The sequence below is a fragment of the Asterias rubens genome, chromosome 9 (assembly GCF_902459465.1).
Source record: "Asterias rubens chromosome 9, eAstRub1.3, whole genome shotgun sequence".
NCBI lineage: Eukaryota > Metazoa > Echinodermata > Asteroidea > Forcipulatida > Asteriidae > Asterias > Asterias rubens.
In genome coordinates, this window is record NC_047070.1 from 19,815,541 (window position 1) to 19,952,961 (window position 137,421).

A 137,421-nucleotide genomic window follows, 5' to 3' on the forward strand; every position below is an offset into this window, starting at 1 on the left:
ATGCACTTATCATACGAAGGTGCCTGCGGCTTCTGCATTGATGCGGAGGTGCTTGCCGCTTCTGCATTGATGCGGAGGTGTGTGCCGCTTCTGCCTTGTGCGGAAGTAGTGCTGCTTCTTCACGGTCATCTCCTTTGGACTCGGGGAAAAGATAGCCCATCAATTAACTATGTTGAAGAAATCCCCCCATGAAAGAAAACAAATGATGATGCAATTAACCCCCCTTAATAGATGACCAAGTGTTGAAGGTATGTCACCCCAGTATGATGTCTTGCAGTGTATCCCATTATAGTCTGTCTCTTATCATGGGAGTATCAGCTCCTATAATGGTGACATTGCGAGAATGCACTTATCATGCGAAGGTGCGTGCCGCTTCTGCATTGATGCGGAGGTGCTTGCTGCTTCTGCATTGATGCGGAGGTGCGTGCTACTTCTGCCTTGTGCGGAGGTGTGTGCTGCTTCTGCACAGTCAAATTCCAGAATCATTAGGACAAAAGAAGTTAACAGGACTGTCATGATAATGATACTGAAAAATGTAAAATTTATACACAATAAACAAAGACGACAATTAAATTAAAAAAATTAAAAGAGGAATGCAAAATGTTCCTGTGTGGTTTGCTGAGTGTTTAATTTTGTCCATTTATTTTGTCCTTTTATTTAAGTGTCTTGTGTCTTTTTTTTCGGTAAAAAAATACGAGGCGATTTTTCTTGAAGCGAGGCAGCTGCAGATGGGTTCGAGCGTGAGTCAGACGGGTTGAAGCGTGAGTCGGGCGGAAAATAAAGCTGTCGTGCGTGGAAGTTTTCTGCTGCCAAATAAAAGTTTTCACCTTGTAAATTATTGTTGCAATAACACCATGAAATATGTACTGGAATATGTTATTTTATTGTTCCATAATTCACAGATAATGTTTATATGTTACCAGATATGTTATAAGGGTTACACGACATGTACATGTGTATATTAACATGTAAAATATATGAGATTTAATCAAATACTAAATCACATATAAAATGAATTATGAAGAAAGCTAAACTGGGGGGAAATAATTAATTAACCTCAAAATCAAACAAGGAATTAACAATGTTGTAAATTATATGTACAAACAAATTACTGATTATAATAACTAACAATATAGCTGATGTTAAAGCGACTAATACAAACAACTTTTTCTTATTTATAAATATGTACATGTTTTAGTTCCGTTAAGTTTTGCTACTTAAATCTAAAAAGAAATAGCTCTCTATGATTTTATTACTAACAACAAATTGACCCATTAAAAAAAAAATGTATATATATATATATATGTCAACAATGAATTATTAAACATGTTAAATTATTTTAATTGCACCAAGTGCTTGCTAGCTATACATGCTACTAACATCTTAAAAGAAATAGCTTTCTATTATTTGATGACTAACAAAAAATTAACACATTACAAGAGTATTTGAATATATAAATTATTATTAAATGGGTAGATTATTTTAATTGCTCTAGGTGCTTGCTAGCTATACATGCTACTAACATATGAAAAGAAATAGCTTGCAATGATTATATTACAAACAAACAATTTACACATTACAAGAGTATTTTAGTTATATGTATTAAAAATGAATGATTAAACATGATTAATTATTTTCATTGCATTAACTGTATGCTATACTTGATACTAACATCTGAAAAGAAATAGCTTTCTATGATTTAATTAATAACAAATGTTTGTGATGATTGTCTTTAGTAGTTCATGAATATTACAATAAGTATGTGATTCAGGTAGTGTAATGCTGCCTACTAACAATCAGTAACTAAATTGAGTTGTAATTAAATTTAACTGTTAAGACTATTTAAATACATTTCACTTTTGTACATTATATCACCATGGTTTTTTGGTTTTTTTTAATCTAAAATAATTTGAATATTTTTGAAAATTAAACGCATGTAATAACATTGTTAACTATCGGTAAAATGCTTAACTAAAATCAAAATGTTTATACATGTAGGTCGATTTACATTAATTTTATAATTATCTAACTCTTAACAAGCCTATGTTTTAAAAATGCATAACTAAGATGTAAACATAAGAATACTAACAATGAAATGTGTTTTTAGAACTAATTTAAACATGAACAATGTTTAAAAAAAACTGATAAAATATTGGCAAACACCTAAGTATTAATTAATTTATTATTAAAATCATTTGTAGGGGTAACAGATGAGACAAAATAAATTAAGTTGGGAATTGGGGTCCACCTCCAGGCTTATACAGACTGCTTGATGTTATTACTTTAAACTACAGTAAAAAATAACCTGTTATTTCTTTCTAATTATTTAAGAGAGTGTTATCACTATTGAGGGGGGGGGTGGGGGATGGAATAAGTTTGTTATACATGTAGTTTCAAACTTTCTTAATTAAGATTACATCAATTAATAAAATGTTATACTTTATGAATGTTATAATCATTGTACAAACTCTATCAATGTAGATTAATACTATTTTATATTTTACGCTAAACAAACGCTCTAAATAATACAAGTTTAGCTCTTGCCGTCGAAAAAGACTCTGCTGGGGTCGAAACGTCGCATCGGGTCGAAGTCGCGATACAAACTCTGCGGTGTCGGGATCGACGTGTTCGCCATCTCACTGATGCTATATCGGAGTCGTCCTGCTGATGAAGACTGCAAATTTAAGGTGCGAAAATAATTCCAGGGTGTTGTGATTAAAAGTTCACTAGTGGGTGGGGGGGGGGGGGGTGGCAATTAAGGGAAATAACATAACTATTAGGCATTATTTATCGGTGTATCATACTTTATCGCTATGTAATGTATCATTAATTACGGGTTATTATTTAACTTAACTAAATTAGTTAGTTTTAAATAACATAATTATTAGGCATTATTTATTGGTGTATCGAACTTTATTGCTATGTAACATATCGCTATGTAACGTATTGTTAATTACGGGTTATTATTTAACTTAACTAAATTAGTTTGATTTAAATAACATAATTATTAGGCGCTATTTATCAGTGTATCGTACTTTATCGCTATGTAACGTATCGCTATGTAACGTATCAGTAATTACGGGTTATTATTTAACTTAACTAAATTAGTTAGATTTAAATTCAATTTTTTAATGGACACCAACACAGTTGTTTAATTTTAGTTTAATTTTCGTAACTCATGTAAAGGTCAAAGGTCATAGGGTGCATTTTATTTTATTTTTTAATTGGCTTTTCCAATCTAAGGTTTAAATATTAGTTCCGAAATTTTTTTTTTAAGAAGCCGGGTAGCGCAGTGGGCTAGCTCACAGCTCCAGGAATCCTGGAGCTGTGAGCAGGGTGGGTTCAAATCCCCTGGGGAGCCTTTTTTTACCATTAAATAAGAAAATTTTTATTTTTTAGAAAAAATGGGTAGGGTTTGAACCGGGGACCTTCAGCTCTGTAAGCCCACTCTCTCACTGCTGTGCTACCGAGCTGTTATAAAAATCTAACGGTTTTTGGAGTGATGAAGTTAAAAATGGCTGACTTAGAAATTTTTTCAAAATATTTTCTCCAAGGCTAGACCCTTGGATTTCTAGCTGATCTGAGGGCTGAGCAAGGGCTGACCAAGGGCCTTGGAGCTTGGCTTGGGGAGTAAAATTTCTAAGTGCTGAGGGGCCAAGGAGGTTGCTGGATAGTAAGTCGGCCAATGGGTTGGGCTTGATGGGATGAGGGCTTGGGATGATGGTAGGAGTGATGGGGTTGGGTTGGACTTGTGATGAGAGCTTGGAGTGATGGGCTGGGCTGGTTGGGATGAGGACTTGGGGTGGTGGTTTAAGTGTTGGGCTGGGCTGGTTAAGATGATGGATTTGGCTGGTTGGGATGAGGACTTGGAGTGATGGTTTAAGTGATGGGCGGGCTGGTTGGGATGAGGACTTGGAGTGATGGTTTAAGTGATGGGTTGGGCTGGTTGGGATGAGGGCTTAGGGTGATGGTTTAAGTGATGGGTTGGGCTGGTTGGGATGAGGACTTAGGGTGATGGTTTAAGTGATGGGTTGGGCTGGTTGGGATGAGGACTTAGGGTGATGGTTTAAGTGATGGGCTGGGCTGGTTGGGATGAGGACTTGGAGTGATGGTTTAAGTGATGGGCTGGGCTGGTTGGGATGAGGACTTAGGGTGATGGTTTGAGTGATGGGCTGGGCTGGTTGGGATGAGGACTTAGGGTGATGGTTTAAGTGATGGGTTGGGCTGGTTGGGATGAGGACTTAGGGTGATGGTTTAAGTGATGGGCTGGGCTGGTTGGGATGAGGACTTAGGGTGATGGTTTGGGTGATGGGCTGGGCTGGTTGGGATGAGGACTTGGAGTGATGGTTTGAGTGATGGGTTGGGCTGGTTGGGATGAGGACTTAGGGTGATGGGTTGGGCTGGTTGGGATGAGGACTTGGGGTGATGGTTTGGGTGATGGGTTGGGCTGGTTGGGATGAGGACTTAGGGTGATGGTTTAAGTGATGGGCTGGGCTGGTTGGGATGAGGACTTAGGGTGATGGTTTAAGTGATGGGCTGGGCTGGTTGGGATGAGGACTTAGGGTGATGGTTTAAGTGATGGGTTGGGCTGGTTGGGATGAGGACTTAGGGTGATGGTTTAAGTGATGGGCTGGGCTGGTTGGGATGAGGACTTGGAGTGATGGTTTGAGTGATGGGTTGGGCTGGTTGGGATGAGGACTTAGGGTGATGGTTTGAGTGATGGGTTGGGCTGGTTGGGATGAGGACTTGGAGTGATGGTTTGAGTGATGGGTTGGGCTGGTTGGGATGAGGACTTAGGGTGATGGTTTGAGTGATGGGTTGGGCTGGTTGGGATGAGGACTTAGGGTGATGGTTTGAGTGATGGGTTGGGCTGGTTGGGATGAGGACTTGGAGTGATGGTTTGAGTGATGGGTTGGGCTGGTTGGGATGAGGACTTAGGGTGATGGTTTGAGTGATGGGTTGGGCTGGTTGGGATGAGGACTTGGAGTGATGGTTTGAGTGATGGGTTGGGCTGGTTGGGATGAGGACTTAGGGTGATGGTTTGAGTGATGGGTTGGGCTGGTTGGGATGAGGACTTAGGGTGATGGTTTAAGTGATGGGCTGGGCTGGTTGGGATGAGGACTTGGAGTGATGGTTTGAGTGATGGGTTGGGCTGGTTGGGATGAGGACTTAGGGTGATGGTTTGAGTGATGGGTTGGGCTGGTTGGGATGAGGACTTGGAGTGATGGTTTGAGTGATGGGTTGGGCTGGTTGGGATGAGGACTTAGGGTGATGGTTTGAGTGATGGGTTGGGCTGGTTGGGATGAGGACTTAGGGTGATGGTTTGGGTGATGGGCTGGGCTGGTTGGGATGAGGACTTGGAGTGATGGTTTGGGTGATGGGTTGGGCTGGTTGGGATGAGGACTTGGGGTGATGGTTTAAGTGATGGGCTGGAAGAGTTGGGATGAGGACTTTGGTGATGGGCTGGGCTATATGAGATGTGGGCTTGGGGGATGGTTTTGGATGGGGGTTTGGGGCGATGGGATGGACTCGTTGAGATGGGTGCTTAGGGGGATGGTTTGGGATGAGGACTTGGGGCGATGGGATGGACTCGTTGAGATGGGGGCTTAGGGGGATGGTTTGGGATGAGGACTTGTGGCGATGGGATGGACTCGTTGAGATGGGGGCTTATAATTAGGGGGTTGGTTTGGAATGAGGGCTTGGGGCGATGGGATGGACTCTTTGAAATGGGGGATTTAGAGTGGCAGTAACATTAATTTTAAAGGTGTTTTTTTTTTAAAAGCCATCGATTACTTTTTCTTATTAAGGTATTAAAGGTATTTTAATGGTGGTAATTTTAAATCAAAGATTTAGTATTAATTTCTTTCAAATTGAGTTTAAAGGGGTTGAACTTATTTTTAAATATTGAAAGTGTTTATTTTAAGGTATGATTTAAAGGTAGGGTCTTTGTTGGTGGTTTAAAGGTGCGACAAAGGTTTAGTAATAAATTCGTACAAGTTGGGTTTAAACAGGTGGAACTCTTTTTTAAATATTGAACATTTTAAGGTTCGATTTAAAGGTAGGGTCTTTTTGGGTGGCTTAAAGGTGTGACAAAGGTTTAGTAATAATTTCGTTCAAATTGAGTTTAAAGGGGTGGAACTTTTTTTAAATATTTAAAGGTTTATTTTAATGTATGATTTAAAGGTATGGTCTTTTGGGGGTGGTTTTAAGGTGTTACAAATTGCAAATTTCCGTTAAATGGATTAAAGTGATCTTATTCCACTTTGCTGGAAAAGAATTAAGAGGGTATTTATACCTTTTTTTGGATTACATCACTAAATGGGACCAGTCCATTTTCAAGCGGGGTGGATTTTTTCACTCAAGTTTCGTTAAGTCTAGGATCAAATAACTAAATAATTATAGTTAACCTAATAATTGTAACCATAATACATTACTTGTACAATAATGCATGTAAAATAATGGAAGGAGAGAGATTTCTTGCTTCATTTATAGAATAATTTTATTTGACAACTCCAAATAATAAGATACAGTTAATATACTCACTTAAGGCTATTACTTTCATAACTTTGAATCTTTTGAGAATGATATTCTTTACACTATTTTGCTCAGTTTTGTTTTAGACTTATTTCAATTGTCTTAATTGATAATATATATGACCCCTTTAAAGGCACTGTACACGTTTGGTAATTACTCAAATTATATATTAGTATAAAAACCTTAATTGGATACGAGTAATGGGGAAATGTTGATACTGATAGTATAAAACATTGTGAAAAACGGCTCCCTCTGAAGTAACAGTTTTTGAGAACGAGGTGATTTTTTCACTAAAATAATAAAATACTTCTGGCCAGAAGCCTTTTATTCCTTTTTGAACTTGGATACACCAAGTGAGAATACTGGTCTTTGACAATTACCAAACGTGTTCAGTGCCTTTAAATTATTTGCACTATGCAAGCAGTTATATTATTAATTACATATATTTAATAAATGATTTCCAACTTCAAATACACACAATGTTTACCTGATTGTTTTACACCTGATATTCTTAATTAACATTTTTACCAGTCTGTGTATTGTTACACAATTTTTAGTGTTTTTTTTTCTGGACTGTTTGAATCATGGCAAGTTTTAATTTCCCCAGTGTGGGATAATAAAGTTCTTATCTTATCTTATCTTATCTTAAGTGTGCTTTGCTTGTAAATGGTGAGCTTACTTTTTACAATAACATTCCTAAGAGGCAAGATTGCGTCATGGCCCAATTTCATAGAGCCGCTTAATGGTGAGCAAACTGTTTTGCTTAACGCAGCAAAAATATAGCGTAAACTTATTTCACAAGCGGTTGCAAGCTTAAGCACGTAAACAAACTGCGTGCGCAACATTTTAGATCAATTGCTTAAGCAAAAAAGAAGGTGCTGACAAAATGGCGGATGCAATAAATGTAGGGTGGCGCTAAAATGTGTATTATTTGAAATGAGTCAATGCGCCCCTTGAAAGGTTTACACACTTAATTGAGAGTAAACAAGAAGATACATAGTACAATATTTCTAAAGCATTTTAGAAACTTGTTTACTTCGCTGCACCTACCGCGGACACACACAAGCAAGGCTATGAAAAATTGGCTAGGTGCGCCTGTTAAGCACAAAATCGACTGTTAAGCAGCTCTATGAAATTAGGCCCTTGGATTTACTTAATATCAATTAAACTTTCTGAAATCTTACAAAATCAAGTGAGTCAATAAATTGTTTATCCACAATTATTTGATGTTTTAAATGCCTCAACGATATTTTATGTTTCCATTGTCGATTTCTCCCTCAAAAAGCCTTCAAGAATGTAGTGCCATGAAACTTTACAGAAAACAAATGTATAGAGGTAAAATATTAGGAAAGTTGCAAAAGGGAAAGGTCAACTGACCAGGCCCTCCTCTGGTGGTAGCAATTTACCCTTGCAAGGTTAATCTCAAGAACCATAAATGTTACTTGATTTCTTAAATAAACCAATTTGTTTTACTTACAACTTTGGACTCAAACTTGGCCAAAATGTATCTTTCAAATATGAAATGAAATTTTTGAGGTTTTTTGAGAAAGACATTAGGAGTTCATCAAACTCTCTGATTCATCAGCATCTTAATAATGTTTATTGCAAACTATATAATTAATGTTACACAAAACTGTTGCATTTCCATCTTCAACTCTACAAAACATTAATATCTGTACCATATAACCAACTTTTATAATTCACCACAAAAAGGTGGTATGCTTTAAGGAATGTGCTGAATTATCTATATAAATTAAGGGTGTTGTTAATCATAAACATGTTTCCTATTTTTTAAATCTGTAATCAATCTGAAGGGACGAACCACGCAAAATGGGTTAGACTGGTGTCCGCATAAACTCCCCATCAATGTTGTGGCATGTGAGGTATTATGTTTGTTCAAGTGCTGCAAAAACAGACCACTTTTTGATGTTAGTGTAAAACACCTACATATACCTCTGTTTGGTTGTTTAACACTTAGTGGGCACTGTTGCAGGTCTCAGGAATTGACGGGTAGATATCATCTGCATATGGCAAACCTACAAAGTACAGACAAATAAAATCAATTACACATTAAGTCACACAGAATCTTATTTTATCAACTAGTAAACCACACAGGAAACTGACTGGGTAGGTTTGTACAAATTTTGGGTTAAACAAAGAACAGTTGACTAGAAGGGGACTTGAAAATGCTGATGCTCCACCAACTGGGTGATTCTATGCTTTACAATGATGCAGTAGGCTCTACTGATGCCTTTTTATTCAACTTGGACCAAGATATAGGGCTTTTTTTAGTGAATTATTGAAACTTGAAAACAGGGTCAAAAATTGAAAAAAACGCAAGGGGTAAGTCCAGGCATTTTGTCTAATTTGAGCCAAATTTTGCATTTTTATTTTATGCTCTAAAATGATGCATTAGGCTCCACTGATGCCTTTTTATGCAACTTGGAACAAGATATAAGCTTTATTAAGTGAATACTTGAAACTTGGGGGAAAAAAAGGTCAAAAATTGAAAAAAAAAAAACGCTTCAGTTTTTATTTTATGCTCTTAAATGATGCAGTAGGCTTTGCTGATGCCTTTTAATGCAACTTGGATCGAGTTTTAAGCTTTTTTTAGTGAATAATTTAGTGGTTGTTCCACTAGTTCAATTTACCTATTGATGAAGACATCCTTGGATCTTTATGGTGGGCTTCATGCATCTATTTCTGATGGAGAGGTAGACTTCATCTGATGATGGTGTGTCTGCAGCTGGCCTAAATGAAAACAAAATATAAACTTTACTTTACAAATGCAAATAAGTTATGAACTGTATTCTGTGAAAAATTACCAATAAGTCATTCAAGGCCCTGGAACAAAGAGCAGGCCTGTATGCTTTAGTGTTCATAAGAGCACAAGGGCCAAGACATTTTCTCTTGGTAAAGGGCGCCCTTTTGATGCAGTAGGCTCTACTGATGCCTTTTTATGCAACTTGGACCGAGATATCAGCTTTATTAAGTGGATTATTGGAACTTGAAAACAGGGTCAAAAATTGAAAAAAAACGCAAGGGGTAATAAGTCCAGGCATTTTGTCAAATTTGGGCAAATTTTTTTGTTTTTATTTTATGCTCTAAAAAGATGCATTAGGCTCCACTGATGCCTTTTTATGCAAGATATAAGCTTTATTTTGTGAATTATTGAAACTTGAAAAAAAAGGTGAAAAATATAAAAAAAACGCAAGGGGTAAGTCCAGGCATTTTGTCTAATTTGGGCAAAATTTTGCTTTTTTATTTTATGCTCTAAAATGATGCAGTAGGCTCTACTGATGCCTTTTAATGCAACTTGGACCGATATATAAGCTTTATTTTGTGAATTATTGAAACTTGAAAAAAAAGGTGAAAAATATGAAAAAAACGCAAGGGGTAAGTCCAGGCATTTTGTCTAATTGGGGCAAAATTTTGCTTTTTTATTTTATGCTCTAAAATGATGCAGTAGGCTCTACTGATGCCTTTTAATGCAACTTGGACCGAGTTTTAAGCTTTTTTTAGTGAATAATTTAGTGGTTGTTCCACTAGTTCAATTTACCTATTGATGAAGACATCCTTGGATCTTTATGGTGGGCTTCGTGCATCTATTTCTGATGGAGAGGTAGACTTCATCTGATGATGGTGTGTCTGCAGCTGGCCTAAATGAAAACAAAATATAAACTTTACTTTACAAATGCAAATAAGTTATGAACTGTATTCTGTGAAAAATTACCAATAAGTCATTCAAGGCCCTGGAACAAAGAGCAGGCCTGTATGCTTTAGTGTTCATAAGAGCACAAGGGCCAAGACATTTTCTCTTGGTAAAGGGCGCCCTTTTGATTCAGTAGGCTCTACTGATGCCTTTTTATGCAACTTGGACCGAGATATCAGCTTTATTAAGTGGATTATTGGAACTTGAAAACAGGGTCAAAAATTGAAAAAAACGCAAGGGGTAAGTCCAGGCGTTTTGTCAAATTTGGGCAACATTTTTTGTTTTATTTTATGCTCCAAAATGATGCATTAGGCTCCACTGATGCCTTTTTATGCAACTTGGACCAAGATATAAGCTTTATTTTGTGAATTATTGAAACTTGAAAAAAAAGGTGAAAAATATGAAAAAAACGCAAGGGGTAAGTCCAGGCATTTTGTCTAATTTGGGCCAAATTTTGCTTTTTTATTTTATGCTCTAAAATGATGCAGTAGGCTCTACTGATGCCTTTTAATGCAACTTGGACCGAGATTTAAGCTTTTTTCAGTGAATAATTTAGTGGTTGTTCCATTTACCTATTGATGAAGACATCCTTGGATCTTTATGGTGGGCTTCATGCATCTATTTCTGATGGAGAGGTAGACTTCATCTGATGATGGTGTGTCTGCAGGTGCCCTAAATGAAAACAAAATATAAACTATACTTTTCAAATGCAAACAAGTTATGAACTGTAATCTGTGAAAATGGATGAATTACCAATAAGTCATTCAAGGCTCTGGAACAAAGAGCGGCCTATATGCTTTGTGTTTATAAGAGCCAGGCGCCAAGGCATTTTCTGCTTGGTAAAGGGAGCCCTTTTCAGTTTTGATTTTATGCTCTAAATGATGAAATAGGCTCTACTGATGCCTTTTTATGCAACTTGCATCTCACTACCAAGGACAGGTGATGCTTAATTTGATAGATGTTTCACTTAGTTACCTGTTTATGTTTGTTGTGTTGTCATTTAGCCTTCGAGAAAGACTCTGCTAGGGTCGAAACGTCAGGCCATTAACCAATTTTTGCAGAAGGGAACTAGGACAGATTTATGACCTGACAGCTGTTTCATTGTTCAGGAGTTTCCCTTACCAGTCTTAGAGAGGGCAATTCATCTTCCATTGTTAGTAAGATTATCAACTGCAGGTCTTGGACTTCACTGATGGTTGATGAGTAGATCTCTCTGGACATGACAACCATCGCTGACCCTCTGCAAAAAGAAAACAAAATCACTCTTTATTTAGCTTTAAACAATAACAAGGGCTGAATATGAGAGCACAAGCGGAGTGCTTCTGCTTCTTCAGAAATTATACTGCATGAAAAGGCATTGGAAGGCTTTTTAAAGACAATGGTAATTGTCAAAGACCAGTCTTCTCACATGGTGTATCTCAACATATGCACAAAATAACAAACCTGTGAAAATTTGAGCTCAATTGGTCGTCAAAGTTGAGAGATAATAATGAAAGAAAAAACACCTTGTCACTTGATTTCGAGACCTCAAATTCTAAATCTGAGGTCTTGAAGTCAAATTCGCGGAAAATTACTTCTTTCTCGAAAACTTCGTTACTTCAGAGGGAGCCGTTTCTCACAATGTTTTTATACTATCAACAGCTCCCCAATAATCGTTACCAGAAGTAGGCCCTAATGTTTTTTTTTTAAATTATTAATCTTTACTATTTTGAGTAATTACCAATAGTGTCCACTGCCTTTAAAGACACAGTTTGCACCCAAATCACTTTCAAACTGTAGACAAAATTGTATTTTTAACTGTAAAAAAGGTGTTTTTTACCCCGAATTTAGTAACGAACGGTAATATCCGCCATGTTGTCTTTCAACGCACTTGGATGATTCTATTAAACCGCAGGGGTGATACAATATGCAAGATGATTATTTACCTTTTTTAAAAATGTATTTCATGGAGTTTAAAACAATATTATAATATTTAAATTTCCAATTTTTAACGAATTCCAGAGTGGCGGCTTACCTTAGTGCTTAGTTACTAACAAGAAAGAAAAAATCAGGGATAACTTTCCGTATGGCGCCACCACTTTTTCACTCATATTTACAGAAAGGGATATCTCATTGAGGTAAATTAAATACTATATTATTTCATATCGAATGAAAAAGTGGTGGCGCCATACGGAAACTTTTCCAAAATCAGCAGCTAAAACCAAAACGAAAAAATAAAAGGGCTTTCCTCTCACAAAGGGAAGGGGACTGAAAAACCCAATGCACATGCATGCCATATCGGTCCGGGCTCGGACGGGCATGACGGAGCTGGGTCCAAACGAAGTTGGATTCCAACGTGAACGAGCTCGAAGTGAAACTGAAAGGCATGGGGTCGCAAGGGGGGGGGGGGGAAACTGAACCTGACTTCACTGGATTCAGTTGGAGTCTGGAAAACTAACCCTCATGAACACCATCAATTTAGCAACTCACCATCAAACTTTCTGGTCCATGGAACTCGGTAAAGACGTTTGAAGGTAGGAGAATCATAATAAGGCAGTTGGGCCTTCCTTGACTTAGATGTTGACGCCATCCATTTCTCTTTAAAAATGGCGGTATGCCATGACGACGCGTCATATGTCGTACGTCGTGTAGACTGGTCCCACTGCTGATCTCTACCATTAGTATGCATAGTAGAGATCATGTAGCTGGTCCCCGGTCTTTAGAGTGACGTCAGATTGCTGGCTCACGAATGGGACGACCGCCGATCTCCGTGTCACGTGATCTTGAAAGGCTCTTGGAAGAAAATATCTTGAAATTTGGAAGAAAATCTTTGTGCAAAACAAAAGTGCTCATGGACAACTCATTATTAATTGGAAATTTAAGGGAAGCAATAAATGCAAAAGCAAAAGCCTTTTTAGCCAGCATGCCTACAGTTTGTAACAAATGTCACTAAAATTCATCAGGGCTTAATTTCATAATAGAAGTTTAGCAGAAAAGACTGCTAAGCAAATTTCTCTGCCAAGCAAAAATTGATTGGGGCACCACCACAACAAAGTTAAAAGTGTATTTTGCCCGGTAACCTATTTGTGTAAGCATAACTTTTCTGTGCTTAGTAAGATGATTTTGCTAAAATTGAGCCCATGGTATCCAAATATTTTGGTGATACAGATATCAGTCTTCTCCAGTAGTTTGTGTTGCGAATTTGTGTTGTGACTAATATTAGGCCCTCAGAATATCACCAATAAAGTATCTTGGTGGGGGGGGGATGTTGGAACCTATAACGGGGTGATGGATTGGACTTGTGATGAGAGCTTGGAGTGATGGGCTGGACTGGTTGGGATAAGTAGGGCTTAGGGTTATGGTCTTGGCGATGGGATCGCCTTGTTGAGATGGGGGCTTAGGGGGATGGTTTGGGATGCGGGCTTGGAGTGATGGGCTGGGCTGGTTGGAATGAGGGCTTAGGGTGATGGTTTAAGTGATGGGCTGGGCTGGTTGGGATGAGGACTTAGGGTGATGGTTTAAGTGATGGGTTGGGCTGGTTGGGATGAGGACTTAGGGTGATGGTTTAAGTGATGGGCTGGGCTGGTTGGGATGAGGACTTAGGGTGATGGTTTAAGTGATGGGTTGGGCTGGTTGGGATGAGGACTTAGGGTGATGGTTTAAGTGATGGGCTGGGCTGGTTGGGATGAGGACTTAGGGTGATGGTTTGGGTGATGGGTTGGGCTGGTTGGGATGAGGACTTAGGGTGATGGTTTAAGTGATGGGCTGGGCTGGTTGGGATGAGGACTTAGGGTGATGGTTTAAGTGATGGGCTGGGCTGGTTGGGATGAGGACTTAGGGTGATGGTTTAAGTGATGGGCTGGGCTGGTTGGGATGAGGACTTAGGGTGATGGTTTAAGTGATGGGTTGGGCTGGTTGGGATGAGGACTTAGGGTGATGGTTTGGGTGATGGGCTGGGCTTGTTGGGATGAGGACTTGGGGTGATGGTTTGGGTGATGGGCTGGGCTGGTTGGGATGAGGACTTGGGGTGATGGTTTGGGTGATGGCTTGGGCTGGATGTGATGAGAGCTATGGATGATGGTAGGAGTGATGAGGTTGGGTTGGACTCGTGATGAGAACTTGGGGTGATGGGCTGGGCTGGTTGGGATGAGGGCTTAGGGTGATGGTTTGAGTGATGGGATGGACTTATTGAGATGGGGGCTTTGTTGGGGGGGGGGGGGGGGTGGTTTGGGTGGATGGTTGGAGTGATGGGCTAGACTGCTTAAGGTAAGAACTGCTAAGTAAATTTCTTTGCTAAGCAAGCAATCAATGGGGTACCAGTTGTAACAATTATGCAAACTTTATTAATTTTTGGCTGGTAGCACCATCGACAACCATTTTGAGGTAGAAACAAATGCTTGGTCGGCATTGGTCTAGGTGTAGTCAGAGTGGCAGCGAGTCTGCAACACTATTGACGTCCAGGATCAGTCCAGTTGTTTCCACTCTTTGCCAAAGTGCTTGGTTTTTGACGACGATTGTGTCCCTTGATAAATTATTGAGATCGCGTGGTCTTCCTAAGTTCTGTGAACGGGTACCAATGAATTGAAAATCTCAACATTAAACTGTACATCTCAATCAAGAAACTTTAACAAAACATTATTTTAGCTTTAGGCTTTAGCTTTTAGGCATTTTATTTTGTAAAATCAAACACAACACGTGGAAAACAACTTTAAAAGTACATTTTGTAGAGATGAAAAATAACTATTAAACAATACATGTGTTAAAAATATATTCATTGTGAGGAAGTCCAAAAATAAAAGTGCCTCTTAATATATGGAATGTGCTTTTGTAGGTAAAGCTTTGGCTTTTTGGTGCCGTTAAGATTTTAATAAATATTGCAAAGTAGTATTTCAGCTAGTACAGTTGTTATTAAAATCCCTTTGAAGTAAATATATTCTCGGGATCCTTGTTTAGCCTTAGCGAAATTGACTAAATATCTATATTTCATGCTGTAATGAATAAAAATCCAGAGCCAAACTTGGATGCACTCCTGCTGTCCAACAACACCTTGAAGTTTGGACCTGATCAACAATGTTAAGGTTATGATATGTAGGGAAGATAACGAAGATGACCAACTCTTGATGAAGACCAATGGTAACTTTAAAGTCTATAGTCCAATATACTTAAACCCTGAACAATCTGTATTCAAATGTTTTCTTATTTAAGAATCTGAATAAGTTTAAGAAACAAAATTCAATACTGGTCCATCTTGATCAGCTAAAATGATTGGTTTTGTGAAGGTAAACCCTGTATGCAACACTCTTTAACATTTATTTTAGAATGTAATCATCCTTACTCGCAGCTACGAGCTAATGCAAAGGACGCGGTAGCCAGCCACATCAACCCATTATTTCCTTTTATCAAGTACTTAAAGGAACACGTTGCCTTGGATCGGTCGAGTTGGTCTTTGAAAAGCATTCTATAACCGTTTGTTATAAAATCGATATGGTTAGAAAGATGTTGTAAAAGTAGAATACAATGATCTACACAAATATGCCACGAAATTGCATGGTTTTCGTTTTACCTCGTCGACAAACACGGTCGGCCATATGGGAGTCAAAAATATGACTCCCATAAATGGCCGACCGTATTAGTTCGCGACGTAAAATGAAAACTGGCAATTTTGAGTGATACTTGTTGGGATCATTATATTCTACTTTTAAAACATCTTACTAACCATATGCATTTCATAACAAACGCTCGTTCTTTTAACCATGGCCCAAATCTACGGATCTTCATAAGCAAAACAAAAATTGCTGAAAATTATGCTAAGCGAACAATAGTATTAAACCAGTCACAGTGATACTGGTAAGCAAAATTGTTCTGTGCTTAGCTACTTTTTTATGTGTTTAATCAGCTCTTTGAAGTTGGGTGGTATACTTGGAAATTCAGATTCAATAAAAACAAATACTAATAATTTTGTATTAGCGTGTGTTTAGTTTACTGTAACAATAAAAGTAGAAGTATAAAACAAACAGTAATAATATGCAACTGTATTAGTCCATCTTTTGGTAATTCTTATCATACCAATTAATTTGTAAAATAAATCTACGCAAATGTACTACTGCTATTACTATTAAAAATATTAACACATCAATCACACAAATAGCTGCAGCTGTAGAACCAGCTTTGGAATTTCAAGACAATATTAATTGTTAATTTTATCCATACGACCTATCTAATTTAAATTTTGGTACTGTAAGTACGAAGACTTTGTGCACAGCTTAAAACTGTTAATGTAATAGCCAAATACTATATTAAGTGCGTATTTTTACTTTTAACAGGAACAAATATATACAGATACTTTCCGCAAGGTGACAATGTACGCCGGACCATCGGCACACATGCTTGACCCTACTAAGGCATCGAGTTATATTTAACTATGAACAAAACATTATCACTCGTGGTTTATCGTATAAGAACTATTAAAACAAGACTTGGTGAAACAAAAAATAGAAATCTTTCAACCATATTTGTTTTACCTAAAAGAACAAACATTGGTGTATTACAGATATATTTGGGAAAGTTGCCAGTAATATTATTTTCAGATTTTATTTAGTACTCTATACAGCTCAGACATACTTTTGAAAGACTTGGAATAAATATACAACTATTAGAAATTTCCCTGGGGAAAAAGTTTCCTTGTTTTGGAAACGGAAGGCAAGGTATTATTCCTTTATATCTTTGTTAGCGATAATACAAATACTGGACCTGTGTATGAATATTGAAAAAAACTCTTAATAAGTTCACACCTGTTTCCCAGAAAAATTGACAAAAAGCGACTGAATCGGCTTGTCCCAAATTACCCTTAGTGGCCCAAAATGGCTTTTACCATATTGACTATTATGCATTTTAAATATATATGATGTCCTTTCATCAAGAACCCTAAGCAACAGCCACAGTTGCATATGTCAATTCAGATACAGCTGATCTAAAAAAACATTGACTAAACATTCCAAAATGGCCACTCAAAAGACACAATTGTTCATTTCAGCTTTAGTTTAAGAGTCTTATGAAAACTGAATTTTTTTAAATAGTATGAATAACTAAATAAAATTACTAACTATTCCAAAACTACTGCTCAAAAGATAATTTTTTTATTTTTATTACTTTAAAAATATGGCAATAATAGAAGCCTTTACATTGTTTTTATGTTTAATACCCAGTGGCATAGCCCCCACCCCCCTTCCCAATTTTGCAGTGCCCGCCCCCCTGCACAACACAACCCCCCAACAATAAAACATCGTCCCTGGGACCCCCACTAAAAAGCAACGCCCTCTCCCAAGTAAAATTCACTGTTAATAACGGAATGTAGTATGGCACAACTTTCCAATTCCTCAAAACTAAAAATTAAATTCCAAATACTGCTTTAAACATTTTTTAACTCGGTGAGTAAAAATACTTAACTTTAAAATTCTGCCATGCAAACAACTTGAAAAGGACGTTTCTCCATATTTTAAGCGCTGTGTACTTCAGCAGATGATTCCATTGTTTCTTTCCGGTATAAATCAAGTCCATCTCTGCTCGATCTGGTGGTCAAACAAACTCTTGTCACGTTGGCTTGCTTGGTTTGTACATGCCATAAACTGTTTCTGAATGCAATTGTTTCCATCAAAATGAAACTTGCTAAAGGTAGGGTCCAAGATTGGTAACTACTCCAAATATTAACGACCATAAAAACTTACCTAGTGGAAACACTATAGTTGATGATAAGTCAGACTATTTTCAGAAAGAACTCCCTTCAAAGAAATATGCCTAATTTTTCTCCACAAAACATTTGAATCTGTAAAGCAATTCACGCATGGACTGTTTTTTAGGTTTCTGATGGTTGGTGTCCATTCGCGAATGTAGCTGCGGCCAGAGCTGCAGGTTGTACCCGCTGTAAACTTGCTTAGCATGGATGGATTTTAAGTCATTGTGAGAATTCTGTGACATGTCTTTTCTTTATATTTTGTGTAAAATGTGTAGAATGTTGGGCCCATCATAAAGCTGCTTAAAAAAGAAGAAAGTATTGTATATATGATTTGAGGCATTGCATGGTGACTGGTGAGGTATCAATATATATTTGGTTTGCGGTAACACCATGTGTGTACCTACTTGCCAGGTAGAGTTTGTTCTTAGAGAACTGTCTTACTTAATTCTACAACTGCGGAGTAGATGTTCGGGTGTCCGGGAGACTTCAAAGTTCTGAAAAGAACTGTCCTGCTTTTTAACTATTACCCGGACAGATGGTATAGAAAATAGCCTGGGACTACTACTTAAGCTTATAGGATCGTAATACACTGTACTACTGTTTGGACTAGCTTGCTCTAGTCATCGTCAGGAAACTAAAGAGGAAAGAGAGAAGTGGGCTTATTTATAGGGGTTCAGAGGATCCAGTGTAAGTCAATCAATGCTCTGATTGGTTGTGTGGTTAGCGGGCTCAGGACTATTTTATTTCTCAACAATTGTATGCTTAGCAGAAAATGAGCAGGATACCAGTCACAATTGTAGTTTGTAACCTTATTCTGGTAAGCGTAATAATGTTATCCTTAGCTACATTTTGATAGAACTGCTTATTATTAAGCAATCATAGAGCTATGAAATTGGACCCAGAGCTTGAGTCTGGTGTTCTTATCTGCTCAGTAAAGACATTGCATTTAACTGAGATGCGCACTTTATTTTTACAGGCATTTTGACACATCTCACAATCTTAACACATCTCAACTCACCTTAGTCATCTTTGACTGTCTGTTCCTTAAGCATATTCAGGTCCCACTTTATTGCTGTAATCAAAGAAAAACATATACAAATAATAAAAAACAGAATCTGAAAATATAATATAATATAATAATACTAACTAGTTCTTATTACGGCCCATTTTCTGAATAACTTCTCAATATTATTGCTTCTTTTCACCATGGGGTATAAATGGGTACCTGCAAAGGTAGAGGTTAATTTTGTGTTTGAAAAAGCCTTGAAGCGGCACGACAACCCAGGGCAAGCGGCAATGACAACCTAAGCTTGTTTCATTCCAGCTGGCAAAAACAAATGTACTCTTATTATTTGAAACTTGGAATTCTGCATTCTGAACACGTTTTTTGATGATGTTTTTCTTCTCCCGACTGTAAAAGTTGCTTGCAAGAAAAATGACCTCTAAACTAACAACTTATAAATAAGGGATTAAAAGGGTAGGGACAAGTTCTTACACGGCCGTTTAAAGCCGGCAGGGTCATCCGTGTGTTAAGGCCCGAACCGAAGGCGAGGGCCTTTATCGCACGGCAACGACCCTGCAAGGTTTTAAACGGACGTTAAAGACTGAGTCACTACTCTTTTATTCCCATTCATATATGCCCTTTTGTTAAAAAAACGTTATAAACAATACAATTACAGACACTTTGACAGTTGACAATTCGAGGTTTGAAAAAAAACAAAAAAAAAAACATTTGTGAACAGTCTGTTGTGCATGGGTTGTGTGTACGCGCGATTACGCGCACGTGCTTAGAAATACATTACGACTGTTACTAATAGCTACGAATTGCTTCCGCGTGATAATCTTGTGTGCCTGACACGCAGAAGCCAGCCGGTTATAAACACTGGTCATTATCAACCGTTTAAACACCCCCACGTGACGCGCTCTCCACCAATAGGAGTAGAGAAACTGTCTGGGTTATTTATGAATATACTTACTTTTGGAACTTTGTTGATCCACCATTGCTGTAGAGTAAGAAACCATAATCAATATATTTGTTAACAAGTCTTTTACAATGTCCTAAATTAAGCTTATCATCTAAATTCAAATTTTTGATCCAATGTTTCCCGTAATGTTTTTTCTCCCTCTCTAGGACAAAGGCATTTAAAAAAAAAACTAAATCAATCCAGTACTCGTTGCTAAAGATTCAATTCAATTCAATTCAATTCAATTCAATTCAACATTTATTTCCACCATGAATAAACAATATAGAAAAAAACAAAAGAATTGATAGAATAAAACTAATAAGTGTAGGCATTACACAGGAACAGAAGCTTATAGACGATGTGACCTCTGACCTCACACGAAAACCATAACATGATTCGCGCGCATACCGCCGGGCAAAACCTTTGTGTTTTGGCAGCCAGCTAGAAAGTGTATGCAATCTTACTATGACTACGCAACTCAGTGACCGGCGAAACATGACGTATATAGTGTTTTGTCAACAGAGGGCGGTTTGAATGTAAACATAGGTCACATCGTCTATAAGGAATGCCTAAAACAAAATTTATATTTAAACAAACAATAATGAACAAGGACGACAAAATACATGAGAAAAAAATAAAAGAAAAAAACAATGAAACAAAAACAGACCAACAAAAGGGAGAGGACATAAAACGGATCCTTGTGACACTACTGTTTTCATTTTTAAACAAAAATATATATTGTGATGCTTGTACAGAAAAGAGTGGCTTCTTAAAGGAACATTACAGTTGCTGGCAGTGTAAGCACATTATGTAACGACCATATACATAGACTGATTTGCCATCCGGGTCATGAGAAAATAGTGAAAAAAATAATAACACATTTTGCAAAATCGATGTAAAAAAAGAGTAGAAAACGCTAATTGAGTGATAAACTCCAAACAGGATATTGGTTTTATTTATTTCTCATTAAATATGACATTTTAGATATAAATATTTCAAGGGATGTTTCTACTATCATCATCATTAGACTGTGTAATTTTTTTTTTTAATTTGTAAATTTGTGATCTTCGACAAGTTTCTTTCTAACAAATCCTGTAATGTTCCTTTAAATGTTAAGAATGTACAAGGATGCAAAAGAGCACACATTCTTATAAGATGCTTTGAAGTATAAAAGACAATACTTACTGAACCATCATTTCCATGTCACTCCTGTTGAAGACAGAAAATAAAAATACAGCGATTAAATTAAAAAATGGTAAGCAGAATCGGAAGTTTAAAGAATAGGGGTCAATAAGCCATTTGCGAGTTAGATTTGAATAATGTTTTGTACAATGACTTATTTAGTCACAATGTAACGCTTACATTTGAATTAAAAAATAGTTAATGGCCTGACGTTTCGACCCTAGCAGAGTCTTTCTCGAAGGAACACATTTGAATTCCTTAGACTATAGAGTTGGGGGAAGCTTTTGAAAGCTCGAATAAAAGCATAGTAAAAGGCTTCAGCTAAAGTCTTTCATTATTTGAGTAAGACCCAAAACCTACATTACTTCAGAGAGAGCAGTTTCTCACAATGTTTTAAACTATCAACAACTCTCTATTGCTCATTACCAAGTAAGTTTTTATGCCAACAATTATTTTGAGTAATAACCATTAGTGTCCAGTGCCTTACATAATCAATGTTTAAATCTTAAGTGGTATTAACTCACCCTTCAGAGTCGTCATACTCCATGCGTCTGTAGTGCTTGGCCAACTTGACTCCAAAGATGGTGGCTGGTATCAAGAAGAAGATACACCATCCCATGATCAACCACAAGGCGTTCTGTAACAACAATCAGCAAACAATAAGAATTAAAGCCTTTTTCATATGACCCTCCACCAACCACCAAACAAGGCAGCATATTTATTTAGTACATGGACAAAAGTAGGACCATCTGATTGCGAACAAGGGCTGACCTACATGTACACATGGTGAAGGCTTAAAAACACTTTTTAGGTTGCTAATCACAGTTTTTCTGATTTTTCCCAGAGCAAAAAATTCAGAAATCAGACTAAAATAGGAAGAATATCAACATGGCTGCAAAACCTAGATTCCTTTCGAAGAATTTCAAGATCCCCAATTTTGTAACTTTCATCTCACGCTTCAGAGCTTCCGCAAAATGACACTGGGTCATGAATTTGGAAAAAGTTTAATTCAGATAATAGACTCCAAAGTGTAGATTCTTGACTACAATATACTCGTCCAGGAATCTACACTTACTTGTCCATTCTCCTCAACTAAACACCCTGACCAAACTTACCACAGACTCCAAGAAGCCTCTACAGAAGATATTGATAGAGGAACTCCAGAGGTTATAAATAGGACGACATTTACCTATCTCTGTCTGGATCTGAAATTGAAAATAAATGAAAGGCTAATTTAGCTTATCTCATTCAGTGAATTCACTCACAGTTTCTTCTTGAAGGTTTTAATTTTTATTTTATTTTCCTCTTCAAAAGTTAGTTGAAACTTTTTTTTTCACAGTCAAACTTCATCCAACACAAAAACTAAAATTAGGTTGAGAGAGGTACCCCGTATAGTCAGCAGTAATAGTAACAAATAATAATAAAGACTTGTAATAAGCATGTATTCAGCTGGGTGTTCAAGACGCAATAAAACAGACAGAAACCACAACATTCCGAGACCTCCCAATGTCCGAGACCTGCAAAATAGGGTCTTGAGAGTGAGGGCGAGACCTCATTAAAAAATGTCAACACTCAGTAAATCAAATGTTCAATAAAACTTGACTAGTGAGGCGGCCCTTAATCAATGAGGATTGCAACTATGTACCGCTTTTACTTTGGAAATAACAAAAAGTCTTCAAACTAGGTCTCGGACCAAGACTAACCGAGACATGTGCCCGAGACCACAATACCTCCCCCATCGTCGAGATCTGAAAAATATGGTCTTGAGACCAACAGCAGGACCACCAGACACTGATTGTTAGGCGCACAAAAACCAGGCTGTAAAGTAACGATATCAAGAAAGAAAGATTAACATTACCTGAAGCAGGGCGTAGGTGACAAACTGGTCTGGGTATCCCAAGATCCTGTCCTCATAGTTATTAATTTCCTAAGGGAAAAAAAACAAAAATACAGGAAAAAAACAGTAGTAATAGCTAGTTCTTTTAAAGCTCTTCAATAAATGGGCGTCTCAAAGAACTTATCGTCATTTATTTGTGGACAGATTTTTTTAAGTTTTTGATTCATGAGACCCTTGTCTTTACGTGACACGTTGTAATGGTTTCAAGATAGTGCAAAGCATTCAGCAGCCACTGCAAGAAAGACCGCAGTAAAATCCCTTCTCTTAGCGATGAGTGGAACTCGGTTCATTTACATTTACTGAACAACACACAGGACCAACGGCTTCATGTGCCATCCGAAGGACAAGGCAAAAGAAAATTTCACAGGACTCGGGAAAGAACTTAGTATACAGTGCTTAATACAGATCTGGGTATGGGTGGGCAAAACAAAATTATAAAAGGTAATAGACTAAAAACCAAGTCAAAATACAAGGCTCCAGGTACAAGTTTGGGTTTGAAACCGTTTCCACAAAGATGATAGTCTTGGAAGAAGACCTTATCCCAAGTTTCCCAACCACTTCTCCTGGAGTGGTTTGTGTTGTGAGAGCAGTTCGTTGATGATAGCGCCGTCTTCAACAAAGACTACAGAGATGAAAGCAAGCCAACTTGAAGCAAAAATACATTTTTTCCACCACTGGTTCTTTGCCAAACCACAACTCATTATTGAGATGCATGTATTAGATACTGCATTTGTTCTACTTACCGATATGACAAAACTTGTGGCAGTAGTGTCCAGGTAGTTCTGAGCCACGTCAGCTGCAGCGATGGTGTCATTCACACGCATCTGTAAGAGGACACAGAGATACCAAAATCAAGAATTACACAAACAAAACTGGCCAGGATAAAATCATATGCAACTCTCAAGCAAATAAAGCCTGGCAGGTGACAAATTATTCATTAAATTCCCTTTCATATAATTAAAACATGATAGAAATCAGCCATTAAATGTAAAAGTTATTGGTCCTGGATTCCTCAGTGTGTTCTGTAAACCCAAACAATTTCACACAACCGTTTGGCGCTCTGAACATGTTTTGCATTTCGGTTCTTTCCACTCCAGTTTGAATAATAAATTATTTACCATAATTAGAAAAATTTGATCTCACTCTTTCGAATGATGGTAAGCTTGGGTATAGAGGGTGACCATGGACAAAACTACAGCTTTCAGGGATGTGATAGGCTAAAAACAACAACACCTAAAGTATGAGCGCAAAGCGTAAAAGCTTGCAAGCAGAAGCCTGCTTACATACACTTATCTTTGGTTTTGAAAGCCCTACTCAGCAATCTGGGGTGTTCCACATGGTTTGGGCCAATTTTTCTTATGAATTTGATCTTAGTTATGGATAACTACAAAAAAATCCAGATTTCCTGTTAAAAACAGAGAAATCACATCCCTTAGCTTTACTACGAATGACTTTTGTGTTCACGCTATTTTGTGTGTTGTCTTCAGCAACTTAAGTGCCATTGGGGCTGAAAGGGTTTTTAATCTCTTGGATAAGTACTCACATCGATGGGGGAGGTAGCACTCTCCAGTGTAGCAATGTCGCCCGATAGAACATCCTGAATGAAAGGCACAAACAAAAACACAAATGAAAACCACTTTCATCATCACAACAGCAGCTCATCATCCTGGTTAAATGAGCTCCTTCGAAAATCTTGCTACAAGATGCTCCGTGAAAAAATGTGCCTTTTAAGTGTTTTGGTATCTTTTTTAGATCATTTTTTGGCCATGACATGAATCCCTACTCACTGTGAATGAAGATGTATGTAATATCATTTTTTTTTGCAAAAAGTGAAAAACACGGAGCAATGTTTTCAGGAGAGTCGTGTAAACTTGTTGTACATGCTAAAATATATATTTTTCTCTTGAGACGAAATTACTTTTGTGACATTATTTTACGCATTTCTCAAAAAACTACAACACTTCAGCAAGTTATATTTTAATCAATCAATCAATCAAAAACCATTACTATAGTTTAACCTTTGGTTTATAACCAAGGCATGTGATAGGCTGTTAAAAACAAACACAGTATGAGCGCAAAGCGTGAATGATTGCGAGCAAGAAAGCTTGCAGGTACGAAGCCTGCTTACATTCATGTATCTTCAGTTTTGAAAGCCTACTCTGCAACCTGCGGAGTGTTCCATATAATTCCATCTTAATTTTCTTATGAAGTTGATCTAAGTTATAAAATATTATTTAAAAAGAAAATATTTTTTGTTTTTTTGTCTTTATTAATTTCTTTTTGCGGCGATTGCTATCTCCCCAAAAAGAAATTGAAGGTTTAAAAAACGTTTTTCCGTTAAAAACAAAGAAATAATAATAGCGGCTTCTTATATAGCGCTCAGATCCGTCACCCAGTGACAGTCACGGCGCTTCAACATTATTACCCCTGGTCACTGGGCCTTAAAATCATTCCTTAAACCATCTCAGCTCCCTTGGGAGTATACAGCCTGTGCCGCCAAATATGTAGCGCAATCAAGGCTAATCCATCACAAGAACCAACTCTGCCCTCACAGGTACCCATTTACCCCTGGCATGCCTGGGTGAAGAAAAGCAATTACAGTGAAGTGTCTTGCTCAGGGACACAAGTGTCACGACCAGAATTCGAACCCACACTCCGCTGAACAGAATCACCAGAGCTTGAATTCGGTGCTCTTATCTGCTCGGCCACGACACCCCATAATCACATCATTGATAGCCTGAAATTGAGAAGATCTTACCCTTTGTGACAGGAGTGGTGCAATATTGTCGGTCTGAATGCCATCAAGGTCATCAGCAAAGCCTTGGAATGTAGCTATATCACCCTGTCCAAAAAAAAAAAAAAAACAGGGATAAAATACTTGGCTAAATAGAAGTTTATAGTATGCCATGGTGCCCCTTTCTTTGCTTACTGGGCTAAAACAGCAAACTTTTTTGGCTCAACTACAAACCCTCACCAAAACTATAAACCGGTTTTGGTTTGTTTAACTATTACTTATCAAATACTTAATTATTCTTTTTTGGGGAGTAGGACTGTGAACAGAAGAGGATCACCCTTAAAGCCCTTTTAAGATGAGAGCGATTTACCAAGGGTCCCTTGGTTATTTGTAGCATGGATTCAAAATTTTACAGAATGGGCGTCTTGTGAAAGGACATTAGTTTTATACTGTCCACATTCATTGTACAGTACAAAATGAGAAGAGTTCACTGGGCACCTTGAAGAGTACAAATATTGTTCTTTCACACAAAGTGCAATTTTTTAAGGTTTCACAACCATGCTAAAATATAGCAAGGGACCCCTGCTAAATCGCTGTCGTGTGAAAAGGGCTTAATAGTCTTTCAGGTATGATGGGAAACACTACTGACTGTTGCTACTGTATACAAGAGACATGATAATGACTGTGCAATTCTATCGAGGTGTGGGGAGGAGGGGGGGGGGTTGACTTACGTCAGACAGCGTTCCTGCAAATGTACTAAGAAGGGCTGCCACCACAGAGAGATCATTGGGGTCGTTGACATCATTGGTCAGGTCTTTAGCAAGCTGAAAGCAAAAGAAGGAAAACGGAAATAAATAAATAAACCTCCGAAAACACTCCAATCAACATACTGGAAGAATAATATGTTCGTTGTGTTTAGTTTTTTTTGTGCTTAAAGGCAGTGGACACTATTGGTAAATTACAAAATTTATTAGCATAAAACCTTTCTTGGTAACGAGTAATGGGGAGAGGTTGGTAGTATAAGACATTGTGAGAAATGGCTCCCTCTGAAGTGGAGTAATTTTCGAGAAAGAAGTAATTTTCCACGAATTTGATTTTGAGACCTCATATTTAGAATTCAGGATTTTAAGCAAACAACAGCTAAATACCAGTAACAAGCAATATGCAACAAATGGAAATTTGATTGGTAATCGTGTTATTATCAAGGAAGCAGTTCTATGACGTTGGCCCTGGGGTGAGAGCCACTGCTGATAAAACTAGGACCCCAATTTTAGTGGGTATGTTGATCTGATGGCATTTCCACTTTCAATAACTTTGGGAATTATAGATATCAAGGAGCTTCTACGATCATTGTCCTCGACACTAGAAAAGTGGATCAAAGAGCACAAGTTTCTTATATCTGGGGAAAATAACATCCAAATTTCTTCATCAAACAGACATAAAAAAGTTTGATTTCAGTTAAACGTCTGAAATTTCTCATCCCTTTCAAACTCCCTGATAATTATCGATCTCTTTTACCTCGTCCTTGAAGAGTGTCCAGTCGATGGTGTCAGCCGGTGAGTCTCTGAAGTCGATCAAAATCTGCCGGGTGTCGGCAGTCAAAATATTGATGCTCGTCAGATCACCAACAACCGCGTTGAAATCATTGCTGATGTTCGGCAAGAACTGAAAAATATATCACAATCATGGTACAATCATGGTCAATTGATATATTGATATATTATATATTGGACGCCCGTAAGGTTTACAGTGATTCCATGGTACTCTGGTGCAGCCAACTGCAACAAGCTTCCTAGTGACATAAAAACCTCATCCTCGTACTATAAAAAACCCATGTTAATATCACCTTTGGTTCAAAAGATATGAAAGTGGAAACTTCTGCTCTAGCAATTCAACAGGCATGCAACTGCCCGTTGAAAAATAAAGAGGACAATTTTCAAAGGCACAATGCAAGGGCGGAGCAAGGCAGCTGAAACGCCACGGGACATGATACCCACAATGGTACCCTAGAAAATGTTGCTTATTTTACATGATTGTAGTTGTACACTGTTGTTGCCAGGCATATATTAGGCGTTTTTTTTTTTTCACGTTTACAAAAAAACAAAACGCGGAATTCCGCAGAAATGCGGAAGAGTTGCATGCCTGATTCAAAGGTTACGGGCTCGAAACTAATCCAAGTGATTTGCCTATGTTTTTATCCACTGAACTTAGGAAAGTATACATTGTGTAATACACATCGGTGAAATCAAGATAAAAAGCAAATTACAAGCTGGTCAAAGTCTGATTCAACCACAGTTCTAATCGGGTATTCGGTATAATAATAATAGTGGCTTCTTATATAGCGCTCACTGGTCACTGGGCTGTTTTATTTCAATCCTTTAACCATATCAGCTCCCTTGGGCGTTTACAGCCTGCGCTGCCAAATATGTAGCACACTTAGCTTAACCAATCACAAGAACCATCTCTGCCCTCACATGTACCCATAATTATAACCCTGGGTGAAGAGAAGCAATTATAGTTAAGCATCTTGCTCAAGAAAACACAAGTGTCATGATCGGGATTTGAACCCACACTCCGATAACTTAACCACCAGAACCCTTTTATATATACTTTTACAAACCTGTTGGTAGTCCAGGAGGCCGGTGACGTTTAGGAAAGAGTCCAGTTTGAAAGCTTCAAATGCTGCTCTGTCGTTCTCACAGTCACTACAAGAAATTACAAACATTTACCTTATATAAAAAGTAAGCGCACATTACAATTCAGCTACTCTTTCAGGCACCTGAGCTCCAGATATTAGATAGTATTCTGTATAAATCTTTCCATTGTTGATAAACAAACCGCGATGGTTGGCTTGGAGTCCATTTCACAAAGATAGTCCTTACTTGGGACTAGTCCTAGGACTCTTTAGGAGTTATTGACAACTTAAGGCTATATAGTCCTTATTTAAGAAGAGCAGCATTTAAGAAGAGTAACTCGTCCTAACTCGAGATAAGACCTCTTTGTGAAATCCACCCTAATGGATGGCCAAATGTAAGTAAAACACTCAATCATGTCAACAGACATTTTAACCAAATGTAATATTTTCTGCAAATTTTCAGTTAAATGAAATACCTCACATGATTGTTTGCTTTGTTTCCATCAAATTCAACACTGTGTTTGAATATTTGTGTAACATTTTTACAAACAGTAACTATCTGTTTTTTGTCTTTTTTTTTTTTCAACAACACAAACTTAAAGCCAAGATTCAAGCGTATTTACGGTGAGACACATCATAATTTCTTGAAATAGAACCAAAAACCTGTTGCATTTCATGAAAACATGTGTTGTCTTCACTTATATTTCCTGGTTTCAGTGTTTCATTGTAATATTCTTAACAACAACAACTTTACTTTTGAAGTTCTGAAAAGTAAAACAAAATGAAAGCGCAAAGAGGCACAGTAAGGATTTTTAAATACTGTCGAGAAACACTTAAGTCAAAGTTTGGGAGTTGAAAGCTCCTTTAAGATTGATGAAGTCTGAATTCAGGAAGCTCCAGATAACACGCTAAGAAATTTAAAGATTTGATGTTTGGACTTACTCAAGCAGACCTGTCATGGTCAGAGAAATGTTTTCATTTCCAATGATGCTACCAAGGAAGTACCCAGGTCCCAACGCTCCTGGCTTGTCAATTGTCTGCCAAAACAAAGAAAATGTTTTAAGGCCCTGGGCACCTTATGTAATTACCGAACACCAGTCTTCTCACCTGGTGTATCCCAACATATGCATAAAATAACAAATCTGTGAAACTGTGGACTCAATTGCTCATTGAAGTTGCAAGAGAATACTAATTAAACACCCTTGTTGCATAAATTTGTGTGCATTCAGATGTCTTAATCATTATAAAAAGATTTCAGGCCTTAAGCCTTTTATTTATTGCCGTACGAAATTCCCTTTCTCAAAACACTACACTACTTCAGAGAGAGAGAGAGCAGTTTCTCCTGTGGTAAGAGTAGCGTCTCCTCAATGATCAGTAGATTGCAATGGAAAACCTTGGAGGAACGTAGAGCAATCTCCAGGCTAACACTCCTATATAAATCTGATCACTGCATTTCACTGCATTCGGATTTACCTGCATTTGGATAAATCTTTCGCCTTTTACTAAAGGTTTCCATGCAGAGGAACACCTTAATTCTGCGCCTTGAACACCCAGCAGGATGGATATGTGCGCATTACAAGTGCTTTCACCTTAATTCTGCGCCTTGAACACCCAGCAGGATGGATATGTGCGCATTACAAGTGCTATCATTATATATTGTTATATTGTATTATAAAACTGCTATCAACTCAAACCACAGGGAAACCAAACTCTCACTAGGAAATCATAATCACATCGTTCACCCACCCTTCAACCAATAAGGACTGCTACAAATTTACCGTTGTCCCAAGAACCCTTGTTGAACATGTTGAATGGAATCGACTACCAGTATGTATCAGAGAAGCTATTTCAATACTCACTCAAGACTAGGTTAGATAAAATCTGGTTGAATGTTTTTCAAGAATTTTTTCTCCCGTTGTTATAATTCCATATTTTCTTATTTTTAATTTGTCCATATTTCCATGTCCAGCGCCCTAGAGCATGTCTACATGATTAGGGCGCTATATAAGTTTTGGTATTATTATAAAAATCCAAATGACCACTTTCATAAAGGGGAGCTCACCGCTAATCCCTTTCACCACCAATTTTTGTCGGCACTTGCCACACCACACCTGCAACTTATATATCCTTTGAGGAGTTTGTTTCAGTTTTCGACGGATACAGATACCTCATAAAAAGAAGAAGAAAACACCCTTGAGGCTTTAAGCCTTTTTGGGGTACGGCGGACGTGATAAGCGCGCGTCACACGCGGCGCGACTTATACCACGCTCACCATGTTGATGGTCAACAGGTTTACGTGGAAACGCTGTGTCGCCTAAAATGCGCACTTCACTGAATAACACACGTTCTATTTCTATGGTCAATACGCACAAATTTACCCAAACCTTATAGTGTTGTAGCATTGTGTCCGCCATATCTCAAAAAGGCTTATTGAGTGGCTGTTTAATTTCTTACCTCTGCGAAAAGCTCTCCAGAAATGATTGGGTCACAGATGAGACGATCCACCGGTCCACCAATGACAAATAGTAACATGGTAAACACCATGAAGAAAGTCAGAAAGATGAAGGCAATCCCAACACCTCTGTCCATTCAAGACATAATAATAATAATATTAGTAATACGATACATTTATATGACGCATAATGCAGGAGCCTCTTTGCGCAACACGAAACATTAAACAACGACAACAAATATATACATACTAAAAGCAGTCGATACAAAAGGAAGATTCAAACAAATGTGTCTATAAAAGTCCCTTGAAAATGTGAAGAGCGGCAGCTTGACGAATATGTCTCGGCTTTTCTTTACTGCACAAACCACTGCCACTGGGCTTTAAATGTGCAAACCCTCATGCATGCGTGCTCCTATTTAAAATTTTATATTATTTTTGTGAAATTGTTTTACTCATTTCTCAAAAACTACAGTACCTAATTATTTAAGGGAAGCTTTCTATCACCATTATCTTTACACAGCGTAAGTTAAAAATGTAAACCTGTGGACATTTGTGTTTTGTGTCATACAAAAAGTACCCAACCCCTTTAAGGACACATACACATTATATGTCATTGACATTATATGTCATTGACATTATATGTCATTGACATTATATGTCATTGACATTATATGTCATTGACATTATATGTCATTGACATTATATGTCATTGACATTATATGTCATTGACATTATATGTCAGGAGTCATTCGCGCCTACGTACTTCACTATTCAACCACTAATTGAAGGAACGTTACAGAATTGGTAAGAAAAGAAATCGTGAAGATCACAGATTTACATAAAACTTAAACTGTCTAATGATGATAAAACATCCCTTATTGAAATATTTCTGACTGAAATGTCCTTACATGATGAGAAATAAATAATCTCATTTCGGGCTTGAAGTTTATTTATTGCTCAGTGAGCGTTTTATACCCCCAAAAATTGCATTGATGTCATGCAAAATGTGCAATCCTTTTTTTTCTCACTATTTTCTCGTGACCCACATGGCCGAGTGATCTCAACTTCTACAGGCCAGTCAGTTTATGTATTTCCGGTGGATTACATAAAGTGCTTACACTTCCAGCAACTGTTTTGTTAGCAAAACCAATTCTGTAATGTTCCTTTGACCATTGGTCCTCGTTTGACATAGCTTGCTGTATAATGATGATAGATGATGTACTTACGCCATCATAAAGACGCCACCGCAGTGGGAACACCCTCCACGACGAGATGGTGAGGCTTCCTTATTGTACCCAAACACACCGAACAACAGTCCAAAGATGAACAGCAGGCCGATGACTAGCAGTACGCTGTAAAAGGCAATCAGTACGTAGCTCCTACAAGACAAAAGACGATGGGCGTCATAATAATAATAATAATAATAATAATAATAATAATTCTCCAAGGACACAAACAACCACAAAAGTACACTTTGAATGGCTTATTGGTATCAGCTTGAATTGTTGTTTCAACCATTGTCTCAACACATTAAGAGTAATAAATCATTAATTGGATTACAAAATCTGGGGAAAAAAAGATGTATTTGGACATTTCGTTTCGGAGCTGTGATCCTTTCAATTTTGAGCGTCCTGTTAGACCGAAAGAAAAAGATCAAAGTAAGGTCATGCTTATTGAATACAATACAACACAAAAATCACAACTTTTTGACGAGATCTACTACATTTAAGAAATGGCCAGAGGCGTGGACAATCGCGGGCGCAACAAGAGAGTATCTTCATAGGCGTGGTTTGGTCAGGGTAAGATCTCCTAGGTCAGGAAGCTGCGTTCTCTCTCCACGCTCATTTATAAACGTAGCTGGGTCAAAGCCAACAATAAGCCTGGCAAAGTCGTAGTGGGACTGCTATTATCGTAGAAACAGCGTGGTAGCATCGTAGTGAGATCTCCTAGGTCAGAAAGCTGCGTTCTCTTCCCACGCTCATTTACAAACGAGGCACGTTCAAAGCCAACAACAAGCGTGGCAAAGTCATAGTGGGACTGCTGTTATCATAGAAGCAGCGTGGTAGCATCGTAGTGAGATCTCCTAGGTCAGATAGCTGCGTTCTCTTCCCACGCTCATTTACAAACAAGGCACGTTCAAAGCCAACAACAAGCGTGGCAAAGTCATAGTGGGACTGCTGTTATCATAGAAGCAGCGTGGTAGCATCGTAGTGAGATCTCCTAGGTCAGGAAGCTGCGTTCTCTCTCCACGCTCATTTATAAACGTAGCTGGGTCAAAGCCAACAACAAGCGTGGCAAAGTCGTAGTGGGACTGCTGTTATCATAGAAGCAGCGTGGTAGCATCGTAGTGAGATCTCCTAGGTCAGGAAGCTGCGTTCTCTTCCCACGCTCATTTACAAACGAGGCACCTTCAAAGCCAACAACAAGCGTGGCAAAGTCGTAGTGGGACTGCTGTTATCATAGAAGCAGCGTGGTAGCATCGTAGTGAGATCTCCTAGGTCAGGAAGCTGCGTTCTCTCTCCACGCTCATTTATAAACGTAGCTGGGTCAAAGCCAACAACAAGCGTGGCAAAGTCGTAGTGGGACTGCTGTTATCATAGAAGCAGCGTGGTAGCATCGTAGTGAGATCTCCTAGGTCAGGAAGCTGCGTTCTCTTCCCACGCTCATTTACAAACGAGGCACCTTCAAAGCCAACAACAAGCGTGGCAAAGTCGTAGTGGGACTGCTGTTATCATAGAAGCAGCGTGGTAGCATCGTAGTGAGATCTCCTAGGTCAGGAAGCTGCGTTCTCTTCCCACGCTCATTTACAAACGAGGCACGTTCAAAGCCAACAACAAGCGTGGCAAAGTCGTAGTGGGACTGCTGTTATCATAGAAGCAGCGTAGGAGCATCGCAGTGAGATCTGTGTGGTCGTAATAAAAACGCAGCACCATCGGCAACCATTTCAAAGTAGAAACAACTGCTTGGTCAGCATTGGTCAAGGTATAGTCGTAGTTGCAGCGAGTCAACAACACGTTTTATAAAGAAACAGTACAGTTGTGTGGAGTCTTTAATTTGCAAAAGTGCTTGATTTTGACGGCGGTTGAGTCCCGACTTGATACATTTTTGAGATTGGGTGATCGGCATGGTCTTTGTAAGGTCGTAAGGCTGTTTGAGCGGGGTATAACTGATGAAGTTGAAAACAGACTTCTTACCTGTATGGATCATACTCCTGGATTATAGGTGCGAAATCATTGATGGTGTCTTTAATGCCATCCACTTGATCAGTAACCTGAATAAAAAATATAAGAACAGAAGAAAATGAGAACAAGATTGTCATTTAAAAGGAAGGTGTAAGTTTTATTTTTTTTCAGATGCTAAAATATGAAGAGAAATTACCTCTTTATCAAAAATATTATTAGTCCAGCGGGAGTCGTTTAAAAAAAAAAAAATATACTATCAACAAGTCTCCTTTGTTTGTTACCAAGTTAGTTTTTATGCCACAGTTATTTTGAGTAATTACCAATAGTTCTCTAAGAACAAACTCTACCTAGCAAGTAGATACACACATGGTGTTACCGCAAACCAAATATATATTGATACCTCACCATGCAATGCCTCAAATCCTATATGCTGAACATTATTTACACATCTTGACTATTGACTGCTGATTCAACAGAGCCTTCATTTGTAAAATTAAATTGAAAGAGTCTGGTGATAGAATAAATTGATTTTGTTGAAATTGGCCAGGGAAACCTATATTAAATTTGCATCAGGGATGAAGAATATTACTTGGGTTTTTACCCATATACACTGATGTGTGTAAGCACTGTATACTCAGTACTTTCCCAAGTTCTCTGGAAAAATCACAGGCATATGACTTGTGGGATTGGAACCCACGACCTTTGCAATTCTATAGCAGTCTTACCAACTAGACCATTGAGGTTGCTCGGTAGCTAGAAGCCGTTTAATTCTGCCTTGGTGGTCTAGTTGGTATGACACTGCTCTAGAATTGCAAATGTCTGGAGTCATCCTACATGGGTCATATGCCTGTGATTTTTTTTTTCACAGAACTCGGGAAAGTACCGAGTATACAGTGCTAACATACATCAGTGTAAGGGGAAAGTACCGAGTATACAGTGCTAACATACATCAGTGTAAGGGGAAAGTACTGAGTATACAGTGCTAACACACATCAGTGTAAGGGGAAAGTACCGAGTATACAGTGCTAACACACATCAGTGTAAGGGGAAAGTACCGAGTATACAGTGCTAACATACATCAGTGTAAGGGGAAAGTACTGAGTATACAGTGCTAACACACATCAGTGTAAGGGGAAAGTACCGAGTATACAGTGCTAACACACATCAGTGTAAGGGGAAAGTACTGAGTATACAGTGCTAACACACATCAGTGTAAGGGGAAAGTACCGAGTATACAGTGCTAACACACATCAGTTTAAGGGTGAAACCAAAATTAATCAAACTTATATTATTAGAATTATTTAAAACAAATGATTGACAAGAATAAAGGACCTTACCCCAGACAATTGTGTAGTGATGCCGTCCAAAAGACCTGAAATGCTCCCACCAAGTCCATTAATCAGACTCACAATATCTGAGGGAGAAATGATAATAATAATAGTAATAATAATAATAATAATCGGTTCTTATATAGCGCTTTACTACACCCCTATATAGGGGCGGATCAAAGCACTCAGTATTATTTCCTGTCAGCTATGTGGAGCTACTTGTTGTAAGTATGAGACCGATTCATTTATAGCACCATGTAATGGTTTACAAGGTGCTGTGGCGCACTTTGCTGCCGACTAGATCAGGAATACTAGAGTTAGCCACTTATATTTATGATGTAAGTGCACAGAGTTCTTTTATGTGCATTATGCAACACCTGCTACCACCTGCTACCATCCGAAAGACGCAGCAATAATGGTTAAGTGTCTTGCTTAAGGTGCTCAAGTGTCACAACTTGGGCTCGAACCCACACTCTGCTGATCAGAAACACCAGAGCTTCAGTCCGGTGCTCTTACACGGCCGGCCTTGACACGCCACAAGAGTAATTGATATTATAGCATTCATTTTAATTCCACTTAAACTAAAACCTATCAAGTAATAAACTACAAGGGAAACGTGACTAGTTAAGTTTAAAAAAAGGTTTGGGTTTGAACAAGGAAAATTTACTGGAGTGGGCTTTGAACCAAGGACCTCCGGCTCAACGTATCGGGTGCTCTACCAACTGAACTATCCAGCTCTATGTTAGCATCCAAACATTATTATTTGTTGTATCTAAAGGGGGGTTTTGTTGACAATCTTTGTGGCAGGACGACTTTGTAGAGGTGCTGGTCACACGTTCCTCCTTGCCACTCAATGGCTTGGTATTTTATAAAATTTTGAATAGTTGTATTTATTTTTATTTTCTCAGTTTTAGTTCTATTTTTAGGATTGTATCTTTAAGTGTTTTTGCCAGTGTACACTTGAATAAAATACAATAAATAAATAAATAAAATTAGGGTTGGTGGGACACTACAATGTTTGTTGGAATGTTAAGGCTAGTTTCCTTGTAAATGATACTTCAGCTTTAAAGGGTTTAGGTACTTTTTGTAGGTAAAAATAAACAAAAACAACAATGTCCACAGATTTCCATTAAACTTAAACAGTTTGAATATAATGATATTAGAAAGCTTCACTGAAAATATTACTTGCTGAGGTGCTGTAGTTTTTGAGAAATGAGTAAAACAATGTCATGAAAATAATTTTCGTCTCACTGATCATGAGACGAAAATTATTTTAGCATGTAAAAACGTATTTTCATGACATTGTTTTATTCATTTCTCAAAAACTGTAGCACCATCATTATCTTCAAACAGTGTAAGTTTAATGTAAATCTGTGGACATTGTGTTTTGTGTTACAAAAAGTACCCAAATCCTTCAATTCCTTCTCTTCCACCAGGAGTAATGGGTACTATATAAGTGGGGTTTGAAATTTGGGCCTATTTGTAAACATTTAAGATTTTCTTGACCAAGAGGTGCAAGGACTCACTGTCAATTTCTGATTCTGTGGTATTTTTCAAGACTTCTGGCAGACTGTTGAAACTAGATGCTCCCTGCAGACAAAGGAAGAAGTGAACATAGTTAGTACCAAACTTTGTAAGTTTGTTGTGCTCCTCCTAAATAAGTGCCCATTTGCAGTGGACACTATTGGTAATTACTCAAACTAATTGTTAGCATAAATTGGTAAGAAGTAATGGCGAGCTGTTTATGGTAGAAAAACATTGTGAGAAATGCCTCCTACTGAAGTAACGTAGTTTTTGAGAGAGAAATAATTTCTCACTAAAATATTTGAAATGATTTCAAGACCTCATTAGCTGGGGTCTCGAATGCAAGCATCTGAAGGCACACAACTTTGTGCAACGAGGGTGTTTTTTCTTCCATTACCCTTTCGCGACTTCAACAACCTATTGAGTTGAAGTTTGCACAGGTTTGTTATTTTATGCATATGTTGAGATACACCAAGTGAGAAGACTGGTCTTTGACAGCTACAAAAGGTGTCCAGTGTCTTAAAGTTCCCCACCATCTACTTGTTTTTTCCTTACCATATCTGCAGCCTGGGTGAGGTTAGCATTATTGATCGAGATCATCTCTTGTATTGAAGTGTCGACGATATCTTGTGGAAACGTTCCCCATCCCTGTCAACCAATCACAACAAAGAATAAATAATTATTTTGAACCATCATCATTTCAAACAACATGTCTGAAGGATTAGTTGAGAAATTAATATTGTTCTGCATCACTGATACAAAAACATGCATTTTTTTTTGGGATACAATATAACAAACACCTCTTCAATGGGTCATGTTAAATCCTGTGCGCTTTATAGTGCAAGTGCTGTTTATGATTAATATTATTATTACAAATAATAACATTCCAATAACATTCCAGTTTGATAACTTACGTTTACCAAGTCGATATCCCTCCAGTCTGCAAGCATGCTGAGACCGGTGATATCTGGCCAGCTACCACCAGAGCAACATCCACATGTCCCACATGCAGCATTGATGTCAATTAATGCCTGATCCACTAATGCCTTCACTTCCAACCACTTGGTCTCCACGTCAGCCTGCGTTGTATTCACACTATTCAGGGCATTGAGGGTGTCGGTAATGGCTGCAAATCAAGATGGCAATTATCAAATAGTTTTCCTTTTTTTTTTTACAGACAAAACTTTTACAAATGACAGAGGTAGACAGAGGTACTACTTGAAAATTTCTGTGCTATTTAGCAAATATTGAGTGAGGCACCAGTCGCCCAATGCAAACTTAATTTTGTCAGGTAAACTGTTAAGCATGTTTTTGTGCTTATAGGCTTCATGAATATGGGCCCTGGTGCAATGATGTGCTGTTGAGGCGTTTATGCATAAACCAAGATCTTGAGTGTTTTGGTTTTACCCTTAACCGATGTACGTTAGCACCGATGTACGTTAGCACTGTACACTCGGTACTCTCCCCCGAGTTCTGTAAATAAAAATATCACAGGCATCTTCGTCGGGTGGGATTCAAACCCACAACCTTTGCAATTCTAGAGCAGTGTTTTACGACCACCGAGAGGCAGTTCCAATCCTATGTTTTAGCAGCAAGGAACCACACAATTTTATAGATGTTAAATTTTCTAATTTAGCTTTTACCCTTACAGCAATGTGTGCAGATTTAACATCTATAAAAAGATCCTCTCCTGAACCAAATCTAAACTGAACTTCTCTTTTCCTGTTCATCCTGATGTTGCATCTAATTGTGCTGTTGGGGGCGTAATAAATCATAAAATGATGAGCAAGATAGCGTGCATGGATAGAGTTAACACTCAACATTTAAAGAGAACTTACAATCAGCCAGGGGGTAGATGGCATCAATTGCAGGTTGCACGTTGGTGGCCAGATCCTGCTGTACTGGAACGCCAACTAACTGATCTATGTCTAGAAACAAAATCAATACAAGAAATAGAACTGAATAAAAGTAGCTCAAAGCTTAGTGTCATACTGTTGCTTAAAGATGTATCACTAAACTTGTTGCCAAAATGCTGGTAACAGATGTATTTAAGGGCAATGGACACTTTTGTCAAAGATCAGTATTCTCACTTGGCGTTGCATTAAATAACAAAACTGTGAAAATTTGGACTCAATTGTTCACATAAGTTGGGCTTTCATATGTCTGAGAAAGGCTTTATTATTAAGCCTCTCTCATATTCAATTCTTTTGGTAAAGTTTACCTCTATTTGGGTCTTTTTATTTTTTTTATTGAGTATTAATGAACTGAAAAATTGAATTGAATCTAAAAAAAAGGTATAATGTAAGTATATGCTACCCCAAACCAAACATACAACATGTTTTGCAAACATGTCATCATAACTTGAATATATGTTTGCCATTATCGCTACACCACCTGTTTGGAATCGTGTCTTAAAATATTGAATAATGAGGCTGGAGTTGCAGATACCTAAACCCATAGCAAACTAATTGCATTCCAACACAATACCCTTGATTACATGAGTGCTAAAATGTAATTTCAAAAATCAATGACTAGTGCATAATTATTGCAAACCTAAAGTCAACCTGCAAACTGTGTTTGTGTTGCATTGAATATATGAATATATGAATAGCATTCCTTAAAATTAAATGAAAATTTGAACAATTTAAAATGGATTGGTTTTCAATCAGAAATCCCGAAAAAAGAAATGCGTCTGAAATGTTCCTCGTAGTATGGAGAAACTGTGGACAAGACGCCTGCACAGTCCACACCATCCAACCCCCATGGTCTGAACATCCAAGAAAGAAATTACTAATAACTTGTTGTCTTTGACTTCTCCTTCTCCCGCAAGACATCCCTCTTAAACTGCCTCATTCACTGGTTAATTACTTTTTTCTCCCTTTTTGCCTCATTGATTTTGTCTTTTGTGTTCCCCACCTCCTGTGATCGATCCAGCCCCTCCCCCCTTTGTTTCTCTCCTCTTTGTTCATCTCCTGCATTCTCTGTGTGTTTTCATCTTTATCATCTATTTCCAATTGACTGCTTTTGTAACACCAGTATTCCTTTTCTTGTTCGTTGTGTTTTCATTTAGGACCTTTCCGAACAGACAATTTTTAACAAATTTGAATTATTACTCTTAGAGAGTGGGCGGGTGGTTCAAAAGTAATAACCGAAAAACAAAACTTATGGTGCACTACCTTCGCCCTCTGTCATGCCGTGCAAGAAAGCGTCTCATCCTTAAAAAGAAAATTCAACTGGAAATTTGCTGGGACTTAACGACTACCAGCAGCGAGAAGAAAATATTGGGATACACATTCTTGGTGGGTATTTTTATTTTTAAAATACATATACCTGTAAGAAATTCTAAACAAGATAGAGTAACTAGAGTGTCATCATTCCTGACTGAACTAAAACAAATGTTAAGCCAAGAGACTCCATTGAAAGCAAGTGATATTGAGGATACCTTTGATCTCAAATATCTGCTTCATTCAAGGCATTACTTTGTTCTTCAATGTAAAGATTATATTATGAAGCCATCCAAAATTCAAAAATCTAAATTTGGGGTCGATGGGTGGGTCAAGACAATTTATTCTGAATGACCTCTTAGCTTTTTAGAAGGACTCTGCTAGGATCAAAATAACAGGCCACTAACTATTTTTTGGTTTGCATTCATACATCGGTTCTTTTGGTTAATAAGCAGTTTGCACCAGCTTAAAACTTAAAAAAAAACCAAAAAAACATAAATATGACTGATGATCTTTCTGAAAATGTTTACAGGTTAATTGCTTTCTAGAAAGACTCTGTTACATGTAGTGTTGAAACGTCAGGCCATTAACCAATTTTTGGGCTTTGAAATCTAGACACCCAAAATACCAAGTTACCAGTAATCTACTTTAATTGTGACCAGTTCTAATTCATTACTTCTTTTTAAGAAGAACATTTCACAATAATATGTTGTAGCTTGAAATATTCTCAGTAGTTGTTTTAGATCAAATATAACCAAAGCGTAACGTGTACCCAGACAAAACCAATAGCAGCAACAGAAACACATCAATAATACTGTTGATGCGCAATGTTGTTGCTAAGCAACAACAGAAAAATCCATGACAGCTGCTTGGGTCTCAAATCAATATTTATTCTTTTAGGGCAAGAGCCGCCTTATTATTAGAGTCGCCTAATTTATCTTCACATTACAAGGGGGGTAGAAATGGGGTCGTGGGGCAGCTTGGAAACAAAAAACCTACTTGTTAGATCTGTGGTGATCTGGTCCAGAGTGTAGTTCAGCTGGTCTGACACTATAAAGTTGATTTCCTTAACAACAAAAACAAAAACAAATAAATGTAGATTATTACTCTGTAGTTGGGCAGAAATGTTTTGATGCCATCTGATTGAAATAAGCATATCTCTGGAACGCCTTTATCAATCATCCCCATTCTGTCACCATTGTAAAGGGTAAATCCATGAACTACTTTAAAAAAAATTGACATTTTATGTTTAAGATTTTTCTTGTTCTAAAAATATAGCTCCCATCAAATGATTGCTGTTTTTTTTACTCATCACCCTGAAGAGCCGTAAACCTGTGATGGATTGCACTTGCGTTGCACAGAAAACAAGTGAACATAACTTTTTGAAATGTAACGTCATTTCAAAACCATAACAAAACACAATGATTGAAATAAATAAACAAAAATACTGCAGTTTAGTGACCACAGGGTAAAAGGCACTTAACACGTTTGGCAATAACACAAAATATATATTGCTAGCATAAAAATTACTTGGTAACAAGTAGTGGATAGCTATTGATAGCATAAAAGATTGTGAGAAACGACTCCCTTTGAATGAACATAGTTTTTGAGAAAGAGATAATTTCTCACTAAAATATTTGAACCTGAGAAAGACCTCAGGCCAGAAGTTTTTCTCAGACATTTAAAAAGCATACAAATTGTTACAACAAGGATGTTCATCAGGGGGGAGAGTCAATACTAACGAAAAAGTCTTAAACTTGGATACAACTTCAAAGGTATGTTGAAATGATGGCATTTCTACTGTTTGGTGACCCCTGAGGTTATAGATTCCAAGGAGCTTTTGGAAACAGTATCCAAAGCACTAAAAGCAGTTGACCAATGAGCAGGATTTCTTTATTTGTGGAAACAAATATTGTCTGATTTTCTTCACCAGGCCGATATAAAAAGTCTGAATTCAGCCAAAAGTCTGAACAATCTCATCCCTGAGTTCATAGAGTGTTGGGATACTGGTTTTTGACAAACTATCAAACGTGTCCAGTGCCTTTAAGACTTTATGAAATTGGACCAGGTATACTTGAGCGAGCAAATGTCAGACTTGTAAATACCTCAAGAGTGTTGCTAACGAAGTCCACCATGTCATCGATGTTGTTAATCACGTCAGTGGGCAATGTCTCCACTGTATTGGTCGTAAAAGAGTTGACGCAGAACGCTGTAAACACTCCCCCACTGTCAGAGAAGAAAGGTCATTATCTTTTAATGGTAAAGTAGTGTTGCAGGTAACACAATAAAAGAACTTTAAGAAAGTTTTTATCTGCAAGTTTCATTTTCATGTGTCAGAGGCCTCTACAGAAATAACTTTCAGTCTGAAATGATCGTCAAAGGCAAACAAAGAGCAGCTAAGGGCCCCAAGTTACTGTTGTTTATATTTATTGCCAAGTTCTGTTGTTTATTTCTATTGCCAAAATCAAAATATATGCAAATTTGAACAACCACAAAATCCCTGCCAAAAGATTACAGGGTGTTTTTTTTTCCACTAAAAGTTAGCAACAGTTCAGATGTCTTGAGTCAGTAAGGTGATCCCTTTGCAGCACAAAATGTGGCTATACTGGGACGATGCAGCATGGCAGAGCAGCCATAAGGTGCAAGTGAAGAAAGAAAATAAACAAAGTGGGGACAAAAATCAAAAGAAGTTGACAAAATTCAACAAGGTGTATCGTGTGTTTATTGAAAACTTTATTAAAACTTTAAGTAATAGAATTCTAGAGGTCGTCTTCATCCAATGCCATTTCCAGCACCTCTGATGTGTCCCCCTTCCATACATCTCGGTTTAGAGCTACAGTCTTGCCTAGCCATTAATAGTTTTGGGTTTAATCGAATTGGGCAAGTGGGAGATTTTCACACACTCTCCAAACATATTACTAGAATATAAAATTAGGAAAAAAAACATTATAGACCTTCCGACCCTGTTTTAAAATGGCATGTAACCGGAAACGGAGTTTCTTTTGCTTAAAAGATGATCTTACACGATGAATCCCACACAGAGGACAAGCAAGAAGCCAAAGACCACCCTCTTGATGCGATCGTAGTCTCCTTCTTTCTGGTACATCTTCCCTCCACAGTTCTTGCAGCAGCAACGGCAGCAGCAGAAGCAACTGCAGACGATTGGGAATATGATGCAGAACAGAGCACCAAGGGCAAAGCAGATGACAAAGCCCATCAAGTTACCAGATAACTGTGGTAGTGGAGAAACAAGAAAAAAATACATTCTACAAGTAGGATTTGAAGTTTTGCCCTTTCTTCAGAGCATACTGAACAAACAGTGAATTGAAACCTCATTAATTTTTTTTTTATTTTTAGGAAATGACTAATAACCTTTTGTTGTTACCTTCTCCTTATCTACACATCCCCTTTTTAGCCTGTCTTAAGGCCCGTTCCCACTGCAGCCATAAAGATAACTACGCAAAGATAACGCGTTCAATTGGTTGAAGAGCGTGTGCGTTTTCTGCGCTGAGCAATTCGACCAATAGAATGCGTTCTCTTTGCGTCATGGTCGTAATTTTAGTTATCACTGCAGTGGGACCGGGCCTTTATTCACTAGCTAGTTAACTTTTTCTTCCTCTTCCTACCTTTGATCTTGTCCTTAGTGTTACCATCTTCTTACATGGTCAGAGATGCCCATTCCCTCCACCACCCCCTTCTCATTATTCATGGTCTGCTCAATGGTTCTTGCCAAGTGCTTTCTGACTATCTCTCTCTACTAATGTTATCCACTTCACTGCTTATGTTACACCTAGATACCTGTTCATGTTTGCTGTGTTCTCATTTAGCCATCGAGAAAGACTCTGCTCAGGTTGAAGTGGCACAAAATTTTCCCCCCTTTTTTAATCAACCATTTGAGTTTATATATTTTTCCATCCAACCTCTCCTTGTGGCAGTGGCTCAACCAGCCACTATCATACTAAGAACTTAATCCAGAGAATTTATAGAGAGTGTTTTTTCTAACACCTAGATTAGTGGATTAACACTAGACGTGGCGGGGTTATATTTGACCTAAATCAAGTCAGTTTTGGATTTGTTGATCCAGAAAATGTTTAACCCTGAAAAGTGTAGTGTGAACGCTCCACTTAATCCCGAGAACCACCATGTTAAATTGTCCTTAACACAGAGATTATCCGGATTAAAGTGAAGTGTCAAAGGGGGCTTATTTGGCATTCTACCTCCATGGTAGAGGGATGCATTTCAAGGAAGAATATCCCATCTTTGGGATAGTTATAATTTTCTTTTGATTGGTAGAAAAGTTCTCAAGTACAGCTTACTAACCTCCAAAAAGCAATCAGAACATAAACCAGAGATTTCGTCAAGTAAAGTACCTTTTTTTATGATTCTGAGGCATTGCATGGTGAGGTATCAGAACATAAACCAGAGATTTCGTCAAGTAAAGTACCTTTTTTTATGATTCTGAGGCATTGCATGGTGAGGTATCAGAACATAAACCAGAGATTTCGTCAAGTAAATTACATTTTTTATGATTCTGAGGCATTGCATGGTGAGGTATCAGAACATAAACCAGAGATTTCTTCAAGTAAATTACATTTTTTATGATTCTGAGGCATTGCATGGTGAGGTATACTTGGCTTGCGGTAACACCACAAAAAAAAACATCTTTATTCCCCATCAGGCTATACTGCTTTATCCATTTTTTTCAAGTTAATTAAGGTTATCCTCTTTGCACTTTTGATTTGATTTTTTTTTAGTGGCGATCCGACGGACTGAAATGACAGAGCAACCCTTTTCAAATGACTCATTTTAGAATTGCCTCAAAGCGAAACCAAGAGAATGAAATTAAGTTCCCCAATGAAGCACCACACTCCAAGAGACCACAGCTTGCTGGAAATTGAATTTTTAAGAAAGAGTCAATTTAAATCCCCCAGGACTTGACAATTTTCATTCCCTGAATCAAGTAAGTAGATGTGTGTGAGCCTAGTTTGCAACAGACTGCAGGTTTGAGGCCAGTGATTTTAGTGTCCCACCAGTGGTCCTTGTGTGTTTTTAATTGAATAATAAAATCCAAGCCATTATCTTGATAATCCAAATGGTGTTCAAATGTTGACTTGAGTCTGATAAATATCTTTAAATTATGTTGAGTGCATGCATAATATTTGGTACTTGTGAAAAAAAAAATATATTTGTTTAGTCCCAGGGCTGACCTAATTGTTCATTTTGTGCAGGGCTTAAAATATACCTTTTTTGCTATTAATTATTCACCTTTTTCTTTTATTTTTCTGAGGGGCATTAGGATCGGAAATGAGACTATAGTACCAAGAATATCACCTGTAAGTACTACATGTACTCGAAACACCAATTGGTTAAATGGTCTCCTTTTATGTTCAAATAAAACATTTTACATGGTAAACTGTGTAGTTTTTCTCATTTTGATTCTGATCTAGCAAACAAATTTCTAGTCCAGTCACTGGCAGTACAAATTTGGAGCTACAAGCCAACATGCAGTCTTGTGAATTCTCTCCAGTATCTCGAGGCCTGAACGCTGCAAAGCCCACGTACATCTAATTAATGTACAACGGAAGTTGTCTTCGATGAATGTGCAGTTTATATGACAACCGAAGTATGTTAAATACACACCAACATCGGGCCATTATAAATGACAAATTATTTCAGCTTGGACCAGTATGTGTGCACAAGATCTGGGTCCAGCTGCAGTCATTGTTTACAAGCTTGGGAATTGTTGATTTTACCCAAAACCTACCTGTGAGAAACTGCTTGTTATAAGCTCTACGGAGACGGCTTCGCCACCCAGGACTGAGTTGACAAGAGCTGAGAATGAAAAACAAATGTTCACGATATTAGTGTCAGAGAAAAGTCTTAATTGGGCCTAAGTACTTTTTAAATTTTGCTGCTATAATGGAAAAGGCAAGTTTCATAAAATTATAGGGTCCATTTTTATAAAGCCTGTATACAAATAAATTGCTAAGCACAGAAAAGTATTGCTTAGCAGAAACAGGTTACCAGCCACAACTACATTAAGTTAGTTTGCATTGTTGAGGCTGGTGCCCCACTAAAAGACATGTCAAGCAGTAATTATTGCTAAACAGCTTGATCAAATTGGGCCCTGGTCACTTTGAATGATTGAATTCTGACAATTTTCCACCGCGAGAAACAGACCCTGGATGTCAGAGTTATCTCGAAGTGAAAGGCCCCCTGGGGCTTTTCATACATTCACCTTTTGGATTGATGATTGATAACAAACAAAATTGATTTTGAAAACCGTTTCCTCAGACTATGTATTTACAACAAATCTTTTCACTCATGTTTATTGACATCATACAGCTACAAATTTTCCATACATGTTGTAAACAACTTAAGGTGTAAGATTTATGACTGGAATCACTTCTAGGGTTCTTTAAAAAAAAACACAAAGCAGGAACTCCCTGGTGCAAACAAAAACCAAAAACTTGATCTGCTAAAATACAAGACAACCAACGTTTGAGAGCTTTGATATCCAAAATGAGATGGCACAGCCTGTCAATAATTTAATAATATTTCCTAACTCTGTAGTAACCAAAAAAACAAATTATGTCCAAATATTGATTGAGTCTGATAAATATTTTGATTAGAGACAAATAAACTAGATAGCTTCCCTAAAATGTAGTTTGTTTAATTTCTACCTCCATGGTTCAAGTGAAAACAATATTTATAATATGAAGCAATTCTTGTTCTTCTTGACTTGTCATGTCCAAGGTAACTCATGGGATTAGCAATGCAAGTGTCCCTCATAAAATTGACCAAGGACCACTCTTTGTTACATGCTGGCTTCAAGTGATATTCACACTCAGCTTGCCAAGAAGAAAAACCCATTCATCACGAGCTTACATATGAAGCTTGGGAAGAGTCTAATCTTGGAAGAACATTCCTCCATGGTCAGAAGTCATAGCTTGCCTTGCCAATACTTACTGTGTATGGTTACTAGTAAACAAATCAATAAATAAGCACTACTGAACACATCTGCTTAACAGGCACTAACAATAGAATAGAGCTCTGTGACAATTGTACGCTTGTGGTTTTCTATAGCTCTGCATTTATCATTGTCTATTGACACTTCATTCAGGGCCCAATTTCAAAGAGAGCTGCTAAGGTAAAAAATTTGCTGTAAAACATGAAATGTCTGCCTCGAAAAAAACAGAAAAAAAAACAGGAACAAGCAATGCAACAATTGGAAATTTGGTTGGTTATCCCGTTTTTATCAAGAAAGAAATTCCATGCTTAGCAAATTTTGGTGTGCTGAGCAGCTCTATGAAATTTGGCCCAGGTTACACCATGAAGATAGCATACTTTGTCAAACCAACAATACTTCAATCACCCTGTTTGTATAGACAGCAGAGAGTGTATTAGGATAGGCAAACTAATCTATAAGTTACTATACATCCCAGTGCAAAAAAAATGTTGAGATACACCAAGTGAAAAGACTGGCCTTTGACAATTACCAATAGTGTCCTGGGTCTTTTAAAGCATCTTCTGTGTTTTATTGAAAGTGTGATAATGCTTATATCCTTCAAGTAATCTTGATACACTGCTTGAATTAGTGCAGTAAGTACACAGAGTTTGAAACCTTGCAATACACAATCAGCTGTACACAACGTGTGATTATCAGTCAGTGCAATATCATGTGTAATACCTCACACTGTCGTTGCCATGGATGGACCAATCAAAATGGAGGATTCTGTTGTTATCAGCAACTGACTCATTCAGCCTCGCCCATGTGTAACTTTTTCAAATAAATGTCTAGGGCATTATTCTCAGTTACAAAGGTATGTAACAGGACTGATAGAGCTGACAAAACGAGATCTTAATGCTTTTCAATTGGCATTGCGTGGCGAGGCCGAGTGGCGATAATGCTGACTCTAGCTACTGATGTTTCAGATTGGCAGAATGTGGGTTTGAGTCCCGATAGTGACACTTGTATCCAGGCAAGAAACAACCATTAATTGCTGTGTCCTTTGGATAAGACGCAAAGCCGTAGGTCCTGTGTGTTATGTGACACAAAATAATGTTCCTTTTTATGTTTAAAAGCATAAAAGAATTACCACAGCACCACGATAGTGACACTTGTTTCAGATTGGCAGAATGTGGGTTTGAGTCCCGATAGTGACACTTGTATCCAGGCAAGAAACAACCAATAATTGCTGCGTCCTTTGGATAAGTGTTGTGTAACGCTAAATAATTTGACTTTATGCGTAAAAGAACAAACAGTCACCTTGTAATGGAAAAAAGTTCTCACACTCCAAAAACGTAGCTCCAAATACCTTGCAGAAAAAATACTAAATGTTGGAGCACCATGAGCATCACCGAGTGATAAATTATACAATATAAGCCACTTCTATCATAATTATTAATATAAGCCACTTCTATCATAATTATTACAAGTTTTCATTATAATAAACAAGACTTTTTATATTAAAGGCAAGGCATACTTTTATTTTTTTGAACGAATTCCTTTATAAATAAGGGAATCAATGTGTGGTGAAGAGGTTTTCAACTAGTAGTTTAAACCAAACGAGGCCTGGTTCTTGATAATTTTACCAAGACAAAGTCGAGGAAAATTATAAAGAACCAGAGGCCTCGGCGGGTTTAAACCACTAGTTGAAAGAACATATTTTGATTCCCATTCATAAATACCTTTTCGGTAAAAAACATCATCACTTTTTGGTCAAAAAGTAAAATAAATGCAAAAATTAAAATTGTTAAATGATTTCTTTCAACACAACACCCCTCCAGCTATGAAATGGTAAAGCCCTCTGCCGCCCTCGGGTAAACAACTCTTAATAAGGGAATGCTGTGCGCGTCACGCGTGATGTGGCACAACTATTTCAGCCGTTGCTCTCGACCAATGGGAATGAAGAAACTATCTTAAAAGAACAGGTGCAAGGTTGCGTGTCACGCCCATGAATTAACACTTTTTACCGGTCATAAACAAAGGTTTATACACACCCACGTGACGCGCTCTCCACCAATAGGAATAGCGAAACTGTCTGAGGTATTTATGAATGTAGATTACAAAAAAAACAACCTGTGAACAATTCAACTAAAAGGTGGTAGTTTTTTTGAGAAATGGCAGAAAATCAGGAGCTGTTATAACAATTACATGTATGTGCATGCAGGTGTAATAAGTTTGTAATTAGGTTACACAGTCTGGTAGCAGCAGCTTTTGATGGCAGAAATTATTTTTTATGCCCCAAGAATTTTGAATCCGAGTAGCTTCACAGATTGAGTATTCCAGTAAGGGATTGATCTTCCTACGTTGACATACTCGCTCAACATTTCTGGCAATGTTCTAAAAATACGACCACCTTTTGATGTCAGTTATCTCGCGTACATCTTCATTGTTATAGAACTTAAACATAGGAACGATTCCAAAAAGTCAAAGGTATCGTTTACCTTAGCTTTTTTGTAATCAGCCACAGATGAACAATTTCAACTGCCCTTTCTTGCCAATCTTGTTGTCAACAACAACGTTTGTTGTTGTTGCTATGCAGTGCAATTATTGAGGGACTTTTCGGTGTGGGTGTTCGTGTGGTCAAAGGAGAAAGTAATAAAAAGATACACACTGGACTATAAGCAATCAAGTAGTAATTAAAGAAAAGAAAAGCCGCATTATCCATGCACTATGGGCTCTACTGATTGCAATTTAATTGAAGAATTTAAAATGAAAATATCTTTCTGGAAACTCTGTTTCAAAACCACTGTTTTAAAGCCAGGAAAAGCCATTGAAAACGACTGATGTAGGAGACCTTTGATCTAAGATATCTGGTTCATTTGAGGCATTACTTTAATCTTCAGTGTCTAGATTATGTTAAAAAGCCATTCAATATTAGAAAAAAGAAATGTTTTGGGTCAAAATAATTTTGATTTGTTTTAACATTGACTATTCTAAAATGAATTGCCCCTTATGTGTATCGATGTTAAAAGTTTAATGCTGTACAATGGATACTAAATTTCATGTGTTTTTCACATAAAGAACAAACAAATAAATTGAATTGAATTGAATTAAAATATTAACATGTAAATCACCCACCTGTCAAAATATATCGATCTTATTCAATCACTTTTTGACACAAATTTCATAAATAAACTATTGCGGAAGACTCTTATAACAACACTGCAAATATCCTTTATAAAACGAATAGTTAACATGTATATATTAGAAGTATTTACCGTAGTGTCTTTTGATAGTGTGTTTATTTGATGTATGCCTTTGCTGATGAATGTTGAATAAACGGAGTAATATAACTCCACATCAAGAGTTAACATAATCTATTAACAGAAAAAAATGTCCCCTTAAAGGCACTACACCTTTGGTAATTGTCAAAGTCCAGTATTCTCAATTGGAGTATTTCTAAAAATGCATAACAACCTGTAACACTTTTGACTCAATAGTTCATCGAAGTTGCAAGAGAATAATGAAACAAAAAACACACTAGTAGTACAAATTTGTGTGCTCTTTTCAGATGCCTAAAAATGCTTCAGACCTGAAGTTTGTTTAATATTGGAGTGAAATTACCTCTTTTACAAAAACCACGTTACTTCAGAGGGAGCCGTTTCTCACAATGCTTTACTAATCAACAGCTTTCCATTGCTCATTACCAAGTAAGTCTTATTTTGAGTAATTACCAATAGTGTCCAGTGCCTTTAAATGTATTAGGCAGGTGGGAGTTGTTGATTTGTTTTGGAAATAGTGCCAACAATTAATTTCCTACCTATTCTTGTGAAATCCTTCCTCTATCGAGTAGTTTTGCACTTGGAGAATGATCCAGTGTTAGTTTATTTTCACTACAAAAGCAAAATCTGTCAGTGGTATCACTCATAATATCGAAGTCTTATATAGCGCACGTACAATGTAGTTTCCAAACAAGGTACTCAAGGCGCTAAATATATACAAACTTTTAGAAAGATAGGTTATTGCAGTGATGAATTTTGAGACCCAATTAGTTAGCACCTTATTAAGGATTTACAGTACAAGGTGCTATGGTGCATTAAGCAGCCACAGCCAGGAATACCTGGGCAAAACCCTTCTCTTTTCGATAAGTGCACTGGGTTCTTTTACATGCATTACACAACACATGGGACCAACGACTTTACGTCCCATCCGAAGGACAAAGCAATGGTCGAGTGTCTTGCTTAAGGTCACAAGTTTCACGGCTGGGGATTCGAACCCACACTCTGCTGATCAGAAACACCAGAGTTTGAACTCGGTGATCTTAAACGCTCGGCCACAACACTTGAGCCAATTGGTCTCCGCAATGATCAGCCCAGACATTAATTAAATTAATGCTAACTTGTTATTCAATTGAAATCCATTGTGATTTATTATGTGGTTTATTGATCGATTTATCCAACTATTTTCAGTAATATATTATTATGATTGTGTGGATTATGTAATGTTATTGCATGTACGCAAAGAAATTTGTCTCCATGGTCGGACCATAAAAAATGAATTGAATCAAATTGAATTGTTACATGGGTGTGATGATGATCATTTGAAATCAAATAAAAAATAATCATAAAAAAAAGGATATTGACTGTGACCAATGACAGAAAGTACCAGTTTTTCAGTCATTTGTGTTTAAAATGCTCTGTGTTTAAAATGCTCTGTTTCGATGGATGAACTAAAGTGAGTTTCGGGTATTGACTCGGATAAAAACCAAAGAACTTCCTCATACTGTTCATTGTCTTAAAATTTTAGAGCAATGGGTAAGTGAACTGATGAACAGATAGGCTTGTAATTGGAATCCTAAACTGTTTTACAACGATTTGTTTACAGGATTTGTTAAAGCATTATACAGGGTTGGTAAGGAAACAAACCTCATTGTTTAACTTTGTTTTAAAGATACTGGACACTCTTGGTAACCTGGTAACTACTCAAAATAACTATTCGCCAAAAACCTTACTTGGTAACGAGTAATGTGGAGAGGTTGATAGATAAAAAACATTGTGAGAAACGGCTCCCTGTGAATTGATGTAATTATCCAGAAATAAGTAATTTTCCACAAATTTCTTTGCGGAGTGACCGCTAAGTCAAAATCCTGTAATAAAGAGGCAATGTTTTTGACCACACACTATATGTAAACATTGTTTTTAACTCAAGAAACCGACGGTTACACATAAATTTGGTCTCAGTCTCCAAGCCTATACCACAAATTAAAAACAGACAGCTCATTAATAATAACAAAATTCATGTGCAGAGCAGTTAGTGCCATTAGCAATTTTGTGATATTGTGCGCATTTAAAGTTTTCATTATCATGATTACTTGCTGTTGCCTAGGGAACCATGAGTTAGTCTTGTTCAATTAAAACCTAATGAGTCTCAACCAGCCAACCAGATAAAAATTGATCTACGTGAAAACCTTTTTAAAGTCATCAAAACAATACTGAGGCACCAGGTTACCATGGTTTTGAAATAATAATTCTTGTGCCACTTCAGTGGACATTTCTGCTCTCGAACATACATGATGTACTTTTGTTAAGTTTCCATACTCTTACAAAGGCTGGCTCATCTACTTTGTGTAAATGGTTACCTAGGGAACCTTGTGTCTATCTCTTAATAAAATTGTTTATAACCATTAGAACCTAACGAGCCTCAAACCAGCCAACCAGATAAAACAATGGCTAACTGCCTCCTTGATAATTTCATCTGAGCAGGCAATGTGCACTATGTATAAAAGCCAATTGTAGTTTTCAATGATGTCTTTGGCCTTGGAATGATCCATTGTGGAACCAGCTAGGAAGACAGAGTTCTCCATAATGTATTACCTGTTCACATGATTAGTTGCGCAATGATTAATAATGAATGATTTCATGGTGACGTTGATATTGTCACTAAAATAATCATAAATGGTAGAGGGTAATAACGCAACAAAATTGACTCCCCAGGGATCAAGTTGGGGGCAAAAAGGTTGCCAGGGAGACAGGAAGGAATATTAATTAGCAAGATAAGTGGAATACTTTGAGGTAAGATATTTGGCTTAGGAATAAGGTCCAACATGTGATGGAGTACAAGGGTTTGGTTTTGGTTTGGTTTTGGTTATCACACTAATTTCTTGCATGTAGCAAAGGAATATGCTCAGCAGAATATTCCGCTTAACAACTTTGTGAAATTGTGGACTTACATACAATGTAGGTTAGTCTTTCATTTTCATACAGTAAGCACAAGAAGGCAAGCGCCTTTTCATGTGATTGCGGTTAGCACGATGAAATGGAAACTTTTACAGTAAGCACAAAATCAGCTGCTAAGCAGAGTATGAAATTGGACCCAGAGTACAGGTTTGGAAATTTTGTGGACTACATGTACATCCATACAAACAATTAATTGTGCTGTTGGCAACTGCTTTACATCTGTCAAGAAAGTTTGAGGGCTCAAAAGGCTTTTAAGAAAATCCTGAAATCAGAATAAAATTGGAAATCACATGCCTGGTATAATTTTTAATTTAGAAGATATTACAAACTTTCGTTTCAGCGTAGGACAAAGAGTACAACATTGTCAAAGAAATCCATCACACAATTCAGATGTATACAACAATTTGAAACATCAGAATACAACTTTAGTTTTTCTTTACTGTAAAATGAATACTTAGCTTTGAAACAGCCCTGCCCCAATTTAATTTCATTTGGAAAAAGTAAATAAAATATTTAAAACAGTCCAAACAAACAATTTTGTACTGACTGCAGAAATTTTGTACTGACTGCAGAAATTAAAATATTAAATGTTAAAAGAGCGAAGAGAATTTATTATTTACAGTGCATACAATTCAAGCATCAAGCTATAAATGAGAGACACTCAAATTATCATTGGTAAAACATTAGGTTTGCACTCAACAATGCAGTTACCATTTTAAATATTTGATAATTTAAAGAAAGGGTTTAAAGACATACTTTTTTAATGTGTGTAGACTATTTGAAGATAAATAAAAAATAACTTCTGTTTTAAAAGTCCTTTAAAAAAGTTAACAATTTAAAAGATCCGTTTCAACATTGACCCCAAATAAAATATTCATTCCATAATGTATTCATACAGCCTGCTTGTCGTCTAATCAGAAAGTAATATCCTCGTCACAGATGGACAAGAACTGATCAACTATAACGACACAAGGATTTCACTTGCCTGGAATTATAAAAGGTGTCAAATTTTACAACAAATTGAAATATATCACGGCTTTTACACTACAATACCTAAATGTGGGGTGTCATGGCTGAGTGGATAAGAGCACCGAACTCAAGCTCTGATGCTTCTGTTCAGCAGAGTGTGGGTTCAAATCCAGTTCGTGACACTTGTGTCCCTGAGCAAGACACTTAACTATAATTGCTTCTCTCCACCCAGGGGTAAATGGGTACCTGTGATGGCAGAGATGGTTCTTGTGATTGGTTTAGCCATGTAGCGCATATAATTGTCGCACAGGCTGTATACTCCCCAGGGAGCTTAGATGGTTTAAGGAATGATTTAAGGCCCAGTGACCAGGGGTAATAATGTCGGAAGCGCTTTGAGACACCCCGTGAATAAGCGCTATATAAAAACCGTGTATTTTTATTATTATTATTATTATTAATGGAACTGATAAGTTTAGTAATGGCAATAAAACCTTTTAGTTAGAAGCCTTTTACAGCAGACTTTTGATAGTATAAAGCATTTTTAGAAATATTCAACTCTCAAGTAATGTGGTTGTACAATTATAAAAGAGATACCAGTTTGTTTTGTATGCCCCAAAAAGTGAATCTGAGAATCAGTAAGGCTTCTCGGATTGTGTTTTCCTAAATGGATCACTCTTCCTGTGTGGTCTTTTCGCTCTGCATTTGCGATGCCCCATTGGCTGATCAAATTTACAGACACACAAAGGAATAAATCCCACAACCCTTTTTGTCTCAGTGTTTGGGCTCTGCCATGGTAACGGCTCCAGTCATTGGCTGTTTTCAATAATTTGCAGACTAGCAGACAAAGCAATTTTTCAGTAATGGGCATACATGTTATATCAAGAATTTCAACTCCATAACAAGTTGATTTAAACTATTCAAAAGGTTAGACTATACTAAGTAGAATATTGTCACTTAAAATTGTACGGTTTTCCATTTACCTTGCGAACTAACACGATCGGCCATTTATGGGAGTCAAAAATTTGACTCCCATAAATGGCCAACCGTGTTAGTCGACGAGGTAAAAAGAAAACGACGCAATTTCAAGGTATATTTGTGTAGATCATTGTATTCTACTTTTACAACTTCTTTCTACCCGTATGCATTTTTACAAACGGTTACAGAACGCTTTCAAAGACCAACTCGACCGATCCAAGGCAATGTGTTCCTTTAAGGAAACAGAGGGTGCCCACAGGGCTTTTTGGGGGGAAAACCCTAAAAGACCCTAGGGCCTTATGCTCATAATTGTTTACACCACCAAAGTTTTGTTCCCAAGACCAGGGGCAAAGACTTCACAAAAAGCTACGATTGATCTTATAACTGCAAATCAGTCGTATAGTTGCCTAGTAAAGTGTGATGTCACAGCACTAATCACGATGGTGATACTGACAATTTTTCTTATATGGAGGACTTTATTACAACCGAGCCCAGATTCAAACTGTGAAGGCACATTAAGGTGATCAAAATCTTACACAGCCAGATCCATATTGTGTCTTAATGTTCCCAATGTTGGGTATTGTTTTATGTTTTTGTTTTGTACATGTTTACAACACAGTCTACCAAAAGCTAGCCTCATGTATCTCTTCTGCAGAAGCAGGATCAGGCCTGCTTCATTTGTGAAAGGGCAAGGGCATCAAGGCATTTTCACCTTGGTATCTAGGGTACCCTATAAGGTAATTGTACAGTTCTACTGGAGCATTTCAAAGGCACCAAGGCAAGGGGGCATTGAGACAATTGCCTTTGTTGCCTCCATGAAGTATTTTGTTTGTTTGTTTGTTTGTTTATTAGACAATCTCCACAGAATTCTATAAAATACAACAATTGGACAAAAACAGATAAAAAATACAAGGGAAAAGACATTTGAATCTGAGGAATTGTCGAGGATAACACAAAAAAGCTAAAATAAGCTTATTTCCATTGTGGTCCTCTATACAAAATAAAAATGCAGAAACACTGAAGACACATTAAAATACAAGTATAAAACTATGACTAGAAAATTGCACATGAAATAAAACAAATGGAATAGGCGACCAAGACACCCAACAACAAACAAATTGATTCGTGTCACCTGGCCCGGCCACTGTGTCACCACGAGTACTGTTCTAATGAAAAAAAAGAATATCAGTATCAGGCTTGCTGAATGATGCCTTGCGTCACACCTAATGCATCAACAGCTTTCCTACAGGTAAAGACACTGGACACTATTGGTAATTGTCAAAGACCAGTCTTCTCATTTGGTTTTGAGACCTCATATTCTAAATCTGAGGTCTCAAAATCAAATTTGTGGAAAATTACTTCTTTCTCGAAAACTGTCACTTCAGAGGGAGCCATTTCTCACAATGTTTGATAGTTTTATACTATCAACCTCTCCCCATTACTCGTTACCAAGTGAGGTTTTATGCTAATAATTATTTTGACAAATTATCAACGGATATAAAAATGAGTCACAGCTTTTCTTCGAAAAATATGACAATAGGTTTGTTGACTGCTGGTTCATAGAGCTGGAAGAATAGAAAGAAACCAGTCTGAAAGTCTTAAAAGGTGAACAAGTTAAACATATCTTTAAAGGCTTTTGTTAAATGCTTAGTTATAATGACTTTGGAAATAAAGTCACCGGCAACAGGGTTTTGTATTATGGCAATTATCACCCCGATACGCTACCTTCTGCATGGGGAGAACCAAGAGTACAATAATCACAATTATCCTGCTTTTAAACCAGTCTGTACGTACATAACTGTACAAAAAGTATGTCTGGAAAAGCAACATTCTGGGCAGACTGAGTGAGAAAAAGTTAGCCAAATGTGAGCCAAAAACAAGCACTGTCATGGCAACTACTCCTACTTTTCATTCCATTTTCACTCCCACTTTATTCAGCAAAAGGTACACTTTGACAGGCAGGGAATTTCACTCTATGTAGGAAAAGATTTTTCTACAAGAAAATGGCCTTGAACCTTAACAAGCATGGAGGCTCACACACATTCATTGGCAACTGAGGCAATAGCTTGGGCCCTGTGAAATGTCAGGCATTCTACTTACGGATGGTTTAACTTAAAAAGTTGGTAAGGGTCATAGTTTTCTCTTAAGCAGTATGCTGATTTATTTAGGCAAAACTATTAAGACAGATCCAAAAACTGTAAATTCACAAGACTGTCAAATCCATCCACATTTAGCGAGGTGACACCAAGTACCAACTGACCAACTGCATGCCTATGACTTTTGAATTCACCCCCCCCCCCCCCCCAAAAAAAAAAAACTACCAAAATACAGAAAGAAACACATTATTTATAGGCCTACTGTCCATTAATGTTTAACTAATCCAGTATTATCCCCCTGGTAAAATAGTACATTGTGATTACAATCACCTCAGGTGTTGTTTACAACCATGACACTTGCAGCAGTCAATATTTGTATAACAGACTCTGCAACCATGACACTTGCAGCAGTCAATATTTGTATAACAGACTGTGCAACCATGACACTTGCAGCAGTCAATATTTGTATAACAGACTGTGCAACCATGACACTTGCAGCAGTCAATATTTGTATAACAGACTGTGCAACCATGACACTTGCAGCAGTCAATATTTGTATAACAGACTCTGCAACCATGACACTTGCAGCAGTCAATATTTGTATAACAGACTGTGCAACCATGACACTTGCAGCAGTCAATATTTGTATAACAGACTGTACAACCATGACACTTGCAGCAGTCAATATTTGTATAACAGACTGTGCAAGTATCATGTCATGCCTCTAAACTGAACCAAACTTAAAGGCACTGGACACTATTGACAATGACCCAAAATAATTGTTAATAGCATAAAGACTAACTTGGTAATAAGCAATGAAAAGCTGCTGATAGTATAAAACATTGTGCTAAACGGCTCCCTCTTAGGCGCCTTGTCAAAACTCCCAAAGCGTTCCTCCGCAGATAAGCTGCGGACTGGACTCAAATACCGCGTTGCTAAGGACCGCGAACAGTCCGCGGAAGAAGGACCATGTGCGTTGAAACATGGCAAAATTTAATGAGTTACCGAGCGCTATTGTTGCTACAACAATAAGTCTGATGAATATATCAAGTTGTATTTTCAGGTCATGAATATCAGCAGCTTGGATGCAGACGTCGTGCTCTCCCCAGAACAATATATTTCAACTCATGAATACCGTTGTCCATGAAGTGGACAGGCCTGGAAGACAAGACCTACGCACCGCACATTGGTAATAAATACGCCGACACCTAAATCTTATTTTGTCATAGTTTGGGGCAGAAAAATACGGTAATGTAGTGTTTTAGAAAGAGGTAGCTTTTTACTCTGATAATAAAAAAGGGTGTTTTTTGTTCATTGTCTTGCAACTTTGATGACCAATAAGTCAAATTATCACAGATTTATTATTTTATGCGTTATATGTTGGGATACGACAACTGAGAATAATGGTGGTTGACAACCTTTAAGCAGCTCTTGAAAAACCTTGTAAGGGATGTTTAGCTGTAACAGGACTACACTTATTTGGGGTGAATACTTTACAGATTTATTTTAAGTGTAATATAAACTCACTGGTTTGATTACCCCATAATGTAAAGTATTGTATAACAGCAAGCACTAAACCAGAGGAACTGACCCCAGGTTAATTTCAATTCAATGCTGGGATGAACAATTTAGTTTGTCTATTATAAACTACACCCTAAAATTTAAAACTGCTATACAAAATCTTTGATCTGAAAAATAATACGGATACATAAATTCTCGAGGTCAATTTGTACCATCTATTGATTGATGATCGTTTGTTTTAAATCAACTGTATGAATAAGCATTGTTCCTACCATTGAAGGGTGAAAAGACTTCATGCATGCCGTATGCTTATGGCCAAACAAATAGCATGAGGAAACGCGTACAGTGTAAACAAAAGGCCGACTCTCTGTTGATCACCAGAGGTAGTATTCACTTCAAGCTTCAATTTGGAATTTGTACACCATCAGCCGATTTCACAAAACGCTAGGATTAATCCTTTCTCGAGTTAGGATGAGTAACCCATCCATCATAACTCAGGATGGGTTCAATGTTCCCTATTGTCTTTGGATACGGAATTTAACTTCATCCTATAAGTCCTAAGATTAATCCTAAGTTAGGAAGAGTTTGGTGAAACTGACGGCAGTATCCTCACTTGTGTACATGTATCCCCAAAATATGCATAAAATAAAAACCTGAGCAAAGTTTGGCTCATTTGATATCAAAGTTGCAAGAAATTAATTGAAAGAACAACTGTACTCTTGATGCATTGAATTATGGCTTTCATTGCCTGAGAAAGGCTTCGCCTAGGAAGCCTTCAAATTGATCTCGCTCAAAGTCCCCGGAGCCGTTATGCCGACGCAACAGGAAGAATAATCCCAAAAAGGAGTACATCTGAGAAAAAATACTGCAGCAAATTGTGGGGCATAAAAATTTATACTACGGTGTATAACATAAAATACCTGCATTACTTTAAAGTGAAATTAATATAACTCAAAATGCTTTATACTATTGAGAGCTGATGTAGGCTTCTAAACCAATTTGTTTGTGTTACAAATAACTTCAAGTGATTACCATACAAATACATTCCCTTAAAATTTATCAGTTGTAGTGTACTACTGTAAGCAACTTTCTATGACACTTTAACTATTCAAAGAAACTATCAAATTACAACTTCACAGGCCTGTATGCTTACTTTTTGGAAGGGCAAGGGCACCAAGGCATTTTCTCCTCGGTAAAGGGCACCCATATGAGGAAACTGTAATTTTTTCTGTAGCATTTCAAGGGCACAAAGGCATTGGCCAGGGGGCATGGAGGCAATCACCATTGTTGCCTCAGTAAGGAACAGGCCTGACTTCAGTTTAAGAAAGTTTATTTAAAAAGTTCTTACCATAGGGAGGGGGTGCCGGTGAAATTGTGTGCAGGAAACTGTCAACGAGCCCCCACGTCGAAGGCAATGGAAACCCCCCTTCATCGTACTCTCCGTCGGCATTATATGTGTGGGTGTTCGGTACAGTGTCCAGCGTTAAGTTGCCACCATCGTTGGAGTTTGCAGCGTTTGCTAGGTCAACTCCACATAGAATGACAATAATTGCTGCAACCACGCTTAGTGGCACAGCTGTGGCCATGGTTGTTCGCTACCGAATGACCAGAATCGATGATTACTAAATCTGTAAATTTAAGGAGAAAAACAACAAAATTAATTTGTTTTTACCCTTTCTTTGATGTGTATTGACCACTGTATACTCAAGACTTTTCCCGAGTTCTGTGGAAAAATCCACATGCAAATCACTTGGGTGAGTTAGGAACCCACAACCTTTGCATTGCTAGAGCAGATTTCTTCCACGAGACCACCAAGCTAGATGGGAGCCAGTTTGAATCCCAAAATAACAAACAGTTCAAGAACCATGAATAAGGAAATACCCTACAATACTTCTCTTTCATATTATAAGTGGTGATCAATCTAAAATCACTTGAGGCCAATTTCTCTGTATTCAGTGCCTAAGCTTAAAATCAATCAATGCCATGTCAAACGCTTTGAATGTATCATTTCTAATTATCACCCTAGGCCACCACAACAAAAATAAAAAATTAAGATCCATTTCCGGTTAGACGCCATTACTAAAAAGGGTTGGTAGGTCGGAAAAGTTTTTATAATATTTTATTCTGATACGCTCGGGCGAGTGTGTAAAAATGCCTGTCCTTATCCAATTAAATTGGAATTAAATGTTAAGAACTGGGCGTAAAGTTAGGGATGGTTCGGGTAACCAGAACAGAACATTTGTTTTGCCTTATTGTCAACTCTCAGGCCTGTGTATAACATGATTCGTTCTAAAAGAGCAAGGGCACCAAGGCATTTTTCTCTGTGGTAAAGGGCACCCTTTGAGGAAATTGTAAAGGCCACCAATGCAATATGACCAGGGGGCATGGAGGCAATCGTCTTCGTTCCTTACCTGAAGTATCGAGCATGCACTCTAAAAGAAAAAATCTATCTCCTGATTTGATTCCCATATTTTTACATCTCTAGTGTGGTGACACACAAATTATGAATCTCTGAAACCCACTGACATTTTCTACATAGGCCCTATATAATCTACATTATATATCCTTTACTGTATATAATCTACAAAAACTAATTCTCTTGTAAAAATTGTAATAATAAGGTACAGAACCCAAAGAAGCAGTTTGACTTGTAAATGATTTTACATATTTTGGGTTTGATTTACTCATGGTCCAAACTTATCCAACCTTAGTCCCATTTCCAAGATCTGAATCCTTGGCCAAAGAAGCGGGGCTATTTTTATTATTATTATTTATTTGGCACACTTCCCATGACAATAAAACAAAACAGTGTCAAAACAATGATCAAAATGACAAAGGAATAGAAGGACGAACAATACAATAGAGCCAGAAGCACATGCCAGGAAAAGAAAAGGTTTAAACCTAATAACTGTGGCCCGAGTGCCTTAAAGGCACCTGGAAATAGATTTTTTTTTCCCCTTCAAACATAAGTATATGTTCCTGAACAATAAAATAATTTTTTGAGTAATTGTTTTTGACGATTTATATGTTTAACAAATTAAATAAAGTTGTGTGGGGGGTGACTCCGCCTACCCCTTTTGTGACGTCAATCGAGGAAGACTTTGCCTCAATCGAACATCGAACACACGTACGTGCAAGTACATTCAAGTCCTGGACGTGAGTTTGTACGTTTGAAAAAAATTTTTTCTTGCATTTTTCCGGCAATGTCAACCAGGTGTATTGCTGCTGGATGCAGCAAAACAACTAAAGATGGTGTCAGTTTGCCAAGTTGTCCGGTCCGACGTCTTTTCCAGCGCTGTGTGGCAAACACATTCGAGCCGTCGTGGTTCGAGAATCCGGAATACACTACACATTTTGACATGAAGAGAAAAGTTCTTTTCTAAAACATGACGCCATCCCAATAATTTTTCCAGCTAGTGGGGAAGTCGAAGAAGGTACCTGAAAGACGTAACGAACCTAAAGGAGCATTTGCCTAACGTGAAAAAAATCAGGTATTGTTTCAACTTTGAGGGCATGTTTTTAGCTTGCGCCAAGCGTCACTATGCTGTGTTGGCACTGCATGCGATTCATCGCGCCTCGATTGACGTCACGAACAGCGCCCTCTCGGGTCGGGCTTTTTTTCCAATTTGTGAATAACATAGAAACTAATTTATGTAAACCTTAGTTAGTTGTTTATTCATATTCCACTCATCAAAACACATATTTTAGTGACAAAAGCTTTATCTTGACAAAATACAACTTCCAGGTGACTCTAATTTCCAACGCTTAAATACAAGAGAGAATGCGACTAAAAATTAACATCAACAAAAAGGGGAATATAATGTTGTTTAAAATGCACAGAGGTTAAAAAGGATAACAAAAGTACTAAGCAGCAGGCAAGTTCAATGGCTCATTACAGAATTTGCTAGGCTGAAGAGTACTTAAAGGCAGTGGACAATGTTCGTGATTGCTCAATTTAGCATAAAACCTTACTTGGTTACGAGTAATGGGGAGAGGTTGATAGCACAAAACAGTGCGAGGATCAACCTCCCTCTGAAGTAAAGTAGTTTTTGAGAAATGAAGTATTTTTCCACAAATTTGATTTTGCGACCTCAGATTTAGATGAGGTCGCGAAATCAACTTGCATCTGAAAGCACACAACTTTGTGTGACAAGGTTGTTTTTACTTTCATTATTATCTCGCAACTTTGACTTCCAATTGAGCTCAAATTTTCACAGGTTTGTTATTTTATGCATGTTGAGATATACCAAGTGGAAAGACTGGTCTTTGACAATTACCAGCAATAGTGTCCAGTGTCTACAACCCACCTTGTTGTTGGGCTGTTTTATCATAACTTTTTTTTTTTTTTGGGGGGGGGGGGGTATGGCTCTCTTTTATATCATCGGCCTTATCTTGTGTTGTGACAAGACCGATGTTAAATTAGACCCATCCCATGATAAGTTTAAACAGCCCTACAAGGTAGACTTAGGGTACTCGGACTTGCTGGAAGTTCACCCTCTGAGCAAATTAAATTCACTTTTGAAAAGTAAAGTCTTTTTGTCTGAGCCATGAACCCTCTCAACCTAAGCATTCAGCAACATCGGTATTAATAAATAGTATGTATATATTTCCGTATGGGGCCACCACTTTGTCACTCATTTTGTACACTTAATAAGTGTGTAGAGACCGTCACTTAGAAACAGCCTGCTTAATTAAAAGCGCAAGAAAACATGTGATAAAAAAAATGCAATAGCACAAAAAAAGCGAGGGGAAAAATATATAAAAATCTAAAAATCTAAAAATATAAAAAGGCCAGGGCACTAGACCCACCCAGTAACACGGGCGATGTACACCAGTTACTTACTGGGTGGGTCTACAAAAAAAGGGCACCAGTGACCATTATTAAGAAACAGCATCACAGAATTTTTTTTTAACTTTCCTTTAGCAAAAGGTTTGCGTTTTTGGTAAATTGAGGGGATGCCTAGACTAGACGAGCCCAATCCCTGTGCCGTTCGTCTTTTTGAAACCCGTCTTTCTTCGAGCATTGGCTCCACCACCCCACATCCCCAGTGCACAAAAAAAAAGTATTTTATTGTCCAGATAAAAAGAAAGAGATCGCGAATTAAAAAAATAAAATAAAAATGCGTTCGTCAACAGATGAAATGAAAGTGCTTATTTTCCAAACAAACCTACCTTAGTTTTTAAGCCAACAGATAAAACAAATATCCACGATGAAGTATTTCCGTCGTCGGAAGAGCTAACAATCGAAGTTGTGGAGACTCCTCAGTTAATTATGTTTATTGATTTGTACAACCCCCAAAAGAAACGACTCCTTATTATTCACCTTACAGCATTTTCGTTGCGTTGCGAAGAGGGGCAGACGACAAACCACACGACAACCACTTTTGACACACACGGACGTTCTGCTGATGCATTATGTGCACACCCGCGCGCGCACGCACGCACGGCGCATGAGGAGTGTGCATGCAAGAAGAAGAAGAGAGAGAGAGGGCGCCATTTAATTATAGAAAGATTGCGAGAGGCGGGGGGAGCTAGAGTAGAAGATGTTTGGTTTGAAATCTGCCTTTATTTGACCTTTCTTTAACAGTTCTTGCAGACAATCTCAAAGTGGTGTGAAGAATTTGAGAAAAGGTTTGAAGCCTCGGGAGTATTAGCAGTCTGGTGAAAGTAGGTCACGATACACCAAAACTACAAAGTACAAGCATTTGTACAAGGTAAGAATTAATACTAGTAACTACTTTTTATTCAGAATCAGAGCAGAGAGATAAACAAATGAAATTGCAGACATTTGGCATAATTACAAATACAATGTAGTTTCGACAACGTAACCCTTCTCCTTCTAATTTCCGCAACTAACTACAATAGTCGGTTAGTGCATACGGTTAGTAGTTAGAGGAGGTTACATTACAGGGCTCAAATTTGCACTGGACCACAGGCCCAAGGAAAAATCTGGATGATACATTAATAAAACATTAATATTATTATTTTTTATTAACTATAAACTCAAAATGGCCTTAAATCTATTACAGTTACACACAAAATGAGTAATAAAATCTCACTGACACTGGGTAATTACTAAATAATAGTAGTATCTTATAAATTAAAAACAAGAATTTTTTTTCTAATTATGACTTTGAGTTGACCTACCTCCATGGTTGACCCTAACCTGCTAACCGCTGTTCTTATGCCGTAGACAGTGTAGAACTGCAGATTTCAACCTTTTTCAAAAGAGAGTAGGGCCTATAGTTTCTTTTTTAGTGACTGGGTCTTGTACGTATTCAGACCGTCAGACGATAGCGAATTGAAACCGCATAGTTGTAGGAGTAGGTGATGGCCATCAAATCGAAGAGTTCAACTTGTACTTTGATTATTAATATTATGCACATAATAGGGGTAATCTAGAAAATTACACCTGTATTCCTCACCACCGTTTTCCTTTTGCAGCATTAATTCCTTGCAAATGGCTTCCTAGATGTACCCCTTGTACCATTCATGTATTTTAATACAAGTATTATTATTAAAATAATAATACACGTAACTGTTAAATGAAATTCTTTTGAAAGTGGTGTCTTTCTTTGTTCTTTCAGGAAGTGTAAAGAACTGTAAGATGAGGCTGCCAAAGTCACAAGTTTGCCCGTTTAGCAGTAGCAGTCATGTCTAGTTTATCTACATGTAGATGGTGAGAATACACTGAGGTTGCATTCGCTTGAATGCAACTTATTGATAGGCAACATGGATACCGATTACAGCTGGCTGTTCCCAAAGGGCCGCTTCTCCTATCAGGCTAAGATGCTGGAAACGCAGCTTCTCTATTCCAGAAGCCTTGATGTGCCTCAGGAGATGACGGTCTCATCATCAAGGAGCCACAAGGAATTTCCAAATCACTCCTTGATGGCGATAGCTAAGAGAGAGCTGTACCGACTAGCCAACGATGAAATGGTAACGTCCCCGAAGCAAACCCTTTCAAGAGACAAGAATTACGAATTTCCAAACCCTGACATTGCACCAGCACCCTTAATAGCCAGAGATCATCAGCTCACCAGTTTGAAGCAAGATCTAGTGATGAAGGAGCGAGAGGCATCTAAGACATTGCTGACCCTTCAGAAGGAATCAATGGAGAGGCTCAAAATAGAGGGGGAGAATGGGAAGTTGGGAAAGCAACTGGAGCAGACATTGGAGCAGATTGGGCAATTAAAATCTAGGCTCCACCTGAAAGATGAAGAGCTTGCTTCAAAGGAGAGGTGAGTTACGTTACATTAAGGTACTGTACATGTAGGCTCATACTTTTGTGGGTTGTCGTGGACTCCCAAGTCCTTGAGCACTTTATAATATTTGCTTCTCTCCGCGAACATCTGCCATCCAGTATCAAGAACTGAGACGTTAAACAGAGTTACAGATAGGCTAAAACACAGAATTTAACTTGGCTTGAAAATAATAAGTTATTCCGATGTTTTGTTTCTTCAGGACTATTTCGCAGCTGAATAACTATCTCCAAGATACAGCAGACAAACAGACCAAGGCTCGAGGAGTTCTTAAGGACTACATGGAGGAGCTGATGGAGCGGGCGGAGACGGCAGAGAGTGAGATGGAGACCCTGAAGAGGTCTTTCCGAGGAGCAACTCCAGCGCCGAGATGTTTGCAGAGGGCTTCCTCACAGTCGGATTGGAAACTGGATAACGGGGACTATGATAGACATACTGGCAACAAATATGAGGTAATCAGGGCCCAGCTTCATAAAGCCTGTAAGCACAAACATTTGCTACCAAACATGTCATGTTTTTCCTATTTTCATTTTGTTTTCTACACAGTATAACCCTTCCAGCAGACCACACCCAAACGGACTGCAATCATCCCGAACAGATACCTGGCCTTCCCTGCAGAGTCACCATCCATCTTCGAATTCTCCAAGACCCGAGCTTCCTGAAGAGGTACAAAGACAAAAACGGAGCTCTCCATACAGCGTCCAACCTAACCAACTCGGTAATCCTTCCTTACAAAGGACCGTCCTCAACACACCAAAAAGTCTTCATGTGGATTCTGGTGTGGACTCATATAGCACAGGGAACTGTAGAAGTGATGATCTAAGAAGAGAGTCACAGACGCGCAATCTCATTCCTACCTCGTACATGAATGGGAAGTCACCATCTGAAGATCCAAGAGAGCAGCTGAGTGGCCAATTTCATCTTCCTTTGGATAAATTTCGGAGTGGCGTAAGTTTGTCGTCATCCTTGGTGGATATGCCTGGAAGGTATAGAAGTAGAGACAGTTTAGTTCATGAGCCGGTTATTCAGCCGTCAGCGAATGCCAGTCTACAAGAGTTAAACCCCTCCCACAACAGAAACAGTGGTCCCATAAGTGACAGACCGTGGGACCTGAATTTCCTGAATGGCGTCATGGCAGATGTGCTGGAAAAGCGAGAGTTTCAGAACCATCCGCCAGTGAACAAGTCCAACAGAGGAACCATTGAAAGGGGCCAATCAAATAGCGGCTTCCTTCACGCCAGCCAATTGCGTTCTTCGGCTCAAGGATACAAATCAATGGAGGATGCTCATTGGTCAAGTAGTGATTATGATGAGGATGAGGAGACAGAGTTAGATTCTGAGGTTGACCAATCAACGATGAGGAAAACCAGGCAATCGGGTACTTTCCCAATTATAGTTTTTCATTTAAAAGTCTGGTCAAATTTCAATCATTCTTTGACTGAATGTTAGTCCCAGAATTTACCAGAAATTAAACATGCCTGGAAATACATTCATTTCAATTCAATTCAACTTTTATGGTCCAACCATGGAGGAAATTTACTATGCATACATGCAACACAGGAAAAAAATTAATAACACACAATTATAAATAAACTACTGGAAATAAACTAGATTAATTAATTAATCATTCAATAATAAAAACTACATAATAAATCACAAAGGAATCATACTGAAACCAACTGAACAACATCTAGGCAGAAATAAAGAAAGTAAACAAAGTAGATAAACGCCTGAGGGTGATCATTCATTGAGGAGACGAACAGAGAATGGTATGAAGGAGTTGAGGTACCTGTTTGTTTTGCATCGAAGTGACTGCCATCTCCTACCACTTCTTAGTCTGATGGCCCGCATAGTTACCCTGGTCTTGACCTTGGTGTCCCTTAAAAAAGTTCCCTTTTAAGACTTTCACATTTTCCAAATGGTAGTTCTCTCTGCAAAATGAAAATAGTCTTGCACTTTCAAATGAAACTTCAAGCCTGATTAAACTCAGCATATTTTCTTACATTTTCTGTTTGTGCTTTTTATTGGTGTACTAATTGTGCTCCTTCTGGGAAATAAGACCAGTATTATTTGCTTTTGCCCTCAGAAAGTTTTGACTTCAGTACGATCACGCCAGAACAGCGTCACCGTATGAAGACGGTTTGGCTGTGCGTTTTCAATCATCTTAACACAGAGACACTCCTTATCTGTGCGCAAGTGTGTCGCGATTGGAGAACACTCACAAAACATCCCTCGTTGTGGCGGACAGTACGACTCTCAAACCAGAAAATTTCATCCAAGGTCAGTAGGAGATCAGGGCCCAGTTTCACAAAGAGCTTAGATTGATCTTAACTGTAAATCAATCAAATTTGCTAAGCAGAGTGGGATATCACTATGGTAATGCTGACAACTCATCTTAATGATGCATTTTAGTGCTTTGTTAAATCAAGCAGTGGGCCAAATTTAATATTTCTTAGTAAATATTGCTTTATTTGTTTATTTCAGTCATAGAGATGCCCTTTACAAAAGGAAAACTGCTCTGGAACCGCTCAATTGTTTTAATCTTGTATAAAAGTACATGTAGTTCTATCCAGTTAGCATGGAGAGCAAAAATAATAAGAGAAACCCAAACAGTAATCGTAGGATTTTTTGGTTCAAGATGTTTGGTTCTAAAACTGCCTTTATTGTACATTTAACAGTTCTTGCAGACAATCTCAAAGTGGTGTGAAGAATTGGAGAACTTGTATCTGGAAGGTTTGAAGCCTCGGAGTAAACAGTCTGGTGAAAGTAGGGCACGATACACCAAGACCACAAGGTAAGATTACTTAATATATTCATAAAAATAACCTTTCAAATATTATTTCTTCTTGAACCTTCATGCAAAGCAGGGATGTGATTTCTCTCGCTTTTGCCGGAATTCCCAGTTTTTTCAACTCAAAAAGTCAACCTAATTGAGTTATTCATGCTAATTAATTATTCATGTTGAGTTTTGCATGCCGAAATGTATTTAATTGGTTTTATGAAAAACATAAACTATGTATTTCTACATGTAATTAAATTGCCATATTTGATAACGGGCGCCTTCATGGTTAATTAATGCTTGAAACAACGTGATTAAATTGCAGATACACAGTCTCAAAAAAGTGTTTTTCGTTTTGTTTTTGTAGGGGTAGTCTGGAGCCGGGATTGGAGTACATATTTCTGACTGCGGGAACCAAACTACGGACTCTCAAGATAGTGGACTGTTCAAACATTCTTACTGAAAGGTAATAGAGTCTCTTTTCTTCAGTTATGTTTTCTTAGTAACACTAACATCTTTTAGTTTTCTATTTTGTTGATATATGTTTGAATAGAAGTTAGTTTATTCTTTACAGGGTTTTGAACAAAGAAAAATTGACTAGAACAAGATTTGAAACAATGACCCGGCTGACATGCCCGAGCTCTACCAGCCGAGCTCTACCAGCCGAGCTATGTCCTCCTATTTTGTCAATATCTTTGTTCGGGTGCCAGTCAGAAGCCATACGATGGTTAGCTGCAGTAGTTTTGTATAACATTTAAAACAATTTTTTAAATTGCATTTTTAGAAGCCTTTTTCTTGCTAGTTGCTACTGCCGTAGTCTCTACAGTTTGACCTTCATCAGCCAGACTGACCCCATAGGTCATGAAGTCATATGGGCCCTGGGAGCAGGGTGCAGGAACATTGCTTCCCTTAAGATACCGCCCCGTCAGCCATGGTGAGAAGAACAATAGATAGAACCCCCCCCCCCTCTCCAAAAAACAAAAATATATTATAAAATAAATAAACAAAATAAATGAATAAATAAATAAAACAATATCTCAAGAATCATGTATAGACCCCTTTGCAATGGCCTCAAAGGCTACGGTCAGCAGGCCCAAGGTCTGCCATTTGGGGATTAGAATTGCATGTAAAGATATCATGCACATCATTGTGCATGCACTGTGCATGCACTCTGCATGCACTCTGCATGCCCATCGATGAAAATACGCACAGTAACACATGATGAATCAAAAATGACTCCTAAAATAACACAACCAAGATTTTTTATTGGTGACGATGTTCAGAGAATTGTTTTATGGCAGGATTTTGTAGTGTTAGCCAATGTTTGGGGGCAAAATTAAATAACCATTGACAGGTGGGAGACAATTTTCTCACACATACTATTAGCAGTATTTTCAAAGGGAAATTTACTGGTACCAAATTGATGACTTAGTCCCTACTGAATCATGTCCAAAGGGGTGAACAAATCTTGTTTTCATGTTTACAGTCAACAACAACAACGTCTTAGCAACCACTGCCTGCAGATGATTGGACGTTGCTGGCCGCTGCTTTTAGCGCTGAGTGTCGGGGGCAGGAGTATCGATGAGCATGGACTTGTCTCTATTGGTAAGGAGAATTAAAGACAAAGAATACCTTTGTTAAATTCCATATTTCTTAATACACAATCTGAGAAACGTTACTGCGGTAACTCGGATTTAAATTTTAGGGCATAAAACTGATATCTTTTTAAATAACCAAGTTACTTAAAAGCGAAATATTCCTTAAAATGCTTTATACTAACTATTGAAAGCTGTTGTACGTTTTTATTGCCAGTAATTTAAAGAGTGATTACCAAACGCAAATGTTCCCTTCACAGCTGGGAGTGAGTAGGGAAAGTGTACTTAAGGGAGGGTGATTTGTTTGAGGTTTGTCGTTTTGAATTTGTCTCTGACAAATTTGTTGAAGCCTCCTGGATGCAGTAAGGCATAGGGGCCTATGTAAAAGACTGAAGATTGAATGTTTTGTCAAAAAATTACACTTGTGTTGAAACTCAAGCAAGTTCTGCACATTTATTGATTATGCCATCATTTTACAGATTTAAAAGAAAACAGAAAAAAAAAAAAATGTATATGCAAATAGGACACTCTAAAGCTTTTACATAGGTTTGCATTATATAAGTATATGAATTAGTGTATTGTTTGATGCCGATGAGAAAGACTCTGCGGGTGTATAAGCGCAGACTTGTAATCAAAACAATTTCAGCCTTTTAAAAACGTTTTGCATCTAACTTTGTGGAGTTACCAGTGAGTAATGTGTAGTAGCTCCTAAGAATGTCAGAGTTAAAGGACTATAGACTCATTTTATATTAAAGATAAAATGGCTCACTCTGCAAAGACTTAAAAGTTATTTTAAATAAAATGGATTCATTATTATAGTATTTGAGGCGCTATGATACTACAGGTTTTGTGGTGTTGGATGAACTGTGATACTATTTTTGTCTTGATATAGCACGGAACTGCCCAAGGTTGCAAGTTCTAGAATTGGACCATCTGCCAGAGGTCACAGAGGTCATCGCCATAGCAATGTGTCAAGCTGGACTACGTGGGTTACATACTCTGATCCTAAGAAACACTTTAATCTCCCCTGCTGCAATCCTACAATTCAACGGTACATAGTTCTCAACATTTACAGTATACTCTTTAAATTGTATTAAAAGCCAAGTCACCATGAATACTAAAAGAGTGACCGTGTACATTCCAGTGCATTTTGTGGCAGGCAAGATACTACACTGTCCAGAGATGAAAGAAATATTCTTAGTCGTTTTAATGTCAAAGAAATCGGATGTAAACTCCGTCGTGATGAGCTGTATTGGCTCAATACAGACTTTACTACTCATACTACATTTTGAGATGTGCAACCTTTTTTGTCCCGTCAAAGCTGATACAAATCAGATGGAGCAATCTCTATATTTATGTCTTCTTCCATTGGGCCACGACAAACTATGCCCACAGAAGATCCAGGCTTTGTAGCTCTTTAGTCAACATATGATGCCACAAAAGTTTATTTTATTTTGTTTTGTTTTGAACAGACACTCTAGGGGTAAGGGTGAGTCGTTGTTTAAGTTATTTATATTTATCTGTTGTTATTTACAGGTGCCTGCCCTCAACTCAAGGCAATCTCAGTGTATTTAAATCCAAACTGTTGCCATGGTGACAACCGTGAATTCCACAACGTGGTTGCACAACTCCGGGTGAGTAATCTATCAGCAGCTATTGAGTAATGTTTGACCCTTTCTAAGCTGTTACTGTCTTTTTCTCTGAAATTCTTGACCGTAAACATTTCTAAAAATTTAAGAAGTGATTCTTAACACAATGTGGGTCTGTTCTTCCCAGGGTGTACATCGCAGTGGGTAGTTCAGGCCAGGATGACAAATCAAAAGGAAAGGTCACACTTGAAAACATGTTTTCTATTTGTTATTAGTATGTGTTTTGCTTATCTGCTTATTGTAAGATTTTCCGAGTGTTTATCTTGTATTTTATTATGTAGCTGATTTTTTATTTGTGTAAAGCGCTTTGAGGCGATGCATAAGACGCTTTATAAATGTTCATTTATTATTATTATTATTTACCAAAACAAAATTATACAGTTGAATTCAATTCAAATTAACTTTTGATTCATCTTCTGTGTTGTCTTTTGATTGCATATCTCATTAAATACCACAAACTGACCACTAAATAATAATACATTTCACATTGAGCGAGGGAAGAGGGTCACTAGAAAGTTGACTAGGATGTTATTGTCCTGAAATAGCTACACCTACATGTATCTGTACAGGTGTCCTTTGACTAGGGCCCACACTTTACAAAATCGCCACATCATCAGAGCAAAGGTAGCGTCAATTAGAATCACCTAAGAGTGAATGAGCTGCCCCTTGCCTATGGAATGGGCTCCCGCGATTCTGCGAGAGGCGATCTCGTTGCCTGTGTTCAAAAGCCTCCTCAAGACATTTCTGTTTCCCCACCCATCTTAGATTGTTTGTTTTTCTTTGTTTCAGTCTTATGTAAAGCACTCTGTTCTCCGTAGAGCGCTATATAAATGCTTTGTATTATTATTATATTATTATTATTATTATTATTATTATTATTATTATTATTATTATTAATTAATGATAAAATGTATCTCTCTTAATTTACCCCTTTAGTCCGAGCTAAACCTTATGCAAAACCACATGCAGGTTAACTAGACTCAAATTTCCCTTTCAAAGTATTAACAAATTAAATGGCTTTATAAATCACTCATATGAATTTAACATGGAACATTTTCTGTATCCTGCCACCACTTTTACAGTCTTTTTACAAAGAGGAATTTTATAAGCCATTTGAGTAAATCAAATACTATTGAATTTTATAACGAATGAAAAAGTGGTGGCAGGATACAGAAACACTTTTCCTAAAAACAGAAAATAAAAAGCAACTTACAGTCTTCCAACTGGCTTTGACCCATCGATGTTGAGTTGCATCTAGTAGCTACAGCTATATACATGTAGCTGAGCTGTGCATTCCATATGAACAAGGAGCATGCTGCCTCACCAAACTCTACGGTGTGTCTGTCTGCACAGATCCTGCCTTCTTATACCATTATCTACTACACACAGGATCACCCATGCATACTTTATTTGCATATAGGGTCATAGGGAAGTAAATTAGCATACCATGCGCATATATTTGCATACTCAGTGATTCTTCTTATAGGGTAAAAGAAGGTTATAAAGTTAAAGCCATTGGACCCTTTCGGTAAACAGTATTGTCCAAGGCCCACACTTCGTGTATCACAACTTCTATATCAAATAACAAACCTGTGAAAATTTGGGCTTAATCGGTCATTAGTCGGGAGAAAATAACGGGAAAACCCACCCTTGTATCCGCGCGTTTCGCCGTGTCATGACATGTGTTTACAATAGCTCCGTAATTCTCGTTAACGAGAATTGATATTGTGTTACTGTTTTCTCAAAAAGTAAAGCATTTCATGGAATAATATTTCAAGAGATGTATTTCACCATTACCTTCTGTAAACCCTGTAAGTTATTTGTAAATCTGTGAACTTTTTTTTTTTCTGTACCGAATTGGTCCAATGGCTTTAAAGTTTGGATGATTACACCTCAGTACATTGTGGTCTTCATCATTTTAAAACATTTTTGTGCCTAGTACAGTTAAACTTAAAAATAATTTGTTTTGCGCTTTTCTCTTTTTCTTTTCTTCAGACACTGACCAAGAAGCGTGTTCTAAGCGATGTTCTCCATGTGTTTGCTAAGTATAACTGAGGACCAGGAGTGTGATTTTCAGGAAGGTCGCCGATAACAGGTTTTTCCGTTGATATATCTCAGCTTTCAGATGTTGTTGAAAGAAGCTTCACCTGTCCGTGGTTTAGTATGACGGGATGGTTCCAAGCATGTAAGGTGAAAAAAACTTTGTTTTTAGTTGGTGCTTTTTAGCAGCCACTTGTTATGACCAAACTTTCATATATTTATGTTGAAATAATGCAGAGAGTCTGTAAATCTCTCAAACATGTCAAATGTAATGTCCTGTAAATTCTGAGAGATTCATTTCCACACCGAGAAGAAATAGTAAATCTTCACGATTTGCATACAGCTGTGAAGATGTTTTTTGCTAGAAATGATCTAAACCATTTGTTTCGAGTCCACAAAGCTCTAGTTTACAGAAGTTTGTCCATATTATAGTCGGTGCTTTGTAGTTTAACCACAGAATATAATAGTTTTCTATGCAGGAATTTATGTTCACTTGCGTGGTCTTGTTTTTGTTTTTACACTGTTGATGTATGAATTGTGTATTTTATTTTCAAATAACTTTGTTGATGAATATTTAAGTCAATATTTTAGATATTAAAAAAATAGTCTTATTTATAAAATACTACCTTGTTGGGACATATATTAATCAAAATTATTTAAAATCATTCCTGCCAATGTACGATTTTTGCAAGAATATATAAATGTATGATCAAATTGATTTATATTAATAAGAGAATGAACAACTATCAAAAATTATATATTTAAAAGATTTAATTTGTATATGTTGCACATAGTAACAATTTTCTTGAAGTGTACACAGTTGAATGGATTTATATTTTTGTGTTCCGATTACTTTAAAACATATTTTGTGGTTTTAATTTATGTTGTACCCCATAAGTTAACTCTCCTTTTCGACTAAAAAATGTATAAAAATCTAATCTTACAAAACTGTCATTAAATTAACCCATCCGTGGGGTTCGATGTATTTAATCAGCATCTCAAAATAGGGTGGCCAATGGTCAACATGCTATAATTATGAACAACAAATAGGCCATCCAAATTGCCCGAGTAGCACTAATAAATTGGTATAAGTGACAATAAGAAACTCATCTGAAGTTAACATAAACCTTGTTTTACATTCTGAGAAGATGTTAGTTATTTCGTTGGCTGCACCTACAGTCCTCTGATAATAAAGTCTAACTCGATGCTTCCATAAATTTGAGATTATCGCCATGATTATTTTGTTGTAACAGACAGATACATTGAGCCCTACCCCCATGACCTGAGTAACCAATAACATCGGTGAGTACGCACAGTCAAGTATGATGAAAGTTAGACATTATAAGAACAAATAAAAAAAATAGAAAATTAAAAACAGTCTTTCACTTTTTCTCTGTCGATATACAGCCAACCTTTTCTGTGATTTATATGCAAAATTTATTCGTCTAAATTCAATTTAGATTCAGTGTTTTAGTCGGTCATTGTACTACAGTTGCACGGCTAAATAGCTCAGTTCCTAAACCTAATTAATTTTTAGAAAATTTTATGACAAAATTGAACTGAAAAAGTCTTTGATCCCAACTTGCATCAAGCCTCTTGAAGTTATAAATACAAAATAAGCAAGAAGTTTTACAGAACTGCTAGTTCTTTGTCTGGGATAACCTTATCCCATTTGTTTTTTTTTAAATCACGAGTTGAGATTGTCTTCCCCTGTGACTAAAACTTAAAAGTTTAAACTTCGAAACAATGTAGATGTTGCTATCCAGGATGAGTCCATGACCCTGCCGTCAAAGGTCATAGCAGTAAGCACCACCTCCACTGGTTCATTTCCTGAACAACTTATTCCTTTAACACAAAGCAAACTAAAACCCATCATAAGCTGTCATGTCACTATTTATGAGATAACAGCATTTTGCTTATTATTTCATTTGGTCCATTTCCTTCCATCAGAAAATGTTATCTTTTTCCTTGCATATCAGTCCAGGCCTTCCTAGCGAGCACATACACATCTTCACTGTAACATCTTGTTCTCGCATCGTCAATTTTTACACAATACAGCTCGCCTCAAAGTTCAAGTACTCGACAGTCTTTCCCTGAACACTTCAAAGGTTCAAATAATTTCCTAGCTTAAGATCCGTGCTGAGCAATCTCCTTTCTTGAGAAACATGCTAAGCGAACTCCTCATGTGTTGTGTCTGCATGAGGTTGCAGGCCTCTCTCAAGAAGTTTCTTATTTCTTGATTTCTCCTCTTCTTGTTTCTTCAACTGTTCGGCTCGCTGTGCCTCTAGGATGTCGTCAATGGATACCCGATCCAAAGGAAACTTATCCTCGTTGTCTTTATCCTATATAAATAAATAATCAACAAAATTTAGCATTTTACAAAATCAGCAAAGAGATCTTTACTTTACAGAATCCTTGATGAAAACAATAAATTTCAAAGAGCAGGCTTGGAATTTCATCTTTAAGAGGGCAAGGCCATTTTCGTTATGCAAAAGGCACTTACAATGGAAAATCTTAAAGTCTATGAGAAACCTTTAAAAGAGCACCAAGGCCATAAACAGGGGCAAGGGAGACCATGGCCTTCGTGGCCTCTTTTTAACTGTTTTAATTGTTGTAATCATGTATTTATGTAGTTATATACACAAATAAACTAACACTTGAAAATTTCAATTCATAAGGTAGCATTTTTGAGAAATCGCCGAAAATCTGGAGTGGTTATGTCCACGCAGGAAGAATAATCTGTAATTGAAAAACACAATCTGAGAAACAATTGATGCAGAATGAAATACTTTAGAGTACCTCAAAGCAGATAAAGAAGCTCTGTGAAATACTTTACAGTACCTCAAAGCAGATAAAGAAGCTCTGTGAAATACTTTAGAGTATCTCAAAGCAGATAAAGAAGCTCTGTGAAATACTTTAGAGTACCTCAAAGCAGATAAAGAAGCTCTGTGAAATACTTTAAAGTACCTCAAAGCAGATAAAGAAGCTCTGTGAAATACTTTAGAGTATCTCAAAGCAGATAAAGAAGCTCTGTGAAATACTTTAGAGTACCTCAAAGCAGATAAAGAAGCTCTGTGAAATACTTTACAGTACCTCAAAGCAGATAAAGAAGCTCTGTGAAATGAATGGGCCCAGAAATCTGAACCAATAAACCAGCGAGTGACTAGCAGGTGACATGAGACAAAACTGAATCAAATCCATTGGAACTCACTCTCTCTTAGTCTTCGGCAGGAAAGCTCCCTAGTAACCAACTTCAAATCACAACTAAATACTTTTCTTTTTGTCAATGCCCAGCTCTGTTTGGTTTATCAATTTACATCTTCATTTTCTCAGAGTGTCAAGTTGACAGATACGGCACGGTAAAAATGGCTTTTATTATTATTATTATTAAATTTGCAGCACTGCAGGTAACACATTTTTGTCCTTCAAAGACTATAGTTCCTCATACATATTTAACATTCCTCACAAACTTCATAACAAATATAGAAGTTTATCATAATTTTTCATCATATTTATTTAAGTTTACTCACAATTTCACCAATAAGCATCACATTCTCTCCTCTGACTACAAAGACACCCCTTGGAATATCACCAAACTGCTTGCCGACGTGGATGCGCTCTATAGTCCGATGTAAGACAAGATTTGCTGAAAAAGAAAGCCACAATTTTACTTTCTAATTCAATAAAGCACAACTCTTCAGGTATAAAGCACATTTTAAAAGACATTAAACAATTAATGTTAAATATTTTTAAAAGAAAAGAAAAAGAAAAAAATGCACCACAAATGAGTTTGACAAATGAAAAACTAGGAAGAGACAATTATATTAGGCAGAGTTCTCCAGCTTGAACATTAAAGGTTGGGGGTTGTGGGGAGCTCTATGCAATCACGAAGCGCAAAACTTGTTCAGTGCATGTTGCCACATAAATTTGGCACATGTGATGATGACACAACTCTTATTATTGAAGCAAATCATCATGACAAAAAAGCCAATCAAATTCATCAGTGCGATGTGATTCCTCCATAAGCCAAGCTTACTTCACCAGGCCATTAACTTCGAAAAGGCGAAGCTGTTTCTGCACTTCTATAAATCATAGTTGGAGCTTTGCAAAGGGCACCACAGCAGTTGCTGCCGGTGCCGTGGGTTATTTTGAAGCTCGCTTGACACAAACTGGCTCGAACGATTACAAGTTGTAATTAATTTCACAATGGAGTTATATTATTATTATTATTTATTCAACCAAAACAAGTAACAGCAATCAATTTACAAAAGCACAAGACAGAACATTAAAAACATTTATAAAAAAAGCAAGAAATAAGGAAAATAAATAAGAATAAATAAGGTGAAATTAAATTAAAGGCAGTGGACACTATTGGTAATTACTCAAAATAATTACATGTATTTTAGCATAAAACCTTTCTTGGTGACGAGTAATGGGGAGAGGTTGATGGTATAAAACATTGTGAGAAACGGCTCCCTCTGAAGTGCCATAGTTTTCGAGAAAGAAGTAATTTTCCGCGAATTTGATTTGGAGACCTCAGATTTAGAACTTGAGGTCTCGAAATCAACCATCTAAACGCACACAACTTCGTTAGTTATTTTATGCATATGTTGAGATACACCAACTGTGAAGGCTAGTCTTTGACAATTACCAATAGTGATTAGTGTCCACTGCCTTTAACTTAACTTAAAGAAATTATTTGAAAAAGAAAACAAAAGCAAAAAATGAGGTATGAGGAATGAGATATGTATCGATGTTCCGACGTAAACAAAGTGATTGATGAAAGAGGGTATATTTATTGACTATTGATATCAGTTTCACCATGGTTCAAAGACTCACCAAACTGATCAATGCTGCGGAGAAACCCGATCAAAGTCCTGCCATCTCGTAGCACCACAAGGGTTTTCTCTGAGCAGAAGACAAAGTACAATATTATGCCTTGGTTTATATACATTAAAGATATTCCCAAAAATGACTATATAATTATAATATATATAAACATAGAAAGAAATGTATTTTGTAAACTATTCAATTCAAACACAAAAAACAAAGAATCAATCTTGTGCAAAATATATGGATGCGAAAATCTCGAGTTAGCGTGCGCAAATCTCAAGCTGACGAGACATCCTTTAACACTCGAAAGCACTATAAAAATGCTATTTGTTTTTATGGGACTCCTATCTATCTAAATACTAATGATTTTGTCTTTTAGTTTACTTTAGTATAGTAGGGAGCTCCTATCTACATTGTCTATCTAATGCTAATTTTGTGTTTTTAATTTTAGTAATAATTGATAATGAAGAATGCTCGAACGTTTAGAGTTCATGTGAAATAGCTATACTTACTGTCAATTTCTGCAATAAGACTTGCTGTTCCTGGCAGGGATTCCATAATGATGTTTGAATAAACGGAACGACAAACAAATACAACGCATTTATTCACATTTCCCGAAGAAAATTTTTTAAAACAGTGACACTGCGCTCTCAGCAAGCACACATTTTTGTCTGCTGAACTGTGGATCCACCTCGTTCGTTAAACTTCTTCCTGTTGATCGTCGTCCCCCTGCTGCAACAATACAGTATGGTGAAATTTACTCACCGCGTTATGGAAGGCCGAAGAGCAGTCAGTTAATAGTTTATAGATGTATGAATTTCAACATATGTGTCGACAGCCCGGTTAGCTCAGTCGGTAGAGCATGGGACTCTTAATCCCAGGGTCGTGGGTTCGAGCCCCACATTGGGCGCACATTTTTTTTTATTTAGACTATTTTTCTTTACTACTACTGCACAATAACTTATGTTATGTACTGTTTTGAAAATGTTATACTGTTATTCTCTCTTTTTGTAATTTCACCTGTAATCATCATTTACTATAGTCCGGCCAGCTACTCCCCCCCCCCCCCCCGAGGCCGTAATCGTGACGTTTGCGAAATCACTCAAAATAGTTAGCATAAAGTAAATGATTATCCACAAATTTGATTTCGAGACCTCAGAATTAGATTTTTAGGTCTCAAATAAAGCATCTGCTGAGAAGTTTTTAAAATCTTTTTTCATTATTATCTCGCAACTTCGACGACCAATTGAGCTCAAATTTTCACAGGTTTGTTATTTTATGCATATGTTCAATGAGATGTACACCAAGTGAGAAGAATGGTCTTTGACAATTACCAACAGGTTTGGGAAGTCAATGCAGGCTGATGGACGATATAAATGTCGGATTCCTAATTTATTTAATTTATTTAATTTATTTAATTTTTAATCGTGATTGTCAGACTTTCCTTGCGCTTATAACATTGAATCGGTTAAACAAATATTCATACACCTCTCTCTGTATGCCTATATCTAAACCCACAACCGTGCCACTTATCTTATTTGCCCGTCTTCTGAAGCGTCTGTGGTTAATTGTTTCTTGAGTCCTCGGTTTTATTTTAGAAATTTACAATGCATTCTGTATAAAATGAAAGTTTGTATGCTTTCTTGTATTAGTTTCAGCATGGAGGTAGGAATACAGTCCCTAGATTTTGCTGTTCGGAAAAGTCACCCAAACTCCGAGGTCATCCAGGGGACAACGCCCACCGTACGCCCTCCCTACACCCCCCTTAAATAGTCAGTTTCGATTGGTCAAGTTCTTCAGTGCGGCCATTTTGCCGCTCTGTGTTGTTTGTGGCAAAATGCTGCATCATTTTTTACACACAAAACCCACCGGCCACGTACGACGCGCGCACGCTCCTAGGCCTCTAGCAGGTTCCGTCCCAACTTTAGAATTGTCCCAACTGTAGTTGGGCTGGTCCCAGAAACAGTTGTGATGGCTAAACTATAACTGGGATCCAGAGATCTATAGTCGACTAGTCTTGTCTCGTGTTAATTTGTCACAATTTCCTCAACGTGGAAGGCGCTATCACTCATGATACGGCGAGCGACACGTGAAGCGGCGTGTCGTGAAAGTTGTTCGTGAGTGATAGCGCTCTCTACGTTGGAAAAACTGTGACAAATTAACACGAGACAAGACTAGATGGTTGCAGATCTGTGGATCCCAGCTGTAGTTTAGCCGTCCCAACTACAGTTGGGACAATTCTAAAGTTGGAATGAAACATTTCTATGTGGGCCATCCCGGTAGAAGAACAGCTAGCTGCAGACGGACGGTGTCGGGGGATCTCCAAAACTCTTTCTATCTTCGTTCTTCATCCATTTTATCCACCGGTTTTACAGCAGAAATGGCGAATACTGACGTAAGTTGATAAGTGGACGTTTTTATGTGATGTTTAATTTGTGAAATTTATCCCTTCCATTTGAAAAAGGAGTGACTTTTTGTGGATGAGGAGTCCTTGATTCGCATTGAATTGTCAGTCACCGATTCAGCACACACTCCTACATGCTCCTACATACAGAGGGGGAGGCAGAGCATTGCCATTTTTGCATGTGTGCACAGTGCACACATCCACTTCCTTGTTGAAATTGAACGTTTTCATTATTTCAGCCCTGAGTTATAAGTTTTAACAACAGTACTTTCTCATAAAAAAAATGTGGATAACTTTCCGTATCATGCCACCTCCTTTTCACTCATTTTTACAAAAAGGGATATCTCATTCTCATATTGAGCTGACTGAGGTAAAATAGATCACATCAATTAAAAAAATGGTGTCGTGATACGAAAACTTTTCCTCTCGGGCTAAATAATTAGGGAGCATAATTAGAACCCAGGCAGGGCAGGCCCAGGGGTTTTACAAGGTTGTATATGTAGGATTCTCCATCCAGACCATGATGGATGGACAGACTCAGAAATTTATCTCAAACCCTAACTTTATACTGGCGTTGCATTTTGTTCTTTCTGAGTTTTGGGCAGTCGACTTTTGTTGGTCCCAGTCCTCCACAACTTCCAAAGCCAAGTCACCACTACACTTATGTTCATACTGTTGCATTATAGCAGGTCAAACACTGATCAGTCTGAACTGGTCCATTCCTTGATGGATTTTGTTGCATTTTAATTTATTGGCAGGGGGGATTAACAATAATACTAAATTACTAATTTACTAGTACTAACTAGTCATCATAAAAAATAGTATTTTATTCATGTTGAGATACACAAAGTGAGAAGACTGGTCTTTTTGACAATTACCAAAAGTGTCCAGTGTCTTTTTGAAGAACCCCAGATATCACTTACAATGCCCACTCTCCGCTTACCATGAAGCGAGACATATTTTACAGACAATTTTCTGACTCATTTCACAGTTTTGTCCATTCAAATAAAAAATGTGGATCGTTGCAGTTCCGGCCCTGGGGGGACCAGGTACTTCAGAAGAGGTAGTCGGGACATGGGTTGGATGTGCAGAAAAATGTGTTCTATCTGGGCTGGGCAAGATGTTGTGTGCACCCTACCTCTATTACATTGTGTACATAGTTCACTGGGCCATGGGACTAGCAGGGAGCATTCAATCTATGAAATATTTTCTGTTGATAGTGCAATTGCCTAATGCTAATACCCATGCTATGCTTCTCCAAGGCTTTTCCTAACTTAGTATTAAAGCTACATTGTAGGCCTATCTATAGTACTGGTATGTAAACACAACCAGGAGGTGAGAGCTTTCAACACTGGTATGGTTTTGTGTACTCATGCATACAAATGAAAGTGTTATGTAATGCAACAAATGGCTGGCCCCAGTACATGTTTGAGTATGCGGGATTCTCTTCCTGGTTTTTCAATGTATAGCACTTTCATTTGCTTAAAAAATGCAACGTATGTAGACCATCACAGACATACTCTAGGTCATCCAATGACCATGTTGCTTTTTCATTAAGGTGTATGTAAGGCCAGGGATATCCTAGGTCCCATGTAATAATAGAAGAAACCAGTCAATTTATCATAAAGATAAGGCATTGCCAAAACAGTTTCTTGCTTGGTCTGGCAGTACACTATCTCAGATGGTTGTCTTTCTTAATCATCTCATAAGATGATTCCTAACAATCTCAACTTGATTTGATAATTCAGCAACAGGAATGTCATTTTCCAGACATGGAGCATAATGTAGGCATTATTATCAGTTGTAAATTGGATTATTATTTAAAGTGTATCAACACAGGGGAGGCTAAGTTGCATCTGCCCTTGTTTGGTGTTTGACTAAGATAAGATATTACTTGATAAGCCTCTGGAAGGTTCAGTTATATTCTGGGCAAAGTTTAATGGGTAAACACCTCAGGTCAATTTCATAGGGGTGAGCCCCACTAAACTCACTTAGAATACAGGGCCAAATGCTTCAAACATACACACAAAATAGTTGGGAAATGTCACTGCGTTGTACAGTAAATGAAAAATTATTTGACTCTTGAACTTTTACCCAAGGCCTGTTGAGTTAAGGCCCGATCACACAGGCCCCGATCAGAATGAAAACGAGAAAGATAAAAATACAACCCATTGCGCCACCAAAAGTCTGACAAAATAAGGTCCCGACATGTATGCACGTATGCTTGGCGCGCGCGGCAGAGTTGTGCAGAATGGCATTGGAGAGGCTCACTTGTTCTTGCTCACACACGTTCGCCGTGGGCGGAGCCTAATGGGTCGGTCCATTGTATACAATGGAGGGGGACAATTGCTTACTGTTGATTGGGAAGGTTGAGTTTTTTAAACTCACGCACATCGATTTTGAATCAATATGACAATTACAGTCTTTGCCAGTTGAGAAGTCAGAGGCTACAAACCAGGTCGATCAAAGTCCTTGATACACAATGTCATAATGAGAAAAACTCAATTAAATATTAACAGATAATGCAACAGTGCCCGGTTAACCTTGTCCATTTTCAGATGACATTGCAGTTTATAAAACAACAAATGCTCAATACTACTGACTTCCTGCAGGTACAATGCAGGAATGATACTTCACAAAGGCAAAGGAGGACGCTTGCCTCCACGCCCCGGCCATTGCCTTAGTGCCCCCCTGAAATGTTCTAGTAGAGATGGTATTGTTCCCACTCTCCCAGGTATACCTTTTTTTATTTTACTAAGAAAAAAACTGCCCTTTACCAGGAACCTTGCCCTTCCAAGAACTAAGTACGGTGCCAGCAAAAGTGCACACCAAATGAGGACAACATAAAAAGTCATACTTTAGAGTCAGTACACTGTTTGTTGACAAAATTGGACAGACTTTGTTTTAACCAGATTGTTTTACAATACATAGTTTATTTTGAACATTGAACATTGAACATTAATCTTTCTGCCAAGAGTTGACCTGGAAAACTCATGTTTTTCAAAGGCCTGTTTGTGCTTTGTACCTATTCTCTTAATCCTGGTTCGATAGTCACGTAAACCATGCACTATTCTGTACTGGTCCCAGATTGGACACACCCCCTTTGTTTAAACCAAAGAGATTGATACACCCAGTTGGTCGTGATGTAGAAGTCATCAGTGTGTACTTTAACTTGAATCCAATTTGATCTACCCTTCAGACAACCAAATTACCATGGAGGTCAGACAACCTTGTGTCAGGACACAAGCAATCAATGTGTACATAATGTAGTTTATCAACGTAATCCACTATGTACACGGACACCATTACACTCTGTACGCAAGTTCATAGAGCTGCTTTTGAGCACAAAGTACAAGATTATGCTAACCAGAATAAGGTTACCAGCCAAAAAAACACATTATGTACAATTTGTGACTGGTATCCTGTTCATTCCTGCTAAGCACTTTACAATTTCATTGAAAGTTTGTATCACCATTAAAGACAAATGTGATCAATCTTCTTTTAAACCATATCTTAGTGATTGTTCAAACAGAAGCAGTATGCAGTAAACAGAACCCCTACAGCAAGGTCAACCTTGTTTTCTTGTGGACCCATAACAAAAATAGAGCCTTGAATGGTTTTATGACAATAACAACTCCAATAGGACACACCCCCTGTGGCACAACCATAGAGCACTGACAATCTTGACACACCCACTCAGTCACTATACACTCTCTAAATACAAGTCTACATCAGGCCTTGTTTTATAATGGAGGCCATTGCCCCTGTTGCTCTGGTCTTGGCCTTGGTGCCCCCATCGGAAGTTTTCCATTGACTTTTAAAGTATTTCCAAGTAAAGTGCCCTGAGCGAAATGAAAATGGCCTTGCCCTCTCAAAGATGAAAATCCAGACCTGCAGTTTGTAGAGAGCTCATTTGATAAGTGACCTACACCCTTTTATCATTTACATTTATGATGTGTGCCTAATTAATTTGTCCCTCATCCCCAAGACTTGGGGTCAATTCGAGTCCCCAGAACAAAGATCAATAATGACTCTGTCCAGTGTCATTGAAAACCGGAAGTGTTAACTTAGGTAAACAGCATGCCATTCGCTTGACGTAATGTTGTAAGCTACTGTTATCATGTTCTACCAATAAGATTATGACCACATTAGTTCTAGGCCCTATAAAAGCTGGGCATTGCGCAGATCATTTGTTATTCTGGTTGAAAAACACATCATTTGAGAACTACACGTACGAGCCAAGTTGTGTCCTATAGAAGTCCCACTGACACAAATTGAGAAGTTTTTAAATATACACACACACACTCAGCAAAATGAATATTCATGGCAGTGAGCATAGTTTTGACAACAAGCATTTATGTCATGGCAGTTCTGACTCCAATGTAGCAATGAAGGTATGTGACAATCTCCATGTTTATCATTCCTTCAGATCTCACTAGAGATTCAATCATATTTTGCTGAATCATTTAGTCTTTGGTTGAGTTGCGTTGCATTTAGTCTTTGATTGAATTGCGTTTTACTTTATTTTTTACTAGGATCACAACTGAAATATGCATCAATTAACAACCCAACATCCTAAACTTTTTTCTGGAAGCTTTTCTGAACTATTCTCAAATAAACAAAAACTTCTTTGATTATTGTAGAATTTAACAGGGATCAATGATGGAAATCGCCAGATGAAAACATCAGACAAGGAGCTCGGCACCAAACCAGCTGCCGAGGTTTCTAAAATGTTAAACTTTTGTACTTGAAAATCTCATGAATCCATTTCAACAGCGTCATAATTCAGTCATGTCTTTTATAGATGTCAAGCATTCATCAAAACCAGTGTTCAAATTTGTTCAATATCAAATGTCTACTTTAAAAGACTTGGTTGAGCGCAAGGCTTGAAATACTCTTGGACCTCTAGCAATGGTCTAGTTTTGTTGTCAAGACCATGCTGTTTATGCTTACTTACAACAATGTACAGATCTACAAGCATGTTCACCGCATACTGTACATGTTTCTAATTAATTCACATGGTCGTAGCGCCCCCTATGTTTACAAATGTGTACAGATCTGATCTTGTGTTTGTTTGCGCAAACACAATGTAGCCTGGGTTCAGTAGTTTTATCATTAGGCAAGTTTAGTTACTTACGTAAAACTAAACAAATCAGAGGTCCAATCGTTTTTCCAAACATCTTTGTAAAGATTTGGTTTACTTTTAAAATCCAAACCTCCTCTTACACAGCCATGGCCTTCTCTTGCCCTGGTCTTGGCCTTATTAGTGCCCCGGTCTTGGCCTTATTAGTGCCCCTTTAAAAGTATCTCATAGACTTTAAGATTTTACAATGGAAGTGCTCTCTTAGAAATGGAAATGGCCTTGCCCTCTCAAAGATGAAACTCCAGTCTTGATTTGCAGTATTTGGTCTTGTAAAAACATGTCCATCCAGTGAAAGTTTTAAACTGCAAGTCCTATGGCAGAGGGGAGATTTCCTTTAAATTTGAACTTTGAACTGGACAAAAGGCATCCATGTTTGTGCCGGCACTCATTCAATGCACAATTTCAGAATTTGCTGTTTCAGTGCAAATTGTCCTCTTGCTATACACAATGTTCTATTTATGCATCCATTCTTGAGATAGACCATTCATACATTATGAATTTTACAAAAGTTCAGTAAACATTATACGCTTAGATATATTAATATTTTGTTTTTGTGTTATCATTTGTTATTCTCCCATTGGTTGACATTGAAGACTAAATAACTGATTGGATGACAACAATTCACTAAAAAATTAACATTTAATTCTTTGTAAGAGAAAAATTATGAAGATGTATCAGGGGTTTTTGTTTGTATTTTTTGAATCTTTTTTGTTGAACACTGGTTGGTGTATTATGAAAAAATTTTTTTTTATAGAAGTGAAGCTTACACGACTTGATTCTACTTTGCCCCCTCATTCTTCATGACCTTTTTAAGGCAACTACGCAAAGAAGCCCGGATGTCTGATGCTTGATTTTGTAGCATTAAATGAAAAAGCTATAATCTCGTGTTGATGCGTCACAAAAATGGTACTGGGTATACTTTACATCCGTAAGATTAGCACAATTAATCTTTACTGTTATCTGAATCAACATGTTTAATTTCGACACTATATCATATACATGTAGGTAAGGGGTTTCCCCTCCCAACCCCACTGTTTCTGGAAGCCTAGTCTAGTTCCTTCTCGCCCTAGCCCCCCACCCCCCCCCCCCACCCCACCCCCCCCCCCCCCCCCGCCCCCAAAATTTCAAAACTCTCAGATTCAAATGGTCTTGGGCAAACAAAATTCCAAACCATACAACTGTACTTTACAGTGAATCCTTTCTCAAAACAGTATTTATGCTGCAGTGCTTCTCACCAAGTCATTCTTGATCATTAGTTTTTAGAGCACATTTAGCAATCAATGACCCTACCTTTACATAGAAAGCCAAATATTGCAGGTTATACAAGTATTTACAAAAGTATTAACTATATTTTATGTACCAGTACATGTTGCGGACAGTCAGTGATGCAAGAGTGGATTTTGTGGGGAGTTGCTGGAGGGTTGTCAGTGTTCTCCACCGGCTAAATTCTAGTTAGAAAGCCCGAGGACTAATCATGATTCTCTCCAAGTGGTCCGGCTGGCTAGTTCAGTCTGAAAAGCATTTTTTAATTTTTGTTTATGGAAGTCGCCAGACACACAAGGCCTAAAGGTGTGGGCTACAATTATTTTTTTTCCAGAGGAAAAAGGGCTGAAACAGGGTTACCCCTTTTACAGTCCATACCGATGTAGCACTATGCCTAGACAAACTAATTGAATTCATTTTATTGATTATTATTAATTTCTTTTTCCCACTACATTATCTTTAAACCCAACATGTTTCAGTCCTTGAAATTTTGCGTTTAATTTGACATGTCAAACTCGAATCACCTTGTTCCATCATATTTCATATTTTATGAAAGTTCAGTTGAGGTTTGCGGTAGCACCATGTGTTAATCTCTTTTGAGTAGTGTTTGTTTTGAGAGAGAGCCGGTGGTTGACAACGAGATGAGCCGGTGGTTGACCACTCAATGTTTTGATCAGTATGCTCTGATCGTCCTCAGGAGGATGTTGAATTGTCAACCACTGGTTCTTTTAAGAACCAACACTACTCAAAAGAGATTTACACATGCTGCTACTGCAAACCTTAACTGATTTTACACCCATCATGCAAAGTTTCAAATCCTACTCATTTCAGAAAGTTCAAAACAAATTCTGCAGGTTTTGTTTGGTTTCATTTTAAAATTATAAATGCATTCCATAGTCATCAATCAGCTCAAAATTGTAATTCAAATTCAATTTGGCTTCTTGCTGTGACTTTAGAAATGTTTTTAATAAAGCAATAATAAACCAATATAAATTAACTGTGCACTAACATTCCCCCTTCCTTTAAAACATTTAGGTCACAGGAATCTTGGAAAGCTTTTCGCTATCCAAGTCCAACTTACAGGAGATCTCTCAGCTCATGCGACAGAACATGGACAGAGGCCTAAACAGCGCCACCAATGCTTCGGCTATAGTCAAGATGTATCCAAGCTTTGTACGCTCTCTTCCTGATGGCACAGGTATTTACATTCATAGCGGTTTACTCAGTGTCCTGCAGTTGATTAAACCAAACGCTAAGATTAATCCTATCCTGAGTTTAGGATGAGTAACTCGTCCTTACTGCGTTCTTACGTCTATGGATACGGAACTGAACTCGTCCTAAGTTCTAAGATTAATCCTAAGTTAGGAAGAGTTTTGTGAAATCGACGGCAAGGGCCCAACATCATAGGGCTGCTTTAAGCACATAATGAGCTAAGCAGATTAAAATTATGCTAACCAGAATAAGGTTACCAGCCAAACTACTATGTCACATGTACAATTTGTGACTGGTATCCTGCTGGTAATACTGCTAAGCAGGGATTTTTAATCACATGTTCTGCTTTAAAGGCAGTTCTATGGAACTGGACATAGGGCTAAAATTGTACACTTGATTCACATGCCTGCCGCCAGTGATGTTATTTTGGAGCTAGTCGCCTCATGACTAGACAAGTCCTGTGTTTGTGTTGAAACAATTACTATCAGTCTGATAAAAATACTTCTATTGATAGTTGAAGATAAGACTACTTACCCATAATACAAATGGAATAAATTTGTTCATAGTGCTTTTCAGCTTTATGAAAATTAGGCCCTGATCTTGAATCAATCCAAGACCATCACTTTAAGCAAGTTTTGATATCTTGTCATTTTTAGAGAAGGGCGATTTCTTTGCCTTGGATCTTGGTGGTAGCAACTTTCGTGTGCTTCTTGTGCAGCTCCTTGATGGTGATGTCAAAATGAAGAGCAAGATTTATAAGATCTCGCAGGAAACGATGACAGGAACTGGGGAGCAGGTAAGGCGGCCCTTTAGTTATCTAGAATTTCTGCTGCCTTTAAAAGGAATGAATTGACCCATTGCACACACGACACACGCGGCGACTGTAAAAGTAATATATAACAAAGACACCCTTGTTGCAACAATTTATGTGCTTTCAGATGCCTAATAAAAGGATTTAGACCTGAAGTCTTTTTGTATTTGAGTGAGAATTTATCTCTTTCTCAAAAATTGTGTTACTTCAGAGGGAGCCATTTCTCATAATGTTTTATACTATCAACAGCTCTCCATTGCTCATTACCAAGTGAGGTTTTAATGCTAATAATTTTGTGAGTAATTACCAATAGTGTCCAGTGCCTCTAAGGATCCTCACAACATAGGCAGCTGTTACTGATAAATTCCTCCAACCTGCTTTTAATTACAGTTGTTTGACAGTATTGCTGATAGCCTCGCTGAATTCAAAGCTGAACAGGGACTCGGTGACACTGATCTTCCCCTTGGGTTTACATTCTCCTTCCCCTGCAAGCAAATGGGATTAGCCACAGGTAAGCAGGTCAAAGGTCATCACTACTTTGTAATAGAAGAGTAGTCTAGTTCTAAGGCCCGATTTCATAGAGCTGCTCATGCAGAAAATGCTGCTTAAAAATGGGCCATATTTTTGACCGCGTGAGGGCGCTCTCAATCACTTCCGGGGGTATATTCATTCATAGCAAAACAGTTATTCAAGATTGGAACACATTACCACCACAGACATCTAATCCATGATAGATGGACAATAAGACTTTTAAAGGCCGAAATGTTTGCAAATTCCGCGTATCGGCCGATACGCTAGCTCTGCATCGTGAGAACCCTATGACATCGTGTACTTGATGGGATTTGGGCCTGCAGGAAACATGACAATGTCTACCCCATACTCATCATTGTCGTGTACTTGATGGGATTTGGGCCTGCAGGAAACATGACAATGTCTACCCCATACTCATCATTGTCGTGTACTTGATGGGATTTGGGCCTGCAGGAAACATGACAATGTCTACCCCATACTCATCATTGTCGTGTACTTGATGGGATTTGGGCCTGCAGGAAACATGACAATGTCTACCCCATACTCATCATTGTCGTGTACTTGATGGGATCTGGGCCTGCAGGAAACATGACAATGTCTACCCCATACTCATCATTGTCGTGTACTTGATGGGATTTGGGCCTGCAGGAAACATGACAATGTCTACCCCATACTCATCATTGTAGTATTCCTCTATTTATTTCTCAACAGCCACACTAGTCAAGTGGACTAAGGGATTCACAGCTTCAGATGTTGAAGGCAAAGATGTTGTCCAACTTCTTAAAGAAGCTTGTAAGAGGAAGGTAAGGAAAGACTAACACCCGGCTCAGACAGGCGCTCCAGAGTCGCGTCAAACCAAATAGAATATGAGCGACTCCAGGTCGACCCAAATAATTTTTGTTTCAGACTGGCGAAATTAACATAACATTTACATTGGCTCGGCTCATGACAAGTTCGACGTCTGAAACCAAGGCGCCCCAGAGGCGTTCCGACTGACTGCAACAGTCGATCTTTCAGCTTCTAGCGCGTCCAGTTGCTTCTTACTTAATTCAGAGTTTGGTTTGGCACGACTCTGGAGTAGTGCCTGCTTGAAACGGGTGTAAGCATGCTATTTGCTATTATAAGAAATGGTGCTGGTTCAAAAGTCAGACACAATTTTATGTTTGGTTGATCCAAAATATTGACGAAAGCAGGATTTGAACTTGCAACCTCCTGATTAATGTGCGGACACTCTACCAACTTAGTCTTCTCTAACCCAATGTTGGCATTTCCCAATATTTGTCAATATCTTTGTTCGGGCTAGCCAGTCGGAAGCTATTTAACTAGTACATGGGCCCAATTTCATCTGCTTTAAAAGCACAAAAGTAACTGAGCGCATCAAAATATGCTTATCAGAACTAGGCGGGGCTTAAGATAATTGCAATCAGTATTTTGTGCGATCATTATATTCATTAATGAAGCGTTTCAGAAAGACTCCGCTAGGGGCGAACGTCAGGTCAATAACTGTTTATTGCATTTATACCATAGATCCTTCTGGTTGGTAAGCAGTTTGCAATGTCTGCTAATTCTATTTTCTCATTATATTTATAAGGAAGTTTATGTAACGCAGTTGTTTTTCTTATTTTTTCTACCAGAATGTGAATCTGCAGATTGTCGCCCTAGTAAACGACACTGTTGGAACTCTGATGTCATGTGCATACTCATGCAGGGATGCCTACATTGGGCTCATTCTCGGTCAGTATCTCACCCCCCCCCCCCCCCCCCAACAACATTCTTTGTTGTCTAGTTACACATAAACAATTTCCGATGTATACCAGAGCAAATGCTACACAAATTGTATCAGTTGCTACGCACAAATCATGATTTGCTTCTCGATTTTGTCAATCAGTGTAATAATAATTATAACAGGACTAAGTCTTAAATGTGTTGCTACGCATTATAGCTGGACGCAATCATTCCCTGACATAGATGCTGGGACCATTGCTCACAGTAACTCAGTGGTCCCCATAGAAAGTGAATTTCAATTGCTGTCTGTGTCAGCAGAATATTAGTATTCAATTATAAACTTGATCCAATGGTTTTCTGTGTTAACTTTCCTTTCTGTATCCTTTCTGACACAGACCAGTTGGTGGACCTTGAAATTGTACCTGAAATCTTACTTTTATACAAATTGCATTGTTTTATTTTTATTTGATAAGAGGAAAGCGGGCACATCTAACCTGTCCAGCTGTTACTTTTATTATTCTTCAATTTATGTGGAAAATTAGCACACAAAGTTCAAAATTTCTATAGGCCAAATACAGTATCTGTCGGGTAGGCCCTAGAAGGAAAAAGTTCACTTATTTCAACATTTCAAATAATCAGTTTTTATTTTGTTATATAGGAACTGGAACTAATGCATGTTACATGGAGAAGTTGTCTGATGTAGGAACATGGACTGGTGACGACAAAGAGCCTAGGGAAGTCGTTATCAACATGGAATGGGGAGCATTCGGTGACGATGGGTGTTTGGATAAATACAGGACGGAGTTTGATGGAGAGATGGATGACCTCACTCTAAATAAGTCCAAGCAACTGTGAGTGTTTTTTTAAGAAGAGTATTCCTTTGAGAAGTCTCCCGAACACCCGAACAATTTACTCCGCGGTAGTAGAATAAAGCAAAACAGTTCTCCAAGAACAAACTCTACCTGGCAAGTAGATACACACATGGTGTTACCCCAAACCAAATGTATATTGATACCTCACCATGCAATGCCTCAAATCATATATAGTATACCTTTGATAACACCAAATTTGACTAGATAATGATTTGAACCAACAACCTCTGTATTAACTTGCCAGTGCTCTACCAACTGAGCTATCTATCCCTATGTTGGTGGTCTCCCTTTTTACCATACAAGAAAACTAATGTGTGAACAATTCTTTTCAAACTGTTGTCATGATTCTAAGATTTCACTGGAAAACTGAAGGTATATGTGTTCGCAGGAAGACTAGTCCCATAACATGAAACATTTCTGATTGTAGCGCTTTTCATATTCAAACTTTGAGGGATAACGATTGACATCTTTTAACATGACCATTACTTCAAAGTGAAATGTTTCTTAAAAGGTTTTTTAATATCGAAAGCTGCTGTAGGCTTCTAACCAACAGTTTTTGTTGCCATTAATATTAAGAGTGGTTATCATATGTACACCATTCCCTTTAAAGGCAGTGGACACTATTGGTAATTACTCAAAATAATTATTAGCATAAAACCTTACTTGGTAATGAGTAAACAAAATTGTGAGAAACGGCTCCCTCTGAAGTTTTCGAGAAAGAAGTAATTTTCCACGAATTTGATTTCGAGACCTCATAATTAGATTTTGATGTCTCGAAATCAAGCATCTGAAAGCACACGACTTTGTGTGTCAAGGGTGTTTTTTCTTTCATTATTTCGCAACTACGACAACCAATTGAGCTCAAATTTTCCCAGGTTTGTTATTTTATGCATATGTTGAGATACACCAAGTGGGAAGACTGGTCTTTGACAGTTACCGATAGTGTCCAATGTCTTTAAGACCCTTGTGAGCAATCAAGTAACAGACATCCTGAAGATGATGAGGTTTAAGTTTCATCTTGTTTCTCTACTCAGGTATGAAAAGATGATCTCTGGGATGTACTTGGGAGAAATTGTGAGGTTGGTCTTGGTCAAGCTGGGATCCGCGGGACATCTCTTTGGAGGAAAAGTCTCTGAAGATCTCAAGACATCCTGGAAGTTTGAAACGCGCTTCCTCACAGACATTGAAGGGTACACAATTTTAAGCTTGAGAGTGTTGTGTTTTCTTTTGATCCTAAGCATGGATTCCATTGTGTAGTGTCTTCTTTTGATCCTAAGCATGGATTCCATTGTGTAGTGTCTTGGCCTGACTCAAGTTCTAGTGTCTCAGAATGTGGGTTTGTAATACTGATACCCATGCCTACATCCTTACGATATGTGAAGGGGGTTACTGTCTTTCAGCCCCAGGAGTTGGTGGCAACGTGCCCGTTGGGTTGGTTAATTTGGGTTGGTAGCCCAAATCAGTTAAAGGAACACATTGTCTTGGATTGGTGGAGTTGGTCTTTGAAAAGCATTTGTAACCGTTTGTTATAAAATGCATATGGTTAGAAAGGTGTTTTAAAAGTAGATTACATTGATCCACACAAATGTGCCTCGAAATTGCGTGGTTTTCCTCTTACTTTGGGAACTAACACGGTCGGCCATTTATTGGAGTACAAAATGTGACTCCCATAAATGGCCAACCGTGTTAGTCAACGAGGTAAAAGGAAAACCACGCTATTTCAAGTGATACTTGTGTGGATCATTATATTCTACTTTTAGAATATCTCTCTAATCATATGCATTTCATAACAAACGGTTACAAACGCTTTTCAAAGACCAAGTCGACCAATCCAAGGCAACGTGTTCCTTTAAGTATAGCCCTCGCCTTTAAGTGACCTTCCTGGGTTTTGCAATGTTAGGCAATCTTTCATAAAAAATGAGAATTAATTTTGTTAAGCAGCTCTTCTATTTATTTTTCTTTGCAATTTCATATCAAAGAAAATTTATGACACGGCGAGGGCCTTTATCGCACGGCAACGACCCTGCCGGTTTTATAAGAACTCTTGCTACCCTTTTATTCCCTCACTTTTGGCCATTAGTTTTTTCTAATCCTTTTATTTTACAGGTGTTCTTTTGCATTTGTTGGTTTGCACTGTAAAAACCTGTTGATCTGAGTTGTGTTAACAATTTTTGTTTATTTTTCATTCTTGATTTACAGCGATGCAAGTAGTGAGAATGCAGAATGCAGGAGCATTCTAACCAACCTTGGGCTGACCACTTCCCCATCCGACCTTACCATCGTCCGCAGCGTCTGTGTTGCTGTGTCGACCCGTGCCGCCAAGCTAGCCGTAGCCGGCCTGGCAGCGGTCATCTCGAAGATCGGACTTAACGAGCTGACCATAGCGGTAGATGGCTCCCTCTACAAAAAGCATCCCACATTCAAACCAAACATGGAGCAATTCCTTAAAGAACTTGTGCCGAGTGTGAGCGTTAAGCTCATGTTGTCTGAGGATGGTAGTGGGAAGGGGGCAGCACTGGTGGCTGCCGTCGCAGCTAGACTATCAAGCTAGATCACTACCACAATCTTCCGGGACCAATTTCTTACATATTTTTGTCTTTTTGTTCATTTTCTTTAAAGGCATTGGACACTATTGTTAATTACTCAAAATAATTGTTAGCATAAAAACTGACTTGGTTATGAGCAATGGAGAGCTGTTGATAATATAAAACATTGAGAAAAACGGCTCCCTTTGAAGAAACATAGTTTTTGAGATAGACTGGTCTTTGACAATGTCTCCATTGCCTTTAAAAGGTGTAAATTTAAAGGAGAGAATCAAGTCTCATACAGAACAAAAGGGAGTATAGTTTTAAATTTTGAATCTGGTTCTAACCAAGTCTTAAGCTGTTTTTTTTTAAATAGTGCTCTTTCATTTTTGAAAGGCACATTTTTAATCAATTACCGCTAGGGATCTTCTAATATTTTCCTACCAGCCTGGTTTCAACTTATGAAGTAATGTCGTCTAGGCTCTGGATTGGTACCAATGGTACATTCCTCAGTTATTTATCCTTTTTTTTGTGTAAAAATATTTAGACATATATTTATGCCATTCATTCCTTTTCCAAGAAATTTTGTTATGGGACCAACTGGGCTGAATATTATATAGCTGCTTACGCACAAAAATTAGCTTAGCTTATAGAAGTTATGCTTACCAGAATAAGATTACCAGCCAAACTACCATGTCTCATGTAGAATTTATGACAGGTATCCTGCGTCATTTCTGCTGAGCAGAAAATTATTAAGCAATATATGTTCTGCCTTAAGCAGCTCTATGAAATTGGGCCCAGGTCTGAGTATAATATGTAGTGTACAATAGATTTTTAGTTTAATGCAAAATGTCAAAATATTAAAGTTGTGATTGTCAAATAAGTCCTTAACTTTTTTAAATCATCGAACACGAACATAATGCTGTAATACGTGGATATAGGGAAATCAACAAAAAAATTATCTTGTTGCTGAAATACAGTTTTTGTCCATTGAATTCCCCTTATAAGGCGGTTCTATGTAAAACATATACTATTTTAAGACTTGCAAAATATATTTAAGATTGAAGAAGTTTTATTTTTTTAGGAGTTCTTTTTTAATTTCTTAGCTAAAACTTATGGCCCCAGGCTTCATGTAGCCATATTAGCATTATCAGCAAATTGATATTTAGCTTTGGTGTTGAATTAACATGGTCTGTAATTTTCATTATTTATTGTTGAGGATACATTATAATGTTTGATAATTTCAATGTTTACATGAAGCAGTTCTGTTCTATGAAAGACAAATGTTACATTTCAACATTATTTGTAATTTAGTACAGATCTTTTTGTCTTGATTGTTCTAAGGGGAATATTACGTTAGTAACAATGTCGTCAAGTTTGTGGTTAACTGTCTGGCAAGCCTATGGTCTTCATAATAATATTCTAATAGTTCTTTATCTTACTTCTACTATCTTCAGATTTAGTAAGAAATGTTTATATATATCATGTATGAAATACCATGGTCAGTGTGGGTGAGGGGCTCAACAACATAGACAGAATAATTAACAGATGTTAATTTTGCATCCGCCATTATTAAAGATTCTGTTTTGTATTGTAGGGGAGGGGGTGCTTTTGCCCTTTCACCGTTGTTCTTAAGTGTTCTGAAATAATGTCATCATCGTGTACCAGCTTTTGAGAGGGCAAGGCCATTTTTAGTTAGCAAAGGGCACTTCCATTGGAAAGTCTATGGGGAACTTTTGAAGGGGCACCAAGGCCAAGATCAGGGGCATCAAAGGCTGTGGCCTCCCTGTGTAATTAAAGGCCTGTATGTACTTGCAATGTTTGTCACATGGCAATTAATGTTGTACAGTTATACAAGTCATCTGATAAACCTTCATACAATCTCATCTACGTTGGTTTGTATTTTGGTTGAACTTTGTTCGAGTTCATATCTGGAAACAAAAATTTGATTTCTGAAAGGAGTTACACTGGAAAAAGTTTTCTAATTTAGACTAGCCGTGTATATGTAACTGGTATTGAAATATATATTTTTGTTGATTAACACAACTTTATTCTAAGGCGTTTTCTTTTTACTAATGCTTATTATACTACGAGTTCAGAAATATATGTTACCCTGGTAACAGGTTGATATTTTTGTACAATGTGTTTTAGTAAGTGATTTTTCCTGTTAAATAAATAAATTCCAAAATATTGATGCAATAAAATACATAAATGGCATACAAAGTTATTTTGTCAAACTATTAGTTATTGTTTTATTATTATTACTAAAAAAAACACATAACACAATTGGCAACATTGTCTGCATGCTTTAAAAACATATATATATTGAAAGTAAAACAGTGAAGCCTTTTTGTAGTCTAGATTTACCACAAAAATCTTTGCAATTCATTTCCACTTTTCAAAAGAAAAGCTTGAAAATACTACAGCTATTTGGTTGTTCAAGTTGTCAAGACTCAACTTTTTTAGCCTCGTGAACTAATTATGGTCAAGAGAGGGCGCTATAACACATAATTGAAAGAAAAATTCTCTGACGATGACCGGAAGCTCTGTTATTTATTTTTGTGAACAAAAGAGGAAAACATCAACATGGACGCCTGTCTAAGCGTCCAAAAAGAAGTGGATAAAGTACTCGGAAAATTCGATGGAATCAAGGCTCACTCACAGCGCACACTGGAAGAACTAATCGACAGTTTGAACAACATCAGGCATGAGTTGTCAAGTGGTAAGGTTTATTCCCAAAGGATTTGCGAAGTTGTGTTAGGATTTTCATTTAACAATGCAGCTGCATCAGTAACGTGATAAAATGATGTTGGATATAAAATTAAAAATACTTTGGGAAATTCAATTGACATATCCGACTGCCACATTTTCACTCATTTTTTTAAAAATTCACTTAAATGAGATAGGGCCTATTGATTTTTAGGGAACAAAGGTGAAAATGTGGCAGTCAGAGTCGGATGAATTTTCCATTATTCATAGGGGAAGGGAAGGTATCATTATCGAATTCGGGTCATCTCGTACCCAAGTCAACTCGTACCCAAGTCAACTCGTACCCAAGTCAACTCGTACCCAGGTCAACTCGTACCCAGGTCAACTCGTACCCAGGTCAACTCGTACCCAAGTCAACTCGTACCCAAGTCAACTCGTACCCAAGTCAACTCGTACCCAAGTCAACTCGTACCCAATTTTTTTTTTCTCTGTCGGCAAAAATACCGATAAACATATTTATATTGATAATATTATAATGAATAGGGTAGATGGCCTTAGCTTTCGATCCAATCTGGACATGTAAATAAAATAAAAAATATAAAAATAACACTGCTCATACTTTTTGTGGGAAAGTCAAATAAAAGTGTGAGTAGAGTAAAATATTCAGAAGCTAGTGAAGCGTGCAAAATAAACCAAAAATATTATTCAATGACTACTTACCAAATTTAATTACATTTTTGTCCTAAGGCATTATGGCTACTTACTATATTAGAATCCAGAGATATCATAAGGCATGAAAGTAAAACACCCCCACCCCCTTGAAGTACACACACTTCATAACAATCCATTTTCCCCCATTTCAGACCAGTAATGTTTGGTTTCAGGAGATAAGAAACCAATCTGTGATATTTTCTCTTTAATGTAGACTTAATATTTATTACGCTTATCGGAATTTATAACAGTTAGTTGCGATAACGTAACCCTCCTCCCGACGGCCGCCTGGCCGGAGGTTTACGAGATCGGTTTGAGCGGCAAATGACAATCTGGTCCAACATGTATAATTTTGACAGAGTCTGCTCAGCCACGACCTGTACTTCCAGGCAGTTATTGAGTTAATCACAAGTTTACTAAATTTTGCTTGAACCACAAAATGGGTAAAGAAATATCTCTAGTATTATAAGACTGTTTCTAACACCATTATTTAAATCTTAGATTTGAGTGTAATGCTGTAGTGTTATATCTTTTTTAGCCGAACAACACAGTGAACGCAACAGAGTACATCAGCTGATCCTTAACTCCGCTCAAAACAGAACGAAAGACATCTTGACCAGAGTGAGCAATGAACACAAAGACATCCACAGCAGCGTCTCCAAAGTAGGCAAAGCCATTGATAAGGTGAGTGCATCAGTGTAATAGTCACCCCTTTACTTACAATGTATTTATACTAATGATGTCTTTGTTTACATTAGCTTTGTCAAATCAATTGATGTACAATGGTTTAACATCAAACATCCAACCTAGTGTGGCCAGACATGGCCCAGATCAGAAATCATCTAGCCTGGTGATGACAGACTTGTCCCAGATTAAACATCAATTAACCAGGTGATGCCAGATCTGGCCCAGATCAAACATCATCTAACATGGTGTGGCCATACCTGGCCCAGATCAGATATCATCTGACCTGTTGTGGTCAGACCTGGCCCAGATCTACTATGATCGGGCCCAGACATTGCCAGGGTTTGCCCTGACGTACATTGTAGCTGGGTTGAGTCACAATTTCCGTGACTCGGAGTTGACATTATTACTTTGTCATAATGTGTTAATTATTTAGTTTGCGGTAACACCATGTGTGTGTCTACAGTACTTGCCAAGTAGTTTTTTGTTCTTTAGAGAACTGTCTTGCTATATTTTCTACTACCGCTGAATAGATTTTCAGATTTTTCTGGTGTCTTCTCAGTTCTGAAAAGAACTTTCCTGCTTTTTCACTAATACCTGGGCAGAAGGTAGAAAATCAGCTACATGTACTTTAGGTTATAAGTTTATTCGTTATTAACTTCACTACCATGGAGTGAGGTCTTAATTAGTCTCATAATGTGATGTTTTGGATGTTATAGAATTATCTGTACAAAACTTATTCTTGATTTTATTATTTAGAATTTTGTAAGTGATCTGATCCAGTTGAATGCAGAGCAGACGTTTGAGTCCCCAGAGAGAATGCACCTTCTGAATGAAGTCATATGTGAACATTTCTTACGCCAAGGGATGTTAGACATCGCAGAGAATCTCACAGAGGTTAGTATATAATGGAGACAAGTCTGAACAACCTTTGTTTACTATTGCTGGGATGCCACGCTGTATACTTAAATCATGCTGGTGACATGCCTGATGTTTCACGGAGGCACCTAAAGGCAATTGCCTCCATGCTCTTAGGTCAGTGCCTTGGTGCCCTCGAAATGCTTCAGTAGAAAATTACAATTACCTCATAGGGTGCCCTTTCAAAAACAAACCCTACAGGCCTGTGATGATTTGATTAGGTTCTCCTTGAACTGGGGTGTCTTGGCCAAGTGGTCTACATGTAGTTCACCGGACCCAAGCTGCATAAGATCTGATACCCATGTTCATTTTTTAAATCATGGCTTAGACTTCAGCTGTGGCTGAGACACCCTCCAGCTAATTGTGGTGTTTTGTGGCTTAGTAGTTTAGTTCACTGGACCCAAGCTCTGGTGTTGTCAGCAGCAGAGTGTGGGTTCGAATCCCGGTCATGACACTTGTGTCCTTGAGCAAGGCACTGAACCATAATTGCTTCGTAAAAAGTTGGGGAGGTAGTGCATGAATTCTGCTCTACCAACCAGGCTCCTAGTGGATGATATCCATGCCTACATCCTTGTAGACTGTGAAGGGGGTAACCCTGTTTCAGCTTCTGCCAGGAGTAACTTGCAACGTGTCCCTGGTGGTTTGGGTCGATAGCCCGAATCATTTAAGAGTAGCACTCACCTTGAAGTGGCTGTCGGGGGACTTGTAATGTTAGGTTATCTCACCTAAAGAAACTATAATAGTATACAAAAAAACATGAGATTGTTACACTATTTTCTCCACTTAGATTCCATGGTAAACCAATGGGAGATTGTTGTTCTATTCAATTTCAAGATTCAGCGACTCAGAGATGATTCTTTTTGTGTTTGTTTTCAGGAGGCTGGTTTAGATATGTTAGATTCGGCAAAAGAACCCTTCCTCGAGATCAACCAAATTCTAGAAGCCCTTAAACAGAAAGACCTCCAGCCAGCATTAATGTAAGTTGTCTACAACCATTTATGTACATTTCAATCCCTTGTTATCTCACGCCTAAATTATATTCTTGAAGGGGGCACAGACATTTTGTTCTAGTAAGGGGCACTGTGGAAAATGTAAATTTGTTTTAAAACTTTGCAGAGGGTATAACAGCAGAAGCACTGGGCAACGCGGCACTTGCTGTGGGTGCCATGGGTTATTTAGAGGACTGTTGATAAATTTGTGTCATTCCTGACTGGCTCCAGCACATTCATTGTTCTCTTTTTCCCCCAAGATTTCCAAAAGGATCAAAACCTTTTGCAAAAATGTTGCAAAGAATCAGTGATAATAATAATACTGGGATATCACCTTCCGATTGGCGAACTAAAGTGCACAGTTTTTGTTTCCTGCAAGGTATTTGGAGCTATGTTTTTTTGAAGTATGAGACCATCCTTTTCATAGCATCATTTAATGGTTTACAAGGTGCTGTGGCGCTTTATGCTGCCAATCAAACCAGGAACAACACTAGGGTGAACCAGACAATATAAGATTAAGGTGATTAATAGTTTGTAGAATTGGTCTTTGGAAAAAAGCTTTCTGTTGGGTAAAATGTTTGCTTCATGCTTGAGTGGTCAGTTACCAGTGGTTGTTTATTCCAATGATTTGGTACCAAGAGGGTGAAATATACAGCAAATTCGGACACCCAACTTCCAGCTCTTTGCAAACACTTTAATACCTGCATGACAGGAAAATACTCATATTTACTATCAATTTTATTTGTTTGTCCTTTTAACAAAATATTTTCCTTTTATGGCGTTTGCAGTTGGGCTTCAAGACATCGGGAACAGTTACAAGCCATGAACAGTTCGTTAGAATTTAAGCTTCATCGGTTACGTTTCATTGAGCTGGTCTGCCAGGGCGGAGTCAAGCAACAAGAAGCCCTGGCGTTCGCTAGGAACTTCTCCCTGTTTGCGCAGGGTCACACTAAAGGTAAATTCAGTACCAGACTAAAATTCAAAAAAATATGCTACTTTCAAATCAACCAAGAGTTTGACTTTATTCTTTTTCCCACTTTCTGTCTTACCATTGAGGTTTGAGACACTTCTGAATCGTGTTCAAACTCAAGTTCTGCTGTCTGTAAAATTCTTGTTTGGTAATTTCTCAAAAAATAAATGACCAAAATAACTTACTTAGTAAGAAGCACCGCAGCTTTTGTTTCTTTATAACATTTTGAGAAACTATGTCTTTATAAGGAATGTGTTTAGAAGAGAAAGGGGTTCAATCTGAGAAGTGTTTCTCAGATTGTTTTTTGCACTTACTGATTGTTCTTCTCGTGTGGACATAACCACTCCAGATTGTCAGCAATATATCAAAAATGCTACTACCTTTTGAAATGAAATTTTCAAAGGTTAGTTGTATTGTATATAATAATAATAACAATTGTGGCTTCTTATATAGCACACATATCCGTCACTCAGTGACGCTCCTGGCGCTGTAACATACGGTATTTCCTGCAAGATGTGGGACTATGTTTGAATTATGAGACCTAATTCTGATAGCACAATTTGCTGCTGATTTGAGCGAACCCCTTCGCTTTATATCTACATTCACATGGGATTAAAGGAATCAAACGGTTCCACTAATCAAACGGTTGCCTTTAAAGTAGATCATAATATCCCCTGATTTATTTTCTTTCTTGATAACATTTCAGAATTTCAAGTTTTGATGGGAAGTCTCCTGTACATTCGGCAAGGCCTAGAGCATACGCCTTACTCTCATCTTCTAGATCCCATTCAATGGGATGACATCTCTGATGTCTTCACCCAAGATGCCTGCTCCCTGCTGGGGTTGTCTGTAGAAAGCCCTCTAACTGTCAGGTAAAGCTGGGCTCATATGCTGTTGCATGGCTGTTCCGAGTCAAAACAGCCTAACTCAAACATTGACATTTTGTACATAGATATATCTATTACATGTATGCTGTTCAGAGAGATGTGCTGTTTTGCCATGAAAACAAGGATGAAAGTGTAAAAAAAGCCGAGATAGTACCTATTCTGCAGCACGACACTGGTTGGGGGATGACGGCTGCGCAAAAGTTTGTTTATGTTAGGCGATGGGGTCTGAAAATAAAAGGACTCTCACGGATTGAGACTTGAGTCAAGTCTAGATCTGACGTAAAACCATTGGCCTTTGATGTTCTGAGTTGCGCATAAAAAGAACCCAGTTATTTGTGAAGGAAAGGAGGCCCTTGTAGAGAAACAACAATAAGTTTGTATTTATTAAAAGCATTAGTCCCTAGTCCTTGGTTAGAGACCTTCCTGAACCCTCCATTATTCTCCATGAATGTGTGATAAGATTCCAGAGGCTCACCCAGGTCAGCCCCAAGTGCCCTGCTTGTGGAGTGGGTCACTTTGGGGCTGGCACCAGGTGCATGACGTCACCACGAGAGGGTGAGTGTGATTGTTCGATTAGCTCTTGTCAGGGGCTCGTCCGAGTGAGTACCGCTGGGTCGACAAAGGGAAGCTAAACGAACACACCCATAGCTATAGTGTCCATCATATCTCTAAATGGCTTACCTTCTTCAACATCAGCCAAACTAAGGAATTTTGGAGGATGAGTGGAAGTCTGACATTGATTTTGTTTTGTTGATTCTTTACAGCATATCAGCAGGTTGTGTAGCTCTTCCAGCCCTTCTCAACATAAGACAGGTCATGCAGCAACGGCAATGTCAGGTGGTGTGGAGTGCTAAGGATGAATTACCGGTTAGTAGCTAGGAGCCAAGTTAGGAGGGGCAACCCTTGAAGTCAGTTATCAATCAACTATTTACCAAAAAAGATATTTCCAAATCTGTTTTTTTTTTTTGGTGAGCGTTTAGGCCAAGATTCCCAAGATTTTTAATGATTTCAGGACTTTATTAAAACCTTGAAATTTTCTTGAAAGCGGTAAAGCTGTCTCTAAAGAGAGAAAGAAACAATTCGCAAGACAATCAGAGCATACTGATCGAAACGTCGAGTTGAAACCAAGGGTTCTTTTCAGAACCACCCCAACTCAAAAGAGATTTACACCATGGTGCTACCGCAAACCTTTCCATATCGTATTTCCACCATGCAAAGTTTCAAATCCTACTAATTGTGTCTAAACCTGTAGTTGTGTTTTTCTGGTGATGCACAGAGTCTGTCAACTCCCAAACACATCTGGGAGGGAGTCGTTGGGTCTAGTAAAGAGGACTCATGCCCCAAAGCCATTTTTAAGGGATTTTGAGATTCATCGAACCCTGGTTCCAAATAGTTCATATTTTATTAACAAAATTTGACTTGGTTAGAAGTACAGTCTTAACTTTGAGAATTATTTCACTGCGAAGTAATGTGTAAATTTTGCAAACTTACTGGCTGTCAGACAAACAATCCACCACTTTCGTGATCTCCAGATGGATGCGCCAAACCGCACTTGTACTACAGTCAATACATGGGAGTAAACCAACTTCAACATGTACACATGGAAGTGAAATTTGACACTTTTGTCTGAGATCTGTGTACTTAGCTGGAAGTGTCGTGGCCGAGCGGTTAAGAGCACCGAATTCAAACTCTGGTGTTTCTGATCAGCAGAGTGTGGGTTCGAATCCCCAGCCGTGACACTGTGTCCTTGAGCAAGACACTTTACCATTGCTTCGTCGTTCGGATGGGACGTAAAGCCGTTGGTCCCATGTGTTGTGTAACGCATGTAAAAGAACCCAGTGCACTTATTGAAAAGAGTAGGGGTTCGCCCCGGTGTTCCTGGTTGTGGCTGCTTAATGCGCCGTAGCACCTTGTAAACCCTTATAAGGTGCTAAATAATTGGGTCTCAGAATTCATCACTGCAATAACCTATCTTTCTGAAAGTTTGTATATACTCAGCGCCTTGAGTACCTTGTTTGGTAGATACGTGCGCTATATAAGACTTCGATATATATATATATTAGCCTCTATTTGTAGCATTGATGCTGATTACTATTCGGTCAGTATTGACTTGATACTAATCATATCTTGATTTGATTTCTCCCAGATTGAGGTTGATCTAGGGGAGGCCCATCGATATCATTCCATCTTTGCGTGTCCGATCCTACGGCAACAGACGTCTGATACCAACCCTCCAGTCAAGCTTGCTTGTGGGCATGCCATCTCAAGAGACTCACTCAATAAACTGACCAACGGAAACAAGTAAGTTGCTCTTTCTAGTTTCCATGGTACCATGGTATTAATACATACATACATATCAGCATTTATATGAGGCTCCTTTTTCCCAAGGTTACAAAGCGCCTACAGAAGATGCAACAAAGAAGTCCAAACTCAAGATGTTCCAATGAAAAGTAAAGTAAAAGAGTCAAGTATTTCTGTACAAATGAGTCTTAAGTAGTTTCTTGAATTATTGAAATGAAGTTGCATGGCGAAGATGTGATGGTAATTAGTTTCATAGATTTGGAGCGCTAGCAGAAAATGCACGCGAACCAGCTCTGGATACGGTGCGATGTACAGCCAAGAGGTTCTCTGAGGAAGAGCGTGGGGAACGCGGTGGGACATACGGTTGTAGCATGTAAGATATGTATGATGGTGACTGGTGAGCAAGGAATTCGAAGACATGTAGACAAAGTTGTTTGAAGTCAATTCTGTTTGTGATGGGCGGCCAGTGCAATTTTTTGAAGTAGTGGTATAATAGTATATTATATACGGGCCATGAGTTCAACCATGGTATAACCATGATAAAATACCATAATACAGCCATGATGCTGTACCATGGAATAGCACAGGAGTGGTTTGGGAGAAAATGTTGGAGAAAGGTTGGGAATAAAAATTGATATTTTTTTTCATACCAATTTACTTCAAAGTGAAATGATTCTCAAAATCCTTTAACTATTGAAAGTTGCTGTACTTCTAACCAAATACATTTTCATTGCCATTAATTATTGGAGTGATTACAGATACCTTCCCTTTAAGATTAATCCAGGATTCATGTTTTATTTAAAATAATAAAATAAAATAATAAAAATAGGAAAACTTGTTATGCGCACGTATCCACCCTGCTGGGTGTTCAAGGCGCAGTAAAACCAAAAACAAACAAAACAAAGAAGAGGTCCAGATCATGGCGCAGCTGAAGAAAAAGACCTGTCACCCCACGAGTGTCGAGACTTGGGGAGCCTTGCCATTAAGAGCTTTGTGGACAATGAGCATTAGCTTGAAGATGATTCGTTGAGAGATAGGGAGCCAGTGTAGTTGTTTCAGAATAAAAATAGTAAGACTTGTTATGCGCACGTATCCACCCTGATGGGTGTTCAAGGCGTAGTAAAACCAAAAACAAACAAAACAAAGAAAATAACAAAACTAGTCCTTTAAAACCTGTGTCATAAGATAAGTTTTGAGAAGAGATTTGAATGTTGTGGTACAAAGACAAGATCTAAGATTAAGTGGAAGAGAGGTCCAGATCATGGCGCAGCTGAAGAAAAGACCTGTCACCCCACGAGTGTCGAGATTTGGGGAGCCTTGCTATTAAGAGCTTTGTTGACAATGAGCATTAGCTTGAAGATGATTCGTTGAGAGATAGGGAGCCAGTGTAGTTGTTTCAGAATGGGGGTGATAGAACAGGATTTCTAAGACAGTGTCACAATGCGGGCAGCGGTATTTTGGAGGCGTTGAAGACGGGAAATCTGGTTATTAGAAAGACTGTAGAGAAGAGCATTGCCGTTGTCAAGGCAAAATGAAACAAATGCATGAATGACCTTTTCAGTGGCACTTTTGTCCAAGTACTTGCAAATCTTACCAATATTCCTGATGTAGTATGATGACAGACAAACAATGTTGTTGATGTGTGGTTGTCATCGATGAATCAAAAATAACCCCTAAGTTCCGAGCTTTCAGCGAGGGAGCTATCCGAGCATCACCGATGGAGATGTATGGCACTGAAACCCATGTCAACTGTTGACGTGACCCAAAAAGAAGGAACTCTGTCTTATCATCATTTAACTTTGGGAAGTTTTGTTGTGTCCAACGTCGAATCCCTTGGATGCATTTCTCAAGTCTTACAATAGATGCATTGGCGTTTTCTTGAGAAGATTTTTAAGATTATGTAAAGCTGAGTGTCCTCTGCGTAGACATGGTAAGACAGATTAAATTTCAGGATGATGACACGAATCGGTAAAGTGTACAGTGTAAACCACTGCGGGCCGAATACGATTTTGATAAAGAGAACTTGTTTTGTTTTCTTCAGGATAAAGTGTCCATACTGTCCCATTGAGTCAACACCAGCAGAATCAAAGCAACTCTATCTCTAGACTGTAATGCCATCAAAGATGACAACATTACTGACTGGAGATCTCAAGACTGCAGTGGCAGCGAACTTCACTCATCTGCAAATCGGAAACCTAAAGACATCTTGGCTTGAATTTAGGGGAAAATTACTCAAGACTGCAGGGCTTGAAGCTCAAAATCTTTACTGGACCTTAATTTATTTTACAATACCAGAATTAAAATGAGTTGAAACAAGCACCAAGAACAGAGCCCTGTTATTCTCGAGGCCTGTCTTTGGCTCATCAATGATATTCATGACTGTGATCTATCTCAACAATGTCAAGTTTAGAAAATAGTCATTAACAAAGTGGATTTCGTGTTCCTGTGGTCATGTTATGATACTGAATAATAAAAACACAGGAACAGGTCAACAGGCTAATATCTGGACCCAAATTCATAGAGCTTGTTAAGCAACAAAATCTTGCTGATCAATTTTTGGCTTAGCGTAAATGAGCAGGATACCAGTCACAAATCATACATGTGGAATGGTAATTTGGCTGGTTTCCTTATTGTGGTAACGTATCATTTATTTAGTTTAAAATCAAGTTTAATGTTTTCTTCTCATCTTTTCAGAAAATGAAGACATGTCTGTAAATAGTTCAAAACCAACTCATTTATCTTGTGTTGATGTATGTTAAGTTACACATTGCTTTTTATTTACACCCTTGTCTTAAATAACACCAGTTTCCAAGCACAATCACTACCTCTACATCATGTGGGAAATGGGTTTTTATAAATTAAATGTAAATAGGGGAGGTATTTGGGGTTTTCACAAGCAAAGAATAAAGCCATCCTCAGGACAACCTTGCAACACAGAACAGTTGGCGACTGACTTTTCAGGAGGATGCTGCGCCTGAGGTTAACATCGTTCAGGACAAGTCGTCGTATGTTAATGACCTCAGATGTTAAGACGATCAGAGTCGTATGATTGAAACTTTGACGATCAGAGTCATTCACGGTTTTGTCAAGGTGATCCTTGTTTTAGGACTTTCACTCGATGTTTTTTCAGTTTAAATTAATTGAGCGTAATTTTTTCTGCTCAATGCCGACGGTTCAGTCGCAGCGCAAGCAAACTAACCTGAGGATGGTTTAAGATTAACTGTATATAAAATCTCAGCAATGTTACAGTTGAAGGGAGGACTCGAGTACGTTTAGGTATAAGTTGTGCTGTGTAACACTTTCAAAACGAGTGTTAGAGGCTTTAGTCCGAACATCTGATGCCGCACATTGAGGCTTATGACTGATGCCAAATACCAAACCTGGCAGTCTCCTGCCAGCAATTTGACCTTGCATGGCTTAGCCCTGTGTTTGTAACTTTGCAAATTTCTTGTAAATACTTGGTCATGGTAGGACAAATCAAATAATTATAGTAAGTGTATTATTTATGAAGTGAATTTTGTAACATTGTATTTTGTACATAAATTATTTCCTTACACATAACATTTTAGCAAAGCTCAGCATACAGATTGAATTCACTTCAAATCTTTAGCAGGCCTTACTAACTAACCCACAGCACCCACAGCAGTTGTCGTGGTGCCCTGTGATTTTGCTGTGGTGCCCTCTGCAAGGTTCCAATACAAACTAACATTTTCCCTTCAAAAGTGAAGTTCATGGCCTGTTTCGGCATATCTCAACTCAACAAATTTGTTAAAAAGCGTAATAATGTAAGAAAATCTGTAAAACCTTTCTGTTTTTCAATTGCTAGCATGTTTTGGGGCTTCATTTCTTGAGATGCTTACAGGTTGTGTGCGTTAGTGGGTACAATAGACTTTAAGTAAAGATACGTTTTAAGGCTATGGGAAAAATACTTTGTAAGTAAGGTTTGTGATGACACCATGTAAAATCTTTTTGATGGCTCCGAGAAGAGCCAGATTGTTCTGCTTGGCATTTCGATCGGTGTGCTCCGACAGAATGCTGGACTCTGCTGTGTGTGAGCCTGGAGATTTTTATATGATGTAATCGCAAACCTTACTTACTAAGAACTTTAAGTACTGGTATGTATTGATTGTGTGATGCATTAACTAAAGCGCCAACATGTACATGTATATTATGGCTTTGGGGGGGGGGCAAACGTTTGCCAACCAGTCTTAAACAGCCTGTCTTTATCAGCCAGTTAATGTTAGGTAAACATGGCTTCAAAACCCAAGTCTTATGTCATGGAGCTATTCGCCTAGAAATAAATTGCCTAACGCTCTCAGAAGAGTACAAGAGAAAAAACACCAAATCAGGAGGAAATAATTGTAAATTGCTACGTATTTAATTTTTGAATAAATGAGGTTGTTGAAATAGACAAGGTAATTTACAAATGAATTAAGATGGTCTCAGATTGTTTTTTTTATCTTAAAGCAAGAGTAAAATCAAAATGCAAGTTAATTTGAATAAGTCCTTGCCACCCAACATTAATCAATGTCCTATATCACTCTTCCTTGACCTTTTGGTCTTTGTATCGCTGGAAAAAGTATGGCTTGGTGCATGTAACATGTAGCATTAAGATGATAAATAACAATTTATACACACAGGTACATGTAACACTCAAACCTGTTGACTATTTTTAATTGCCATCAAGAACTTTCCTGTCCTTTGAAACAAAGATTTGTATTTTGCTGCATTCATGACAACAAATTATCACAAACCATGTGCAGACTTTTAACATAGATTTTTTGGAACTGGCACAACTGTAAAAAAAATTTTTTTTTCACAGAGCTGCCTACTCAAAACAATTGTTAGCATAAAACTTACTTGGTAACAAGCAATGGAGAGCTGTTGATAGTAAAAACATTGTGAGAAACAGCTCCCTCTGAAGTAACGCAAATTTTTGAGAAAGAGGTAATTTCTCACTCAAATATTAAAAGACTTTATGCCTGAGGTCCTTTTTAGGCATCTGAAAGCACACAAATTTGTGCAACAAGGTTTGTTTTTTTATTATTCTCTTACAACCTCGACGACCAATTGAGTTCAAATTTTCACAGGAGGTTTGATATTTGATGCTGATGTTGGGGTACATCAAGGGAGAATACTGGTCTTTGACAATTTCCAAAGATGTCTAGTGACTTTAAAGACACTGGACACTATTGGTAATTGTCAAAGACCAGTCTTCTCACTGGGTGTATCTCAACATATGCATAAAATAACAAACCTGTGAAAATTTGAGCTCAATCGGTCATCGAAGTTGCGAGATATTAATGAAAGAAAAATCACCCTTGTCACACGAAGTTGTGTGCTATAGGATGCTTGATTTCAAGACCTCAAATTCTAAATCTGAGGTCTTGAAATTAAACTCGTGGAAAATTACTTCTTTCTCGAAAACTGTGTCACTTCAGAGGGAGCCGTTTCTCACAATATTTTATACTATCAACCTCTCCCCATTACTTGTTACCAAGTAAGGTTTTATGCTAATAATTATTTTGAGTAATTACCAATAGTGTCCACTGCCTTTAAATAGCAATAATCACAATATAATTTCAATTCATGTCTTCAAAATCAGGGATAAGTAGAGGTGACAGTGGAGGTAGAGATTCACTGGGAGGGGTCCCAATGAAGCCTTCCATCAAAGAGAAAGGGGTATCCAGGGTGGCTCTGTAATGTTCCCCATCTCTGATGACCGTCTGAGCTCTAGACTCCTCCAGCTCACGCGTCAGGTCTTTGACTGTGGCTTTCAGTTTCTGGTTTTCATTCTCGCAGCTGTCCAACACCTGGAAGAGTTTGACCAAGTGGTTCCGAAGCTCTTCATTCTGGGTCAGGAGCTCCTCAAAGACTGTCCGTTCGGTTTTGGGTACTTTACGCCCAACTGGATTCGCGCTCAGGACTGAGGGACCATTGTCTGATGGCTCGTTGTTATCGGGATGCCTTTGACCCAGGCTTAATGTCTTCATAGCTGTCAGGAGTTGGGATACTCTGTAGCCTGGCTGTTCATCTTTGACAATAAAATGTTGGCGAACTAAAGTGAGGAGAGAGTCGGTCTCGTCTGAGCTGAATCTGGACTCCAGGCTATCCATCCTTAGCCTGGTATCTTCCTCTTCTACATGTACTTGTGAAGCTTCACAAGCTAGGTCTGGTTCCAGGCTATGGGTTTCTTCAGTGTCAGTCAGGAACTGCCCGTTCCAGACTGTGGTGACCATGTCTTGTTTTCTGTTTCCCCATTGCTGCCGCTTCCTGACAATCTGAGGTTGCTTCAGTAGATTATCGAGTTGAAGTCGAAGAGATAAAATGGCGGATGGGTCTTGGGTATGTTTCATTGCCTCTGACAGGTTTTCTAAAATAAAAACAAAGACATGTGACGTCATACACAAACTTGATTATGAGCTACAATTATTTCAAAACCACCCGACTGAATGCAACTAAACGATCAGCTGCGGAACATAAGGTCATTACAGGTACTAGAGTTTCCTTCCATGGCCTAACAATTCGTCTTTAAGAAGGGATTTAGGCCATTTTCAATTAAAAGTCTGTGAAACTGTGAAGGGGCACAAAGGCCAGGACCGGGTAACAGAAGCAATGGCCGTATTGTAATTTCAGGGCCGGTCACTCCAAGCCACAGATATCTCCGCAACCAGGGCTATGTAAAATTCCTGCGCCAGCTCTAAGAAAAGTGATGAATGCTTTGTACAGCTCGACCAGTCATGGTTTATGCATACCTGCAGCTTGGTTGTAGCATATCACAGCTTGATCATAACGTCCTGATAGTAACATTCTCTCAGCTTGTCTCTCCATCTGATGTGCCTGTTGGGTTAGACAAAGCAAAAAGCAATTATCACTGTTTATCAACAGTGAAATATTACGTATGTACACGGCAAATACTGCCATTTCATATGGACAATAACCCAAGACTTTCAGAACCCATTATTCACTGAAAGTGAAATACTTCCAGTGTTGATTTACTCTATGTGCAGGATTGTGAACAACTTGGTTATTATCCCACACAAATTTCTGACACCAACCGTTTCTCAGAGGGGTAATTCTTTCACCAGGACAGTGGTTTTGGAGTTAATTAACGGCGGATAAATTGGTGGCGATGTCCGGAAGATTATCCCTTTCCCAATAGCATATGGAACAATATTTCGGACTACCTACATCTGCACAACTCTTGTTAATGTTAGTTTTAAGCAGGATGTACAGTCAGTCCAGCTCCACTACATTTAGGTCAGTCTGAGCCGCACTCTATGTTCACTGTTCACCCACCTGCACTGTCTGTATTCATAATCAAAGCATAGGCTTTACTCGACCTTACCCGATTAAGTGGCGAGTCTGGATCCATTCTGATGTTTGTTTCATCTTTATTAATCATAATACTATTGTACCTATGTCAATTCAAAAGGGGAATACACCACCATGGACGATTTTTGTTATGTTTACTTGCTTGAGCTCGATCGCGATCGATCGAAGTAAAGATCATCTGCTGTGTATATTTGAAAAGGGCGCCCTCTCTTGGCGACTTTCGCGTTTTTATTTTATTCTAATTATAAATACCGCCACCGCCGACGGAGATTAGGATTAGGGCAGAAGTTGGTTGGTTTTGCTCTGGTTGGTTTGAGCATGGAGGAAGGAAATAAGAGCAGGTGGATTCCCAATAAATAGCTAAATAAAGAAGGTCCACAGAAAAAGAAAACTGATGCATAGTGTTAATCTTTTCACGAACTTAATTTGTTTCTTGGTTGTGTTGTTATTATGGGAAATTTCCTTATGTAAGTGGCATCACCACTTTTTGTGCCTAGGCTTAAACGCTTGCATAACCTAATTGCTAGCGCTATGAAATTTGCATAATTTAACCTATACATAGGATAGCCTTTGCACTACCATTCCAATCGGCGTGTAAGAGTGCAATGACGCGTAACGACAGGACAGCTGATAACATCATTATTTATCTTCAATGACAACAAGTTGGGGACATATCTCGACTAAACGTGGACAGAGACGGATTGTAAAACCAGCAGTGTTATTCCACAGTGTGGCCATTAAACTTCATAGGAAGTCAACAAAACCTATCGGCCTCAATATTATTTGCAACACTTCTGAGAGGTGAGTTACATTGCAAGAAGTTTACAGAGTAAGCATGCTCTATTGTTTAGCAAATAACTGTTCATGATTTGGTAGCAAAAGCAGCTAGAATATAAAATTAAAAACATAGGCAACCTAGCGCGTAATGTCCCTTCCTCCTGGCATCCCTCTTGAGTGCAGTGAGTAAACATTAGGACGTTCCAAAGGTGTGTTGATTATTATTTTGTTGGTCAATAAAATTAATACATTCCTTTCAACGACCACGCCCCTCGTTTATTGAATATGTTGCACGTGTCCTGTTTCACCCGTAGGCCTACTATGCCATTGCAATGCTGTAGGCTTCAGTGTACTTTGACCTACATAACAAAGCAATTTATTTTTTGATGGGGCCGAACTCTAGCTATATATTGTGATTTCGTGACAGTTTTCCATGTTTGGGAATTATTTTGAACGTGTTAGTTTGCAAAGTAAATGGAAAGCTACGCAATTTCGAAGCAAATGTGTGTGGATCATTGTAATCTACTTTAAAAATATATTTCTAATAATCATATGCATTAACAGACGGTTACAAACGCTTTTCAAAGACCAACTCGACCGATCCATGATCCAAGGCAACGTGTTCTTTTAATAGTTATGCTATGATTAGTAACAGGATTAAAGTCTGCTGATAAACAATGTTTATCTCGTAGTATAAATGAAGTGGACTGATCCATATACAAATACAAATTTAGAACCGGGGAGGGACAGGGCGGACCCCCCCCCCACCAACGAGATAAAAACATGCACAAATTAATTGCTTAGTCACTAAACAAATCATATAAGACACAAGGTCGTCACTATGTCCTAATACGAATTCGCAATTTTAAAGAAGTTCACGACTCCAGATGAACATGTAGGCCTACTTGTTTTCCCTTGACGGTAGCGATCTTCGATTCTTCACACAAATAAGTCAAGTCAAATTGTATAAAAGTATTTAAAAAAAATCACAATTGTAGCATCTAAATGTATTTTATTTTTAGTTGTGTGCCCTCAAAATAATGGATGCCGTTCACTTTGCAACGTTGTGACGTTATGAACGGAGGTGCATGGCCGAAGTTGTTAAATACCATTTTGTATTGATTTGGTAGTTGCTAAAAAAACAAAGTTGGCACTTATAATCCCATTAGATCAGAACGATCGTACATTTACTGTTTTTTAAAGTATAAATGGGCCGGATAGAGAGAATCATTGTGCATAATTAATTACCAATGATGCTTCGAAATTATATGTTTCATGATTGTAAATTTGTATGCATTATGGGAAAGCTCCATTAAGTTTCGCCAAAAAACTTACATCATTTTCATTAGTGGGTGTGTTTGAATTGAATTACTTGTGTCATTTACCTCGGGCTGTATCAATCAAAAAACACTTTGAAAAGGAACTACAGGTGTTAGTTGTCAGATGAAAAGGATGTTATAGCCTCTTTTTGTAGCGGAGCTTTCCCGTAATGTTTTTTCGTTCTCCTTTTCTATACACAGTGTGGTTTGGACTGTAATTATTGCCATCTCCTTTTGCCAATTGATATAAACTACGAGGCGTCTCTTGACAATGTCTGGCTCACAGATGAAACAAAATGGTGAACATGTTCCAAAGGTAAATCAAATCATTTTTAATTACAATTTGACCATTTTATCTTATCAGTTTCTCTTCCAATCGCTGGCGCAGTAAATAAGGTCGTTTACAGCAATTTCATATTACGTAATGATCAGACAGGTGTTAAATGAAAATTGTCTCTGAATAAATCAAAATCCACAAATGAACGTTTTCTTAGAAAATGGATGTTACTTTGTACCAAACAGTTACATTGAAGACCACTCTTGATCTATGAAAGATCCATTAAAGGCAGTGGACACTTGGTAATTACTCAAAATAATTGTGAGAATCGGCTCCCTCTGAAGTGCCATAGTTTTTGAGAAAGAAGTAATTTTCCACGAATTTGATTTCTAGACCTCATATTTAGAACTTGAAGTCTCGAAATCAACCATCTAAACGCACACAACTTCGTGTGACAATGATGTTTTTTCTTTCACTATTATCTCGCAAGTTCGATGACCGATTGAGCTCAAATTTTCACAGGTTTGTTATTTTATGCATATGTTGAGATACACGGACTTTGAAGACTAGTCTTTGACAATATTACCAATAGTGTCCACTGCCTTCAACCGGGAGCTCACAAGTATATAAAACCAAAAAGATATTCATACAAATTCCACTTACTTCTGAGCCGATGATATATGATTGCTTGAAGAAAGAAATAAGCTTTGTCTGATTTTGTTGCGCAGGAAGTAACCGCTATTCTGGATGCATTACATCTAACAGACGAAGTTCAGCATGAACTCATAGCAGTTTGCCAGCGCTCTTTTGATTTAGGACTACAGCCAGAGACACACGAAGACGCAGCGGTCAAGATGCTCATATCTCATGTGCGATTAATGCCCAATGGCACAGGTCAGTAATACAGACATGAGCAACAGGCAACCTCGTGCCCAGGCAGGAACTGAAAACCCAAATCCACATGCAAGTCTCTGGTAGGAATCGAACCGGGGCCCACAGATATGAAAAGCAGCAGGGACATAATCCACTGAGCCAACCTGACTGCTTTATAATTACACTTATTCAATACATCTTGTTTACATAATTAAATATTCATAACGCATGGGCCAATTTTTTTAAAACATTTTACAGAGAGGGGTAACTATTTAGCCCTGGACATGGGAGGAACTAATTTCCGTGTCTTGCTGACCAAATTCACTGGTGAAGGTATAGAGGTTGCTGCAGTTGAGAAGTATCACCTACCGCATGACGTCAGAACTGGAACTTCAGATCAGGTTAGCATGAGGCCGGTAACTGTCAAAGTGTGACGTCAGATGTTCGAGCTAACCCGTGTAAAACCTACAGACCAGATTACATAAAATCACTTGATTTGGTTTATAATAATATGTCTATCGTTTAGTTCATATAAAAGTTAACAACTCTTTCTAATTTAAGTAAATATTTTCAAATACTGTCTGTAAAGAGCAGAATTCTGCTCTTCTGCGCCATTTTTCGGCATATTTTTCTGTGCCATTTTTCGGCACTTCTTTCTCTTCCGTTGGCCGTACGCACACTACATTTGGCCCCTGACACGCTGTAACGAATGCTTCACCCATCGCTCTCTTCACCAGAATTACACAATTTAATGGGGTAGCCTACCTGGGAGAGCTTAAGTAACCTGCAATGGACTGTCACCCTATCCAAATGAAATATCAATATTCCCATTCGATTAATGCCAATGAAACCACACCAGCCTGGTGAGCCATGTTGGCTTTGGACTGACTACTTTTTTGTCCACCCATCCATTGAAGTAACTCAAACAATCTTTGATTTTATTTTGGTCACCCTGGACAGTTTTTCGACTACATTGCAGACAAGCTGGATCACTTTATTAAGACGCACTTTGCCAAATGTGAATCTGTGACCTTCCCACTGAGTTTTACGTTTTCTTTTCCCATGGAGCAACGCCGATTGGATTCAGGTGAGTTACAAACTGGCATCATTGGTTTTGGGGACATCATTCCACGAAACATGCTGTCTTAAAACATTTTGGAGAAACAGTGGTAAGCGGTAGCACATTGTTTGGTTGACTATTATCTCGTCAAATAATATTCCAGCACTCTGATTGGGACCTATATTTACAGGGGTTGAATACGTTTGGTTATCACTCCTAAAGTTAATAGCAATAAAGAACAGCAGCGTCTTATGTCGTCAAGCATTTTGAGAACCATTTCTCTTCAATGTAGAGTGTTTATGGTAAAATATATCAGTCCCCCCGCCCGCTCCTCAGTTTAATGTGTGTTCACAGCTTAGTTTCATTGTATATCTACTGTATGGATTAAAACAATCGAACTAATACAAAAACAAAGGTATGAGAAAAGTACAATCATTTTAATTGAACTATATTTTACTTCAATCGACTAAAACACAAGTCCGGTTTGTACCTATTTGTTCTTCTTTTTATAAAGCCGATTTGCTGATCTGGACCAAGGATTTTGCCGTAGATGGCGTCGTTGGGAAAGACGTAGTTGCACTACTACAGAAGGCAATAGCTAAAAAGGTTCAAACATTTACGTTCTTTTGTTTTTGCTTTAATCACTAAATCACCTTCATCGCCGTCTTTGTTTATACACGAAGATGACTTTGTAAAAATCTAACAGTTTACCCGATCTGTACATTCTTCCTTGCCCAAATTCATTTGTCATTATTTTCATGCAGGTCGTAGTTTTGTCGCAAAATGATCTCTTTGTTTTCCTATTCTTACTTTGTCAAACTTTAGTTGCCGTTATGTGAGACATTCTTTTGTCTTTTGTTGTAACTACTAACCGTTAAGAAGTTACTTTAAAATAAAGTCAGCTCATTTTGTCCGATCTTGAAAACAGAGCCTGAAGCTTCGCACTGTTGCTCTGTTAAATGATACAGTTGGAGTCCTTATGGCTGGGGCGTACTATGACAATGACTGTAAGATTGGCCTTATTGTAGGTGAGTATCACAGACCCTTAGCCCCACCTTGGCATCAGCCCAGGCTAGCTCCCAACCTTGGACATCAGCCCAGACTAGCTCCCAACCTTGGACATCAGCCCAGACTAGCTCCCAACCTTGGACATCAGCCCAGACTAGCTCCCAACCTTGGACATCAGCCCAGACTAGCTCCCAACCTTGGACATCAACCTTGGACTAGCTCCCAATGTTTAAATGTAAAGACATAATCTTTAACATGAGTGTAACATTAAAACTGAATAGAACTTCTTTTTCATCGCAGGAACCGGTTACAATGCAGCATACGTCGCGCCATTGAGTGAAGTGACAAGGTGGACAGGGGACAATGACGAACCACAACAAGTCGTCATTGATACCGAGTGTGGTGCCTTTGGTGACGATGGCTCCCTCGACTTCATGAGGGCAGAGTTTGATTTCGACCTGGACAGCCAGACTTTAAATAAGAGAAACCAAATGTTAGTGTCTCTATATTCTATTATATATGCATCAAGGTGACTCGACGAACTCTTTTTATATTGGGAGTTTATTTCAGAATTAACAACTTAACGCACGGTCATAATGAAGCCGATTTTAGCCTACTTTTTACAATGCCACAATGCTATATACGACCGATATTTTAAATGTAGCATATATATACCGTAATTGTCTTAAGGTAAAAGGTAGGCCTTTGACGAAGCAAAGTAGAGGAAATAAAATATAACAATTGGTTTGTATATGATTTGAGGCATTACATGGTGAGGTATCAATGTATTAGTTTGCGATGTACCTAATACTTATAGCTTTGCTGTGCAGATTTGTTATTTAAGAATTCAGATTGCTTGTTTGATAACATCTTATTTTTATAGGGTTTCTCTTAACAAAGGTGAAATAATTGTGCCACTTATGCCTTTGTTTCTATACCATAGGTCATTCGGTTAGGTGAGCAGTTCTTATGCAAATATGTTAACAATGTACTTTTCGATTACAACAAGACAATGCTTTGCAAATGAATGAACAGATGTGGTGGGACAATCATAATGTATTAAATTATCTTTTCTGTTAGATACGAGAAGATGTTTTCCGGCAAGTACATGGGAGAAGTTGCACGTCTCATTCTAATTAAACTAGCTCAACAAGGGGTTTTATTTGAAGGCAAGGTACCAGACACATTGCAACAACAATGGGTATTCACAACGTTATTCGTCTCGGAAATCGTGGAAGGGTAGGTAGCCTATGGGCCTTTTCGAAACCGATGTTTTTTGGAAATGATCTAATATTGTGCATAGGTCAGCCTATCCCACCGCAGCGCCTTTTGGACAAGGCGTTGGGACCATCGAAGTACGTTTCTTGCTTGTACAGGAGGAGCTTGCTCCACAGCAAGGGGTTGGATGCTTTGTTTTATCTGGTGGATGTGTAAGGCAAAATCTATTTGTAAACCAATGAGAACGAGGTTGCATAATCCCCCATCTTAGGTCTCTTTTAGGTAAAACAAAATGGGGCCTTGAAATGTTAACTTTGTTTTGTTTGTGCAGGGATTCTGGTGTTCAGCATTCTCAATCTCAGCGTATTCTAAAATCCATGGGCGTTGACAATCCGTCTACAGTTGACTGCAAACTCGTGTACAAAATCTGCTGCAAACTTACCGAACGCGGCGCCATTTTGGTTGCCGCAGCCATTGCTGCCCTGCTGATCCGCGTCAAGAAGAGTCCCGTCTGCGGTATCGGCGTGGACGGCAGTTTGTTTAACGAGTTCCCGACATTCCGGAACACGATGGTAAAGAAATTGGAGGAGCTGTCGCCGGAGTACAAAGCGAGATTTCTGGCGGTTGACGATGGCAGTGGGATCGGCGCAGCTGTTGTGGCTGCGACCGTTAGCAGGCAGAGCAACAAGTAAATGTATAACAAACATAAACGTCTACAAGTAATTGAAATTAAACATTTCATGTAAACTAAAAAGGGCCCAATTTCAACGAGTTGCAATAATCACTAAGTATTATTTAAGCAATTTTACCTGATTAGTACTATAGGTTACCAGTCATGAACATTACATGGCATTTTCGCTGGTTTCCCTCTTCTTGGCGGTTAAGCGGTTATATCCAGTTATATAAGCTTATACAACGTATTCATCAGTTGAACTCAGTTGAGTTCCCGACGTTCAGGAACATTTAAGAAGTTGACCGAGCTGTCGCCGGAGTACAAGGCGAGATTCATGGCGGTTGACGATGACAGTGATGGGATAGGTACAGCTGTGGTGGCGGCCACAGTTTGGGCGGCCACAGTTTGAGGCAGCCACTGTGGCGGCCACAGTTTGGGCGGCCACGGTTTGAGGCGGCCACTGTGGCGGCCACAGTTTGTATTCAAATTTTGTATTCAATTAGTCATTCAAATCCAAATTCCCAATAGGGGCTATTTTCCCTTCGTGGCATAAAACAGCTGGATTTTCGTAGACATCTTAAAACGCAACAAACTTTTTAATCGAAAATGTAACTGGTTAGTTTTATTGTATTCATCTACATGTACAAAGATAAACTTTGCCGATGTCACAGTGTAACTCTAACAATCTCACTGTTTCCACACAACAGACAGAACTTTAACCTTAAAAATGTCACTAAGACTTTCAGATAGTACAATTCCTAGGGCCTATTTATATCATTCAAGGTTTGTTTGACGTTTGTCTATGTATGAACAACTAATCTGCCCATTTCCTCGAATCTTGTTTTTTTTTTTACTGCTACCCGGGGGGGGGGGGGTGTGATGGAGAAAAAGTTCGCAAAATTGCCCATGTCCCTTCTTTCGAAAGGCATCATACAAACCTTCCGGTGCTTATCTGCACCAAAATTAATGAGGACACAATACAAATCAATTGTGAGCGCGCAAGATGGCAGCCTTATTTTCTTGCTAACATGTGAAATACATTTACACCTTAGCAATTTTGTTTGCTACAGTAAGCACCATTATGTGATTACCATTAAGCAGCTCTATGAAATTGGGCTTAGGTGTGCTTGAAAGTGACGTCAGTATAGACTTCATTTTTGAACTGATTTTGAATATGGGATATTACCCAAAAAATTAAGATTATCATAAAATCAGTTTATCAAATTTACCCAAAGCTGGCGTCACTCTCAAGGTGTGCTCTATACCGACCACACTTGCAAGCAGAAACTTGAACTATAAGAAATTGAACCATTACTTATTTTTTGATCGCGTCCATTCTACACATACGCGTTACTCAAGTTTAATATAAAAAGAGTAAATAAAGTAAACACATATATTTATTTCTAATAAAATAGCATGATAGTAAATGTGTTGTCGTATTGCTGTGTTTGGTAATGATGTACGCAGGCATTATATAAGGCGTACGCCATAAAACTGTGTTTTGTATTAATTTTGTCTCTTCTGCTGTGTTCGTTCCAGTACGTAGAAAAACAACCTTAAGGACGGCTTGCCAGCAGGTTGGATGGCTTAATCTTATTACATAACCATTATCATTTTTGGCGGTGGAATTTTTATGGATGTTATAAAATGTAGGTGTTGCTGGGGGCCCGTCATCCCGGCTGTTATATCATGATATTTGTAATCCGATAACAATCAGCGTTGTACCAACTGTCAATAATCGGGTGCAAGGATGACCTCGTCAGCTCAGGGGTGAAACTTTTGGAATGGACGCAGTTTATGGTATGATAGGACTCAGGAGTCACTGAAGTAGGCCTTTAGCGGACATCGTACGATCGAGAGCCCAGTGTGACACTGATTCTGTCCTTTAGCGGATATCGTACAATCGAGAGGCCAATGTGACACTGATTCTGTCCACTGAAAGTCTCTTGAACCATGGAGGTAGAAAACTCTTCTGCTCAATTTAATATAGGGGGGTGGTCCTTGGCTTGTCAGGTCCCCTTCCCTCACAGGAAAACACCACTCAAAACACCAGCGTAATTTTCCAAACGTCTGCGCGCGCCACTGCATCAACAGTCTTGAAAGTTTTTCCTAAATACATCAAGTCACCAAGTCCTTTCAGTGTAACACTATTTGGATTGTATTTCTCCACAGAGTCCTCATAGTGTTACACTGAAGGGACTTGGTGACTTGATGTATTTAGGAAAAACTTTCAAGACTGTTGATGCAGTGGCGCGCGCAGACGTTTGGAAAATTACGCTGGTGTGTTTTGAGTGGTGTTTTCCTGTGAGGGAAGGGGACCTGACAAGCCCAAGGACCACCCCCCTATATTAAATTGAGCAGAAGAGTTAAGTTCTACCTCCATGGTTCAAGAGACTTTCAGTGGACAGAATCAGTGTCACATTGGCCTCTCGATTGTACGATATCCGCTAAAGGACAGAATCAGTGTCACACTGGGCTCTCGATCGTACGATGTCCGCTAAAGGCCTACTTCAGTGACTCCTGAGTCCTATCATACCATAAACTGCGTCCATTCCAAAAGTTTCACCCCTGAGCTGACGAGGTCATCCTTGCACCCGATTATTGACAGTTGGTACAACGCTGATTGTTATCGGATTACAAATATCATGATATAACAGCCGGGATGACGGGCCCCCAGCAACACCTACATTTTATAACATCCATAAAAATTCCACCGCCAAAAATGATAATGGTTATGTAATAAGATTAAGCCATCCAACCTGCTGGCAAGCCGTCCTTAAGGTTGTTTTTCTACGTACTGGAACGAACACAGCAGAAGAGACAAAATTAATACAAAACACAGTTTTATGGCGTACGCCTTATATAATGCCTGCGTACATCATTACCAAACACAGCAATACGACAACACATTTACTATCATGCTATTTTATTAGAAATAAATATATGTGTTTACTTTATTTACTCTTTTTATATTAAACTTGAGTAACGCGTATGTGTAGAATGGACGCGATCAAAAAATAAGTAATGGTTCAATTTCTTATAGTTCAAGTTTCTGCTTGCAAGTGTGGTCGGTATAGAGCACACCTTGAGAGTGACGCCAGCTTTGGGTAAATTTGATAAACTGATTTTATGATAATCTTAATTTTTTGGGTAATATCCCATATTCAAAATCAGTTCAAAAATGAAGTCTATACTGACGTCACTTTCAAGCACACCTAAGCCCAATTTCATAGAGCTGCTTAATGGTAATCACATAATGGTGCTTACTGTAGCAAACAAAATTGCTAAGGTGTAAATGTATTTCACATGTTAGCAAGAAAATAAGGCTGCCATCTTGCGCGCTCACAATTGATTTGTATTGTGTCCTCATTAATTTTTGTGCAGATAAGCACCGGAAGGTTTGTATGATGCCTTTCGAAAGAAGGGACATGGGCAATTTTGCGAACTTTTTCTCCATCACACCCCCCCCCCCCGGGTAGCAGTAAAAAAAAAAACCAGATTCGAGGAAGAAGGGCAGATTAGTGTTCATACATAGACAAACGTCAAACAAACCTTGAATGATATAAATAGGCCCTAGGAATTTGTTACTATCTGAAAGTCTTAGTGACATTTTTAAGGTTAAAGTTCTGTCTGTTGTGTGGAAACAGTGAGATTGTTAGAGTTACACTGTGACATCGGCAAAGTTTATCTTTGTACATGTAGATGAATACAATAAAACTAACCAGTTACATTTTCGATTAAAAGTTTTGTTGCGTTTTAAGATGTCTACGAAATCAGCTGTTTTATGCCACGAAGGGAAAATAGCCCTATTGGGAATTTTGGATTTGAAATGACTCATTGAATACAAAATTTGAATACAAACTGTGGCCGCCACAGTGGCCGCCTCAAACCGTGGCCGCCCAAACTGTGGCCGCCACAGTGGCTGCCTCAAACTGTGGCCGCCCCAAACTGTGGCCGCCACCACAGCTGTACCTATCCCATCACTGTCATCGTCAACCGCCATGAATCTCGCCTTGTACTCCGGCGACAGCTCGGTCAACTTCTTAAATGTTCCTGAACGTCGGGAACTCAACTGAGTTCAACTGATGAATACGTTGTATAAGCTTATATAACTGGATATAACCGCTTAACCGCCAAGAAGAGGGAAACCAGCGAAAATGCCATGTAATGTTCATGACTGGTAACCTATAGTACTAATCAGGTAAAATTGCTTAAATAATACTTAGTGATTATTTGCAACTCGTTGAAATTGGGCCCTTTTAGTTTACATGAAATGTTTAATTCAATACTTGTAGACGTTTATGTTTGTTATACATTTACTTGTTGCTCTGCTGCTAACGGTCGCAGCCACAACAGCTGCGCCGATCCCACTGCCATCGTCAACCGCCAGAAATCTCGCTTTGTACTCCGGCGACAGCTCCTCCAATTTCTTTACCATCGTGTTCCGGAATGTCGGGAACTCGTTAAACAAACTGCCGTCCACGCCGATACCGCAGACGGGACTCTTCTTGACGCGGATCAGCAGGGCAGCAATGGCTGCGGCAACCAAAATGGCGCCGCGTTCGGTAAGTTTGCAGCAGATTTTGTACACGAGTTTGCAGTCAACTGTAGACGGATTGTCAACGCCCATGGATTTTAGAATACGCTGAGATTGAGAATGCTGAACACCAGAATCCCTGCACAAACAAAACAAAGTTAACATTTCAAGGCCCCATTTTGTTTTACCTAAAAGAGACCTAAGATGGGGGATTATGCAACCTCGTTCTCATTGGTTTACAAATAGATTTTGCCATACACATCCACCAGATAAAACAAAGCATCCAACCCCTTGCTGTGGAGCAAGCTCCTCCTGTACAAGCAAGAAACGTACTTCGATGGTCCCAACGCCTTGTCCAAAAGGCGCTGCGGTGGGATAGGCTGACCTATGCACAATATTAGATCATTTCCAAAAAACATCGGTTTCGAAAAGGCCCATAGGCTACCTACCCTTCCACGATTTCCGAGACGAATAACGTTGTGAATACCCATTGTTGTTGCAATGTGTCTGGTACCTTGCCTTCAAATAAAACCCCTTGTTGAGCTAGTTTAATTAGAATGAGACGTGCAACTTCTCCCATGTACTTGCCGGAAAACATCTTCTCGTATCTAACAGAAAAGATAATTTAATACATTATGATTGTCCCACCACATCTGTTCTATCTTTGCAAAGCATTGTCTTGTTGTAATCGAAAAGTACATTGTTAACATATTTGCATAAGAACTGCTCACCTAACCGAATGACCTATGGTATAGAAACAAAGGCATAAGTGGCACAATTATTTCACCTTTGTTAAGAGAAACCCTATAAAAATAAGATGTTATCAAACAAGCAATCTGAATTCTCAAATAACAAATCTGCACAGCAAAGCTATAAGTATTAGGTACATCGCAAACTAATACATTGATACCTCACCATGTAATGCCTCAAATCATATACAAACAAATTGTTATATTTTATTTCCTCTACTTTGCTTCGTCAAAGGCCTACCTTTTACCTTAAGACAATTACGGTATATATATGCTACATTTAAAATATCGGTCGTATATAGCATTGTGGCATTGTAAAAAGTAGGCTAAAATCGGCTTCATTATGACCGTGCGTTAAGTTGTTAATTCTGAAATAAACTCCCAATATAAAAAGAGTTCGTCGAGTCACCTTGATGCATATATAATAGAATATAGAGACACTAACATTTGGTTTCTCTTATTTAAAGTCTGGCTGTCCAGGTCGAAATCAAACTCTGCCCTCATGAAGTCGAGGGAGCCATCGTCACCAAAGGCACCACACTCGGTATCAATGACGACTTGTTGTGGTTCGTCATTGTCCCCTGTCCACCTTGTCACTTCACTCAATGGCGCGACGTATGCTGCATTGTAACCGGTTCCTGCGATGAAAAGAAGTTCTATTCAGTTTTAATGTTACACTCATGTTAAGATTATGTCTTTACATTTAAACATTGGGAGCTAGTCCAAGGTTGATGTCCAAGGTTGGGAGCTAGTCTGGGCTGATGTCCAAGGTTGGGAGCTAGTCTGGGCTGATGTCCAAGGTTGGGAGCTAGTCTGGGCTGATGTCCAAGGTTGGGAGCTAGTCTGGGCTGATGTCCAAGGTTGGGAGCTAGTCTGGGCTGATGTCCAAGGTTGGGAGCTAGCCTGGGCTGATGCCAAGGTGGGCTAAGGGTCTGTGATACTCACCTACAATAAGGCCAATCTTACAGTCATTGTCATAGTACGCCCCAGCCATAAGGACTCCAACTGTATCATTTAACAGAGCAACAGTGCGAAGCTTCAGGCTCTGTTTTCAAGATCGGACAAAATGAGCTGGCTTTATTTTAAAGTAACTTCTTAACGGTTAGTAGTTACAACAAAAGACAAAAGAATGTCTCACATAACGGCAACTAAAGTTTGACAAAGTAAGAATAGGAAAACAAAGAGATCATTTTGCGAAAAAACTACGACCTGCATGAAAATAATGACAAATGAATTTGGGCAAGGAAGAATGTACAGATCGGGTAAACTGTTAGATTTTTACAAAGTCATCTTCGTGTATAAACAAAGACGGCGATGAAGGTGATTAGTGATTAAAGCAAAAACAAAAGAACGTAAATGTTTGAACCTTTTTAGCTATTGCCTTCTGTAGTAGTGCAACTACGTCTTTCCCAACGACGCCATCTACGGCAAAATCCTTGGTCCAGATCAGCAAATCGGCTTTATAAAAAGAAGAACAAATAGGTACAAACCGGACTTGTGTTTTAGTCGATTGAAGTAAAATATAGTTCAATTAAAATGATTGTACTTTTCTCATACCTTTGTTTTTGTATTAGTTCGATTGTTTTAATCCATACAGTAGATATACAATGAAACTAAGCTGTGAACACACATTAAACTGAGGAGGGGGCGGGGGGACTGATATATTTTACCATAAACACTCTACATTGAAGAGAAATGGTTCTCAAAATGCTTGACGACATAAGACGCTGCTGTTCTTTATTGCTATTAACTTTAGGAGTGATGACCAAACGTATTCAACCCCTGTAAATATAGGTCCCAATCAGAGTGCTGGAATATTATTTGACGAGATAATAATCAACCAAACAATGTGCTACCGCTTACCACTGTTTCTCCAAAATGTTTTAAGACAGCATGTTTCGTGGAATGATGTCCCCAAAACCAATGATGCCAGTTTGTAACTCACCTGAATCCAATCGGCGTTGCTCCATGGGAAAAGAAAACGTAAAACTCAGTGGGAAGGTCACAGATTCACATTTGGCAAAGTGCGTCTTAATAAAGTGATCCAGCTTGTCTGCAATGTAGTCGAAAAACTGTCCAGGGTGACCAAAATAAAATCAAAGATTGTTTGAGTTACTTCAATGGATGGGTGGACAAAAAAGTAGTCAGTCCAAAGCCAACATGGCTCACCAGGCTGGTGTGGTTTCATTGGCATTAATCGAATGGGAATATTGATATTTCATTTGGATAGGGTGACAGTCCATTGCAGGTTACTTAAGCTCTCCCAGGTAGGCTACCCCATTAAATTGTGTAATTCTGGTGAAGAGAGCGATGGGTGAAGCATTCGTTACTGCGTGTCAGGGGCCAAATGTAGTGTGCGTACGGCCAACGGAAGAGAAAGAAGTGCCGAAAAATGGCACAGAAAAATATGCCGAAAAATGGCGCAGAAGAGCAGAATTCTGCTCTTTACAGATAGTATTTGAAAATATTTACTTAAATTAGAAAGAGTTGTTAACTTTTCTATGAACTAAACGATAGACATATTATAAACCAAATCAAGTGATTTTATGTAATCTGGTCTGTAGGTTTTACACGGGTTAGCTCGAACATCTGACGTCACACTTTGACAGTTACCGGCCTCATGCTAACCTGATCTGAAGTTCCAGTTCTGACGTCATGCGGTAGGTGATACTTCTCAACTGCAACAACCTCTATACCTTCACCAGTGAATTTGGTCAGCAAGACACGGAAATTAGTTCCTCCCATGTCCAGGGCTAAATAGTTACCCCTCTCTGTAAAATTTTAAAAAAAAATTGGCCCATGCGTTATGAATATTTAATTATGTAAACAAGATGTATTGAATAAGTGTAATTATAAAGCAGTCAGGTTGGCTCAGTGGATTATGTCCCTGCTGCTTTTCATATCTGTGGGCCCCGGTTCGATTCCTACCAGAGACTTGCATGTGGATTTGGGTTTTCAGTTCCTGCCTGGGCACGAGGTTGCCTGTTGCTCATGTCTGTATTACTGACCTGTGCCATTGGGCATTAATCGCACATGAGATATGAGCATCTTGACCGCTGCGTCTTCGTGTGTCTCTGGCTGTAGTCCTAAATCAAAAGAGCGCTGGCAAACTGCTATGAGTTCATGCTGAACTTCGTCTGTTAGATGTAATGCATCCAGAATAGCGGTTACTTCCTGCGCAACAAATCAGACAAAGCTTATTTCTTTCTCAAGCAATCATATATCATCGGCTCAGAAGTAAGTGGAATTTGTATGAATATCTTTTTGGTTTTATATACTTGTGAGCTCCCGGTTGAAGGCAGTGGACACTATTGGTAATATTGTCAAAGACTAGTCTTCAAAGTCCGTGTATCTCAACATATGCATAAAATAACAAACCTGTGAAAATTTGAGCTCAATCGGTCATCGAACTTGCGAGATAATAGTGAAAGAAAAAACATCATTGTCACACGAAGTTGTGTGCGTTTAGATGGTTGATTTCGAGACTTCAAGTTCTAAATATGAGGTCTAGAAATCAAATTCGTGGAAAATTACTTCTTTCTCAAAAACTATGGCACTTCAGAGGGAGCCGATTCTCACAATTATTTTGAGTAATTACCAAGTGTCCACTGCCTTTAATGGATCTTTCATAGATCAAGAGTGGTCTTCAAAGTAACTGTTTGGTACAAAGTAACATCCATTTTCTAAGAAAACGTTCATTTGTGGATTTTGATTTATTCAGAGACAATTTTCATTTAACACCTGTCTGATCATTACGTAATATGAAATTGCTGTAAACGACCTTATTTACTGCGCCAGCGATTGGAAGAGAAACTGATAAGATAAAATGGTCAAATTGTAATTAAAAATGATTTGATTTACCTTTGGAACATGTTCACCATTTTGTTTCATCTGTGAGCCAGACATTGTCAAGAGACGCCTCGTAGTTTATATCAATTGGAAAAAGGAGATGGCAATAATTACAGTCCAAACCACACTGTGTATAGAAAAGGAGAACGAAAAAACATTACGGGAAAGCTCCGCTACAAAAAGAGGCTATAACATCCTTTTCATCTGACAACTAACACCTGTAGTTCCTTTTCAAAGTGGTTTTTGATTGATACAGCCCGAGGTAAATGACACAAGTAATTCAATTCAAACACACCCACTAATGAAAATGATGTAAGTTTTTTGGCGAAACATAATGGAGCTTTCCCATAATGCATACAAAATTATTTACAATCATGAAACATATAATTTCGAAGCATCATTGGTAATTAATTATGCACAATGATTCTCTCTATCCGGCCCATTTATATTTTAAAAAACAGTAAATGTACGATCGTTCTGATCTAATGGGATTATAAGTGCCAACGTTGTTTTTTTAGCAACTACCAAATCAATACAAAATGGTATTTAACAACTTCGGCCATGCACCTCCGTTCATGACGTCACAACGTTGCAAAGTGAACGGCATCCATTATTTTGAGGGCACACAACTAAAAATAAAATACATTTAGATGCTACAATTGTGATTTTTTTTAAATACTTTTATACAATTTGACTTGACTTATTTGTGTGAAGAATCAAAGATCGCTACCGTCAAGGGAAAACAAGTAGGCCTACATGTTCATCTGGAGTCGTGAACTTCTTTAAAATTGCGAATTCGTATTAGGACATAGTGACGACATTGTGTCTTATATGATTTGTTTAGTGACTAAGCAATTAATTTGTGCATGTTTTATCTCGTTGGTGGGGGGGGGGGGGGGGGGTCCGCCCTGTCCCTCCCCGGTTCTAAATTTGTATTTGTATATGGATCAGTCCACTTCATTTATACTACGAGATAAACATTGTTTATCAGCAGACTTTAATCCTGTTACTAATCATAGCATAACTATTAAAAGAACACGTTGCCTTGGATCATGGATCGGTCGAGTTGGTCTTTGAAAAGCGTTTGTAACCGTCTGTTAATGCATATGATTATTAGAAATATATTTTTAAAGTAGATTACAATGATCCACACACATTTGCTTCGAAATTGCGTAGCTTTCCATTTACTTTGCAAACTAACACGTTCAAAATAATTCCCAAACATGGAAAACTGTCACGAAATCACAATATATAGCTAGAGTTCGGCCCCATCAAAAAATAAATTGCTTTGTTATGTAGGTCAAAGTACACTGAAGCCTACAGCATTGCAATGGCATAGTAGGCCTACGGGTGAAACAGGACACGTGCAACATATTCAATAAACGAGGGGCGTGGTCGTTGAAAGGAATGTATTAATTTTATTGACCAACAAAATAATAATCAACACACCTTTGGAACGTCCTAATGTTTACTCACTGGACTCAAGAGGGATGCCAGGAGGAAGGGACATTACGCGCTAGGTTGCCTATGTTTTTAATTTTGTATTCTAGCTGCTTTTGCTACCAAATCATGAACAGTTATTTGCTAAACAAGAGAGCATGCTTACTCTGTAAACTTCTTGCAATGTAACTCACCTCTCAGAAGTGTTGCAAATAATATTGAGGCCGATAGGTTTTGTTGACTTCCTATGAAGTTTAATGGCCACACTGTGGAGTATATGTACACACTGCTGGTTTTACAATCCGTCTCTGTCCACGTTTAGTCGAGATATGTCCCCAACTTGTTGTCATTGAAGATAAATAATGATATTATCAGCTGTCCTGTCGTTACGCGTCATTGCACTCTTACACGCCGATTGGAATGGTAGTGCAAAGGCTATCCTATGTATAGGTTAAATTATGCAAATTTCATAGCGCTAGCAATTAAGTTATGCAAGCGTTTAAGCCTAGGCACAAAAAGTGGTGATGCCACTTACATAAGGAAATTTCCCATAATAACAACACAACCAAGAAACAAATTAAGTTCGTGAAAAGATTAACACTCTGCATCAGTTTTCTTTTTCTGTGGACCTTCTTTATTTAGCTATTTATTGGGAATCCACCTGCTCTTATTTCCTTCCTCCATGCTCAAACCAACCAGAGCAAAACCAACCAACTTCTGCCCTAATCCTAATCTCCGTCGGCGGTGGCGGTATTTATAATTAGAATAAAATAAAAACGCGAAAGTCGCCAAGAGAGGGCGCCCTTTTCAAATATACACAGCAGATGATCTTTACTTCGATCGATCGCGATCGAGCTCAAGCAAGTAAACATAACAAAAATCGTCCATGGTGGTGTATTCCCCTTTTGAATTGACATAGGTACAATAGTATTATGATTAATAAAGATGAAACAAACATCAGAATGGATCCAGACTCGCCACTTAATCGGGTAAGGTCGAGTAAAGCCTATGCTTTGATTATGAATACAGACAGTGCAGGTGGGTGAACAGTGAACATGAGTGCGGCTCAGACTGACCTAAATGTAGTGGAGCTGGACTGACTGTACATCCTGCTTAAAACTAACATTAACAAGAGTTGTGCAGATGTAGGTAGTCCGAAATATTGTTCCATATGCTATTGGGAAAGGGATAATCTTCCGGACATCGCCACCAATTTATCCGCCGTTAATTAACTCCAAAACCACTGTCCTGGTGAAAGAATTACCCCTCTGAGAAACGGTTGGTGTCAGAAATTTGTGTGGGATAATAACCAAGTTGTTCACAATCCTGCACATAGAGTATATCAACACTGGAAGTATTTCACTTTCAGTGAATAATGGGTTCTGAAAGTCTTGGGTTATTGTCCATATGAAATGGCAGTATTTGCCGTGTACATACGTAATATTTCACTGTTGATAAACAGTGATAATTGCTTTTTGCTTTGTCTAACCCAACAGGCACATCAGATGGAGAGACAAGCTGAGAGAATGTTACTATCAGGACGTTATGATCAAGCTGTGATATGCTACAACCAAGCTGCAGGTATGCATAAACCATGACTGGTCGAGCTGTACAAAGCATTCATCACTTTTCTTAGAGCTGGCGCAGGAATTTTACATAGCCCTGGTTGCGGAGATATCTGTGGCTTGGAGTGACCGGCCCTGAAATTACAATACGGCCATTGCTTCTGTTACCCCGGTCCTGGCCTTTGTGCCCCTTCACAGTTTCACAGACTTTTAATTGAAAATGGCCTAAATCCCTTCTTAAAGACGAATTGTTAGGCCATGAAAGGAAACTCTAGTACCTGTAATGACCTTATGTTCTGCAGCTGATCGTTTAGTTGCATTCAGTCGGGTGGTTTTGAAATAATTGTAGCTCATAATCAAGTTTGTGTATGACGCCACATGTCTTTGTTTTTATTTTAGAAAACCTGTCAGAGGCAATGAAACATACCCAAGACCCATCCGCCATTTTATCTCTTCAACTTCAACTCAATAATCTACTGAAGCAACCTCAGATTGTCAGGAAGCGACAGCAATGGGGAAACAGAAAACAAGACATGGTCACCACAGTCTGGAACGGGCAGTTCCTGACTGACACTAAAGAAACCCATAGCCTGGAACCAGACCTAGCTTGTGAAGCTTCACAAGTACATGTAGAAGAGGAAGATACCAGGCTAAGGATGGATAGCCTGGAGTCCAGATTCAGCTCAGACGAGACCGACTCTCTCCTCACTTTAGTTCGCCAACATTTTATTGTCAAAGATGAACAGCCAGGCTACAGAGTATCCCAACTCCTGACAGCTATGAAGACATTAAGCCTGGGTCAAAGGCATCCCGATAACAACGAGCCATCAGACAATGGTCCCTCAGTCCTGAGCGCGAATCCAGTTGGGCGTAAAGTACCCAAAACCGAACGGACAGTCTTTGAGGAGCTCCTGACCCAGAATGAAGAGCTTCGGAACCACTTGGTCAAACTCTTCCAGGTGTTGGACAGCTGCGAGAATGAAAACCAGAAACTGAAAGCCACAGTCAAAGACCTGACGCGTGAGCTGGAGGAGTCTAGAGCTCAGACGGTCATCAGAGATGGGGAACATTACAGAGCCACCCTGGATACCCCTTTCTCTTTGATGGAAGGCTTCATTGGGACCCCTCCCAGTGAATCTCTACCTCCACTGTCACCTCTACTTATCCCTGATTTTGAAGACATGAATTGAAATTATATTGTGATTATTGCTATTTAAAGGCAGTGGACACTATTGGTAATTACTCGAAATAATTATTAGAATAAAACCTTACTTGGTAACAAGTAATGGGAGAGGTTGATAGTATAAACATTGTGAGAAACAGCTCCCTCTGAAGTGACACAGTTTTCGAGAAAGAAGTAATTTTCCACGAGTTTAATTTCAAGACCTCAGATTTAGAATTTGAGGTCTTGAAATCAAGCATCCTATAGCACACAACTTCGTGTGACAAGGGTGATTTTTCTTTCATTAATATCTCGCAACTTCGATGACCGATTGAGCTCAAATTTTCACAGGTTTGTTATTTTATGCATATGTTGAGATACACCCAGTGAGAAGACTGGTCTTTGACAATTACCAATAGTGTCCAGTGTCTTTAAAGTCACTAGACATCTTTGGAAATTGTCAAAGACCAGTATTCTCCCTTGATGTACCCCAACATCAGCATCAAATATCAAACCTCCTGTGAAAATTTGAACTCAATTGGTCGTCGAGGTTGTAAGAGAATAATGAAAAAACAAACCTTGTTGCACAAATTTGTGTGCTTTCAGATGCCTAAAAAGGACCTCAGGCTAAAGTCTTTTAATATTTGAGTGAGAAATTACCTCTTTCTCAAAATTTGCGTTACTTCAGAGGGAGCTGTTTCTCACAATGTTTTTACTATCAACAGCTCTCCATTGCTTGTTACCAAGTAAGTTTTATGCTAACAATTGTTTTGAGTAGGCAGCTCTGTGAAAAAAAAAATTTTTTTACAGTTGTGCCAGTTCCAAAAAATCTATGTTAAAAGTCTGCACATGGTTTGTGATAATTTGTTGTCATGAATGCAGCAAAATACAAATCTTTGTTTCAAAGGACAGGAAAGTTCTTGATGGCAATTAAAAATAGTCAACAGGTTTGAGTGTTACATGTACCTGTGTGTATAAATTGTTATTTATCATCTTAATGCTACATGTTACATGCACCAAGCCATACTTTTTCCAGCGATACAAAGACCAAAAGGTCAAGGAAGAGTGATATAGGACATTGATTAATGTTGGGTGGCAAGGACTTATTCAAATTAACTTGCATTTTGATTTTACTCTTGCTTTAAGATAAAAAAAACAATCTGAGACCATCTTAATTCATTTGTAAATTACCTTGTCTATTTCAACAACCTCATTTATTCAAAATTAAATACGTAGCAATTTACAATTATTTCCTCCTGATTTGGTGTTTTTTCTCTTGTACTCTTCTGAGAGCGTTAGGCAATTTATTTCTAGGCGAATAGCTCCATGACATAAGACTTGGGGTTTTGAAGCCATGTTTACCTAACATTAACTGGCTGATAAAGACAGGCTGTTTAAGACTGGTTGGCAAACGTGTTGCCCCCCCCCCAAAGCCATAATATACAGGTACCTGTTGGCGCTTTAGTTAATGCATCACACAATCAATACATACCAGTACTTAAAGTTCCTTAGTAAGTAAGGTTTGCGATTACATCATATAAAAATCTCCAGGCTCACACACAAGCAGAGTCCAGCATTCTGTCGGAGCACACCGATCGAAATGCCAAGCAGAACAATCTGGCTCTTCTCGGAGCCATCAAAAAGATTTTACATGGTGTCATCACAAACCTTACTTACAAAGTATTTTTCCCATAGCCTTAAAACGTATCTTTACTTAAAGTCTATTGTACCCCCTAACGCACACAACCTGTAAGCATCTCAAGAAATGAAGCCCCAAAACATGCTAGCAATTGAAAAACAGAAAGGTTTTACAGATTTTCTTACATTATTACCGCTTTTTAACAAATTTGTTGAGTTGAGATATGCCGAAACAGGCCATGAACTTCACTTTTGAAGGGAAAATGTTAGTTTGTATTGGAACCTTGCAGAGGGCACCACAGCAAAATCACAGGGCACCACGACAACTGCTGTGGGTGCTGTGGGTTAGTTAGTAAGGCCTGCTAAAGATTTGAGTGAATTCAATCTGTATGCTGAGCTTTGCTAAAATGTTATGTGTAAGGAAATAATTATGTACAAAATACAATGTTACAAAATTCACTTCATAAATAATACACTTACTATAATTATTGATTTGTCCTACCATGACCAAGTATTTACAAGAATTTGCAAAGTTACAAACACAGGGGCTAAGCCATGCACGGTCAAATTGCTGGCAGGAGGACTGCCAGGTTTGGTATTTGGCATCAGTCATAAGCCTCAATGTGCGGCATCAGATGGTCGGACTAAAGCCTCTAACACTCGTTTTGAAAGTGTTACACAGCACAACTTATACCTACACGTACTCGAGTCCTCCCTTCAACTGTAACATTGCTGAGATTTTATATACAGTTAATCTTAAACCATCCTCAGGTTAGTTTGCTTGCGCTGCGACTGAAACCGTCGGCATTGAGCAGAAAAAATTACGCTCAATTAATTTAAACTGAAAAAAACATCGAGTGAAAGTCCTAAAACAAGGATCACCTTGACAAAACCGTGAATGACTCTGATCGTCAAAGTTTCAATCATACGACTCTGCTCGTCTTAACATCTGAGGTCATTAACATACGACGACTTGTCCTGAACGATGTTAACCTCAGGCGCAGCATCCTCCTGAAAAGTCAGTCGCCAACTGTTCTGTGTTGCAAGGTTGTCCTGAGGATGGCTTTATTCTTTGCTTGTGAAAACCCCAAATACCTCCCCTATTTACATTTAATTTATAAAAACCCATTTCCCACATGATGTAGAGGTAGTGATTGTGCTTGGAAACTGGTGTTATTTAAGACAAGGGTGTAAATAAAAAGCAATGTGTAACTTAACATACATCAACACAAGATAAATGAGTTGGTTTTGAACTATTTACAGACATGTCTTCATTTTCTGAAAAGAAGAAAGAAAACATTAAACTTGATTTTAAACTAAATAAATGATACGTTACCACAATAAGGAAACCAGCCAAATTACCATTCCACATGTATGATTTGTGACTGGTATCCTGCTCATTTACGCTAAGCCAAAAATTGATCAGCAAGATTTTGTTGCTTAACAAGCTCTATGAATTTGGGTCCAGATATTAGCCTGTTGACCTGTTCCTGTGTTTTTATTATTCAGTATCATAACATGACCACAGGAACACGAAATCCACTTTGTTAATGACTATTTTCTAAACTTGACATTGTTGAGATAGATCACAGTCATGAATATCATTGATGAGCCAAAGACAGGCCTCGAGAATAACAGGGCTCTGTTCTTGGTGCTGTTTTCAACTCATTTTAATTCTGGTATTGTAAAATAAATTAAGGTCCAGTAAAGATTTTGAGCTTCAAGCCCTGCAGTCTTGAGTAATTTTCCCCTAAATTCAAGCCAAGATGTCTTTAGGTTTCCGATTTGCAGATGAGTGAAGTTCGCTGCCACTGCAGTCTTGAGATCTCCAGTCAGTAATGTTGTCATCTTTGATGGCATTACAGTCTAGAGATAGAGTTGCTTTGATTCTGCTGGTGGACTCAATGGGACAGTATGGACACTTTATCCTGAAGAAAACAAAACAAGTTCTCTTTATCAAAATCGTATTCGGCCCGCAGTGGTTTACACTGTACACTTTACCGATTCGTGTCATCATCCTGAAATTTAATCTGTCTTACCATGTCTACGCAGAGGACACTCAGCTTTACATAATCTTAAAAATCTTCTCAAGAAAACGCCAATGCATCTATTGTAAGACTTGAGAAATGCATCCAAGGGATTCGACGTTGGACACAACAAAACTTCCCAAAGTTAAATGATGATAAGACAGAGTTCCTTCTTTTTGGGTCACGTCAACAGTTGACATGGGTTTCAGTGCCATACTCTCCATCGGTGATGCTCGGATAGCTCCCGCTGAAAGCTCGGAACTTAGGGGTTATTTA

General features: G+C 38.3%; 9 protein-coding genes, 1 long non-coding RNA gene and 1 other non-coding gene across 11 annotated transcripts; 6 read left to right on the forward strand and 5 right to left on the reverse strand.

Annotated features, from left to right (window-relative positions):
• Positions 1 to 6,896: 6,896 nt before the first annotated feature.
• Positions 6,897 to 12,804, reverse strand: LOC117295007. Its single transcript, XR_004519612.1, has 6 exons — positions 12,716 to 12,804; positions 11,369 to 11,486; positions 10,819 to 10,918; positions 10,094 to 10,193; positions 9,186 to 9,285; positions 6,897 to 8,570 (listed from the first exon to the last, which is right to left on the reverse strand). It is a non-coding gene; the product is annotated as an uncharacterized LOC117295007 (long non-coding RNA).
• A 4,676-nt stretch (positions 12,805 to 17,480) lies between these two features.
• LOC117294626 (prominin-1-A-like) lies at positions 17,481 to 64,214 on the reverse strand. Its single transcript, XM_033777122.1, has 28 exons — positions 63,998 to 64,214; positions 60,174 to 60,453; positions 45,844 to 45,911; positions 43,103 to 43,311; positions 42,185 to 42,305; positions 41,079 to 41,145; positions 38,694 to 38,783; positions 37,770 to 37,981; positions 37,411 to 37,503; positions 36,858 to 36,921; positions 35,341 to 35,417; positions 34,016 to 34,092; positions 32,048 to 32,200; positions 30,824 to 30,950; positions 29,312 to 29,406; positions 28,355 to 28,439; positions 27,253 to 27,399; positions 26,466 to 26,558; positions 25,759 to 25,842; positions 24,544 to 24,597; positions 23,744 to 23,824; positions 22,962 to 23,030; positions 22,219 to 22,308; positions 21,628 to 21,740; positions 21,107 to 21,130; positions 19,934 to 19,960; positions 18,976 to 19,029; positions 17,481 to 17,793 (listed from the first exon to the last, which is right to left on the reverse strand). Exons 2-27 carry the CDS (start codon positions 60,409 to 60,411, stop codon positions 19,002 to 19,004), a joined length of 2,586 nt encoding a protein of 861 aa, XP_033633013.1. The 5' UTR covers positions 60,412 to 60,453; positions 63,998 to 64,214; the 3' UTR covers positions 17,481 to 17,793; positions 18,976 to 19,001.
• A 137-nt stretch (positions 64,215 to 64,351) lies between these two features.
• Positions 64,352 to 75,367, forward strand: LOC117294614. The gene is made up of 12 exons (XM_033777109.1): positions 64,352 to 64,539; positions 65,413 to 66,066; positions 66,290 to 66,539; positions 66,634 to 67,465; positions 68,174 to 68,367; positions 68,766 to 68,881; positions 69,234 to 69,332; positions 69,651 to 69,800; positions 70,353 to 70,471; positions 71,354 to 71,512; positions 71,998 to 72,095; positions 74,106 to 75,367. Exons 2-12 carry the CDS (start codon positions 65,558 to 65,560, stop codon positions 74,163 to 74,165), a joined length of 2,586 nt encoding a protein of 861 aa, XP_033633000.1. The 5' UTR covers positions 64,352 to 64,539; positions 65,413 to 65,557; the 3' UTR covers positions 74,166 to 75,367.
• Positions 75,105 to 79,684, reverse strand: LOC117294615 (U6 snRNA-associated Sm-like protein LSm1). The gene is made up of 4 exons (XM_033777110.1): positions 79,496 to 79,684; positions 78,990 to 79,058; positions 77,681 to 77,796; positions 75,105 to 76,492 (listed from the first exon to the last, which is right to left on the reverse strand). The coding sequence occupies exons 1-4, from the start codon at positions 79,539 to 79,541 to the stop codon at positions 76,319 to 76,321; spliced, it is 405 nt and encodes a 134-aa protein (XP_033633001.1). The 5' UTR covers positions 79,542 to 79,684; the 3' UTR covers positions 75,105 to 76,318.
• Positions 79,685 to 79,820: 136 nt separating this feature from the next.
• On the forward strand, positions 79,821 to 79,893 carry Trnak-cuu. The gene has a single exon. It is a non-coding gene; the product is annotated as a tRNA-Lys (tRNA).
• Positions 79,894 to 81,269: 1,376 nt separating this feature from the next.
• LOC117295145 (hexokinase-2-like) lies at positions 81,270 to 95,606 on the forward strand. Its single transcript, XM_033777710.1, has 9 exons — positions 81,270 to 81,378; positions 88,829 to 88,991; positions 89,662 to 89,801; positions 90,207 to 90,327; positions 91,059 to 91,150; positions 91,982 to 92,081; positions 92,731 to 92,923; positions 93,979 to 94,134; positions 95,144 to 95,606. Exons 1-9 carry the CDS (start codon positions 81,364 to 81,366, stop codon positions 95,493 to 95,495), a joined length of 1,332 nt encoding a protein of 443 aa, XP_033633601.1. The 5' UTR covers positions 81,270 to 81,363; the 3' UTR covers positions 95,496 to 95,606.
• Positions 95,607 to 98,002: 2,396 nt separating this feature from the next.
• On the forward strand, positions 98,003 to 110,069 carry LOC117294810 (E3 ubiquitin-protein ligase RMND5A-like). The gene is made up of 9 exons (XM_033777341.1): positions 98,003 to 98,191; positions 99,428 to 99,573; positions 100,333 to 100,470; positions 101,368 to 101,468; positions 102,269 to 102,435; positions 103,157 to 103,322; positions 104,102 to 104,204; positions 105,484 to 105,638; positions 107,680 to 110,069. The coding sequence occupies exons 1-9, from the start codon at positions 98,056 to 98,058 to the stop codon at positions 107,741 to 107,743; spliced, it is 1,176 nt and encodes a 391-aa protein (XP_033633232.1). The 5' UTR covers positions 98,003 to 98,055; the 3' UTR covers positions 107,744 to 110,069.
• A 1,056-nt stretch (positions 110,070 to 111,125) lies between these two features.
• LOC117294947 (nuclear receptor-binding factor 2-like) lies at positions 111,126 to 113,151 on the reverse strand. Its single transcript, XM_033777504.1, has 3 exons — positions 112,987 to 113,151; positions 112,394 to 112,478; positions 111,126 to 112,011 (listed from the first exon to the last, which is right to left on the reverse strand). The coding sequence occupies exons 1-3, from the start codon at positions 113,041 to 113,043 to the stop codon at positions 111,221 to 111,223; spliced, it is 933 nt and encodes a 310-aa protein (XP_033633395.1). The 5' UTR covers positions 113,044 to 113,151; the 3' UTR covers positions 111,126 to 111,220.
• A 441-nt stretch (positions 113,152 to 113,592) lies between these two features.
• LOC117294867 (hexokinase-2-like) lies at positions 113,593 to 120,586 on the forward strand. The gene is made up of 10 exons (XM_033777409.1): positions 113,593 to 113,774; positions 115,271 to 115,385; positions 116,075 to 116,240; positions 116,478 to 116,620; positions 117,180 to 117,306; positions 117,794 to 117,885; positions 118,208 to 118,307; positions 118,588 to 118,780; positions 119,368 to 119,526; positions 119,837 to 120,586. Exons 2-10 carry the CDS (start codon positions 115,341 to 115,343, stop codon positions 120,195 to 120,197), a joined length of 1,386 nt encoding a protein of 461 aa, XP_033633300.1. The 5' UTR covers positions 113,593 to 113,774; positions 115,271 to 115,340; the 3' UTR covers positions 120,198 to 120,586.
• Positions 120,587 to 122,910: 2,324 nt separating this feature from the next.
• On the reverse strand, positions 122,911 to 131,114 carry LOC117294321 (hexokinase-2-like). The gene is made up of 12 exons (XM_033776681.1): positions 130,948 to 131,114; positions 129,326 to 129,440; positions 128,473 to 128,638; positions 128,093 to 128,235; positions 127,410 to 127,536; positions 126,831 to 126,922; positions 126,410 to 126,509; positions 125,910 to 126,102; positions 125,165 to 125,323; positions 124,499 to 124,854; positions 124,151 to 124,231; positions 122,911 to 122,975 (listed from the first exon to the last, which is right to left on the reverse strand). Exons 2-12 carry the CDS (start codon positions 129,368 to 129,370, stop codon positions 122,911 to 122,913), a joined length of 1,527 nt encoding a protein of 508 aa, XP_033632572.1. The 5' UTR covers positions 129,371 to 129,440; positions 130,948 to 131,114.
• A 463-nt stretch (positions 131,115 to 131,577) lies between these two features.
• Positions 131,578 to 133,572, forward strand: LOC117294969 (nuclear receptor-binding factor 2-like). The gene is made up of 3 exons (XM_033777525.1): positions 131,578 to 131,742; positions 132,250 to 132,334; positions 132,718 to 133,572. The coding sequence occupies exons 1-3, from the start codon at positions 131,686 to 131,688 to the stop codon at positions 133,506 to 133,508; spliced, it is 933 nt and encodes a 310-aa protein (XP_033633416.1). The 5' UTR covers positions 131,578 to 131,685; the 3' UTR covers positions 133,509 to 133,572.
• Positions 133,573 to 137,421: the final 3,849 nt, after the last annotated feature.

Coding starts and splice junctions, on each gene's coding strand:
- LOC117294947 (XM_033777504.1), bottom strand. CDS start 113,043: ATGATTAATAAAGATGAAACAAACATCAGAATGGATCCAGACTCGCCA. Junction 112,479..112,986: donor CAGACTCGCCACTTAATCGG/GTAAGGTCGAGT, acceptor CTAACCCAACAG/GCACATCAGATGGAGAGACA. Junction 112,012..112,393: donor ATGCTACAACCAAGCTGCAG/GTATGCATAAAC, acceptor TTTTTATTTTAG/AAAACCTGTCAGAGGCAATG.
- LOC117294969 (XM_033777525.1), top strand. CDS start 131,686: ATGATTAATAAAGATGAAACAAACATCAGAATGGATCCAGACTCGCCA. Junction 131,743..132,249: donor CAGACTCGCCACTTAATCGG/GTAAGGTCGAGT, acceptor CTAACCCAACAG/GCACATCAGATGGAGAGACA. Junction 132,335..132,717: donor ATGCTACAACCAAGCTGCAG/GTATGCATAAAC, acceptor TTTTTATTTTAG/AAAACCTGTCAGAGGCAATG.
- LOC117294626 (XM_033777122.1), bottom strand. CDS start 60,411: ATGGCCACAGCTGTGCCACTAAGCGTGGTTGCAGCAATTATTGTCATT. Junction 43,312..45,843: donor TAACAAGCAGTTTCTCACAG/GTAGGTTTTGGG, acceptor CCACTACCACAG/TTATCTGGTAACTTGATGGG. Junction 21,131..21,627: donor GAGTATGACGACTCTGAAGG/GTGAGTTAATAC, acceptor TGTCTTCAACAG/GAGTGACATGGAAATGATGG.
- LOC117294614 (XM_033777109.1), top strand. CDS start 65,558: ATGGATACCGATTACAGCTGGCTGTTCCCAAAGGGCCGCTTCTCCTAT. Junction 69,333..69,650: donor TCAAACATTCTTACTGAAAG/GTAATAGAGTCT, acceptor TTGCATTTTTAG/AAGCCTTTTTCTTGCTAGTT. Junction 72,096..74,105: donor ACGTGGTTGCACAACTCCGG/GTGAGTAATCTA, acceptor TCTTTTCTTCAG/ACACTGACCAAGAAGCGTGT.
- LOC117294615 (XM_033777110.1), bottom strand. CDS start 79,541: ATGGAATCCCTGCCAGGAACAGCAAGTCTTATTGCAGAAATTGACA. Junction 77,797..78,989: donor CCGCAGCATTGATCAGTTTG/GTGAGTCTTTGA, acceptor TTTCTTTTTCAG/CAAATCTTGTCTTACATCGG. Junction 76,493..77,680: donor TGATGCTTATTGGTGAAATT/GTGAGTAAACTT, acceptor TTATTTATATAG/GATAAAGACAACGAGGATAA.
- LOC117294867 (XM_033777409.1), top strand. CDS start 115,341: ATGTCTGGCTCACAGATGAAACAAAATGGTGAACATGTTCCAAAG. Junction 118,781..119,367: donor TTAAATAAGAGAAACCAAAT/GTTAGTGTCTCT, acceptor CTTTTCTGTTAG/ATACGAGAAGATGTTTTCCG. Junction 119,527..119,836: donor GTCTCGGAAATCGTGGAAGG/GTAGGTAGCCTA, acceptor TTGTTTGTGCAG/GGATTCTGGTGTTCAGCATT.
- LOC117294321 (XM_033776681.1), bottom strand. CDS start 129,370: ATGTCTGGCTCACAGATGAAACAAAATGGTGAACATGTTCCAAAG. Junction 128,236..128,472: donor ATTAATGCCCAATGGCACAG/GTCAGTAATACA, acceptor AAAATTTTACAG/AGAGGGGTAACTATTTAGCC. Junction 126,923..127,409: donor GCAACGCCGATTGGATTCAG/GTGAGTTACAAA, acceptor CTTTTTATAAAG/CCGATTTGCTGATCTGGACC.
- LOC117294810 (XM_033777341.1), top strand. CDS start 98,056: ATGGACGCCTGTCTAAGCGTCCAAAAAGAAGTGGATAAAGTACTCGGA. Junction 99,574..100,332: donor TAGGCAAAGCCATTGATAAG/GTGAGTGCATCA, acceptor TTTATTATTTAG/AATTTTGTAAGTGATCTGAT. Junction 100,471..101,367: donor TCGCAGAGAATCTCACAGAG/GTTAGTATATAA, acceptor GTTTGTTTTCAG/GAGGCTGGTTTAGATATGTT.
- LOC117295145 (XM_033777710.1), top strand. Junction 89,802..90,206: donor TGACAGGAACTGGGGAGCAG/GTAAGGCGGCCC, acceptor TTTTAATTACAG/TTGTTTGACAGTATTGCTGA. Junction 90,328..91,058: donor GCAAATGGGATTAGCCACAG/GTAAGCAGGTCA, acceptor ATTTCTCAACAG/CCACACTAGTCAAGTGGACT.